This window comes from Gallinula chloropus, assembly GCF_964237585.1.
Source record: "Gallinula chloropus genome assembly, chromosome: 3".
Classification (NCBI taxonomy): domain Eukaryota; kingdom Metazoa; phylum Chordata; class Aves; order Gruiformes; family Rallidae; genus Gallinula; species Gallinula chloropus.
The window spans coordinates 100,754,257-100,876,152 of record NC_140087.1 but is presented as its reverse complement, the minus strand read 5'-3'; the positions used below and the strand labels follow the sequence as shown (position 1 = coordinate 100,876,152).

Genomic DNA, 121,896 nt, shown 5'->3' with positions numbered 1-121,896 from the left:
ATAACATGTTTTAGTAATCTGCTTGTGATTGTCACAGTGGGAGCTGCAGAGTACGAAAAAAATTTGAAAACTTCATCTTTCTTCTGCTGGCTTGTTGAGATCATTTCAAGAATTGGCTCCAATACTGAGGACTGTGTGTGTAAAAATTTGGACTAGATGCATTTTGAAGCAAGAAGCCAGGCACATTTCCTCTCTTCCATAATGGTATTAGCTAATAGGTATGAGCTTGGCCAAATTGAAAAGGAGTGCCTCGATATTTGGAAATTATGTTAATCTACAAAACATGTTCCCTTCACTTTTGCAGGGTTTTTCAGTCTGCTAAAGGCGCAGTGGATACACGAGGATGGACACAGAGGAATTCCCTCCCCCACCACCAGAAGGTAATTGAAATAATTTGGGGTTTCAAGCCAATTTTGCTGTAAAAATCTGACTCTCAGTCCCAGTGGCATTGTGCTGAAACATGAGCTCTTATCTACCCTGTCGTCTTCTTTGGCCTTGCTTGCTCACATTGTGAGAGTATGATGGGAAGAAACCTGCAAGAGATGCTTACACTGTATTATATACACTGATCTATGTATCTCTGTATATTAATAGGATACGTTTTTGGTTGTAAGACATTTTACTTATTGTTCACACAGAACTGAAACCTATATGAAGCCATTTAAGTGTGAAAGAGTTTTGCTTAGTTTTGTTCAGTCATTACTATTTAGGAATTTTGGAATTGCCACCCTAAATGAAGACTCCTTTCTCATAGATGCTGTGACAGGTAAAGGTCTATTATTAGATACTACCTAGGAAATCTCGAATGTGAAAGAAGCAGAAAGTTGTGAAATCAGCTTTTAATGGCTTAGATATCTGGCCAGCATTGTTGACAGTTTTATTTATGCTCTGAGGTATCACTGAGGCTACTGTTGGCAAACAAGCTTTTCCTGTCCTAGATTCCACAATCTATGTGGTCAGGATCCTGAATTTAGCTCTGTTTAGTTTAGTGACAGTTCCTGTGAAACTCACTCTATTGGGTAATCCATCTCCAAAGCAACATAGTGCTGAGGGGGAAGAGGAGTTGTCCCTAAGGAATTGAAATTTCCATTCAGCAGGGGCTGCCATTTTTCAAAGGTGGCTGATAATTGTGGCCCCAACCCCAGCTTTGCAGCCTGTCAGCATGTGGGGTACTCTGATGGAAAGTCGGGGTGACACAGGTCAGTGCAGTTCCAGAATTCAGGTTCTTTCTCTGCAGAGTTCTTTGTGACATGTAGAATTATGTGTATCGGGTCCTTGTTTTCAGACATGTCATGCTTTAATAGGCTGAGATTAGACTTAATTTAACATAAACTGAGGTTCTGTTCTACCTGATCTCGTGTCAGTGGGTGCTTTCTCTTTCATCTCAAGAAGCTTTGTCTGAAATTATTGGAACTCATACTTTTTTTTTTTTTTACTTCACTGTTGCTAACTCGCTTTAAAAAAGATTAAAAGGAATGTAAGTGTAGGTAAATCTGACACCAAATTACACTAAAAGTTACACAAACATATACTCTAGTTAATTTTCTAGATAATTCTCATTAGCCATTTTGCAGGTGGAGGTTTTTGAGTGAAGTACAGCTACAAACACATATAACAATTGAAGGAGATTTATAGGACTTTTTTGTAAAGGTTGAGGGATTGTTCTGGCATGTTAATCCTCTGGCCACCCTTGGTATCTGCTCAGAAGGGATGAGCAGCACCTGCCAGTGCACCCACACAGTGGGTGTGTTGGTGGGTTGCTGTGGCTCATGATGGGAAGGATACTTTATTGGGTGCAGAATCCTTTGCATAATGATTCTAAAATCCCCAGCTCAGGACACAGATGAAAATAATTTGCTTTTTGCTTTTTTTTTTTTTCTTCTTTCTAAAGTTGGTGCTCCCCAGGGCTCAGTTCTGGGTCCAGTCCTGTTCAGTATCTTTATCATGACCTGCATGAAGGGATTGAATGTTCCTTCAGTAAGTTTGCAGATGACACTAAGCTGGGAGGAAGTGTCAATCTGCCTGAGAGTAGGGAGGCTCTTCAACTGGATCTGAAGAGACTGGATCAGATGAGGTTCAACAAGGCCAAGTGCAGAGTCCTGTACTTGGGACATAACAACCCCATGCAGCACTGCAGGCTTGGGGGAGACTGGCTGGAGAGCTGCCTGGCAGAGAAGGACCTAGGGGTATTGGCTGACTGCAGGCTGAATATGAGCCAGCAGTGTGCCCAGGTGGCCAAGTTGGCCAACAGCATCCTGGCCTGTATCATAAACATTGTGGCCAGCAGGTCCGGAGAAGTGGTTGTGCCCCTTTACTCGTCATTGGTGAGGCCACACCTCAAGTACTGTGTCCAGTTTTGGGCTCCTTACTACAAGAGAGACTTCAAGGCCCTGGAGTGTGTCCAGAGAAGGGCAACCATGCTGGGGAAGGGGCTGGAGAGCAAACCTTATGATGAGCAGCTGAGGGAACTGGGGTTGTTTAGCCTGGAGAACAGGAGGCAGAGGGGGGACCTTATCACTGCCTACAATTACCTGCAAGGAGGTTGTTGGTCTTTTCACCCAAGCAACAGGTGATAGGACAAGGGGGAATGGACTCAAGCTGCACCAGGGCAGGTTCAGATTAGACATTAGGAAAAAAAGTCTTCACCAAAAGGGTTATTGGGCATTGGAACAGGCTGCCCAGGGAGGTGGTTGAGTCATGGATCCTGGATGTATTTAAAAGACGGGTAGATGAGGTGCTCAGGGATATGGTTTACCCAGTGATTCTGTGATTCTGTAATGTATACGAAGGGAAAAAACATAATGCTAAAGCTTCATCTTTGTCACAGATATGTTGTGCAACTGTATATGAAGCCTACGTGATTAAAATAATGTTAAGTAATGTCTTTTCATTAGAAATAATGCATCTGAATATCTACCTTGTTCATGTTAAGGTAAAGTTAAGGTCAGTAGTAGAGCTTTTTCAACCTGTAGGGAAAAACTGCATGCAATAGAAGAAGATAACATATTTAACCTTTATTTATTTCATTTATTATGCTTTATGCAACATATCTGCTCCTAGCTGTTTGGACATTCCATTCATGCATTGTTAATTAAGCAGCGACAAGTCTGTGCTGGTTAATTCCATTACCCCAAAGCAAATTCAAGTACTGAGGAACTTTAGAAAAATTAATGCCTGTATGCTCCTTCCTCCAGACTGCATTAAAAAGAGGTACTTTTTTGAGGCATGATTAAAAATTCTATAGTATTTTTCTCTGTACTTTTTAAATGCATTATGTGTTAGCAGCCAGGGAGCAGCTGGAGGGGGAGTAGGTGCAAAGGCTTCCTTGGCTACGAGTATAATCCAGAAAACTGCTTCCAAAACTGACACTTCAGATGATAGTACCAGCTTATGTTCCTTTCTTTAGCATGTCTCTGCATATGAATTTATGAACAAAATGCTGGCTTCCAAGATGTAATACATTAAAAATTTTCATGGCTATTTTCTGAAATAAGATGGAGGATGATTCTTCTTCTATCAACAAAACCCTTTTACAAAAGCTAAATGAAAATGGCAAATGTTATCATAGCTGTAAGTTATAATTATGTTTTTAATTGGTTGCTGTAATAGAGAGAATCCTTAGCCAAACCCTTTTAGTTAAGAAAAGGGTATGCTGTGCACTGCAGACTGTGCAGCAAGGATTTCAAAAGCTCATAATTCTGAGGGATTGGATCATGCATGTACTGTAGAGGAGTCGTCATCACTCTGACCAGCTGGGACTGGAGACTGGATGTTTAATACTAGCATGGTGTTTACATGGGATGGCCTGGGCTTTATGCTATTACTACTTCTGTTAGATGTGGTGTCTGCTTTTCAGTTCTTAACTTGAAAAACATCTTACAGCCTTGCAAAGTAGAAGTCCTTTTCTTTAAGTGAGGACCTAATAGGCATTTATCAGGGCCTGTTTGAGAAGGAGAAAACCAGCTCTGTTTGCTCAGCAGGATGGATACCTGACAGACAGCTTCATGCTGAGGGAAGCCAGGGAGGGGTGTGCTCTCTGTGTCAAACAGGCTTCTGGCTTTGCATGTTCATCTCTGAGTGAGTGTGTCTCTCACTGTTTCTGGTACATGGCACTATACCTCATGGTTTCTCTGTGAAATCTATTAGAAACTGTTTGGTGTATTTCCTCATACTAAGTATACTGGCCAGCAATTCATTCCACTTGTCCTACGCTGAGTTGCCTTTTACAATAGTTGTAAGACCTGAAATAACCTCCTTTAAGCTGTTCTATAACTAGTTGAGTCTATCAAGGTAGGTTACTCTATAGTGATGAGATTCTGAGTATGGCTGCAATGCACTACAGTTCTTGAATGGTGAACACTTGATACATTTTGTTTCCCACATGTAGGAAATTAACATATTATTTATATTAAATTTTTGAAGTGAAATACTGAAATTCTGATCTTCATACAAGGACATTGAGAGACTGAATTTGGTAGCATAGTCTTTGTATTACTGCCAAATACTCTCTTTACCTGAGAGACAATCTCTTGTAACTCTTCATTTGGAAAGTGTGACGTGCCCTTAAAGACCAGGTAGTGGAGAGATGGACGTTCACTCACCTACACCACCATCCACAAAACTGTGGCTAAAGCTGGCAAGAAATCTTGTTCTGCTGAGGTTTGGGGTCTAAGATGTTCTTCAGTGGGATGGAATTTGGTGCTTTGGGATTTTTGGATATTTTTAACCAACCTGAAAACATACCAAGGATATCTCCTAGACATTGACTAATGAAACTTTTTATGTAAATGCTGAGCTCTCTAGGGCTGTGAGTGGGATATTTATTTGTTCCTGATGCAGAGAGACACAGAGCGGGGAGGCCAAGGACTTAAATGTGGATATCCTGTATGCGATGGAGTGCTGTGATTGTCCCCTCCTGCGATTATCTTTTGTTGTTTGCCTGCCAGTGCCGGAACACTAAAATAGTCCTAGTTCCTCTGTCCCCGAGAAGGAAGTCTGGCTAGACTCTGAGGGTAAGAGTGAAGTAGGAACTACTACACTCTCACACAGGTTCCCCTTTGGATGACTGCATGTTGTAACCAAAAAAATGTAGAAAAAAGCTTTTACTAACCCCGGTAGGGAGCTGCTGAATGTCTGCCATGCTTTGCTGTAGAGATGACTGATTTTTCTCTGCTAGGGGAACGGCTTTTTATTGTGTGCTATATATATTTCTTTCAGATTTAGATACCTTTTGTGCTCTTTAGTGAAGGATTTCTTAGTTTATGTATTATTACATATTTATTAACTGTTTTACAAGCTAATTTTGTGACTGAGACAAGAGGCAGTTAAATTTGGGCTTTTATACTATTGACAAGAAAAGCGCTTGTATGTTTTACGATTTGGTTTATAGACATGAAGAGCACTGGGGGCACATAAGCTCCTATTTCAGACCAAAGTAAAGTAAAAACACGTTACTTACTGTGATTGGGGGACTGAAATAAGAACATTGCTTAAATTAAACTGCAGCTATAAAGGGAGTTGGTCTTGGGCTAAATGGCATTGTTTGTTAGATATCTATTGTCAGCATACAGACAGTTACAAATGATGGCCAAAGGAGAGCCAAGATTTCAGAGGAATGAGAACAGAATATGATTTGTAGTTATGAATGGTCCCTTGTTTTTGAAGCTGGCAGTAGCTTGCTGGTGTCTGACATCCCATCTGTAACAGAACAATTTATTTGTTTCTAAAGATCACATTTCTCTCAGTAAATAAAGGAAAATGCATTGTTTAAGGTAAGGATCAATTATTTTGTGTGACAACTCAGACAAGCTGTGTAACAAAGAGGAACAAGAAAATTCCCATTGCAGAACTGCAGCTACAGTGTCACATGTCACTCCTAATTATGTGTTTTTTCTTCTAGCCCAAGTATATTTGAGTGTTTGGAACAACAAGAAGTAGAAAGAAAATGAACAGATTAATAAATAACTTATTTTGTGGTTTGGAATCAACAAAGAAAACACAGTTTACATTGATGTAATTCTATTTTATTTTGTTCTGAAGCAATCCAGTAAAGTTTTTGCTAGATGTGTATAATTTATTAAATGATCAAATGTTATTTGCTGTCACAGATTTCTGAGAGCTTGACTTAATCCTTTTGATAGTATTTGATGTTTTCTTTGTGAATAGTAAGTTATAGCTGTGTTTTTCGATTCACTCAGTTGTTTTGTAAGGTGACTTTACTGATGGACTGGACTTGCTGTGTGCAGGGACAAGGTGTGTTGGTCTGGGAGAGAAATTGATGATGACAGCAAAAGTTTATCTCTGGTCTGGGATAACGAGTACCACTTGCCTAAATGACAAACAAATTATAAGGAAACTTGTACTGTTTTTTTGAGTATTCTTGCAATGAATAAGCTCAGTGTAGGCTCAGTTTGACATCTTAGTTTCAGTGACTCAACATATAAGGAGAGGCATGAATTGTTTCTGTCTTTTCTTCTTTTCCCTCTTTATAGCCTATGTCTAGCCTTAACTGGCCAGGAAAAATTGCTGGGAGTTTTTTGGTTTGAGTCTTTTTCTAATTCCATTTCACTGATCCTGACAAGTATTCACTAACCGTGCCTAAAGCCTCTGTAATGATTTCACTCCAGAGTTTACAGACAGATTAACTCTTTTTATACATTGTAATAATTCTTTTATCTTGTGTATGAGCATGGGTAAAAACTTGTTTGCATTATGATAAGTTAAATAAAGTGTCTGAATTATTAAATGAAACATTTATTAGGTGCTGCTTGCTTTTGCTACAGAGAAGAGCTGAAGCTATGCCTAGCAATCTAAGGAAAACATACGTGATAAAACATTTTTTTTGGGCAAACTTCTCCAGGCTCCTGTATAGATTTTTCTTTTTTTCTTCCTCGTTAAGCTAATCTTTCTGGGATAGGTGACCTCATCATAGCTTCATTAGAGTGAATTCAGAAGGTGATTTAGTCTGCTAATGAAGGGTGACTACAGGAATACATCTCATGGTGAAGTTATCTGTTGTTGAGCTCAACAGCTTCAGTTAGGGGAAAGTGTGATAGATCCTCAAAAGTCTTTTGTTATGCTGGTTCAGGTTTTTCCAGTAGTTGGAGCAAGGACCTGTGTGTTCCTGTGCCATGGGTATGCCCACACTGACGCACAACTCTGTATTCCCAGTTCTGTATGTTGCATGGAGATAGTAAGGGAAATGCCCTGGGAGGAGTGACTTGGTTCAGTGTAATGTGTCTGGAGGATTGTAACAGCCTCCTGTATTGCAAAGGAAGGTGGAGGTAAAATTAACTGTGGCTGGGATTGCTCTTTCCCATCTGCCTATCCAATGGTGACCTACTCATGTTTGCACATGAAGAACACTTCCCAGCCACACATTCCTTCCTGACTTCCTTTGTGGATTGCAGAGTTGTCAGGTTGGGTTTAGTCAGCTGTCTTTGGCCAAGGCAGGGCTTCCTTTCCCCTCCATGGCTAATGAAAGGCAACAATGAGAAGGACTGAGGTTAATGAACTGAAAGGTCCTCCAAAAAATGCCATCGTTGCCCTGCTGAAGTCAGTGTCCACTGAGGTGATAGAATTTCTGGTGGAAGCTGTGTTACAAGTATGCTGTAAAACAGGACTTTGAACAGTTACTGAGTCTTGATCTAAGAATTACCATTTTCATGAGTTATTGAGTTCCTCAGGTATACAGTGTTTGGGCTGTAACAGGACCATAGCATGTAAGGGCAAAGAAGAGTGGGACACATTAAATCAGTAAATAAAACAAATGGAAGGAATGTGTAAAGCTTCTCCCTGTTAGTTGCTGGGATAATGGGTTTGTCAAACTGTGCACATACAAAACTTTGTTTACAAGTCAGTCTGTTGCCTAGTGCTGGGCAAAGGGGTAACAACAGAAAACAGTTCCTGGATTTACACAGAGCACAACTGTTCTGTTCTAAATTTTCCTATAGTAAAAAGTGCTGTAAATAAGTAGCTGTAGAAGTTTTTGAGCATGTGTTGAACAGGTCGCACACAGTGCAGTTAGGTGGGGTGGTTGTTGAGAAAAAGGAACCTGTGGCACTGTGTCCCAAAAGATGAATTGATGCCTTGTGCATCTTCTGAGCCCTGCCTGGGCTGTTACCCTGTAAAGATGCTGAGCATTTGAATGCCTCTGATGCTGATAAGGCAGGTGCTGCTTTTGGAGTGCTAGCAAGTGCTTCAGTTTTGACACTGCTAGATAAAGAGTTGTTCAAGCCTTGACCAATGACCCAGAATTTAGGCACAAGGTCTGAGAAGTATGTGCAGCTGCCCGCAAGGTAGAGAAAGGAACATGATCCAAAAGTGAAGCCAAATCCTCTGATACCTTATATCCAAAATGTCAGTCTGGTGGAAAGATGTCACTAGGCATGATCCAAGACCTGGGGTACTTAAGCTTTTGCCTGGGTGGGTTTCAGCTCTTTTTAGGATGCTCTGCAGTTTGTGCACCTGAAATGCATGTTGCCTTTCTGTAGAAGTGGATCTCATGCCCGCTGTTTTGGGCCCCCAGGGTCTCTCTCTGCAGCTTTCTGCTTCACGGGAATCCCCATTACTCTTAAAAGCCTTTCAGTCCAAGGTATTCTGAGATGGTAGAGCAGTTTCGTTTTGCCAATCAGAATGAAACACTGTCTTAGAGAAATGTGTATTCCTCAAACCATTAAACAGTGATGGCTGCAATGCAAAAAGTAATTATTTGGAAAACTAGATATTAATAGATGGTATCTGCTAGGAAAAAATGTGAAGCAGAAAGCAGCAGTTTGAAGTATATCAATGATGAGGCCAAAATTACATTTCCTAGAAATTTTTCCTTGTTTCTTTGTGACACCTGTATCCTGTGGTTAGTCAACATGCCCCATCCCTGTCCTCCCAGAACTAGATGCTTCGTTTTCTCAGTGACTTTGTAGTCCTTCTGTTTTATTCAAGCTCTCTAACTTCCCCATTCCCTGCATGGACTGTGCATTCGGCAGCCGTTGTAGGTGAGTTTAGTGGTTTGTGCGCACAGTAGCTGAGGCTGCACAGCCATCGTCAGCATCCATCAGACATCAGACAGCAAGGTAGCTTTTGTGGTTTCACTGCTATACCTCATGTTAGGTGCCTGGTGGCATTTATTATTCGGACTGTTATCCTTGGTACTATTAAGTATATTAGTATTCCTTTAATTCTGATGTAAAGCTAATAGACTTCAGTAGGGATAGATGGATTTTCATCATAAATAGGGATCTAGCATGTATTCATGCAGTTTTCTAATGGCTGTACGTACTTTTCTTACAGAATCTCCTTTTAAGGACTTCAAAACCTGCACATCAGCAACATTTCATGGTGAAATTTTAATGGCAAATCTACTACTGTGGTGCAGAGGTGGAAAAGACCTGTTTGTCCAGGGACCAGGCTTGGTCTATGTTTCTGGCTGTGGCAGACAATAACCAGCGTCACCAGCATGCTGAGTATGAAGGCAGCTGATTTTACATAGCAACCTTTCTGGTTATGACATAGCCAGCACTGAAAAGCATCTTGTAGAGTTACAAGGGAGTACAGGTCTTGCGGGTGATTCTGCTGCTGCTCCTCTCTGGATAGCCTAATTAATGTCTAATGTTTTTATTTTAGACTTCTGGGGTTTTTTCAACATGATTCTTTTAATTATTATCGAACTTTAAGCTTAATTTTTAGCACTGGAGTAGTTTGTAAGGTTCAGTGGTTTTGGTGCTTGTAAATCTTTCCGAATGTCCACAAATCTGGGCTTTGTTTCAAGAAACAAAATGTGTAAGTATTTGGCATGCTGTAGTTTGCAGTCTCTTTCTAAAACTTAAGCTTGCAGAATCATCGTTCTTTCGACTTCAATTTTGAGCTTGTCTTCTATGCAGAAGAATAACAACCTGTTGTGCATGCTCAACAACGTAATTAGTGTTTGCTGTGTGTACTTATGATATACCAAAGAGGCATTTTTACTTATTCTTTTGTTTATTTGGAGGGAGTGCCTGTTAATTCGTGTGGTTTTGCTTTTTGTTTCCATCACTGGAAACACATTTTTGCATGAATGTGTACGGTTTAGTTCTGTTGGGGTTTTCTTGTAACTGTTTTCCACAGAGACTTGTAGCGCTGCCGCTGCGGTCATGCTTTGGATGCGCGCAGGAGCTGAGTGTAATTAGCATCACGCCTGTACCGTGGGGACCCGGGTTTCCTGCAGCGCAGCTTAGAGCATCTGCAAGTGAAAGGGGAGTGTGAGTCCACGGCTCTCTGATCTGCTTCCCATGGGAAGAAGTACTCACTCAGGTGGTTTTTTGCATACAGAGCTTGGCTTTAGATGTTTCTTCCCCCCCACTAGAATAGATGTTCTTCACCTGCATTGACCATGTGAGGAGCTGATTTATGGATGCCAGCGGTGTGCTGGCATATATCCCACTGTGATGTGGAAGTGTTAGTGAAGGGCAGCATTTGCAGGAGTGCTGTGCTCTGAAAGCCAGCCTTCTCTTGGGGGGGGGGGGGGGGGGGGGGGGGGGCGGTCCTGCCTCACCCTGCACAGGTACAGTAGAGGTGTCATTTGGGGAAGACAGAAGAGAGATGCGTAAGCTGAGTACTGGTGCAAAAGGATATTTACCTTCAGTTTTCTGTCCTGACACTGAAGAAGCAGTGGTTGCAGGTAGAAAATAGCGTGTTGCTTTCTAGCTCTAGGAATGCAATCTAATCACTGCTAAAGCTAGGGGCTATCCAGTGGTGACTGAGTCTCTTACAACCTTTTGGAAGTTCCTGCTGCATATGCATTCATCAGGGAGCACAGTCAGCATGGTGTGTTTGTGCCCAAACCATTAGTTTTAGAAAAGGAACAATAGTTTCAAAAGCAGTTATTGTTATCTGCATGCTACTCTTTCTTGTTGTTGTCTAGTGCCTTGTACACTTGGGTAAGGAGCTGGACAGACTTTACCTCTTACTTCTAAAGAGTCTGAAAAGGCAAGCATGTCTCATCTGCGTTAGGGTTAATAATAAGCCTGGCTGTTTGCTTTGGTTTGTGACCTTTGTAAGTTATCAGATTTTATATTATCTAAAAATATTGTGAGATAGTAAACTTCTAAAATATTTTTTACAGGAAGAATTTTGTGTTTCAGTATACTCAGGAATTTGGAGACAATTTGAAGGAAAGTGGGTTATGCACTCCTAAGTGTCTTGATGCAATCCAAAGTCCTGTCCTCCAACCCCGGTGCCCCACTCTCCCCATCTCTCCTCACCACCACCCCCACCCCCCAAAAAAAAGTTAATGCGTTGGAATACAAATCAATGTTAGGAGGAGAAATGAAAACTAATCTTCCCTTCTGAGACCATGCATATTTACCATGTCCTGCAATCTTTAGAGAACTTTGTCATAGTGTCATTCAAATATAATAGGTATCTTTCCTCTGTTTGATCCATGGCTCCCTGCTGACTTCAAAGAAAAAAAGCTACAAATGATCGTGAGGATGACATTCCTAATTGCCCAGAAACCTTACTCAGTTTCTGAAGGTATTTCTCCAACCTTAAAACAGAACATAAAGTACTGCTGTTTCTTGATGGCAGCGTGCCTGTTTATGTGCAGGGCTTCCAGATCTGTTGTTACTCTGCCCAAGGCTGCTGAGCTGTTCCCGCTTGGGGTTCTGGTTGTTTCTTCCATCATCATAGTTTTCCATGGAAGGAACTTGGTTGACTTCTTCAGGGTTGTCTCTGAAACAGGTCAAAGGAGGTGATCCTCCCCTTCTACTCTGCCCTGGTCAGGCCACACCTGGAGTATTGTGTCCAGTTCTGGGCTCCCTGGTATAAAAAAGACAGGGATCTCCTGGAGAGAGTCCAGAGGAGGGCTATGAAGATGATTAAAGGCCTGGAACATCTCCCCTATGAGGAAAGGCTGAGTGAGCTGGGACTGTTCAGCCTTGAGAAAAGAAGACTAAGAGGGAATCTGGTTAATGTTTATAAATATCTCAAGTGTAGGACACAGGGGGAAATGGCCAGCCCCTTTTCAGTGCTCTGTGGAGATAGGACAAGGGACAATGGCTGCAAGTTGGAGCACAGCAAGTTCTGCACCAATATGTGGAAGAACTTTTTCACAGTAAGGGTGACAAAGCACTGGAATAGGCTGCCCAGGGGGGTTGTGGAGTCTCCTCTGGAGACGTTCAAGACCCATCTGGATGCCTACCTGTGCGATCTGTCCTAAGGAACCTGCTTCATCAGGAGGGTTGAACCTGATGATCTCTTGAGGCCCCTTCCAACCCCTACAATTCTGTGATTCTGTGATTTACGTGGCTGCAATGGAGGACAGTTTTGGGGTGGTGTGGTTTGGTGTGTTTTGGTTTTTTGGGTTGTTTTTTTTCCAATTCTTGTGTGTTTGTACTGCATCCCAACTGCACTTGATAGGAGGTGCAGAGCAATTTTGCCTTATTTCTGTATCTCTGCGTTAAGCTGTTGAAGAAATCTGTTAAGGAAGCTTTGCTATAGCTTAATGCTGGCTTTAGAATTAATGTCACTCTTAAACTTGTAACTTTTAGCTGTATTATGTTGAACTATAAATAGTTTAAGGAAAATGAATGGGAAGGCAGATGGTGCCAAGAATGCTTTGCAATTGGCAGAGCAACCAGAAATTGTTCAAATTTGCTCATGCCCCAGCAGGTCTCTGTAAACACAGCCCAAGTGAGCTTGTTTTTGAAGTCAGCTTAAGAAAAAAATCATTTCCCTGGGTAACATGTCATGGGGAAAAAAGGAAGTCAGCAATCGGAGTGTTGTGCTAACATTTAAGAGATTTTTAGTAACTAATTTAATTATTTGGAGTAATTCCAGGCAGCCTCTGTAATGCAAAGCAATCTGTGATTATCATGTTGACAAAAAAAAAAAAAGTGCATTTAAAAATTGCAGATTAGGGTTAAAGGGAGGGCAGGGACAGGGGACACTGTAGTGGGGGCCTGCTACAGGCCACCTGACAAGGGAGACCGAGCGGATGAGTCCCTCTATAGACAGATAGAAGCAGCCTCATGTTCATAAGCCCTGGTCCTCATGGGGGGACTTCATCCACCCAGTATCTGTTGGAGGCACAAGGCAGCTGGACACAAGCAATCCAGGAGGTTCCTGGAGTATATCGTTGATAACGTCCTCCAAATGATAGAGGAGCCAACGAAGAGAGGTGTCATGCAGGACCTTGTTCTCACAAAGGGGTTGGTAGGGGATCCAAAGCTTCAGGGTGGCCTTGGCTGCAGTGGACATGATGGAATTAAAAATCCTTGGGGCATCAAGTAGCATGTACAGTATACTCACTACTCTGGCCTTCAGGAGAGCAGACTTTGGCCTCTTTAGAGACCTCCTTGGTTGAGTACCATGGCACAAAGCTGTGGGGGGAAGAGGGCCCCAAGGCAGCTGGCTAGCCTTCAAGGCTCACCTTGTTCAAGCTCAGGAGCAATGTATCCTGAGGAAGAAAAAGTCAGGCAAAAACCACCGAGGCTTGCATGGATGACCAAGGAGCTCCTGGGCAAAACCAAGCGCAAAAAAGAAGCCTACAAAGGCTGGAGACAAGGGCAGGTGTTCTGGGAGGAATACAGAGAAAAGGTCCAAGCAGCCAGGGATCAGGATAGAAAAGCTAAGGCCCTGATAGAATTAAATCTGGCCAGTGATGTCAAGGATAAGAAGAAAAGTTTCTATAGGTGTGTCAGTAGTAAGAGGAAGATGAGGGAAAATGTGTGCCCCTCCAAAATGAAACAGGAGGCCTAGATACCCAGGATGTGGAGAAGGCTGAGGTATTCACTGACATTTTTTCCCCTCAGTCTCCATCAGCAGGAGCTCTAGTCACACTGCCCAGGTCGCAGAATGCAGTCAGAGACTAAGAGAATGAAGAACTGCCCACTGTAGGAGAAAGTCAGCTTTGAGACCATCTAAAGAACCTGGAAGGTGTACAAGTCCATGGGGCCTGACAAAATGCATTGCTCAACCTTATGCCTGAATTCTCTCCCTTGTTCCTTCAAGGGACACAGGAGAGTGGGGAATGGGGTTGTAGTCAGTTCATCCCATGTTGTCTCTGCTGCTCCTTTCTCCTCAGGGGAAAGACGTCCTAACACTCTGCCCCTTCTCAGCTGGTATTGGCTCTGGGGTCCCACTCACGGGAGACAGTCCTCCATGAGCTTCTCCAACATGAGTGCTTCCCAGCAGGGCTTCAGGTCTTCACCAAATTCCCTGGCATGGCTTCCATGGGGTGCAGGCCTTCAGGAACAGACTGCTGCAGCATTGCCCCCATGGGCTCACAAGTCCCACCAGCAAACCTACTCTGGCATTGGCTTTTCTCCATGGGTTGCATGTCCTGACAGGAACTTGCTCCAGCACAGGCTCCCCACAAGGTCACAGTCTCCTTCAGACGGCTCCATCTTCTCTACCATGGTGTCTTCCAAGGGCTGCAGGTGGAATCTCTACTTCCCATCATCTTCCATGGGCTGCAGGGGGACAGTCTGCTTCACTATGGACTTCTCCACAGGCTACAGGGGCATCTCTTCTCTGGTGCCTGGAGCACCTTGTCCCCCTCCTTCACTGACCTTAATGTCTGCAAAATTTGTTATGTCTTCTCACTCCCTTCTCTAGCAGAAAAAATCTGCTGCTTGTTGTTTTGGGTTTTATCTTGCAGTTTTGGGGTTTTTTTTGTTTTACTTAAATATGTTATCACAGAGGCACTACCACTGTCGCTGGTTGGCTTGGCCTTGGTCAGAGGCGGGTCTGTCTTGGAGCCAGCTGGTATTGGCTCTGGCAGACCTAGGAAAGCTTCTAGCAACTTTTTGCAGAAGCCACTCCTGTAGCCTCCCCACCTCTACCAAAAACTTGCCATACCAATCCAGAACATCCACTCTCTATCATATTTGAGAAAGTCATGGCACTCTGGTGAAGTTCTCGCTGACTGGAAAAGGAGAAGCATAACCCCCATTTTTAAAAAGGAACAAGAAGAACTGGGGCACTATATACATCAGTCGTTCTCGCCTCTGTGCTTGGCAAGATCATGGAGCAGATTCCCCTGGAAACTGCTCAAGCACAGTGAAAATAAGGACGTGATTGGTGACAGCCAACAGGGCTTCATTAAGGGCTCATCCTGCCTGACAAATTTGGTGGCCTTCTACAATGGGGTTACAACATTGGTGCGCAAGGGAAGTGTGACAGACATCACCTACCTTGAACTGTACAAAGCATTTAATGCTGTGCATTGACATTCTTTGTCTCCAAATGGGAAAGACATGGATTCAACTAAGGAATTGGCTGGATGGTCACACTTGAAAGAGTTGTGGTCAGTGTCTCAATGTCCAAATGGAGACCACTGAGGAGTGGCATTCTTCAGGGGTTGGTACTGGGACAGGCACATCTTTTTAGGAAACATACCATGGGTTTGAGTGCATCCTCAGCAAGTTTGCCAGTTATACCAAACTGCGTGATGGGGTTCACCACTGGAGGGAAGGGATGCCATCCAGAGGGACCTTGACAGGCTGAAGAGATGGATCTATGCAAACTGCATCAAGTTCAACAAGGTCAAGTACAAGGTCCTGAACATGGGTTGGGGCAATCCCAAGCAGAACTACAGGTCTGGGGTGTTGATTGATGTAAAGCTCAGCATGAGGCAACAATGCGCGCTTGCAGACTAGAAAGCCAACCATGTTCTGGGCTGCATCAAAAGCATCATGATCAGCAGGTTGAGGGAGGGGATTCTCCCCCTCTAGTCTGTTCTCCTGAGACCCTACCTGGAGTACTGTGTCCACCTCCGGGGACCCCAGTACAAGAAGGACATGGGCCTGTTAGAGCGAGTGCAGAGGAGGCGTACAACGATGATCAGATGACTGAAGCGCCTCTCATATGAGGACAGGCTGAGAGAGTTGGGCTTGTTCAGCCTGGGGAAGACTCTGGAGAGATCTTACTGCAGCCTTCCAGTACCTAGACGGGCCTTCAGGAATGATGGGGAGGGACTGTTTATAAGTGCATGGAGTGACAGGGCAAGGGGTAATGGGTTTTTAAAATATAAAAGGGCAGATTTAGATACTAGGAAGATACTCTTCCCTGTGAGGGTGGTGAGACCCTGGCATAGGTTGCCCAGAGAAGCTGTGGCTGCCCCCTCCCTGGCAGTGTTGAAAGCCAGGCTGGATGGGGCTTTGGGCAGCCTGGGCTAGTGAAGGGTGTCCCTGCCCATGGCAGGGGGTGGGAACTGGATGGTCTTCGAGGTCCCTTCCTACCCAAACCAGCCTGTGATTCTGTGTCATATTCCTTTTTCTAATCCTGAATTTGAACTTTCAGGTTTAATTTAATTTGAGGGCAATGTTTTTATTTTATCAGATCTCTCTTTTCGTGCTTTAAAACTCCAGATAGAAATTTTTAGAAATGCAAGAATTTTCCTGAAGCACTTCTACATCCAGTACTGCAGCATGGTATGGACATAAGGCAAAGAAATGGAATCAGTTATTGTATTCTCATTGCTGTGGTTGGCACAGGTAAAGTTAAGCGTGTGAGTTGTGATGAAAGGTCAGATTGGATTTTCAGTAACTAATTATTTGAAGTAAATCCCATCTGTGATTATCATGGTGGTGGAAAAAAAAAACCAACAAAAAACCAACTCAAAAAACCCAGCATTTTAAAATTACATTAAAAGAAAAAAAAAGTAGTTGCCCTCTCCGTGATTTCCAGTGGGGTGACCCTTTGGAATTTCCCCCATTCACCTCAGTTTTTCTCTGCAAGCACAGTTGGCTGGGAATGCGCTTTTTGGTTTGATCCTTTTGATTTACAGCCAAAGGGTCAGAGGAACTGGGGCTTTCTTCAGAAGCATGAAATTTTGCAAGTTCTGTAGGGTTTCTGTAGCCGGATTCAGCCCAAGTGTAACTGTGCTGTTTGTCTTCCTGATTTATTGTAGGACTTTCCAAGTGCTTTGTGCTTCTGAGTGTTTGTGGTGTTCTGATGTAACACCAACCACTGTAGAAAATGTGCATATTTTCGAAACTGTAGTTACTCAAGGTGTCTCTGTTTCTGTGATGGCAATCTGTATTTATCTGCCAGGTTGAACAGTTTGTCAGTTGAAGCAAAAATTCCCCCTCTTATTTTTGCTGTTAAAATACTTTTTCCATCAAATGAAATAATAGGCTGATTCATATTACTGAAAGCTTAAAGGAGCATATTTTATTAATATTTTTAATACGTATTGGACTCAAGGGATTAGTAAATGTAAAGGGTTAAAGTTTACACCAGCAGAATTTAAGCAAATGCAGAAGTGATGCAAAGCTGAAATACAGTTTTAAATCTTTCTGAAGTGAGGGTATTTGTCTCCAGTCTGCCTTTTCTGAAGGACATGTAATCTGAGAAAGGCAGTTATCCTCTCTTTTTTGGGTTTTTTTTTCTGTTTTGTAATCTTAACACCCTGTCCCATCATGCAATTTAGGGGATCTCTCCAGGCTCTATTTACAGGGTTTTCCACCTTGTTTATTTGTAATGCAAAGTGAATGTTTTATTTATTTATAAACAGAGCAACATTAACAACCATCATCGATTAAGAAAAAAAATTAGGTGGCACTTTTTTTTTTCCTTTCTTTCTTTTGTTTTTTTAAATCCTAATTGAGAAAAACTATTCCCGTGTCAGGATTTTTTCTGCAGTCATAAAACGTGGGATGCTTCCATTTTTTGGGGGGGAAGTGAAAGGTACATTGGAGGGGAGTTGTACATCTGTTGACCAGGTTTTGCTCCTGGGTCCTGAGTCATTCCTTTTGCTTTTAGTGTCTCAAGTTACCTTTTTTTTGCCAGCGGCAGGTCTTGTCTCTCTGAGGAATGGCATTGCACTGGACTGGAGTGCCTGGGGAGCTGCATCAGTGTAAAAGTGCTGGAGTAGGGAGTTATCAGGCATCTGATACCTGCGTTACTTTATACACCCTGAGGAAGTATCCACATCCAGAAGCTCCCTAACCTGGCAGCCACAGAACCTCAGAGGTGCTGCTCCCACAACATTTCCCTGTGGGGCTCCATCATTTCCTAAGTGTCCGTGCTTTTCCTTTTGCTGATATCCTAGAACTGACCTCCCGTGAGCAGGTGAGCGCGTGGCCCTCAGCTGAGTCTCACTCCAGCAATGCATCAGTTTCCCAGGTGTCTGAATCTGTAGAAATGACCCAACTGGTTCCAGTAACCTCATCTTCCACCTCCTCCCACTGCAGGGTGAGCAAACAGAGCCAATTGATGTATCCAGAGTGGTTGCTGCGGTGTTTCACTTGCATGGTGCAGTGAGCGGAGTGGCACTGCACACGTGCAAGTTGTGGGTTTGTGGTTGTCTGCTTACCTACCTGCCCAGCCTGCATCACTAACCAACACTGGTAATCATAAAAACCACTCTACTTAGTGTTTCACAGGTTTGTGTTTTCCAAATTTGAAATAGTGGAAATGTAAAGAAAAACCCCAGAACAAATCCCCCCCCCCACCTGCCTTTTCCTTTTCCACGGTACTGCCAAGTAGCTCGCAGTGCAAAGTCTAGTCAGGCAGATGCTGAATCAGGAAGAATGCTGTGATTGTTGTGAATCACATGGAAGAGCTCCACAGGGCTTTTGCATCTTTCAGGGGAAAAAAAAATATGGTGTTAATAGACAAAAGCAAAAATGAAAAGCTGTAATCCAAAGACTGACCTCTTACAGAGGATTTTTAAAAAGCATCAAAATTAAATTGAATGTCCTGCTGCCTCAGCCATAAACCATGACAATAAGTGCAGAGTAACCCCTTTTTTGTTCCTTACTAGTTTTGCAATTAGTTCACTTTTTGTCCTACAGAGAGGCTGCATGAAAGATCTTGTTATTTGTGGCTGTGATAAAACACGCTGGCTCAGCCTGCCTGAAGAAACAGGAGCCTTGGCAGGAATGCTGATTACCATGACAATCTAAGCAGTCTAGAGCTGTGTTTTGTGGGGGTTTTATCGAAAAGATATAAAACGTGTCCTGGGTGGTAGGCAAGTTGATAATATCATCATGACTCAGGAGATCTAATTGTCCTTGCAAGACTTTGCTTTTCATGTTGTGTTACCTGAAAGGGGGGTGGGGAACCCCATCAACTTCATATATATTCTTTTAACTTATTTATGTATTTATCTATTTTAGTATATATTTTTATGCTTATAGTCACTTGGAGGTTTTTTTAAATAACATTTGTAGCACACTGTTGAACAGCTGTGTAAAAATATCGAGTGCTGCAGTGAAGGCTTCTGAAAGCTGATAGGTTAGGGCATCCCTCCCTGGAGCTGCTCTGGCTGTCTTTCCTCTGTGTAGTGTCTCTGACAGATGTTTTGCACGCAGGTGATATGAACGCACAGGAAACCCAGGTAGTGTGGGGTTTAAATCTTTGTGGGTTCTTGAGAGTACTGTGGGTAGGGAAAATAGCATGGAGTGAAACTGGGTGGCACTTCTTCCTGCTCCTCAGCCCTGCGTGCAGTGCCAAATCTCTGCTGCGGGGTCTTCACAAAGACAAAAGTAGGCCCTATGCTCTGCTTCCTAGGTTTGTTAGGGTCTAATTGTTACACCCATTACTTCTTCAAAGGTAAGGACTGAAAAGCCAACCCCCCTACCTTCACCAAAGTGCACCTTGCGTGTGGTAACAGGCCTAACAGCAAGTTGCATAAGGTCATTTCTTTAAAACTATCCCAGTCTGGAGTAGAAGAAACTTACCATCACTGGTGTTTTGTCACTGTTAAGAAAGAATGGACTTAGAAGTTTGAGCTAGAAAGCAAAAATTACTTGAAGCTATAAATTCCCAAAGTCCCTGTACAAATAAATGAATCCGTGAAGTTTTCTTGTTTAAAGAATCTGCTGCTGAAGTGTTTTCCTAAAAATGCTTTGGTTCACTATGACAAAAACCAAGGGTATTGGCATTATCTGTTCTTAATTGCTTTTCAAGTGATTTCATTGTTTACATTAAAGGATTTATTGGAAACTGCAAGAGGTTATCAGGAGCTTTTGTTCTGCTCCAATAACCTAAAGTCTAAGGGTTCATTGTAGAAGCTTCATTCGTGATGTGGAACACTTACTAGTCCCATGGAATCACTATTGAGAGCAAACAACCAAAAGCATGTCATTCTGTGCAGTTCTAGAGCATGAACCAAAAGCCACAGGCATGACCAACGAAGAGGAGGATGAGGGAGAGCAGTTTGACTTTGACAGTGGAGATGAGATCCCAGAAGCAGACAGACAAGCCCTTGTGCCACCTCCTCCTGATCCTGGTGATAGCGTAGAGCACCACGAGGCTAATGCCACAGGTAAGTCAGCGTGTGGGGCTGTGCCTCCACTGGGTTGAGTAGTCAGGACTGATTATAGGATGCCTTTTTTTTTTTTTTTTTGATGGTGCAGTAAAAATACTTGTAAAAAGAGGTTTCCATGGAAATACCATACAAGATTTGAATATTCCTGCTAGTTAAGCTTGTGGGAGATTTGACAAGGCAAGTGACCATCGCGTGTAATTCCCGTGAGGTTTCCTATCAATGGATTGGTCTCAGTTGCAGCGTCATGCTATGCAGGGGAAATTTATGCCCTTGTAGTTCAGATGGTGTGTGGATGCCTTGAGATCAGCTGCCTTCACAGCTAGCCTTGCTGATTGCTCATATTAAGGTGATGTGCAGAAAAATACATGGAGTCTCGGTGTATTATTTTTGTTCGTTAAAAGAAGTCACTTACAGCTCAAAAACTTTTGGTCACTTGGGATGAAGTTCTGCAGTTCACTTCTGAGGGGCCCAAATTTGGTTCAGTTGTACCTCAGCTTGTCTCAAGAAATACCAGGAACTTTGTGTAACCAAAAATTATTTATTTCCGAAGAGGAAAACTTGGAAAGTTATTTTCTTTCCCCTTTTCTTAACAGAGCATTTTCAGGACTGTTCTTTCAGGAGTGTCCCTGCAGTGAGTTTTTTCTTTCCTCATAGAATCATTGCTATTTCTAAAATGTTTCTTTTATTTGTGTTTGTAAGATATAAATTCATCTAGAATCCGGATTTTAACCTTCAGGTTTTAAGGTTGTTCTCAGCCATGTGCTTCTGACAAAGAAAAGACCCTGGCTACTTGCCAGAAATCCTACTCAGGATTTAAAATCCAGTTGCTGTTTTTTGTAGGCGTTCTTGTAACCCAGCTTGTTTTGCTGCTGTAGCATTCCTCATCTGTAAAATGGGGAGGACAGCACTACTGCGTGGGAATTTTATGAGTCATGGGTGGTAAGCGACTTGTATAGTAAGGATCCTCTTGGTGTTTAGGATATTTGCAAAGAGCAGTATTAAGCCACTTGAACAGGTATGAAAAATAAAACTTTACTTTTTGTGTAATGTTTCAACTAAAGGGGCTGATAATGTAGCAAACAGCGAGAAGCTACGGATGTCACAAGCTGCTGCAGAAGGCACTCCAGTCAAAGTAAATCCCTACTCAGTCATAAATATTTCACCAATCCAAGACAAGGATCCATCCTCATCCCCGGAACCGAGTCCTCAAGAAGAATGTGCAAGTCCAAACTTGTCCAGTGGATATTCTGTTCCTGTCCCCTGTGGCTATGCTGTGCCATCCAATTTACCTTTGATACTGCCAGCATACTCCAGTCCTGTCATAATACGCTGCGTCTCTGTAGATGAAGAAGGTACTGTATTTGTGCACCATACTTCATTTAAAGGGGAATCCTTGTTTCATTTCAGGTATCTGGGCTGTTTCCTAAATGCTTGGGTGGTACTTGGTCTGGATGTCTGGGAGATTTTGTGTCAAAATAGGAAAAGAACTCTATCCTGCAGTATGAACTAAAATTTCTTGTCAGCCTTGGAAGAAAAATGTTGTGGGGTTTTGGGGGGGGGGGGGGTGTAGGAAAAAAGCTCCCATGGGCCCATGCTTGCTGTACTAGGATTGAGATACCTAAGTAAAGATGTATAAGAAAAAAACAAATATACTCAGTTCTTTCTCAACCCACCTTTAAATTGATGATGCTTGACCTTTCTTTTGCTAGGAGTGTATTAAATCATGTGGTACAAGGGAGGAATTCTGACTTGTCTTGCCAATAAGAATGATTAATGTTAATTCCTGTTAAATGTCATGAAATAATTTCCAGAGCCATGATTCAGTGTTCAAATGGCTTCTTCTCATCCCTTATCATGCTTTAGCCGTGTCCTGTCAGAGTTCCTATCCTTTACTCCTTTTCTATATCCACTTCTGTTTGTTTGCTTTCCAGTGCTGTGGGATTCTTTCCTTGATGATTTGACGAATTCTGTTTGTCCTTCAGTACAATTTTAAGATAGAAGAGGAAACTTGAAAGGGAAATAACTACGGATTATTACAGAAACAGGAGCAGTACCCTGTTTTGTAGCCAGACTTGGCAAAGCTGGCTGCTTAATGTTAAGAGAGGAGGAACAGAAAGCTCCCCATATCCTGCCTCCCTTTTCTTTCTTGTATTTTGAAAATTAGCTAGACAGCAATTCCACTGTAATTCCATGTTCTGCGATACTTTATCTGCAGCCTGCTCTGTCTGCGTACCACCACTAGGAATACTAACAAGTCAAAGGAAGTGTGTGTATATGAGGTGGTTGTTACCTGTAGAGGAAAGTTTGAGAGATTAGAATTAAAAGTATCGGATCTATTTTCCTCTTAGCAGCTCTTATACCAAATTGCTGTGTCTCTGAATTCTTTCATTTGCAAAAATAGACGGTGCAAAGAAGCTTCTAAATTTTGGAATGTTTGTTTAGGAATAAAAATATTATCTGGAAGTAGATTACTCATTAACAGTGACTCAGTTTCTTATTCTAAAATGTACTATTTGAGCCACACTAACTTTTCTCCAAGAATTTTGTTGATTATATATTTTTCTACTTAGCAGGTACACAGTCAGCAACTGAAGAATGTCACTGCAATTTTGTAAACTCAGAGGAGCCTCAAAATAGGTGATTGCAAGTCCAGCATGTTTTAATGATCTGTAAAAACTGTAATTCCTAAGGAACCTTACATTTGATAAGTGTTTTGTTTTTCTTACATAATGCTTCCATGTTTGTTTATTTTCATTTTCTTAAATCCATAACTCTGGTTGTTTACCAGAATCAGCACCTTTTGGTAACTTCTACGTGTAACTGTGCATGACATTTTTGAAAGAACTGTATTTAACTTACATATAGCCATAGCAATGTCAGCTGCAACAGGCTGCTGGAGATATTATAGTCTAGCCTGCTGCTTTCAGCAGGACCATTGCCAACATGCCATGAGATCAGCCATGGCCCTGGTAGCTGAGCCTTGAAAACCTCCAAAGATGGAGATGCTGCAGCTTTCCTGGGAAGTCTTTCTTGCTATACTATCCTTTGATGAATTTTTTTCCCCCTACCCAAAATTTCCATTTGTTGACCATTCCCCCAAACAAACCAAACAGCCCTCAAACCCTCAAAACAAACCCAAACCAAGAAAAAAAAAAAGCCAATCTGAATTCCATCACCTCCGTAACTCTCTTGCAGATAGCTGAGCTGCTGCTGGATCACCCCATACCATTCTTTTCCCCAGACTAAAAAAGCTCCATGTCTTCCACCTCTCCCTTGTAGGTCATGTGCTTTAGTCCCTGTCTTCCATTTCAGCAAGTCTCTATGGGTAGCTCGAAGGAAGGGTGGTAGGAAGGCAAAACTAGATGTGCTTCTGCAGGTTCAGCTTCACCAGCACCAAGCAGAGGAGGATAACAGGCTTGCCAAACTCAGTGGCTCCTGATACAGCCCACGAGGTCTTTAGACTTATGATGAAAGAGCAGCTCTTCCTTTGCTGCTTTTGAAGTGTTTTCTGTTTCTGGTAGATAAATTCAAAAGCAAAATATTTCTTGAGATGGAAGTGTTTTCAATTTCTTGACTAAAATTGTCGGATTTTAAAATAGTTTATTAAACTAATTACATACTGAAGCAGTGGTTTTGAATAACGAGCAGCCTCGCAGTGAGACGCAGAAGGCAGCAAGATATTTGTCGTCACATTTATTTAAAAACAATTGTGGTGTAGCTTTTAATGCTTTTATTGTCTGGCCTTTTTTTCAAGTGAAGATAACCAGGCCAAGAAAGAAGATGATGCTCTGGCAAAGTGGGTTGCAGATCCTGCAAATACAGCATGGATGGAAAGTAAGTATTAATGAGCACCAAAATACAGCTATAGCAGAAGGTCAGTTTTAAGTTGTAATCAGCAGCATGTGTGGATCTATATGTACATACATAATTTACAGGAATGTCCATGTTCATTTTTATTTTTTCAGTTATGTCCCAGAACAGAGTTAACCAATTAAAACATTCAGCAGCATAATAAAATTGTGTATTTTAACATCAAGTTAACATTCAGTTTTCCCTGGAGTTCTTCTTGGAGTCTGTGGAATTATTCATCAGTGTCTTAAGGAAATCATTTGGCTCCATCAATACATGTGAAGTGGAAACTTGCTCAAGTTCAGAGTCTGCTCTGTTGCTGTCTGTGAAATCATTCTTCTCAGGCAGTAATTGGTGAATAAGTTCTTGGAGAAGGTGGAAGGGAAGGACTTGCCACTTTTTCTTAGTGTGTGCCCTTGTCTCTTGACTGGCATCTGCATTTAAACTCGAACAGAGACCGTGTGGTTTGAGGACAGGTTATCCTGCCTGTTCTCAGCTGTTCCCACTGGGATGGAGGTTCATCTTACACACCACTTGAAGAAAATGAAGAATTTGTCTCCTTGTCCTGCCTCCTACTGTAGTACAGAGATCATTACATTACTTAGTTTTGTGTCTTTCTAAAAAATATCTATTACAGCTTATCTACAGCCATTTAGTGAGGCAATGATCTGCCCTCAAGAACAATCACAGTGCTGTAAAAAGGAGGGAGACATGTTGGCTCTTGAAGAGTTTCTGTTTTCAGGCTACCAAAGGTCATGATAAACAATGCAGTTAAGACTGTGAAATTTCACAATTATCTTATACTAGCTTTGTGCATTGTTGGATTATTGGAATGCTGATGAGATGTACTGGCAAAATGCTAGTGGAGAATGAGTTATATCTCCATTTTATTCATGTGTGACAATATAACCAAAATTTTTTAGAAATTCTGTTCTAGAATATTTCAGTTAGAAGGGACCTAAAACAACCATCTAGTCCAAAAGTTAAAGCATGTTATTAAGGGCATGGTCCAAATGCCTGTTGAACACTGTTTGTTGGCCCCATTCAAATTGTAGGGGGTTTCTCATTTGGGCTTTTTTTCTGTTTTGTTTTTAGACCCAGATGAAGTAATTTACGATGATGTGCCAAGAGAAAATTCAGACTCTGAACCAGGTTTGAGATCTTTGTAATGTGCTGAAAGCAATGTAATATGAAATTATGTGTATGTATACTGAATAGATCCATTCGTACCTAAAATATATGTGAATGGAGTTAACGCTGTCAATAGTCAGTAGGTTTTAGGAAATTCAGAGTTAAACTAACTCTTGAAAGACTTTATCTCAGCAGGTTTTCTACACCACTCTTCTCAGAAGCTGCGTTCTGCTGATTTCTGTTGTTACTGTCCCAACTACTTGAGTATTCTGTATATTAGAGAATTAGTGTTTGATGGTGTAGCTATAGTGACCTCAACATGGCAGGGTAGGTAGGAAAAGAGTGTTTTAAACAGCTAAATAATGGACAGCAATTGCATCACTGTCATGGTTATACAGGCAATTGCTCTATTCTGAAAGTCTCCCTTCAGCATAAACATACCTGATAGATGGAAGGGAGATTTTGGAGCAGCTGTTTTCCATCCTGATGGTTACTCTGCAGAAATGTTCTGTTTCAGCTTTGGAGTGGTCCAATTCCTAATGCTGTGACCATCTCTAGACAGGGCAGAAGAGATCACATAATTGTTGCTGGAGTCAAGATTTTACCTGTAGCAAGAATGGTGGAGTGAGGGTTCAAGAAACTTCTTTCAATGAGCGCTCTCTCAGATTTGTTTTGTAGTTTTTAGTTATAGTGAAGACTGAGCTTAAAGCTTGGTTGCTACTAGTTGCTACAAACATTTTATGTTTGAGTGGATCAGCTTATTAGGAACTTGGCTTCTGCTTATAGTTTTCAGAGGGTGTATGTGTTTGATACTGAAGTTGTTAATGATTCAAGAGAACACTTCAGCTTTCTTGTTCGAAAACCACATTTGTCTTTAAAGCCGTAACATTTAATATCTTGTCATTTGTTTTATTATTTGAGAGCATTATGTTACATTTGTGACTTGAATGGGTTTGTTACTGGAGGGTCTCTCAGTGGACTGTGCTGCTCTGGGCAGGGCCATCTTTGTGCAGTGGCTGCTCAGTCAGGAAACACGTACAACAAGGCCAGGAGGCTGAGCTGGGGAGAGATGTGGGACATAGAGCAAAGCTCTGCTGAGCATCTTGGTCAGAACTTTTAGCTTAACCCAGCTAATGAAAAATAATTAAAATCCACTCTCCTCAAATACAGGTTGGGTAGAGGATGGATTGAGAGTAGCCCTGAGAAAGGCTTAGGGGGGGCTGTGGGTGAATGAGAAGTTCAACATGAGCTGGCAATGTGTGCTTGCAGCCGTGTCCTGGGTGTGACCAGCAGGTCAAGGGGAGGTTATTTTCTACCTCTACTTCGCTCTCATGAGACCCCACTAGGAGTACTGCATCCAGCTCTGGGACCATGGTTAAAAAAAAGTTGTTAAATTTTGATTCTTCCAAATTAGAGCAAATTCCTCTGTGTTAATTTTAAAGTATCTAAAAAGTTCAATCCTAAAGCTCAAATTTATTTTCTGAATTTAGTATGAGAGCTTTAAATGAAGCATTAAAACCACTAACAGAATCACAGAATGATAGGGGTTGGAAAGAACCTTTGGAGATTGTCTAGTCCAACCCCCCTGCCAGAGAAGGATCACCTAGAGCAGGCTGCACAGGACAGCATCCAGGTGGGTTTTGAATGTCTCCACAGATGGAGACTCCACAATCGCTTTGGACATCTTATCCCAGTGCTCTGTCATCATCACAGTAAAGTTCCTCCTCATGTTTAGGTGGGACTTCCTATATTCAAGTTAGTGCCCATTGCCTTTTGTCCTGTAGCTGGGCATCACTGAAAAAAGACTGATCCCACCCTCCTGATACCCACCCCTCAAGTGTTTATAAGCATTGATGGGATCCCCTCTCAGTCTTCTCTAAGCTAAAAAAGTCCCAAGTCTCTTGGCCTCTTCTCCTAAGAGAGATGTTCCAGTCCCCTAATCATCTTTGTAGACCTTAGCTCCCTGTCCTTCTTCGACTGGGGAGCCAAGAACTGGGCACAGTATTCCAGAGGAGGCCTCACCAGGGCAGAGTAGAGAACGGGATGAACCTCCCTAAGCATGCTGCCCACGTTTTTCTTGATACACTCCAGGATGCCATTGGCTTTCTTGGCCATGGGGGCATGTTGCTGACTCATGGTTAACCTGTTGTTCACCCTTCTCTGCTTGTAATGACAATTGAAGCTTCATGTAGAACGCATGTGTGTTTCCTGATAAGTAACTGGTGTTAAATGTGTTCCATCTTGTTTTTAATCAGTTTGTTGTATTTGACATCTGTGCCAGTGAAGAGACTCGTGTCTTTAACAGGGGATACTTTGGTCAGCCTTTGCAATGTAGTTTTCCACATCTTGACAAGGTTCACGCTTCAGGATCTTAGGGTAGACTATGGGGAACATAACCTGCAGATACTGGAGACTCAGAGTGACTGGTGGAGTTGCAGGAATTATGAGTTGTAAAATAAGGTGTAACGTGTTTCTGGCTACTTTTGATCTGATCTGTGTTCTGCTTGAAGTAATAGCATTTTTGTTTGATTCTTGCAATATTTTATAATTTGTCATTTGAGCTGATGGTGAAGGTATTCCTCAGGATAAATAGCAAGCTTGCAAATGGAAGGATGCTTCTTCACAGTGCAGATGTGTGTTTACAGCTACAGCTCAAAATGACTTTGAATTTCTTCTGAAACATGTAGGATCTGGAGAAAACAATATAGTTTGAATGGGACATGTTTTTAAAAGGATTTTTGCATGTACCACTAACACTCTCCTCTTTAAGTACTCTGTTTCAACAAAGACAACCCACTTCGGCTCTTTGAGTATTGGATTTAATTCATGTTTAAAAATGTGCATACAAAAGTCTGTGTAGTTCTTTGTAGAACATCCTGAACAAGTTTGGTTTTTTTTTCTTAAACAAAAATTTCAGTGTAGCTTTTTTAAAAATTTTGATTTAATTCTTGCAGAGGAAATGATTTATGATGATGTTGAAAATGGTGATGATGGTGGAAACAGCTCGCTGGAGTATGGGTGGAGTTCAAGTGAGTTTGAAAGCTATGAAGAACAGAGTGATTCTGAGTGTAAAAATGGAATTCCCAGCTCCTTTTTGCGAGGCAACCACAAGAGACATGTATGTATCCTGCAGTGCTGCTCAGCCATCGAGGTTATCCTGATTTCCAACACTTCCCTTTCTCACCTGTATTTCCCTTCTTCTCAATCCAGTTTCAAATGCCAACAGCATCTTCCTAAAGGAGACGCCAATCAATATGGGAGTGACAGTCCACAACAAAATGTAACAAGAAAAAGAAAAGATTTAACAGAAGTTCCTTTAAAAATAGGGAGAAAACCCTCAGTTGGATAGAAGTGAAATAAAAAAAAAGATTCTTTTTGCTTGTGGGCGGTTCCTCACCTTTTCTTCTTTTGCAGTTGCTGGATTAGTGTAAGGGGTAAATGAGTGTGGAAAACAATGTGAAGAACAAATGGGAGTAAGCCTGACAAATCTTGGAAGTTTTGGGATCCTACATGTGCTCAAAAGTCACAAAACTGTTTGCCAGTGTTCCCCGCCTTTCTGACTAACAGCTGTATCACTTTGGTTGGTTGAAAGTTACTGAGCTTAAGAAAAAAAGAAAAAAGAAAAGCTTTTTGTGATCAAGAGAATTCTGTACCATGTTTTAAGGAGAGAAGAGAGGTGGCATGATAAAAATGATGCATCTGTGACATGTCTCCGGTCTAGTACTTTTGGCTACAGGTGCTCTCACTGCATTTTCCTGATAGCACATCAGGAGGAGCCTCTGGCTGCTTCGGCTCCTCTCCTTTGAGCTTTTTACCCTTTCTGTGAGAGGGAACTCTTGCCTGGGACCTGGCCAGTGTCCTGCTTTCCTTTCCCTGCTCTGAGTGCTTGGAGGATGGGGATGTGGGGCAGGGTGGCAATGAGCAGGGCTGGGAGTCACTGAAAAATCCTCAGTTCCCCCCCCCGTATGTGCTGGCTAGAGACACCCAAGAGCCACTTCACAACCACATACTGCTCCAGCACCCCATGGCTGGAGGATGTAGGGGTAGTGGTCAGGGTGTTCTTCCATGGGACCCTTGCCTTCATTTTGCAGGTTTCCTATCTTGATGAGAATAAAAGCCTCACTGGCTGTATTTCCCTCCAGTAAACGTTACGTGCTCTGTCCTCACCTTCATCCTTTCTGCCTGCCCTTTGGAAATCGGGAATGAGCTGTTTTCAGCTGGGCTAGAGTAGCTTCTTCCCAGCAGCTAGTGTAGTGCTGTGGTTTGGATTTGGGATGAAAATAATGTTGAGAACACACTGGTGTTTTAGCATTATTTAGTCTTTATAGTGAAGGACTTTTCAGCTTCCCAGGCCCTGACAGGGAGAGGGCATGAGCCTTCCACAGGAGGTGCACAAGAAGCTCAGACAGCCCACTGCCAGAACAGCTGACCCAGAGTGGCCAAAGGAATATTCCATACCACATGATGTCATGCTCAGTGTATAAACTGGGGGGAGTTAGCCAGGGAGTGGCAATTGTTGCTTAGGAACTGGCTGGGCATCAGTCAGCAGCTGCTGAGCAGTTGTGCTGTGCATCACTTATTTTGTGTATTCTTTTGTTGTTAGAAAAATATAATGGTTCTGGTTGGAAAAGACCTTCAAGATGATCAAGTCCAACCACCTATCCAGCCTTACTAGGTCCAATAATAGACCATGTCACCAAGCATAAGATCTTCTTTTAAACAATTCCAGGGATGGTGACTCAACCACCTCCCTGGGCAGCCTGTTCCAATATCTGACAACCCTTTCAGTAAAGACATTTTCCTAATACCCAACCTAAACTTTCCCTAACACAACTTCAGACCATTTCCACTTGTCCTGTCAACAACTACCAGGGAGAAGAGACCAACCCCCACCTCACTACAACCATCTTTTACATAGTTGTAGAGAGCAATAAGGTCTAACTATTAATACTATCTTCCTTTGTCTCATTAAACTACTTTTTCTTAACCCACAAATTGTACTTTTTTTTTTTTACTGTTCCCCCATCCCACTGTGGGGGGTGGAGAACCAGCGAGCAGCTGCGTGGTGTTTAGCTGCCTCCTGGGTTAAAACCACAGCAGCAATTAACTGCAAGACTTGAGCCCACCCAGATCAGCACTTTGTAAGCTGAGAGTTGATCTTCTGGTTTTGTCCTGAATAGAATAAATCTGTGCTATTGTGATTTTTCTGGATTTTTTTTTTTTAACATGACTGAAGAAAACTTGAGGAGTTTGAGGTTTTTTGTGGGTTTTTTAGTACCTTTGGAAGAGATTGGGAAACAACTTTGCCTTGAGTGTCTGAGTCTCTACTGTGGCTGCTGGTTTTGGTTGGTTTAGTTTTTAAAAAATATTTTTCTGTTATCTTTAGCTTTGGCCATAGTCAAGGGAATCTATTTACGTGTGTGCACAAAGTGAGGTTTAAAGCGACCTTAAACTGTTGGCAGTGGGTTGAGAGTGATGGTGCTAGGATCAAACACAGACTGGGGAGTGGAGGGAGAAGAGAGGTGTGCGCTGGGGTACTGCCCTGCAGCTGGCTTTTTCAGACCTGTGACAGAGGTTTTGAGGATTGCCTTGTGAGGATGGGGATGCGGAGCCTAAGAGCACATTAAGTGCTGGATGGTGAAGTCAGAGGAGCTGCTGCACCTGGGTGGGTTACTGGAGGGAGGAAGAGTCAGGAAACTGGAGAAGGGGGTTGGTGGAGAATGAGGAAAGACACAAACTTGAGGATTGCTGAGAAACCACTTCATTATAAACCAAATATCTGTATCCATTCTTTGCACTCTCACTTCTTCTAAGGTCTTGTGATGGATGTTACAGTATTTTTTCAGCACAGGTCCTTCTGTAGTCTATCAGGACCTGCAGTGGACTTGTCTTGCTCATTACTTTTTTTCTGTCTATTTAAAAGTATGCAAAAGTTGGAGGTGGGATTTTTAATTGTAAGTGCTAGTATGACTTCTCTCAAAGTTACTTTTTTATTATGACTTTTGATATTTTTTTATTTATTTTAAGAGTGGAAGGTTTGTGTGCTTTTAAATATTTCTAGTCTGTGAACTGGATGCTGTTCTTAGTTACACTACTGTAAAGCCAGAATGATCATCTTGGAGGTAATTGCATTCTGACCCAACCTCGTGGAGCTAAATGCTGGACCTTTCCCTTGTACTTTCAACGTACTAGTCCACCTCTGTCCTGATGCTTTCATCTCTTGCCAAGTAACTGCTGACATCAAGCTGAAAGTTTTTCCAGTGGACTTCTATTAAAGGCACACCATTTTATTTTGGTTTTTTCTAGTTAGATTTTCACCTCTTCTGATTTTCTCAAAATGTGTAACAAATGTTAATTAGTGTTCCAGAGCACTTCCCTGGGAATAGTTTCCTTACCTTGCAGATGGATATGTATTCATGTACGAGATGGTTACACCCATGGTCATACAATGAGGCTATGATACAGCTGAGAAAAAAATGTGTGCTTCCTGATTCCCATGCCCTTGGGAATTACAAGACTGCATCCTTCCCTGTAAATGTCCCCTTGCTCAACTTGCTAGCACTGTTGATCTCCATCTTCTCAGGCACCAGCTGAGAACCTCTGCAGGTTCTTCAGCCTTTGAGAGTTCTTCCAGTTCTCCTTTTTGAAAGATAGTCAGAAATACACTCACTAGGATTTGTGCTCGTGGGTAAAGGTGATGCATTGTTTCCATGTGCTTCGTAAGAGATGTGCACAACATAGTTACCATGCAGTTAGCTTAGACTAAGTGCCTTTGTCCCTCTCTTTATGAAGTTGCCAGCATAACGTGAGAGCTCTTGGCTGAATTTCAGAAAGTACAGCGATGTGCAGGAGCGCCAGTCTGTTTGTTGGGTTGGGGCTTCCCCAAACAATAATTCCCCTCTAGTTTTCTGCATGTCAGTAGGCAGGCCGGGCAACGTGCATGATGTGCGTGAGTATTTTAGCATGAAGTTTGCACTGCAGGCTTTTTGAAAAGATTGTGTCTTTTTATGCACTGTAGCTTTCTCATGACCTAACGCGTTTAAAGGAGCATTATGAAAAAAAGATGAAAGATTTGATGGCAAACACTGTGGGAGCAGTAGAGATTCAGCAACTAAAGCAAAAACATGAGCTGAAGGTAGTGTAGTTGATTTTTGTAACTAGCTATGTTTAAATGTTTGCTTTTCCCAACACAGACAATGTTGTCTTTTTTTTCTTTTAATAATACATTGAAAAAGCAGGCAATATTTCTTAATGAAATTAATCCTAAATGTGACGGACTTTTATGCTGTTTATCTTAAAATTCCTTTGTCAAGGCCCCTTTCTCATGCTTACACATAACGGTAACAGTTTCAGAAGATGAGATGGAGCATTGTCCTTCCCTGCTGACTGGTGCCTTTATCGCAGTGTGAACCAGGCGTTCAGCCCCCGGCACCCCTCTGAGACCTGGGTGAACTCCACAGGGCTGGCCTGACCCTGGCGCTCCAGCCACAGGGAATCAAATTGTGGGGGTCAGAGTCTGGGTGCTCTCCATTCTGAATGGAGCCAGTATGAAAAAGCTGAGTTTTGGTAAAAGCTTTGGCCCAAATTGAGAAATTGCCTGATTGCAGCAAGACAGCTTTGTTTGTGTTCTGGTGTTGCGGATGATGTCAACACAGCTCTGTCAGTAGTGGGGATTTTTTTTTGTTGCAGCATTTTGGGAAAGCAAAAGTACAAAGCAGTTTTTTTTAATAAACATTTCCTATCAAAGTAACACGCTTTTTTGCATGAAGTGTCCTTTTGCTGTAGTGGTGTAGTATAAAATGATGCAATTCTTAATTAAATTGATTTATTAATTCAATTAATGAAATTATTAGTTGTTAACATTTTCTGGAAAAGAGTGTGTAATTAGGAGTATAGTTAATTTAGAACTCAGTCTAGGAGATTATCTTTAGGCCAGAAATACTTTGGCAGAGTTAGCGGGACATTGGAAGATGGACAAGAACCCTGGCCGTTAATGACCTGTTTGTAGCATGTATTTGTTCCATCATGTAAAGCTGAGCATTTGAGACTATTCTGAATTCAGATGTTTGATGTGGAAGGGTTCTTAAACATTTTTGCTATTTTTAGGCTTGCATACAATAGTGCCATGAAATAAGTGCCTTTCTCCAGGTTTAATTTTATTAAGAAAAAGTACAGGTGCTCAGATCCGAGCTTTGATTGATCTGTGTACTTACGATATATTCCTCTGACTTTGGGCTGTATTTATAGCCTGAACTACGTGACAGTGTTCTTTAAAAAGATGTTTTGATCAAAAGTACTTCGCATGGTGTGCTCAAGCATATTCCCATTGTTCACTGAACATGTAGACTGTACTTTTTTTAATCTTACAGATGCAAAAACTTATGAGAGCTGCTAGAGAAGGTACCAAAGATGGGCTTGAAAAGACAAAAGCAGCTGTGAAAAAGGGTCGTTCTTTCATTAGAACAAAATCTTTTATTTCTCAAGGTATGTGCCAGTTATACTGTGTTGCTCTCTAGTAATTTCTGAGAAAGGAAGTGAGCAGCCTAGCAGGTTTTTGTACTGGATGTATGAAATCAGCTTTCTGTCAATAAAGTGCGGTGTAATATTCAGTTCAGATGACAATATGGTCAATGTGTTTTGAGTAGTTTTAGGTTTGGGGCAAGAACCTGAGTGAACTGGGAAATGTGAGGACCACAGGGAGGGGTTCACTTAACTCCCACCGAACAGTGTCACTGGTGCTGTCTAAGTATTGATCTATGAGAGCATGGAAATTTGTTCAGATACCAAGTCTATCTAGTTCCCTGCATTGGAGGGATGCCAGAAAAGCCTGCTGGTCCAGCGCGGATTTTGGTGTGGTGATAGCCGACTACTTAAAAAGTTTGTCGTGGACAAGGGATAACAGACACTTTCTGTACTTAAGAGTAGAAGTAGAGGAAGAGACCGTTCTGCTCCTTCAGTTTGGTGATTTGTGATGACAGCTGAGTTTGGATTGGGAAAACAGAAATAAAAAAGTGAAAAGTATTTGTGTTCTTCAAGAACACACGCCAGCGCTCTGTTGTGAGCCTCAGCAGCAGCAGTCCACAGTTGATTTTTGCAAGGAGCAAGAGGCTGTAACTGAATAGAAACTTAATTTCTTCTTCAGGGTAAGTCTGAGAGAGGTAGTAGGTCTTGCTGCTCAAATTTCTGCCCAGCAAATTGAATGGTTGGGCTGCAGAGCTCATAACATTACAATTTTAGGAAACTAAAGCCACAAGACTGGAACAGGACATTTTTAGTGAGTGAGCTAACATTAAACTGCGCTGTCTGTAAGGACCAGGACACATCTTATGTACCTGTCACGGCCTCTAACTGCGTCTGAATTTACCTGATTCACAGACAGAAAATAGGAAGTTATTTACACAAACTTTAATGATCAAAAATGTATCTTCAACTGTTGCACAGAAGGAAGTTAGCTGCTCCAGCAGGACAGTGTTAGAGTGACCCTGGCATTCCTCCTTACCTTTCAAGAGGTTAGACAGCAGACACAGGGTAGCTGTGGACAGTTTAATGCCTTAGCCGCTTATCAAATCAGCGGGGAGCTAGTGACAGTTGAATAAACTCACTGACTCCTCCCAGCCAAGAGACCTGCATCCCTTCCCGTTCTGTTGTATGACACAGCTTTCTCATACTGTTCTTTATCTCCTTGTCTGCTTGTTTGGCTGGCTGTGTACTGCCACCTACCATTGCTTTTTGGTGGTGCTTTTTGCACAGAATTAGTACGTAGGGAGCAATGCAGAATCCCTTACTCTCATATCTGACAAAATACTGGTACATTTGGCTACTTCTTTTAGTTCAGTTATGGAAAGATATATGGAATTTTTAAAGCTGGATCATGTTATGAGTGTATTTAGTTAGTTTACTTCAAAACTGCTGGCTCTGATGCCACAGTGCTGTCACCTTAGTTAAGCCCTATGCTCCAGAATGCCCTGCACTCCTGAATGTGAAGAAAAAGTAGAGGTCAAGGGAATGATTCATAGGCTGTGTAGATTCTAGGGTCTTGAGATACCTTTAAAAGGTGGTCTGTATGAGTGCCTATTGGTGGTGGCATTTATGTGATTTCACAGGTGACACAGGTGCTGGGAAATTTCTTTAGTTTGGTAAGTGAAAAGACTGCTGTGCTTGAATTATGATATCCTTGGGGGATTTTGTTGTGGTTTGTTTTTTTTTTTTTTTAATCTACCTGCTGTAAAAACTGACATTTTGTTATTCAATTACTTGTAGATCATAGATCATGTCTGGAAGAAGAAGAGCTGAATTTATTTATTGATGTTGATTGTATGCATACAGAAGCAATTATGACTCCTATGCCAGAAGGATTATCACAGCAGCAGGTAGGATTTGGAAATATGGTCTTCTGCTTCTTTTTCCTCCCCTTCTGCTCTGCACCAGTGGCTCCCAGGTGCCTTGCTCTTCAGACATATTGGCATTTAACATAAATTAAGTGGACCTAAGATTCAGAACTGAATAAGCAGGTCTTGAAAAATTGTTATATGTGCACATAGTTGTATCAGCCCTGAATTCAGCCAGAGATGCAAATTACTGCATTATAAAATTATCTATAATAATTATATTATTTCACTACCTAAACATTTAAACTAAATATGATAGTTTTCAGGGAAAGAGAGTTTAAACATTTTTGAGTCAGGAGACATTGTTCCGGGTGCTCCATGATTTCTGTTTTAAATGTAGAGAATATCCTGTATGCACTCTGAATCTCAAGGTTTCACATGATTAAAAAAAACCCAAACAATCTTGTCTCCAATAAAGTCAAGTCTACTGAAGAGTGTATTTTGCTCTTCTCCACCTCAAGAGTTTGTATTCGTTGCAGAAACCACTTCAGAAACTACTGAAAACAGCATAAGTTAGAAATTTTGGCTGAAAATAAATCCTGTGGGTTCATGTTACTGTGTTGTCATGACAAATAATATGAGAGTATTTAGCTTTTTGTGGTGTCAAGTCATGAGCAGTTCAGTACCTTCTGAAGATGAGCAGAAAACCAAATTAAGGAACAGTTGAGGATAATTGAGGAGACTGGTATGACAACTAGTCGTTGTTGTCTAGGTCATGTGTGGGCCATGATGTGCGTTGCTTATTGACCCAGGAGAAGCTGCCCAAATGCCCAGTTAGGAAAGCTGAAGCTCAGCTGGAGTGAGGTGTGAGGAGCAACAGTGAAATGTTTCTTACGTGTTCATTGGCAGCAAAAGGAAGGTTAAGAAAAATCTGGGTCTGCTGTTTGATGGAACAGGGACCTGGTGCCAAAGGACGCTGAAAAGCTCGAGGTGCTCCATACCATTGTTGCCTTGGCTGTTGCTGGTGAGGTTTGTCCTCAGGCCTCTGAAGCTGCCTGGCCCAGAGGCAAGCCCTGCTGGATGGGGTGAAGTATTACCTGCAGTTAATGAGCACTGTGCCAGTTAAGCATATTGGTATCCAGGGGACATGGTGGGGTGGATTTAAGGGTGCTGAGGGTAAGGCCTGCCTTTGTCATCTAAGATCCCCATGATCAGATGACTGGTAAATGTGACACCTGTCCTCAAGAACATGAAGGAGGACAACTAGACTCAGTCTGGTCTTACCTCAGTCCCTGTGAAGATGATGGAGCAAATGCTCCTGGGACCTAGTTCTGGGTTTGGAAGGACAGGAGAGCATTGGGGAACAGTCAACATAGATGGACCAGAGTCCATTTGTGTCTGACCAGTCTGAGTCCCTTTCAGAGGACTGGCTTGTGGACAGAGCGCAGAGGGTGTCATCTACCTCTGCGTTAGCCAGGCTTTCAACAGTCTCCTGAAGTACCCTGGTAGCTACATAGGTGAGATACCATTAGTATGGGTGGACTAGAAGGTGGGTGGAAAACAGGTGAGGACACCATGCTCAGAGGGGTATAGTCCATGGTACAAAGTCCAGTGTGTGTCCAGGGTGTTCCTCAGGAGCAGATGTGGGGCCCGTGCCTTTATTAACCATCTGCATATCAACTGCAGTGCACATTTGGATGCAGTGGCGAACTGGAGGGGTGCAGCAGGCTGTGTGTGGGAGGCTGGGGCTGCTGGCCAGCACAGCTGTGATGGGCTGAGGTTGACAGAAAACTCGGGCAGCTCAACAGAGGCCAGTGCAGTTCCTTGCTGTGGGGTGCAGTGACCCTGTGCTCAGGCTGGGCCCCGGCAGACTACGCAGCAGCCTGGGTGTCCCAGCTGGAGAGGGTGAAGAAGGCCAGGAGCTCCTTGCGGCTTGCACTGCTCTGCCACGAATGAGCTGACTTTATGAACGTGCTTGCTTTAAACACCAGGTGGCAGGGTAGGTTTTGTTTAAAAGTGGTGCCTGTTCAGATACGGGGTCCTGCCTTGGGTCTCAGTCCTGAGAGACTTTGCTTACATTTAAGGCTGGGACCTAAACTTTGATGTTTGTATGATACGGTTACCAGCAAAAACGTTAGTATAAATGTAAGGCTTGTGTGTAAATTGTGCGTGTCTGTTGCAATAAGCGCTATTAAGTATCTACTTTGTGTATTACAGAGCCTGAAGAAAAAAAACAAACAAGGTTTTCTACAGTTATTTATTCTTTTCAGATGTTTATTCTTTCCAGAAGAACAGGCTGTGACTAACAGTAGAATTAGTATCCTTTACCAGAGCAGCTGTTACACTATACCAAATAAGACACTGCTAAATCCATTCTAAACACAAATAAGGCACAACTAATTATGCTGCATATAATCTTTAAGCAAGTCCTCAGATAATTTTGAAATATTTCTTTGAAATGCTAATACTTGAAAGAAAGGCCTTTCATAACCTGCACTTAATAATGCAAAATGTGGAGAACTAAAAGGCAGCCGTGGCAGAGGAGTCAGGAGGCTGTGGGGATCAGGAGCAGAGAGAAGCAAGTCAGATTTGAATTTCATGGTCATTTAGGCTGGCTTAAAATAGCAAAATAAGCAGTTTAGCCTTCTCTTGTAGTTGTGTGGAGTAGTTTGATCTTGCCCTTGTGCTGTCTTCCTCAAAGAGAGTCCTGTCTCTGAAAGCTCTGGAATGGACTATATTAGGAAATTGATTTGGGTGAAAACAAATCCTTTACACCAGCAAGAAATCTAACCAATAACATTAAGAAGTTTAAAATGTAAAATGTAAAATTGGTATGAATATAGATGAGATGGGGTTTTCACTTATTCATGGTATTGCCCAGAAGAGAAAGCTGACTTACTCAGAGACTTTCTCAGCAGTACATGAATGTTTCTTGTTTGTCCTTCACGTTACTCTTAAGATATTTATAAAGCGTATTTAAAAAAAAAAGAAAAAAATTAATCTTGAAGGCTAATTCTGAGGACTGGTTGCCTGCTTTCTTGCAGCAGTTCATTGAAGTAGCCAATGTCCCCTATACTTATTATTTCTATAATGCCTGAATTTATACATGGAAAATTAAAAGACAAGTATCAAAAGTAAAGCTTGGAAGTGCAAGTGTCAGCAAAACTTAGATATGCTAACTGTTGTGTTCTTTAAAGTAGTTTTAGAGTAATAGTAAATTTAATTGCTTTCGAAGAGGTACAATATTACTTTATTGAAGTTCCACTATTGAAATTATTTTGTATTTCCTGTGTTTTATTAATGTAAGAATTTTATCATCAGCACTCCCAACTGTGGTGAACGTGTTAGCTGATTTGGGCTTCAGACAGAACTTTGTTTCTTAACAGGTTGTGAGAAGGTATATTTTGGGCTCTGTAGTTGACAGTGAGAAGAATTATGTGGATGCTCTCAAAAGAATCCTGGAGGTATGAATATCTTTTGCATTTTTTAATTTGGAAATTTAAAAGATAGTCAAAAAAGTGGTGTAAAATACAAAGAATCTGTAGTGTGACTCACATAAATTTTGCTACAGATGCATCATGCCAAATGTTTAGAATGTTTTGTGTGTGTACTGTTACATAAGTTGTTTTTTGTCCTGCTTGTAGAATAACCTTTTTTTGGTTTGTTTGTTTGTGTTTTTTTTCTCCCCACAGCAATATGAAAAGCCCCTTTCAGATATGGAACCAAAGTTATTGAGTGAAAGAAAACTCAAAATGGTCTTTTATCGAATTAAGGAAATTCTTCAGTGCCATTCGATGTTTCAGATTGCGCTGGCGAGTCGTGTATCTGAGTGGGACTCTGTTGAAATGATTGGTGATGTCTTTGTTGCTTCAGTAAGCAAATGCTTCTGAACAAATAATCTAGATTTATTTTAGGCTTGTTATTTCATCCCCATCTCTCTGTCTAACTTGGCCACTTTATTCCCATGTTCTCCTATGCCCATGGCAACTGTCAGAATTTGTATGTACCATTCCTTACCATCCTGGTCAGGAAGCTGACACCAACACATGTCTCCAGCTTTGTTGGCAGATGTGAAAAGATTGTGGGCAGAATTTTCAAGCTTTGATCATGCTTTCAGACATTTAAATGAACAGTTTCTTTTTCTGACGAGGTTGAGATTCACAAACCCACCAAAACTAAGGTGGGATCAAGACTCTTAAAAAGTAGATAGTCATACCTGGTATGTTTATTTGGAGTAGAAAAAAACATAGTGGGTGATGTCCTGAATTCCTGGACTTGAAATGCACCTGGGGCTCAACTAAAGAGTATTTGTAAAACACTATTCCACCCTTAATGGAAGTCCAGCTGGTAAAGGACTGAACTAGCCACTGTGTTAAATTAGAGAAGGCTGCCTACCTGCTGGTTTGAGTACTTTGTTTTGTTGCCACCCATCTCCTGGAAATTACCACCTTTTCATGCCTGCTGTAAGAGAGCTGTGATCCACATTTCTGAGTGCTTTGACCCCACTTCAGTTGAAATGAAAAGGTTACTAAAGCAAACCTGGCTTGTTTGGACTGAAGCAAGTGAGGTAGTGTTAATGAGAGCAGCTGTGCAAAAGAGAGGGATAAAATTACAAAGGAGGCAACGGGCAGCGACCATAGAATCACTGAGGTTGGAAAAGACCTCACAGATCATCTAGTCTAGCTGTCCCCTTACCACCTATATTACTTACTGAATCTTATCTAGTATTAATTACTGATCGGAGCCTTCACATGGCTGAAGATTGGGCATGAAGGCCCTGGGACTTTGCTGGTTCACGGAATCTGGAAGACAGGCAGCAATGTTATGATTAGGGGATCTCAGCAGCCGCTTTGAATCTCAGTGGATGCCCTTTGGTTGCCCATAGTCTCCAGGCTCTGTGCTAATGCTGTAGCCAAGATGTAACTATTTCTCTAAACAGGCATTTTATGAGACAGCTGTAATGTCTTTAGGGCGCCATCCTGTCTTTTGCAGAAAGGTGATTTTGGGCATCACCAACTCTAGGCCCTCAGCTTTAAGCAGGATGAGTCAGTCTTAACTGTCAGAGATTTAGGTAGTTAATGTTTTCGGGGATCTTTTGTATTTATAATTAAGGTTTATGCTTTTATGTTTTCAGTTTTCTAAATCTATGGTCTTGGATGCATACAGTGAATATGTAAACAACTTCAGTACAGCAGTGGGGATTCTCAAGAAAACATGTGCCACCAAGCCTGCCTTTTTAGACTTCTTAAAGGTGAGTTCATTCAGTCCTAAAGCAGCTGAGCATATGATATGAATGAGACAGTATGAATTATAAGTTAGGAGGAAATTTGACTGCTCATACTATATATTGAGGATAACTGTTTTAAGGATATTGGCTTTATGGGTTTGATTAAAAAAAAAATCCTCAGAGAATTCACTGCCACTGCTGTATTTTCAGAATAATAACATGTTTTTAGGTCCAGGATATATTTTCAAGTGCAGAGTGGTTCTGTTCTTGTTCTGATTGGTATTTGCACTTTGCAAAACTTTGGAATTTTTTCATAGTAGGTGAGCTTCAAATAGTAGTTCACCATTCTTATCTGGGATTTATTTTGCTTCTTTTTATTGCATTGTGCAGAACAGTATAACTAGATTTCCTTCCTACAACAATTGCTTAGTACTTTGAAAATCACATTTCCAATTTGGGGTTGAAATTCAAAATTTTTGTGAAGAATGCATACCACTACCCTTATGAATATGATTATGTACATTGAGAGCCTGGTATGTGCAGTAGAAGTGCTGCAAATCCCTTGGGATGATACCTTACAGCAGATACACAAAATCCATTGCAAGGCTTTTTAGGCTATCCGTGACACTGCCAAAAGCCTGGAAGTTCTGCTTGTCCCATTCCCTGAGAGACTTGGATTGGGTTATGCCTCTCAGAGCTGTCATCCTGTTAGGTCTGTTGCAGAGGTCCATCAAACACTGAAACTTTGTGCCCAGTAGAAGCTCTTAAGTTGCCTAGAGGAGGGTGGCTGGTTCCTAATCTGCCTTCATAACTTAAATAACAACTTTTTGGAGCATATCTGGCACTACACAGGATTATATTCTGGAAGCTTTAGGCACCATGAAGATCAAGCTCTCTCATGAGGTATAGTCATGTCATAGCTCTCACTGTTAAAAGCCCATTGTTCCGATAGAGGCATAATGTACTCCTCCCGTCACTCTTTGTCATTGCCAGCACTGGTTCTGCTCAGAGCTGGGGACTAACAACCAAACTCTGAGACCAGAAGACATTTCTGTACCTTCTGTTTTTTGTTTGCCCACCAGCAATGAAGACCAGAAGGGGGGAGGGAAATAGTGCTTGTGGAGATGGTATGGAAACAAATTATTGTGAAGCTGATAGCTGTAGGAATAAATAGCAATTTAAGGACAACATCAGTTTAATATTGTTTGTGTTTACTTTGTTTTTAATATTATTTCCTCTACTCTTCTTAGTTTGGATTAGCTGTGATTGTGGCCAAAATATTTCCAAATGCTGAAGTGCCTTATACAAATGGGGCTTTTCTGCATATGCAAATGAATTTTTCTGGTTTTATCTGCCAGTCCTGATAACCAAAATAATGGACTCTTATGTTTCTCTTTCCAAGAATAAATCAGTGGAAAATATCTTTGTTTGCATAGCACTGAGATTATGATGGTTTTGGTAGATTTCCTTGTAAAAACATGCAAGTTGTTAGAGATTTATAGTCTTCTAGCCCCAAGAAACAGAGCAGCAATAGTAAATTATGGACTATAAATCAATAGATCACTTATATTTTTCAAGTTTAAGACCTTGAACAAGTACATTCCCTTTTTTCTTGAAGTTAAGCAGATGTCTCAGTGCACTGCTTATGTAAAAAACATGCATGTGGTGTGTTGATATATACATAGGTGCTGCATTGCTGGTGTGTCTTTATTCCAGCTGCATTTAAAGAGATTTCAGTTCAGTGGTATTTCATTGTTTTAGTAGTGGTTTGGGTTTTTTTTTTTTTAAAGATTTTAAGCTTTTTAAATGAAATCTTTACAGTAAATGAAATCTTTACAGTACCACTGTTAGAATTAATATAAATAACACAGAAAAAATTCAGGAAGTGTTCTCCTTTCCATTCTGTAACTGATGGAAATACACTCGTGGTAGAAACCTGTGTGGCTTTCTTGCATTGCAGCAGTGCCAGGAGTCAAGTCCTGATCGAATTACACTGTACGGTTTAATGATGAAACCCATCCAGCGCTTTCCACAGTTCATTCTACTGTTGCAGGTAAATAAAGTTTAGCAAAGGGATGCTGTTGTTGCTTTCTGGTGTGGTTTGCTTCTGGGGTTATGTGGTAGCTGTCTGCTGCTGGAGGAGCACACTGCAGTGGAAGTGACCACTGGATTCTGGAAGAATAACAAAGAAAAAAATTCAGTGCATCGTAACGTGGTGATCTCATAGTCTTACTGCAGGGACAGGCAGTAAATATGCTGCAGGAAAATCTTAGTAACCTAGATTTACTTTAGATTACTTGTTAGGTTAGATTTAGCCTGTAAGCTACGCTGCAATAAAGCAAACGTGCTGCTTGTTCATATCAGTTCGTTAGCTAATAGCGCTTCAAAATGCCCCTAGGAAATTTGTGGTAGTACTTTCCATTTAAGAAAAATACAAGAGGATGAAATTCATGCCTTCAGGACTTGAAGTGTATTGCAGGTTCCTTCTGACCTGCAGCATCTTGTTTTCCTTCCCAAGCTATCTGAAGATTTGACAGGAAGTCCTCAGGTCTCTTCTTAACGGGGAGTTGAGGTGTAGAAGCAGCACAGTTCCCCAGCACAGACTACCTTACACTGTTTGTAACTCTTTCCAGCAGAAGAAATGGAGTGTGTTGCAGCAGGAAGCTGTAGTGAACACAATAGGGATTTTTAAACACTATGGGAGAGAGAGAAGGAGAAACTTCATTCCAATTGTTCCACTGCATGCCTACAAAAGGGAAAGCTTTTTAGTTGCTCTTGAAGCCTCCATGAAGTGATGTCTGCTTAGGGATTACTCTGCTGTCGGTCTTTTAGTCAGGAATAACAACAGTCATAAAGAGAATACAATACTATTACGATGGTAAATATCAGAAAAGTTTAATTTTAAAATCATTGTTTACAGACACCTACACATTATATTATAATATTGACTTTTAAATTGTGTGCATTTTTAAATTTACCTTCATGTTTGTGTTTTTTACACTTGCTTTCATGCTCTTTTGTTGTCCTTCTTTGCAGTAAATAAGCAGTGTGAGACCCTATTGAGTATCTTTTTAAAGAACTTCCAAGGTGTTGAGGAAAATAAATGATGTGCTGTCGTTAGGTGTTCACTGGTCGTCTTGGTCTTTAATATTAGTTGGGTAATGAATTAATTACATCCTGTAGTCTTTTGAACCTGACTTTGAAATTAAGTCTTATTTCCTTTAAACGTTTTTTTTTTGTTGTTTTTTCACTGCCACTCAGGATATGTTGAAGAACACTAGTAAAGGACATCCCGACAGGTTACCTCTACAGATGGCTCTTACGGAACTCGAAACACTGGCGGAGAAGTTAAATGAAAGGAAGAGGGACGCAGATCAGCGCTGCGAGATAAAACAGATAGCAAAAGCAATGAACGAACGTTACCTGAACAAGGTGAGGAGTTAAGAATGTGTGATGGAAGAGTTAGTATATTATTCCTTTCTGGGCCCTCAGCAATCTTTAGGATAGGCACCAAAGAGACACCTGAGATGTTTCTGTAGTGCACAACAACACAGGGTTATTCTAGTTGTAGGTGTGGTATGTGAGTTTCCTCCAGGACTGGATTGGCTCAGTGGTTGAACCACTTGTGCTGGAGCAGGCAACATGCTGAAATAGCAGCGGCAGAATTTGTGTTCTTCAGCAATCACAGAATCATAGAATGGCATGGGTTGGAAGGGACCCCAAGGATCACAGAGTTCCAATCCTCCTGCCACAGGCAGGGCCACCAACCTCCAGCCTGCATCTACACAAGGTTGCCCAGGGCCCCATCCAACCTGGCCTTGAACACCTCCAGGGATGGGGCATCCACTACTTCTCTGGGCAGCCTGTTCCAGCACCTCACCACTCTTTCTGTAAAAAAACTTCCGCCTAATATCTAATCTAAACCTTCCCTCCTTTAGTTTTAATCCATTCCCCCTTGTCCTGCCATTGTCTATCCTTTTAAAAAGTTGAATCCCCTCCTGCTTATAAGCTCCCTTCAGGTACTGGAAGGCTGCAATGACGTCCCCCCGCAGCTTTCTCTTCTCCAGGCTGAACAAGCCCAGCTCCCCCAGCCTCTCTTCGTAGGGCAGGTGCTCCAGCACTCTAAACATGTTTGTGGCCCTCCTCTGAACCCTCTCCAACAGTTCCACATCTTTCTTGTATTGGGGGCCCCAGATCTGGACACAATACTCCAGATGGGGCCTCACAAGGGCAGAGTAGAGAGGGACAATCACACTCCTGCTGGCCACCCCTCTTCTAATGGAGCAATGTATGAAGCTGTTTCATCGTCCTGTGATAAAGTCTCATGTACGTCTTCTGATACATACAAAATTTAATCTCATATGGTGCATAAATACTTCAGTTATTGTGGTAATGAAGTTACAGATGATTGCACTGGACTCATTCTGGGATGCAGTTATGGGGACACACTGAAGGAGTGCAAGGACTGTTTTTGTGATGCATAAAAGCACAGCTTTCAGGAAAGAAAGTAGACAAGAACATACTTGTCTTAGCATATTATAGAAATGGGATGCTGAATTTATTGTTACACTGGAACAGTATTTCCCTTCTGAGTGCGTTAGAAGATGGATTTCTACATGTTCCATTGTAATTTTCATAGTCTCGCTTATTGAAGTAGCTACTAATCATCTACAAATGGTTGAAGGATTAAAGCGAAGTTGCTTTTCTAAGAGGTGATGGAGGTTTTCTTTTATTAGTCTTGTGTGTTCTGCACCAGGGGGACAAAGTGAGATACACCTGGATAATCACTCCAGTTCATGTATGGCTCTGTGTGCCTTGTGGCTTAATAGTTTTGGAACAACGCCAGGCAGGGTGAAACAGGTGATGAAAGAGGTGGATGGGTAGGAAATGGCGAGTTACAGACCATTCTGTTCTGTTGGCCTCTGTGGAGGTGCATCTGACCTTGAGAAGAATCGGCTCTTGCTCATAACGCTGATCCCCAGCTCCTGAAGTCAAATGTCAGGAGCAATTTACATGGAATACATCTTACATACATGTTATCTTCTTGGCAGTCTGTGACAATATGCCAGCTGCGCTCCTCAGCTGGCTTGTGACCCCAGGTGGACAGAGAAGGTGGAACTGAGCCCTCTTCTTTCTCCCACCCTGACCTCCCCTTTGGGATGGCTGGGACCTTGCATGACACTGAAATGGGCTGTGAAAGAAGGGGTGAGGGAAGGAAACAACTGCTGGAAGCCGTGATACTATTTTTTTCTTTGCTAGGGGACCTTTTTCAGCGTGGAGGACTTTCAGAGCAATTATGTTCCATATTAAGACCAAAAACCCCTGCAGGCCATATTTCTGGCAGCAGAAGTTAATGGTTCTCTAATTGAAAAGCAAATCAGTAAAGAGGCTTCATTCACTTGGCAAATCCACCTACAAACGTTTGTGCTATGGTGGCGAGTGAAAACCCGCTGTATTTTCCTGCATTGTTTCCACTGGATGTTGGGTGTACCATGTATAACCTACAGTGTTGGTTGTGTTTAACATCTAGCTGCTGAGCAGTGGGAACAGATACCTCATACGGACCGACGATATGGTCGAGACAGTTTACAATGACAAAGGAGAAATCATCAAAACCAAAGAACGACGACTCTTCATGTTAAACGATGTGCTGATGTGTGCCACAGTAAATATTCGGTAAGACTTGATGCATATTCTTTAAATCATCATTAAAGCTTCAGCTGGAATAAGTTACGCTCTTTTTTTTCTTGGTTGTGTTTACTGTAGCTAATGATTTCTAACAGTAGTTATAATAAATGGATAACTAGCTTTCTTATAGTCCTCTAAAGTGCCTGCTGATGTTTGGAAGTTCTACAGTGAATTTATAAGAAAATTGTGTCAGTTGGAGATTACAGATAGAAATGCTCTTTAGTATCTAGCTTTTACTTTGTATTTGTCTTTAGAGGCATGCAGGAATGCCAAGGTAGGATGTTTTTTCTCTTCTCCTGAAATTCATACTGTCACACACACACATCCGTAACGTGACACAAATTGCAAATTAAAAAAACCCCAACACAAATCTAATGCACGTAGCCAGAAAAAACCTGGAGCTCACTAACAGACTCCCAGCTGAGGAAGGGTTTTTATCTCTGAGACCAAACATAGAAGGATTAAAGCTAAATTGCTTTGAAGAAAGCATTTTTTCATAGTGCCTTCTGTGTTTTAGTTGGCGGTAATTATTACTGTTACTCTGTATGCCAAGGTCACACTCATTCAAATGATACTCGTATCACAAATTACTGTGATGGTACATGCTGACAGAGAAAACGTGGACCATTAAAATCTTCCAAGAATGGCTTTTCTTAAACCTAATACCAGTTGATACCTTAGTTCATTATTGAAGTATGAAATAGTACATATTTTTGTGATCGTGTGAATGTCTGGTCTCATGTTAGTGGGTGAGAAGTGCTGTGTAATATCTGTGGTGCAGACAATGCACAAGCTTATGTCAAGTTACTGTAGGAATTGCAGCTTGTTACTCCTTTAAGATTTATTAATTTCTATCATACCACGTGGAGATTTTCTTACATTTGCATGGGGGAAAGTTGCTTTTATCCATTTTATCTTTCCTATGACAACATTGCCTTGGATTTTCTTGTAACTGCCCCTGAAGTTACAGTCTCCTTTTGTTTTCCATGTGAAAAGTGCAGAGTCTCAGGGTTCCTTATTAAGTCAACAGCTCTGGTTATCACTGACAGGCTGTTGTTCCTGCGGGCATTAACTGGTTCTGAGCAACCTCCTTTGGGGTGGTAATTAGGGGTGCCTGTGTCATGGTGGGGGTTTGCTAACTCTGAAAAAGTTTAATTATGTTTTTCTCTAGCAGTTTAGGTTTACTTTCTAACCCGCTTGTTTATGTAACAGTGGGGTTTTTGAGCAGTTGAATGCGTTTCTACCTCTATTCACCAGCAAAAAAGGGGGTTGTGACCTCCTTGGGGTGTTCAGTTACATGTGGCTCCACCTTCAAGCTAGTGTGTGTGGATTGAGGATCTGTCCGTTAATTCATGGATTGCTCTTAGATTTTTAGTGCAGCAGGAGCTACCTTTAGAAGGAAATCAGCAGTCAGATTTCATGTATGACACCTGTATCCAGTCCAGAATTTTTGTTTCAAAAGTGTGTGCTACCAAAGGTACTGCTTGCTCATATGATGAGCTTTATTTCTCTTCATTTTAGCTGCACAGAAGTTAGGCATCATACCTAAGCTAAATTTCTGTTATAGCAGTGGTCTTCAAGCTGCACACCTGCAGATTTACCCTGGAGCTGTAGACTGCTCCAGAAACTTGACACTTAGCTGAGCGGCATATATCAGCTCACCTTTTGTCCAGCCCTTAAAGAAAAGGTCTGATGGGCTGGGGACCACTGGTCAGAGACCAGTTTTGTATTTCTACAACGTATGTGACCCTCAGAAGGTCTTTCCTCACATGTATCCTCTCTAAATGGTAGCCTTGCTCTTAAGGAGTAGTTGAACAGGGTGGATGCTATCCTTAGTGACTGTACAGCTGTGTCCTGCCTTGACTTGTTTTCTTTCTTCTAAACTAGATAAAGAGTTTGTAAATATTTACTTAAGCTGTGGCACTTGTGGTTTGTCTTCATACTTGTCTCTTCAATGAAACAAAAGTATGACTCTTGTGACTGGGTAGATGAGTAGTTGAACATCAGAGTTAAGGTACTGTTCACATTAAATGTATTTTGTTGAGTTTTCTCCTGAGCATTTAACTTCTTTATTTCAGTCATGCTTTCTGCAAATAAACTCTTTTGCTTACTTTAACATCTCTTCTGTCCTTCATGTTTGCTATATGTGCTTGAATAAGGGAATGAAGGAAACAAAGGAAAAGGAGTATTAATGCCATTTCTAGTCCAAGCGAGCTTCCTTAGCATGCTGTTTCCTCTGAAATGCCTGTTGAGACACACACTTCCTTTAGCAGCAGCAGCAGCAGCTCATGTGGGATTGCTCTCAGAAGGCACAGCAGTTGCAAAGGTCTGCGGTAAAGAACATCCTGGGCAGTGGGGCTCAGCAGAAATGTTAGTTTGTCAGCCCTTGGGAGGTTACATTGCCCTTCCTGCTGCCAGTAGTTGTTCAAAGGTCCCATCATCTGTATTTCCCTAAACATAGCAGTTACTTCTTTTCAATAGTATTTCATGTGCTGGCCTGAAAGGCAGCACAAGTCAAAAGAATTTGGAAAAGATGGAGGCAAGATATCATCCTTCATTATATAATGATATCAAAATGGGCATTGATCTTAAAAGATGGTCATTTATGTTTTGTTATAGAAATGTAGGGACTGTTGTTCGCAGTCCTGTGCTCTTTGTAAACAAGATTATCAGCAACTGCATAGCTGTTCTTTGGGCCCACAGGAAAGGTCAGGCACAGAAGTCAGCCTGGTATATGTATTGGTTGAAGTTCTGCATGGTACTCAGGCTGAGAAACAGAAGATTTCAGAAGTGCAAATACTAAATAGGATCCTGTGAAACACAGTTTCTTGTCACAGCAATAATTTGTGCATCTTCCAGCTCTTCCTACGAAAGCAGTGGCACCATGACAACTGGACAGAGGTATTTATTGAAGTGGAGCGTACCACTGGGACAAGTGGAAGTCATAGAGTATGGCAGCAGCGAGGGCCAAGGAGAGAACTGCAGGTTTCCACCCCAGCACTCTGCTGAAAACGTCGTCATTAACTCTAAGCCAAGTAAGTGACAGGAGTTAGTGGCTTTTACAGAATGCTTTGTTAAATATCATATTTGAATTTCAGTGGGCTACTGAAAGCAAAGGAAAGCATTTTGTGCACGAAGACTTCTGTAACATGAACAGTAATATAGCCTCTTCCCTTGGAAACTGAGAGTCCATGAAGTGATGGCCAGTCCTTGTGACATGAATTACTTGTGTTTGTTCTGGTGTAGTTTTATGCATGAAGAGTTTTAAAGCATGAACATGTGTGGGCATGCAGAAAGGTGGTTGTGCATGTGTTCTTTATCCCATAGTTAAAGCAAGGAAGTTTCTTGCAATAAAAATGACCGGCAACCCCTCTGCTGTGGAGTCTGGGTACAAGTGGTTACTGTTGTTTACGAGTTACTTCTTTTGAGTTCATAGTATCCCACGCTTCAAACATAGTAACAGGTGCTTCAGGAAAATCAAGCTTTTGGGTTTTTTTTAATATGCCAAAAGGCAGTTTTCTCCTAGATTCTCTCCAAAACTGATCTCAAGCTCTGAAGTTTGCAATTTTTTTTTCTGTGGTTGTTAAATCCCTCCAGCAGGCCTGCCAACTACCCTCAAGAGATGTATGATTTTCAAGAGTTTACTTGGTAGCTGGCCTTTCTTATATAATGAACTATTTTTTTAATCCTGGATTTTGCCCAAGTATTTTGTTTTTAAGTGCATTTAATGTATCTAGATTGTGATACCTGTTAATGGACTATAATTTACGTGGGTTTCAGTGCTAGCTCTGGGCATTAATTTACACTACACTTATTTCATATTGTACCCTTGCCCTCATGAATTACAGTTGTTCTGTAAGGAGACATAAGCATTATACTTCAGAATAGTCTGTGCAGCTGCAGCATTTAATAACCCCATATGCTCCAGGGTGTATACTGTCAGGTTGTCTTCTTTGTAAATAGCCATGGAAAATTTTTGTAGGTACTTATCCCTCAATTTCAAGGATGACTTCATTCTTGTAACTCCTTTTAAGCATTAATGGACTACTTAGTGAGGTTAAAGCTCTTATCATTTGCCAGCTGCTGTGTGCATGACCCTGAGAGGACTGTGTATAAGGGAGTATGTTACTTAAAATTAGGGACCTCTCTCATAGGTGAGTGTGGGATGAACAGCTGCAACTTTGTGCAGCAGCTTCACAGCCAATTAGACCAAATCCTTGCCTGTCATCAAGATCAGACAGGAAAGTGGAACATGAGGGGAGAAAGAAAAACCCTCACCCAAACAGTCCTATAGAACCTACTTGAACCTCTTGACTTTGAGGTTTCTCAGTTTCATGATGCTTGGTGTCAATGTCACAGAAAAATGAAACGATATTGTACATCGCTTTTATTCTGAACCTTCAGGTTCGATGGTACTCAGTAGGTAAAAGATCAGCTCAACTAATGGTTCTCTTGGTAAGCTCTGGTGGTTGTATTAATTCGGTCTTCTAATAAAAGGAATCAAATATAAGAAAAAGAATATGAAGGATACTGGTTGTACAAGCTAATAAAACTTCCCTCAGTGTGAATCAGTTTCTGCCAAGTGATCCAACTACATTGAATATCATCTGTCATGAAAGAGAAAGACCATAGCCTTGTTATTTGTACTGCTGTGTCTGCACTAGCTGTTACTCTGAATGCAGACTTGTCCAAATTGAGCTGTACAGACAGGTTTGAACATGCACCTAATGGTGCTGGTTATTCTGTAAGAGTTCCCCTTATTTCCAGTGATGTTGGCTGCTGAAGGTGATAGAAGCTCAGAAAGCACAGCCTTCCTGCAGAGGGAAAGGGCTGGCAGGGCTTTGTGTGATAGTTCACAGTTGTTTTTTTATTTGCATCATTAAAATGCTGCATTTTATAGTGGTTGCTGACACAACTTTTATTGTGGTAGTACTGCATCAGTGGTGCAACTGTTGGGTATTTACCAGAAATCACAAAGCACTACCAGTGAAATATTGTCATTCTCTGCCTGAAACTGCATGACTTCAGAGTCATCATAAAGTTGTGTTCTGTTTCCCTCGGCTTTCAAAATATACCAAGGAACTGCTGTGGTGAAATCCCAGCGGCCTCACAGAATGTGGTTTTAATGACATCTAATGATCAAGAACAATTTGGGATGCTGCAGGCAAAATCCTGCTTCCATGGCGTAGAATGGTGTCTCGGACCTTATTTTCAGCTCTCCTTTCCAATCGTTAGGAACTGGAGACGTACAGAATAATGATGACACTGTGTAAAAGGATTAGGTATTGGGGTGGGGGCCACTATCTCACCATTTCTGGATGACAGAAAAGTTTTGTGTCTACAGCACACCAGGGTAAGTACTTGATGCCTGTAAGGTTAATATTCTCACATTGCTGTTGTGATTAGCAAGGATTCTGGATGGATTACTGGGTATTAGTTACATTTATCTTATGGCACACTTTTCTCCACCAGAATCCTTTTTATGAAGAGGCAACTGTCTCACTTTACTATTGGTTGAATATAATTGGTGCTTTCAGCTTTCTGCAGTGCTGCATGATGCAAACCTTACTTTGGGTGCGTGCTACAGAGAAATTAGGAGCTGAATTTGAATTCGTCTCATACAGGCTGTAATATGCAAGTGCAGAAGGGTTGAAAGGTTTTATGAGTATGTATAAATCAAGGGCATGCATTAGTACTGTTCTGAGGCAGAAAGCAAGCGCTGTGTGAACTTGGTTTTCACTTGGCAAAATCATCAATTTGCGGTATTGTACCCAGTGCTCCTTTGCATACCAGGCTTTTGTCTCTGAATTCTAGAGGAGAACACATGTAGGTGGTGCTGAATTCACCTCTTTTGGCAGGAGAAGGTGTGTAGCCTGAGGCAGGGGGCGGGAAGGAAACAGGAAAATTTTCCTTCCCAGAGTATATTCTGCTATGCTGCTTCTGTCTTTGGGGTGATTTTGCCTTAGTCCTGTTCTCCCCAGCACGAAAAGTAGACTATGAGTTCTTCTAGTTATGAACATGGAGAAGGATTAAAGTCTCAGCTCTTTGGCAGAGTCCTTGGTTTGGTTCTAATGTTGAAGTAGAGATATTTCACATGCTCTGTCTTAAGAAAAAAAAATAGCTTGTTTATCAGATTGTATTTCTGAGAGCAAACAGGCAAAGTCCTGTTTCATTGTAATGGAGTTAGTCTTGAAAGTCTATGAGTATGAGTCTCTGGCATCCAAACTGGATGTTTCCTGGTGAAGTAGTTACTTTGTGTGCAGACGTCAGATCTGTTAATTTTCTTCTGTAGAAACATTTGCAGAAAGATGCAAGATAAAATTCAACCTTAGTAAGTCCACATACCGTTTCGAGTAGGCTAATGCTGTTCTCCTCTTCTTCCCAATTGGTCTATGTGCAGAAGCACAGATGTATTCATAGTGCTGAAAATTTGAATTAATATAGGAAAACAGGAGTACTTTTGGCATGAACAGGAAATTGCATGGTTTTTGGTTTGATTTACTTGTGCTGGGAAAATTTTCTTGTGTAATGGAGTTCAGAAAGAGGTATTTGAAGCATGATTTAGGTGGTTATGGGAGCATTTGGCTTGTTTTTATGATCAGATACAAAAACTACTTTAATGGTAGATGAGGTGTCTCAGTGGGAGAAACAAGAACTGTGATTCAAGACCCGAAAGAACTCAGTGGAAGTATTATGTAATAAAGGGCAACCCTAGGTTATAAATGGTTGAAAAACTCCAAAGGAGACCTTTTCCTTAATTGTGTTTCTTCCTTCTGTAATGTTATGTAGTGAATGTTCTTATAACATGGTGGTGTTGATACGTGCACTGATGTCATCTCCCCTGTGTGCTACTGAAAGTAACAGATTCAGCATTCACATCTGATGACCCATCCCCAGAAACATTCAAGGACAGTTTGGACAGAGCTTTGAGCATCCTTATCTAGTAGAAGATGTCCGTGCTCATTGGGGGGGGGGGATGGGCTAGATGACCTAGGTCTCAAACCAAACCATTCTATGATTCTATGGGTGAAGGAGCAATGAATACAACTTGGGTTTAATGTGTCATGTTAATGTAACATACTTTCAATATGCCTTGGAGGTGGGTTGACTCTGTCTGGAGATCTGATGCCCACCAAAATTGCTCTATCAGTCCTGTCCTCAGCTAGGCAGAGGAGAAAATATACAAGGAAAGGCTTACAAGTTGAGATGAGGACAGGGAGAAATCATTCAGCAATTAACATCACAGGCAAAACAGACTCAACATGGAATAAAATTAAATCCCTGCAGCCTCCCCCCTGCCACAAACCGTGCTGTGCAAACCCAAAACAGCTTTCCCAAAATCACAATAAGTATCTGTACATAAAATCATTGAAAATACACGTATTTCACTGCCCTTTTAAAGGAGGGTACAGGAGAAAAAGTCACATATACTGGCTTGAGTTTCAATTTCTCAGACTCTTGGCACGTGTTACTGCAAGTTTGCAGCACTTTCTGTAAGCTGTTGGTGATCATGAAATGTGGTTTCCATGCTGAAATGAACGCCTGTTTGATGCCACAGTGATGGTGACCACCCTGAGTTATCTGTTCTCCGCTTCCCAAGAATAAAAAGGGTGAGCTGTACAAGATGCGGCTTTAAAAGACCAGACTACAGGCACTGAAGAAGCAAAGGGAGAGCCCTAAGCATCCTGCCATTTCTGGGGGGGAAACCAGTGCCTGTCAGCAGTGTTCTGCTGATGATCATGTTGATTAGGAGCCATACACAGCATAGCCTATTACTTAAGCAGAGGACCATTTAATTTGAGCCATATGGCTAAAGGCTGAAAGAGAAAATGAGCAAGACCCATCTGTACTATATATCATGCAGCGATGAGCGTAGGAGATAACAGCAAAATGAAAAAACGTGTTAGCACGTCTATGTCTGGCTACATTTTAGTGTTATTTTTTGTTTCACATGTTTACAGTTCATAACTGAGATCAAACCTCGGCACTGCTAAAGCATGGCTTCTCTCCTTTCCTGGTCAGGCTTCCAGAGATACATTTGTACTGCCTTGCCACTTGCCTGTGGTTTTGATCTCTGTGGGTTTTGTTTATTGTCAGATGTAGTAGTGGTGATGCTAACGTGCAGACATGATTCTCCCAGATTTCCTTATGTCTGATGCAGTCACTTTGTGTGGGTGTCTGAGTGTTTCCAGGGAAACAGGTAGGGATGTTTGATGGGCTACAGCGTGCACTTGTGTTTCTGTCAATGTCTTGCTCAGTGAAAGGACAGCTCTTCTCAGAAACAGAAATAGTGCTGCTGTGATAGCCATTGCAGTGAAAGCTGCTGGAGTCAGTTGTTTTTTTCGTGGTTTGTCTAATGAGAAATAATACTATCAGGGAAGGGAAAAAAAAAGTCAGCTTCATCATCACTTCAAGGCTGGGCTGTTGTAATACAATGTCCAGAGTAAGGAAGACTAGATATTTAGTGGCATATCAACCCTGACATCTGTGATAAGTTTTTTAAAAGGATGATGTGGCATGAATTGCTAGTTGAACTAATTTTCATCTCTGTGAAATATGTATGGAGTAATAATGTTAATCTTTATTTTAAAACTATTGAAAATAACACTGTACCCTAAAAGAGATACAATATGTTCATAAATGTAAACTGTCTTTGATGTATGTGAGTGAAAGACCAGAAATTTGAAATAAATCTAACTCCAAAGAGCCTGTTCAACTGAACAAACTGGGTGACACTAAATAGTTCACTCATTAAGCGGATACATGTTTTTAGCTGGTGGATTAGGCATAGAATAAATTAGGTGTTACGTGTCTGTGTCACCCACTTAGGATGAGATATTTCTCTTTGCCTTTTGTATTTGTTTCAGCGGTTATAGGGTTTGATGTTCACCTCCTATAAACCTTTTCCAGTTGCCAGGGGTCTTGTCCATGCCTTGACGCAGAATAGTAAAATGAGTAGAAACGTTGCTGTCAGCAGGTATGGAAGAGGGAGGTAGACTCCTCACAGTACACTTTCCACATGAGTTGTTAACAGGTCATCTGGTGGGAGCTCCAGTGTAAACCTCTGTCAGCTTGGCCACTTTACAGTCACCTGCAGGCCTGTCTTGAGATCCCCGCAGTGCTTTCATTGTTTAACTGCCTTCACATGTGTGCTTTCACTGACTGTTTATGTCAGTGCTTATCTCCTCGAATCCAGTTCCTCTCTGCCCTTCATGCTCATGCAGGCACAGCACACAAGTCCTGTGCCCCTGAGGAGAGCAGGGGTTTCCAGGTCCATGCTCCCCTCAGTCTTCCTCTTCGGACCCTGAGAGGAAAGTGCCATGGCACCTCTTTCCTTTCACTCTAAAGTCCATGTGCTTCCAGGGTTTTCCTTTCTTGTTGGAACAGAGCCAGAGATTGGAGTTCCTCTGATGTGTACCTGCAGTCAGTACGTAGTGCAGGAAGACACCTGACCATTGTCTTGGCTAGTGTGGTGTTGAAGAGCTGAGCTGTGGGATCTCTTATCCAGGGCTCCAGTGTTTCTCCCTCCTGTTCCCTACTGCTTTCACTTCCTTCCTCGTCTCTGGCACAGCACAGCACATCTGCTTCTGTCAGCAGGAAAAATATTTATGGCATTTATCTCTGACATTCCCTGCACAGCCAGGATTAGCTGGAGTTTAATATAATCCTGAAGCCCATGTTCTCTGTCTGAGATACTTCTCACCATCTCAAGAGGCTTTGCCTTTCCTTGGTGTTCTTGCATAATTTTTACTCGCAAAGGGTGTAGCACTATGAATTTAGTACCTGACTCAATTGCAAGCTGTTGATTTTATCTTCGTGTTGCTCAAGCTGTGTGAATAAGCAGTTTTGTGGTTGGACTTCAGTTTTTGTGCAACTTGTTTCTTTGGTCTTTAGATCTGATACAGTGAGCATATAGCAAGACAGGTCTCAGCATTCACGTAATTACCAGTTGAACAGCTGACAGGGAGGTGAAGCATGTTAAAAATACTTTGTCAGACTTAAGCCTTGGGAGGTTTTTTTCCCCAGCCCTGCTCTAGGTGAGCTGGGTGGCATGTGGTACACATGTTTGTTGTGATTAGGACTTGAAGAACTCCCCTGTCTTGCATGGTAGTGAGAGTAAATGCATTAAAGAGTTTCAGAGGCTCAGCTTATCACATTTAGTAATTAAGCTCATAAAGATTACCTTTAGGTGCTTACATGATTAAAGTATAATTAGACTGAATAATGTCATTTCATGTTTATGGTAATGCTTGTCATGGTTGATGATGATGATCAGTCCTGACTGTATTAGTAGTTAGGCTTGCTTACCCCACGTCTGAATGTAACAGCTTGTGTTCTAGTAATCTCAGGGGTTTATTGCTTATCACTTAATACCACATATGTGTTTGTGCTGCTTCTTTCTGTAGTAGGTTACTAAACCTAATTTAGGGTTATGCTGTAAAACTACATGTCGGTAGCTACTCGGCTTTTCATTCATGTCAGCCAACTAAGCTCTTGTTTCCTGAGATCATTCCTGACTTCTCATTTGCTCCAATTTCCAAACCTGGAGACTGATACCACTTTCTGAATGTTTGTATAGTTTGGACCTGAGAGTATGATGTAATCTCAGGTGACCTGGTGTGGCGCTATGGTGGCTCAGGTTTTTTGGGGAGCATGCAGCCATGGAGAAGATGAGTTGTATTTGGTGTTAAAGAACAAACATGGGTAAGGCAGAAAATCTGCTTTTCTCCTGTGAACTTAAATTGACGTGTGGGATTGTTTAGGTCTTAAACCAGGATTTTGGTTTCACAGGGCTACTTTTTTTTTGTTACTTTACTGAAATTCCAATTGGCTACTAAAATGCTCTTGTGAAGGGGAAAGGAGAAAACATAGCCCACCCACATGCTTCTCTGAGGTGTCTATGGAAACAGGAGCAGCATGAGTGAGCAAGTGGAAAGGCACAATGGAGGAGGGTGGTGCTGGGGGAGCTGTCAAGGGCTTTGTTTACGTAACACAACATGCAGGGAGCTTGTAGTTCAGCATCTAAAAATAAAATCTCATCGCCTTTGTGCTGGCTGTAACGCTCATGCAGAGTTTGTAAACAGAAGGGATCAGAGGTACGGAGGTGCCTCCCTTGTGTGTAGCTGGGGTTTGGATTTGGCAAGTTCTGTGCAAGAGAAGGTTTCGGTGCAGCAGGGGCTCCTCATCGCTGGCCTTCCAGTGAAAGTTAGGTGTTGCTGCAAAGGGGTTTGTAGAGGGACAGGGAATGATACTTAACAATGGACATCAGTATCAGATGCTAAATAAATGACAGTGTTCCTTGTATTCCAGTTTTCTTAATCTTCTTGCCTGCTCTGTTTATTTGTTGCTTAAATAGATTACTTGTATATGGAAATGCCACATAAAGGTCTCCTTTTCTACTTGCACTGAGAAAATTAGTTCCACTAGACTTTCTCAGGGAGAGAGTGGCTTTCCTCTGTTTGACAAGTTCTCTGCCCCAGAGCAGCTGTAACACATTTGTTCTGTTTTGTGTACAAGTGTGTCTCTAGTAGCCAGATCCAGTACCAAGTATAGGGGAAGAATTCCTCGATTACTATAATTGAATCTTGGGTTTTGTTAATGGTTTCTGGTTTCCAGGACAAAGTCACATTTCACACAAAACAGTTCAACAGTTCTGACTGCACTTAAGTGATTTTAAATATATTACTGCTACATCATCATAGTTTAACCTAAACATGTTAACAGTCTCTTGAAATCTGTCCTATTTATTATGAGCTGATCACGAATTCATCTGGTGTCATGATGCTCTGCTTTCCAGAACACTGTATGAGCTTCTCAGGTTTAAACATGAATTCAAACACTGTGGAAGGGGCCTATGTTTTATTATCTGGTCTGAGTGCATAATTCTTTACAAGTAACAGTTTATTATGCCTTCCTCAGGTTTAGCAACTTTTAAAGTTACCTCCCACAAATATAACTTCTTCCCACATCCCAGGTGATTTTTATGCTCAAGATGAGGATTGAATCTTTTCCAAGTCTTTTCCCTTCATAACACTTGTACGTTTCAGTATGCTGCCTGGATGCACACAGATGGCTCAGTGGGAGGAAGCAATACAAAAGCTCTCAGCCTCAAAAACTGAATTGCAAATGGCAAGTCAATTTTGGGATCTACCAGCCTTTCAGGGTAGTCTTCAAATCTGGTGTGTTCTTCAAGCGCATTATTAATTTTGTATTACCACTGAAGAACTATAGTCAAGAACATAGCCTTCCTCAGTTTTGGTTGTGGTTTTCACATGTGAGGATTCATGAACTTCTATTGCATGTAACAGCTAGTCTGACTTCAGGGCTGTGCATTTCAGAAGCAAAGTAATCTTTCTGAGGACCTTGAATTTCCATGATGCATCAGTTCTCGCTTCATGTTAATATGGCTATTTCCAAAGTGATTTATACAGCTGTATTGTGGTTTTGACCTGTGTGGGGGAAAGTTCGTTACTATAATCATACTCAAGGCAGATCTTGTCCAGATTACATACTTGGCAGCAAAAGAGATATCCAGGAGCACATCTGTTAACAGCCTTTGTCTTTAACATGATACATAACACAGAAACATTTGCAAGAAAGGTTTCAATATTGAGAATACGCTGAATGAAGCATTTATTTGCATACCATTTGGTTTTATGTAATAATATTATTTGAAGAAATCCTCCTAATTAGGAATAAACATGAGGTTAGTATGGGAAGGGACCACCTGAGCCATTCTGTTTGTTTACGCCAGAATAGATATTTAAATTACGGGTGACTGCATTTACTCTAGGCATTGTAACACTTTCTTTTTACCCTTTAGTAGCACAAATCTGTGATAAATTAGTAATTCACAAGTGAGAATCAGAGCACACAGCAAAAGCTAATGGAAAATGTGTACAAGTAACAAATCACTGCGGAAAATAAATGCGTCCCTTAGTAGTTTGGAAGGAAGAATCATCAGTTTGGGATTATATAATACCCAGTATGCTTGTGGTGCCTGTGAGAATTGAAAATTTAGATGAACCAAATGGACAGCAATCCCAGGAGAGCGGCTGTTCTGCCAGTGCCCATTAGAGCAGTTGTTGCTGTACTGATTGTGCGGGGAAAGAGCTGCGGCTGCTGGCTGCACTCTCTAGCAAAGCAGCCTGCTGACAGAGGTGGGAATTCTCCCCCTCTGCCCACACCCAAGTGTTAATACACAGACACTTCTCTTGCATGTGTATATTTGTTCATGGCTTTCCAAACCTTACTTTTGCCAGAGCCAAGTCAAACTGACTTTAGCCACACCCAGGGAGTTTCCTGCAGGCTTTGAAGCTGGTTGGAGATAAATGGGCTGAAATTGCTTCTGTTTCAATTATAAGAATTTCTTGAAATCAGGAAAACCTGATGAATTTGAAGCTGTGGTGCTCAGAGTAAGGGTAGGAAATGAGCAGGTAAAATAAGTATTTAGTATTATACTCAAATATGTCACCCGAGGAGCAATTGTTATAACAAGCAGAACCTTCTCACCCCAGTTATACGTAGCAGCAAAAGTCAATTTAAACTCTGACTTCCTTTCCCCCCTCTAAAGCAAGTGGCAGTCCTGCGGGTTCTTTTAACCTTTGAATATATTTCATTATAATGCTGAGTAAGGAATTAGGTGTTTAGAATGAACTACTGGCTCTTGCCAGTAAATTTGCCTGTTGCAGGGAGGCACAGATTCTTCTGGTAAAATTTTAGCAACAAAAGAGCTGATGAAAGAAGCTCCTTCTAACATGTGGCCAAGATTTCACCCTTTATCTGTAGGTGGAATGCAAAAAACATTGCCTCCAAAGACATGTGTGTGGGTATTGGCTACAGCACACTGCTTTCTCTCCTGTCTGGGCACACCATCCTCTGTAAAGCGTAGGATGTGTAGAGATGGGGAGAACCTTCTCTAAACTCATGGAGGGGTTATTTTCATGTTAGAAAAATAAATTGGTTTGGAGCTTCATAATTGGCAAGAGTGGCTTAGAAATGAGAAATAGCTTTATCATTTGTGAAACACTTCAAAGTACAAAAAGAAAGCAGCTATGTATCTGCTTTGGAGGGAAGCCAAGAGTTTTTCCACTGCTCTCTATGGAAAAAAGGAAAAGTGAACATCCACCCAAAAATAGCCAGCAATTGAGTGGTCAGGGAGCACGTGTGGACTGATACAGATGTTGGCTGTGAACAGAGAAGTGCATCTGATGAACAGACCAGTGTGGCACCCCACCTCCTTCACCCAGGAAAAGACCCTCTGTCAGGCAGTTCTCAGCCACCTCAACTGGTAGTCAACATTTTGTTGTAAAAGAGATTGAGAGTAACCCCAGGGCAGTGGTTGCAACACCCAGCCTGACTGAGTTCAAGAAGCATGTGTACGATGCACTCAGTCCCATGCTGTGACCTGGCTGGCCCTGTGTGGAGCCAGGAGTTGGACTTGATAATCCTTGTGGGTCTATGATTCTAACCCATACAGGACTCAGTTCAGAGATGAAGTTACTATAACTTGTGACTCATTATCTAGACACAAATCAAGTAGTAAGCTGTTGGAGAATTCTCTTCTGATGAGACCATCATTGCTTATCTCTGAAGCCCAGCTGTTTTTCTGTGTTCCAGTTTGTTCCCACTAAGGACTGCATGAAAAAATGTTAGCTGTTCCTATTGATCTACTCCTTGATTGACTATGAAAATTTCTTCTTAATTTGACCGTTTGTCTTTTCTAGAACATCAGCGGATGGAAGCAGGCTCTCTTTTAATTATTTATTGATTTGCTTTTTGCCTTCTTTTCCTGTGCTATGAATGTGGTCTGTAATGAATGAGCCTAAAATTCTTTCCATTTGTTTTTTTTCCATGTGACACAATTTCAGATGCTAGGTTAGTTTATTTGCTTTAACACTCCTGTCTTATTGCATCCTTTTTTATCTTGACTTATTAAAAGCCTATAAAATATGCATGGTGCAGACAAAATAAACTCATGTGACAATTACTGAGTGAAATTGAGGATTTATGCCTTATTCCCAAAGCTGGAATAAGGATATTTGTTAAAGCGTTTGAAGCTCTAGGAAGAGTATTCCAGAGGACAGCTGTTTTCTGATGTGTGGATGTATATACTAGATAAGGCAAGTTCATCCCTGTAAGGAGTAAAGGTTTCTTTATGGTCTCAGTTGAAGACCATGGCATAAAGCCCTCAGCATCTAAGAATTGCCTGAATGCTCTTTGTTACATGTTGCAGGTTAATGTCCCTTCTCCAACCTGCTTTCAATGATAACAAAATTACTGGTAACTGACTTTATGAAGCTGCAAAGAGTGGTCCCAGCTTTTAAACTGCAATAATAATGTAATTCACTTGAGTGAAAATATCCATCCTGTACAAGGGAATCCTCACAAAGCTTTCATTTTGTTTACAGCCTGGTTGGTGTAAATTTTCTTTTGGTTCAAACCCACAGGGATAAATTTCAGAAATCTTTGTCATGCATTTTTCAGTCCAGTAGTTTGGTGTGTTTGGTAGTCGAGTTCATAAATGACAGGTAAGTGAATGGACGTCTGCAGAAAAATTGTAACTAAACTGCCAATTGTTTTTAAGCAGCCTAAATTTTGTTTTGCAGAAGGTATTTTTTTGTTACAGAATTTTGGGGCAAGAATGATTTCATTTGTGTTCTGTATGGTCGTGACTTTTGGCTGGATTTCACCAGACTTCTTCTAACACTGACCCACCCCTTTCTTTACAAGTACCCCTGTTTAAAATCGGCAATTTGATGTGTCTCTGAACTAGCAATTGTGGTGTTAACTAACACATTATAATTGTTATAATCTGTTAGTAAGAAAAAAGGTGTAAGCTAACACAAGAGGGATACAAAGAGAGAAGTATTTACAACTTTCAGATGATAATTTTTCAAGTGTTTGGATTGATGAAGTGAAAAAGCAGATTAATGAAAGTATGGAGTCTGCAGTTGCAGAAAGGTGTTTAATTCTTCATTTTAAACAAATCTGAAAACAACTCAACTGACCATGACCTCAAAACTCTTGTTAGATCTACTTGAGGTCACATCTATTCATTGTGTACAATAGATGCAATGATCTCTCGAGGTCCCTTCCAACCCCTATGATTCTATGATCTTTTCTTATGGACAGATTTATTGTTAAGGGTAAGGAAGGCTAGATTGTTCATTCAATTAACATTCAGAACAGTCAAAAAAGGGTGGATGGAAGTTATGTCTCTGACTGGGCAAACAGTACTAAGTGTGGTCATTTGCCTGTTCAGTGCTCAAGGGCAATGCACAGAAATCTTATGTTGATTGAATTTACCAGACAATTTAAAGGCAAGAGAATAATTTGGAATTTTATGGGTTCCTGTAATATCTCAGCTTTACGTTGCATTTTCTTGCAGTGAAGGTGAGAATTCAGAGATAAAGTAACCCGTAACATTTTCCTTGAGCCTTGAAATTTTATCCTCATCAAGGTGTAAGGCAGATTCCTAGCTTAATATAGTGAATTACGTTGAAGAGAAACATGGTGGTGGCCTTGATCTGTCTCCAAATGGGAGAATGTCTTTCAGAAAATACAGTTATTTTGATACATAACTGAGAACATAAAGGTAATTTAAGAATTGCCTTGTTTACTTGCATGTTTATTTTGGATTCCACTATTCTGATAGCTTTGTGTTTGGTTGGTTGTGCCCCTGTAGCAGACTTAGTGAAGGGAGGTGCTAGTGATGTCTGGGCTGACAGCGGTGCTGTGTTCAGCACCCTTCTGCCCTGGCAGCCAGGTGAGGAGGGGTGGCTCCCATCCGTGCTCCTGATCTGTCTGCAGAGCTGGCAGCCTGCATTATATTTAGGTCATGTTCTTGCCAACACAGGGTTGAAATCCTTCTGCTCCAGGGAAGTTTGCCCGTGGACTAGCCTCCCAAGTTGTGGTACGAGTGAGGGATCTGTAGTTTGGTTACTGAGCTGTGTGAGTGAAATGATCTGCAGGGGTTTCCTGGAAAGATAACCCAGCCTGGTTCCTGTCCTTCTGCCAGAGGAAAAAATGCTGACTCTGAATGAGTTGGGGTGGGGTTTTTGGCAAGAGGGAGAGGCGTTGTTTCCACAAAAAGTATATAGCCATCCCGTTCCTAACATCGTGTCCGGGAGGCAGAGAGTATTAGCAGGGCTGTGCAAGCTTTGTGCATTTATACAGAATGCTTATCCTACCAGAATGTTTTTCTGAGTTGGTGTTATTTTATAAATGTCAGTACTTATTGATGGGTTAGGCAAAAATATTTCTGTTGCTGCTAAGATTTGCTGGTGGTCTCAATGCAGATCCTTTTTTCACTTAGCTATGATTGCAAGAAATGACAAGTGATTCAGTAAAATTGCAGGCTTGTGTTAAGAGTTAGGATGCAGATGTGTGATCAAGGGCTGTCTTGTGATCAGTTAAACACGTTTGGAGTTTTAAACCACTCTAGTGAAGGTTAAAAGTAAGCTTTTTTGGCTCTGTCACAAGACCAAAAGGATGTAGCAGCAAGTGTGCTGGTCAGTGCTCAGGAAAAATTCTGCATCAGCAAGAGATTTTTGGGGCCAGTGAAGCTTTAATGTTTTGTCAGAGTTTTAATTCATGCTTATTAAAACTACACATAATGCTGTCATGCCAGATTAACAAATTTGACTATTAATTGTAACTCTAAAATGTAACGATACCATGAGCCAAAAGGAAGTGCCTATGGTGACATCTCTATATACAAACCTAATAGGTAATAACATCAGTCCCTGTAATTTCCTGGGATGCATCTCACAATCACCTCTTGGCAGGGACGCTGAAGAAACCTGGAGGAGCAAAGTGAAATATCTGATACCTGTATAAACAAACCACTCTGTTTTTCAGAAGTAATGAAGACCCTAGCTGCACATCAGGGCATTAGTTGTTTTTATGGTCTAGAGAGAGTAAAGCATATTTTGATAAGCTCAACTTTCATACTGTTAAGAGATAATGATACATGGTAATACTGTTATCTTTGTTGTGTTTTCCTCCTTTAACTGAGAATTCCATCATCTTTATATATAAACCTTATGTTTTTATTCATTTTAGACAAGCTCTATATGGGACCAGGGCAGCTGTACCATGATCTGCAGAACCTTTTACATGACTTGAATGTAGTTGGTCAAATTAGTCAATTAATATGCAGCCTTAAAGGAAACTATCAGGTAATAAACAAAGCTGGATTTGTTTTTCAAATATGCTCCTGTTGTAAAGCAGCATGATTGTCTCTCCCTAGGATCTGTGCAAGACATTCTTTAGCTCTCTCTGTAAGGAGAATAATAGTTTTTAACCGTAGTAATTGATTTGCTGTTAAATGTTTAGACTTATAAGTAGATTACAGCTGTCTTTCTAATCTTGTTTTTCTTTATTGTTTTTAAGCATAGGTGGATACTACAAGTGTCTGCATTTGCTCAATAGCTGATAAGCTTATATGGAAACAGAATTACATTTTGATCTTAAGAAATTGGATTCTTGCAGTTAGACAAGGTAGTAGGAGGATGGTTGTTTGGAGGAAGCTCTTGATGCTCATGTGAGCTCATAATCCTGGCTTTCGGGGGGAGCTGTACTTAAAACTGAGTGCAAAGCACAAAAATATAAGTGGATTTTCAGAGGAGTCTTGAAAGCAATTTACTTTGGCTTTGCTCATGTCCCTTTAATTTATATTTTGGCAAACATACAGTATGTTAACACTGAATTTCAGAATGAGTTCTCCACAGTCTTATGACTTTAAAAAATTACTGGTTTGTGTTTCATATGCTTCATGTATGCCTAGGCACAATTTTTAACTCCAACCTGCTATCAGAGGCTGTAAATATATCTATGTGTGTGTCTGTGTGAATATGTATATGAAAGTTGAGTTTCCCTTGCAATATTTTGCCTTCAGAATCAAAAGCATCAAATAAAATGCATTTTGTGAAAATACATACTTTGAAGGAAATTTCTGGAAGCAGTACTTTTGGATAAAACTGTGCAAAATATTTGAAGGTGCATTATTGGGAATACATAGAGCACAGATACTATAAGACATTCACCCCCTAACATATGTACAAAACATTTCTGCATGTGCTGTCAGTCAGCCAAGTAGGTTTTGAAAACTGAAAATTTAGTCAGTGTTTCCAGGTAAAGATATGTGCAAGAACAGCTTAGTTGAGGAATGAGGTCAGCTTTTCTTTCTGAAAAGTACTTCACTTTTCATAAATTTCTAACTGGGAAATTAGTGCACGTTTTTGTGGCAATATCTCATTACTATTGATGCTTTAAGTGTCACTCAGATGAGCTTTTACCCTCTGTAACCACTCAGTTTCCAGAGTGTGTTACTGTTTGGGCATCCTGCTTCCACAGATTGGAAAGACACAGTTTTCATGATGGCTCTGTAAACATTCTGGCTCACATATTTGAAGAAAAATATATTGACAGCATGACTTGTAGATGTGTTCATGACATTTTTCTATTGAAACAGAACTTGTGTGTTCTGTATGACTGTTTGTTGAAATGAAGTAGAAGGGTTGTGCATACACCTGACAGAGAGTTAGGTTTTTAATCTGACAGATGCTTGGAAGTGTCATTTGTGCATCGTCAAACTCTGAGCGATGTCATATTAACTCATCGGATAAAATGTCTTAGCAAAATTTTTACAGATTTTTTGAAGTGTGTTTACAAGTATGGCTAAATTATCCATGATTAAAATGTGGATTAAATTAGGCCCAGGTGCCAGGAGTTGTTTGTTATATGCAGAGATCACCTTACTTAGTCTGTTGGAAATAGGCCAGTAGGCCGGCATTGAATCTTAGCTGTTTTAATTTTTCAGAACTTAAACCAATCTGTAGCCCATGACTGGACTTCAGGTTTGCAAAAACTGATTTTGAAAAAAGAAGATGAAATCAGAGCGGCAGATCGCTGTAGAATTCAGCTGCAACTCCCAGGAAAACAGGACAAGTCAGTAGTAATCTTAATTACCAAACTTTCTAAATGGGCTCATGTACTAGGCATAGATGTATGAGGGAGGATATGGGAATCTGTAGCTCTTCCCTCTCTTCTCTCTCCGCAGTTAGCCTCTGACTTCTGCTCTCATCCCACAGTGCCAGGAACTTGCATGTTCCAGAGCAGCGTTGTAGTTTTTCTCCTACTCCTCAACACTGTGTTCCAGATGCAAGAAGCAAGAGAGGAGCTGTGGCAGTGACAGCTGCTAGGGAACGGCCACTGTTGCATTCTTTCACCAAGGAGCATCTTCTTCTCATGCCATTTCATGTAAAGTGCAGGAGGACGGGCATGTGGCATATCACAGCCTGCGTGCTTGTATCAGAGCTGTGTCTTTGAGTGTCAGAAAACAGTGACATTTCATTGTGCTCAACATTTCTAGCCTTGACTGTATCTCATACTCGATGCATTTAGAGTGGCTTGCTTTTTGTCTTGCAGGTCTGGGCGTCCCACTTTCTTTACAGCTGTGTTCAATACATTTACCCCTGCCATCAAACAGTCCTGGATCAGCAATTTACAAATGGCTAAACTGGCCCTTGGTAATTCTTAGTTACTTAAATTTACTATCAAGTTAAGATAGTTCTTAATGTATAGGGTAATGTTTTTATTTATATTTTTTAGAAAGAGAATTTTACTGTGAAAATCTAACCTGCAGATGTTAAAATTGCAATGCAGTAAATATGTAGCAATACATATCCTTACTAGTAATGATCTTATAGATAGCATGGGGGACTCATTATGAAGGAATACAATTTAAATAGTGTAGAAACGAAGTCCATAATAATCACTGCTAATTGTGTATCTAAATCAAAATGAACGAGATACACCATGGGGCAGGCAGGTGAGGATGGTACTCCATTATGAATTTATTTATTCAGATATTACAAACTTGCCAAATTTATTCCTTTCGGGTTCAAACTTCTCAGTTTTAGCACAAGAATGATTTTAGCTAAGAGATACTAGAAAGCTGTTGGGTTTATTTAACTTTCTGGGCATGAACCAAACTTAAGGGTGTCATTTTAATGCAATGCAGTATTTCTAATGTGTTTTGAGGGAAGTTGGAGGGTTCTTTTAGCATAAATAGCCTTCACTAGAGGGATTATCACAAGCAAACCTGATCTAAGTGGGAGCAATAATGAAGGTGCTCTCCTGTGATGTTATTAGTCTCCTGTGTTTCCACAGGGGACATAGATTTCCAAAGATAACTGATTTAATGGATTTTGAATGCATAAGTGGAGAAATATTGAGGGTATGTCCATGATAGAAAGCACCCTCAAAACCCAGGCCTTCCATGGCATCTCACTGAAGGTGTGCAAAACAACAGAATTGTAAGAAGGGAGGATGCATGTCTCCATCATTCCAGGAGGAGGATCCTTATAATTATGTTTGTGATAGTTTTTAGTGATGTCACTTATGCTGGCAGAGACAAGCTGCTTGCGAAATAAGATTTCCTAGAGCCTGAGGAGTGGTTTGATAGCACTCTAAAGTAAATGGGCCTTTTCCTCTTTTAATAACCTACTGACAAGATCATTAAGAAGACTCAGCGTTTTGTTAAGGTTGTCTTCTTTTTTGCATTATCAATATGTATGTGATCTCAATTTTTGCTTGTAGTTTTAATCTGTCATTTATTCCTACAAATGCATATGTGGCATGAGAACAGCCTGATCGCTGTTAACCAGTCCTAACACAATTCTTTCTATTCCTGTAGAGATGTGTAAGTGATTATTTAGTGGAAGTATTGTGGTATGTTTATTGTTTGTTCTTTGCATTACAGCGGAGGATAACCTGTTAGGTTGGTTCTGTGTGGAAGATGATGGGAATCAAATCAAAAAGGAGAAGCATCCCCTCCTTGTTAGACACATGCCAGTGATGATGGCCAAGCAACAGGAGTTTAAGGTGAATAGAATTGTTATAGGAAATTACAGTTGCTTTTTTTTTTGTGCAGTAAAACTGCTAGAATGTATCATATTTACACACCTATTAGTTCGCACCTGTTTAGGTCTCTGGAGTTGCTACCTTGATGTAAGACCAGTAGTAATGGGATGTCCAAGAAGGTCACAGGAATGCAGAATACCTGCTGTCTTTGAGGCACCATGGAACATAATGTTTAGTTTTACATAGTATGATATTTGTTTTCAGATGTAAGCTCATAACTCAATGAAAACACAAATGCTGGGAATTTTGAATTGGTCTTGAGGTTTCTATGTGTTTGAGGTTCCAAAGTAACCTGCAGTTTACAAAGCATGGGAATTGGATCTCCATGATCACTGTCCTGTACTGGTGTAACTGTGTTAAAGTCCTGCTTAGATTTATGATTTTCATTATTGCCCAGAGAACAATAGTTTAAAAATAATTTTTAAAATTCTGTTTAATGAGGTCTTACATAAAATGTAGTTCTGTTCTGAACCATGGCACAGAAATTGTCTTAATGGCTTATTTCTTAAAGTAATGTGCTTGAAGTCATATTGACTACCGGCGTTAGTGATAAGCCCAGCGTGTGCAGACCAACTGATGGAAGGGGTGAAGGGTGCTGGATGCAACATTTTCCTATGCATCAACAGGATTTCTTACTGACCATCAGTTAGTTAGGCATGTGCCTAACACCAATGGAAATGAAATTAAATGCATATGACCAGAATCCCAATGTTAACTAACAGCATCACATGGGTACTGCTTAAAGCCTGAGTAAGTCTGTGGACCTTCATTGTTAGGAAAGTCTGCACAGAAGGGAAGTTCAGCTGGCACCTTCACTTCAAGTGTGAGTTTACAGGCCTGGATGTTGGGGCAAAATAATTGCTAGCTGGAAAGGCATTTGAAACACGGAATGGTGTTAAACCGAGTCATTCCTGTGATACTGGTTTTCAGAGCAAAGCTGCTGTTGACAGCCGCCAAAGGCTACTGAAAGTCTCCCATAGTCATTCTTGTCTGATGAAGCAGTCAGCTTTTTCTGAATTGAATGCTTTCTCCAGTCACCACTGGTGAAATAACCACGCTAATTTAGTTTTCTTCAGAAAGTTAAGATAGTGATATTTTCTTAGAGCCTATGCGTTTATTTTGAAAGGAAAGGGAAATCTCTTGCCTATACAGTTGGGTGATGGTCTTTGTCTTAATCACCTCAGGAGAAAACTGTGTGTGGCAGTGTTTGCCTGAGCTCTGGGTCAACTTTGCCAGTTTTGCAGCTCCTAAAGTCAATGTATGCCTGATGCTCCAAAGTCCTCAGTATTACTGGAAAACGTAATCTAAGTACTACTGGTGTTTTTCTGCAGCTTCAGCTGTGGTTTGGGTGTCAGGTCACAGTGTGGTGTGGGAAGAGAGCCTTTGCTTGGCTAATCCTGCTTGTTACCTCTCTGCATGCTGCTCAGGCTGCCTGGTGGTGTAGGGACCCTGCAAAAACTTCTCGCATCAGAGCTGGTTTACACCCCAGGCAAAGGACTTCTGTCAAGATTGAGAGCTAAAATACCAGGGTTTAACTATGGAAAAACGTTGTCCATTTTGACTAAGAAGCAACATATCGATGTAACGAGCAGCCCAAGAAATACACAGTGTGTAGGCTGCTTTCTCTAGTGATGTATTTAGCTGTAACAGCTACTGTAAATCACCACTGCAACTAGATAGTTTCAACATGTGTTAAATGAGACATGCAAAGGCTGGCGTGGATGGCTCTTGGGTTTTTGGTTTTTTTTTTTCCTTTTTCTCACCAGTTTCCATCTTCTGTCCTCTTAGGGAATTGCTTTGTGAATACATAACATTGTTTTTACTACTGCTAATCGCTTGTGATGCCTGATGACTTCAGGGAGTTTTGTGAAGTTCTTTGCACTTTTGAAAATGAAGTAAACTGGGAATTTAGAACTCTGACTTCTTGTGTCTTTTTTTCTTGTATATGTTTCAAAGTGGTTTATAGAAACTTTAGAAAGCTCTGTCATGTATTACACAAATTAGGGAAAGCAGAAATCCATGTCTGCTCATAAAATTGTCCATTTTCAGAGCCTTGGTTCTTAAATGATTTTCAGAGTTGGGACGGACTGACACAGATCTGAAGCCTGGTGTAGCTTTCAGGCTTTTCTTAAATGGACAAGTATGGGTATTAATTTGCTGACAGTAACATGATGACATGAAATTGGGAGGCAGTAGGAATATCATTAGCATTCAAAATAAGGAAAGTGCCTGGAGAAATAATTTGAGGGGATTAAAAAAAAAAGGGATCACAGTCAGTAGGACAGACACATGGTGTTCTCAGGCAGAAATAAAGAGCTTCACAAGTACACATTGAAGAGATGGTTGAGTAGAAAGTCTGTAAAAGTAATTTTTAATAGACCAGCAAGCTATGGATTAGTTAAGAATGTTAATATTATTACAAAGAGCAAGTAATCAATGAGATGTGTACAGATAGGCTTCAGACCTGCTAGAACAGCATGTTTAGGTGAGAAAGTTTTCACTCTCAAATATATAGGGTTGGTATATATGCTGGAGAGATGCCAGTTGGAAAAGTGATAATCAAGAAGTTAGTGTGTTGCTTTAGCCTAATGAAGAGGACACTTGGACAGGTCATCACAAGCATCAGCCTAATATGTAAAAGGACACTGCAGAAGGGAAGGAAGTGCCTGGTGGCTGAGATGAGAAGTAACAAGCTAACAATTGCAGTGAGGATGATGTTGGTTTGGGTATTTGGAAAAGTTTAAATGTTATGAAGCATTTGAGCAGATCACTTAAAGAATTTGTAGTCTTTGGCTTTAATGTCTGTAAAAGCAGGTAAGGAAAATGTCAAGAACACACGTGTAGCTGACCCTGCCCACAGGAAGCTGGGTAGACTAAATTGACTTCTTGCCTTCCATACTACTTTGATATCCTTAAATGCTTTAATTAATTACAGACTAAATTAGGCAGAAACAGGCATATCTTTTTAATGTGGCAATTATTCTCTTTTCCTTTATTTGAAGATTGAATGTTCTGCTTATAATCCTGAGCCGTACCTCTCTGGTGAAACGGAGTCAGATTCCTGTGCCATAGAACATGGTTTTCTTTGGGTGAGTGTGATCTTTAGAAGCTAAAGCGGGTTTGTGTCCTGTTTCTTTCCATTGTTTTTTTGTGAATCTCAGCAACACGCAGGTCTGAAACAAGTTTTGGGTTGGTTTTTGGTTTTTTGAAGATGGACTTCTATAAAGGATATAGCTAGTAATTTTGTCCATGTGATCTTGCTGTTCTCTGTAGGGTGTTGATTGTGTGTGTGTGACTTGTATGGCACAAAACAAATTCCAAAGTGCTGAGGGCATTCAGAAGTGATTTATGTGCTAATTTATGAGGGCTGCCAAAACCCATGTGAGCTCACGCTGTCCTGTTGTCTGTTTCCATATTTTAAAAGTGTTTTAGCCATAAATAATCTATTTATACAAAGGGGAAAAAAATATTCTGGCTTATTCTTATGACCCCAAATATGCAGAGAATCCAGTGGACAAAGTGAGACAGCCAATACTTTAAAAAAGAAATAAAAATAATGTTTTCAGTAGCTTGTTATTACAATACTGAAATTTTAGGGGAACCATTTTTAATGAAAAATAAAAGCAATGACTAGCTTTTGCTAGTGGTCTTTTTCAAGGTGACCTGTATAATTTTTAGTCTTCACTATTTTTAAACAGTCATCATAATTCTGTGCAAATAAAATCTTTCTTTCTCTTAGCTATGTTTTTTTCATTTCCTATAAACCTAAAGAGTTCCTGTATAAAAATGCTTACTGCTGCTTGGGTAGACCTTTTTTTTTTCCGCTCTTCACAGATCCCTAAAATGTACGTGGACATACTGACAACAGTTCTGGATCAGGGACAAGTTTAGTATCCTGTATCAGCAAGTTTACAAAAGGCATTTTATTAATAATTATAAAGGACAGACTGTAATCCCTGTTTTAAGAGAATATGAGATAACATAGGACACCAGTTATTAAAATATTGTATTACCCAGGTACTTAGTGTAATTGCATTACATTATGTATATACTTATGAGTCAGATGTCAGAATAGGTCATAATGTTCCTGCTTTCAAGAAAGAACAAACAGGTTTTGTGAGTATACAAGGGAATTTTGTGTATATAATATTTTGAAGTCTCTTGCATTTTTGCTGAATTATTTTCTTGCTTATGTTTTAATGCATGAAAACTCATCTTCACGCGTATAACTTGAGATGCACCCTTCAATTAACTTTGCAGACACTCCTTCTCATTAATGCTGATCTCCCTGGAGACAGGTATCAGTCGTGGGGTTTTGTTTGTATTTGTTTTTCTCTTTCCTCTTTACAATTCAGATTGGCAGCTGTACTAATCAGATGGGGCAGATTGCAATAGTCTCATTTCAAAGCTCCGGCCCCAAGGTTATCGAGTGTTTCAACGTGGAGTCGCGGATTCTCTGCATGGTCTACATACCAGACGAGGAGAAACTGAAAGATCAGAATAAGGCTCCTGACTCTGAAAATGTTATTGCAAAAGCTTCTAGTGTGCCTACTATTTGCCTTGGCATGGAAGAAGGAAGGTGATTCTCATTTTTAGTGTACCGTGTATGATTTATTCATTAGGTTTACTATTCTAGAGCAAAACTGTGAGGGACTTCTCCCAGAAAATGCATTCTTTTGTAAAAAGTATCCCTGAATGTTTCGTGACCTCAACTTAACCTTTCTACCTAAACCAAGGAAAAAACGTAGTCTACATGGTTTTAAAATATACTGTGTAGTATTTGAAATGACAATAATAAGTATCTTTGGAAGATCTATAGTACATCATGTTTGAAAAACCTAAATATCACTTTTGTAACGTTACCTCATAATCTTTAGGTGTTAGAAAATTTTCGGGATGACAAAGTGTCAAAGGTGGAACCCATTCACCTTTTACACTTTGATATTGTGCAGGATTTGTCATGCAAATAAACAGTGCTGCTGTTTACTATTTATTTGATTTATTTTTCTCTGTTTGAATTGATGACCTTACTGAGTCATCACTTGATCTAGAAAACGTAGCTTTGTACTTCAATATAAATGTACGGATCAATAAGCAAACAGATCCTGTTACACCTCATGAGGGCATAAGTATATGACTGCATGTGATTTTTTGAAGGTGTTTCTAACAGCTATAAATGAAGGAGAATAAAAGTCTTAAAGGAAAATGCTGTGTTTCCAGAAATTCCAACATCTAATTACACTGATTATCTTTGCTTGTCAAGTGCCATTAATTCCAGATTTAATTATTCAATATTCCTATCATACCCATGATAATAATCTGTAGGAATGGTGGTAATTTTAAGTGTAATTGGTATCTGGTAGTGAATTTTTCCAGATAATAATACACATTTTTTTTTTAAATTAATACAAAGTTTTGGATAGACACATAATAAAGACTTTGTGCAAAATTTGTATTATGTCTTAAATAAATGTTTCTCCAGACAAGATACTATGAAGTTTTGTCACCTCAATGTTAAGTAATTGCAAATTGACTACATCGACTTTTTTAGAGGGTCAAGACATTCCTTTCCATACTCATCTTCCTACAGATGGAAGGAGAAAATTTTTCCTCCTCAGTATTTTATTCTAAAGCTCTTTTGTACATATTCTAATAAGAATGAAATAAACCATCATTTCACAGGTTAATTTTTTTCTTCTTTTTATAGCATTTCTATTTACAAAAGTTGCCAAGGCTCAAAGAAAATTCGACTTCAACACTTCTTCACTCCTGAAAAATCAACTGTTATGAGCTTAACATATATATCTCAGTACTTGTTTGCTGGCTTGGTAAATGGAAACATCTCAATCTACACAAAAGCAGAAGGTAATGTGGTGATATGATTTGATAACATCCTGAGGAACTCACATGTCAGTGTATTTTGGCAGGAGTAGTTTTCTGCTATTGTATTTTCCAAAAATGCTCTGTAAAACTGCTGAGCTAAGGTTACTACGTTTTTCAGTACAATTTGTTTTCTTTTTTTGAAGGTTAGTAGATACTTCGATACAGTTCCTGTTTTTGCCATATCATACATATGAAAACTGATTTGTGCCCTGTAGCTTAAACCCTGAGGTCTTCAGTGTTACAAGAATCTGGAAGTTTGTCTGGTAGCAGGCAGTGTGCTCTGTTTTACACAGCACAGTGCTAGTTCCACTCGACTGCCCGGTATTGGTGTTTATGAAAGAGAAAAATTCCCCGTTGGTACAGATTGCTCTATATCTCATTTGAAATAACTTCATTTTACTTTACAGATAGAAGTCTATCCTATGCATGCAGTTCATGTATTTCACTGTAGGACTCCTTTTTGTTTGTTTTGTAACTAGCTAAGTAATTGGCTAAAATACTTTGAGAATCTCAGGTAGTACTTCTGAACCAGGACTGTGTACTTCAGCGCTAGTTCAGGTGTTTCTCTGCATGCTTCCATGGCACCTCTAACTTTCCTGCCACACTGCATACATACGTAGTTAATTCAGCTCCAAATTAATGAGGCTTTACTCAAAGTTTGAAATGTGAGTTTTTAAGTGAGATGTTAGCACAGAAACATAAGACTACCAACATAAGAAGGACATTGAGACATTGGAGCAGGTCCAGACGGGGGCCACAAAGATGATCAGAGGGCTGGAGCACCTCCCCTACAAGGACAGAGAGGAAGATGGGATTGTTCAGCCTGGAGAAGAAAAGGCTCTTGGTAGACCTTATAGCAGCCTTCCAATACCTGAAGGGTCCTACAGGAAAGTGGGGGAGGGACTTTTTGCAAGGGCATGTAACAATAGAACGAGGGGTAATGTCTGTAAAATGGAAGAAGGTGGATTTAGACTAGATAGAAGGAAGAAATTGTTCACTGTGAGGGCTGTGAGACACTGGCACAGGCTGCCCACAGAAGCTGTGGATGCCCCCTTTCTGCTGGTGTTCAGGGCCAGGCTGGATGGGGCTTCAGGCAGCCTTGTCTAGTGGGAGGTGTCCTTGTCCATAGCAGGGGGGTTGGAACTTGGATGATCTCTAAGGTCCTTTCCAACCCCAACCAGTCTGTGATTGTATGAAACCTAACCTTGCAAAGCTCAGAGCCAGCAGAGTCAGTTCTCATGTACCTTATTAGTGGGAACTAACTATGGTTGTCGTACTTCTCACATGAGGTGGGCCCTGTAAACAGTGCGGTCGTATTTTGTACACCTTGGCTACTAAATCCTGTCAGCCTCTAACTGAGGAGCCAAGCTTGGTATCTTGAACCTTTGAACAAATGGTATGTCCAGTGTTAGATCACATCAAGACTTAGTTTGGGAAAGGTACAGGATACTTTTTTTTTTCCCAAGCAACAAAGAATATGAAAGAAAGTATTGAGAATGAGATGTCCTTTCACCAGTTGTCACCTTCAACCCAGTGTGTTTCCTGTTGAGCTGTCGTCTCTGATCTGAAGCCAGACATTAGATTTCAATTCCCTTTGAATATTTTTTCTTCTTTTACCCCTGAGTAACAAAGTTTTCTTTGTTTTGGACGCACAGGAGTGAGGTCTTGATCCTAGTCTCATAACATCATTTTTGATGTTTCAGTTTCTGTAAGTACCTGGGTGTGGTAGTGAAGAGTATCTGTTGTCTTTTCTGAAAGGGATCAGTATATTTGTTTAAGACTGCAGTTGCAGTCACTCAACTTCTTCCAGAAAAGACCACTACGAAAACACAAGAGGCATCCTTGGCAGTATAGGTAAGAAAGGACGAATGGGTTGCATATCTTCAGAGGATGTTATGGATAAGGCAGAGCTGTTAACCTGCCTGAATTACATTAAGAGCTGGAGTTTATGTTCTGTTGACTAGGATCATGGTGTCCCTTGGTTATCTTCCTCTGAAAACACTGGTTTTGTGCAGCTAGATATTCATAGAGCTTGTCACAGTCTATTTCAGGATCGCTGCATCTCTGAGATGGGGAATACGAATTTATGTTTTCTTGACTCATCCTGTAGTCCCTTTTTTTCAAGTGTGGTCTCTGTGTTATTTCAGTTGTCAGCGCCTCATGGAAGTTGTGCGAATCAGCTGCTCCCATGTTAGCTTCCCTGTTCCGTATAGCTGGCTGCTATGGTCATGTGAGGCAGTCAGCCCTGGAGGGGTGTTTTTATGAGCACTGACCTATTTTACCAAACAAAAGGAATCCCAGCAGTGGAACAGGAGGGAGGGGCAATTCAGCCTCCCTGGAGCTTAGTGTAATTCATCAGGGTTGCAGTCTGTTCTACAGAGGGGGTCGCTTTCCAGCCATGCTCTTCAACTTGGGGTTTGGTTTATTGGTATAAAGGAGATTAAGGAAAGATTTAAAAGTGAACATGAAGTATGGCCACTGCATTACAAGGCATCCCAATTTGAAGCCTGAGAAAGGGAAATGCTGCAGAATGCATGAGTAAAATGGTTGTGCAGCCTGCTGCGGGGTTCCATGAATGCAAAGGAGTAATATTGCGTCTAGGATGAAAATCCACCTCTCAGTCTCTATTAGAGTTGGCATCCTTGCTTCTTCCTCTTTGGGTGGAATGTGTAGTGGATTGGTTCAGTCACTGGAGCTTCACGACTTTGTGTGCAAAGACCCACAGCTCTAATTTCTCCTTTTGTTTTCAGATGGCTCAATGCATGTAAATATCCAGCTTGTTTAGACAGCAAGTACTTCCTTCTGATTTTCTTCACAAGAGAACTTTGTCAGATCAACAGCATCCAGTGCTTTATGGCTGCAGAAATTCTTGTCTTGAAGTAATTTAAACTGGAAACAAGGGAGGATGTATAATAAACCAAGGAACATGGGCCGCGTTAGTGGTAGAGTTGAGAATGTGCAGTGAGACTTCCTTTATGGAGGGCAGTCATGTTTTACTGAGACACTTCTGTATCTGTGTCTTTTCACTTATGAGTTAAAAAGTGCTTGAACTTGAACATAAATTTTTGAACATATTTGAATATAAATTAAAAGCAAAGTCAGAGGGGTGCTGATATCATAAAAGCTAGTCCATTCTTAAATGTGAGCTAAGGTGGTGATCTGTGAAAATGTCACAGAAAGTCTAGGATGTAGGACAGCTAATATGCTAATCCTAAAAATAGGAGCCCTAATAATTATCCTTAATAATCCTTCATTTATCTGGGTGAGAAGACTATTTTGGAGACCCATGAAACAGCTAATGCATTAAATGCTGTTATATGTAGGGAAGTTAGCGTGGCAGATTGTAAAGGTTCTGACACCTGGTGTGTTGGGAACTTGTTGACAGTGCTATGAAATTTTGCACAATTATCAGTTGGAAATACTGTATGTTTAGTGTTTTCCTCAGGCTGAATTCTTAGGAGTATTTCCAACAAAACACTTGTAAATGAGGTTAAGTAAAAAGTACATTGTGTTGTCTTTGTTTGAAAAGCATAACAAAACCGCTTTGTGATGACTGCAGACAGCCCAGCAGATGTGTTTTCCGAGTGATGTAATAGCAAAAAAGGTCAGCATGTGTTTGACTTCCATTCACAAAAGTATCTTAGGAAAGGGAAATCACAATCTTTATATAACATAGGTGTATTGTTCCTGATACACTGTAGTCAGTTCCAGCTACTTCCTCTCTTCTAGACTTTGATGTACGTTTCCTTTCCATAAAGTCCTCTAAAGGGTATGGAGAGAAACAGGAAAAATAAAGCCTCAGAATGACTGTGGCAAAGAGTAGAATAAATAATATATTAGTAGTTTCAGAAAGAGTTTGGTGAAGATGAGAGAATAGATCCTCAAAAAACCACACTGCTTTGATGTCAGTGCCTGTCCTTTCGGCACGTGGTTGGTATGTGTAGCCTTTTGCTTGCGTGTGCAGCACCCTCAGCGAGCCCTTGGATGCTCATCTCTAGAATGAAATTCACAGTGCTCAGCATACTTGGAGATCCAGCCCCTCTACTGAGCCTTGGTGAGGCCACACTTTTAAGCGTTGGATTCAGTTTCTGGGCTTCTCAGTATGAGAGACATGGACATGGTGGAGAGAGTCCAGCACAGGGCTGTTTGGATGATGAAGAGACTGGAGCACCTCTCCCATGACGAGAGGTTGAGAGATCTGGGACTGTTTATCCAGGAGAAGAAAAGGCTTGGGGGTGATGTCAGCAATGTCTATAAATACCTCAAAGGAGGGTGCAAAGAGCAGATTGCCAGGCTCTTCTCAGTGGTGCCCACTGGCAGGACCAGAGGCAATGGGCACAAACTGAAACACAGGAGGTTCCCTCTCACCACTAGGAAACACTTTTTTACTGTGAGGGTGACCAAGCACCAGCACATGTTACTCAGAGGGGTTGTGGAGTCTCCATTCTTGGAAGCATTCAAAAGCCATCTGGACATGGTTCTGAGCAGCCAGCACATGGTGACCCAGCTTGAGCAGGGAAGTTGGACCAGATGACCTCTAGAGGTCCCTCCCAGCCTCAACCATTCTGTGACTCTGAGTAGAAAAATATCCAAACAAACCAGCAAGAAATTGAAACAAGGCATTTCTTAAGGTCATGCTACTTTCAGGTCCTGCTGAGCTAGGGAAGTGCCACTTGTGATTCTCAGTGCAGAGCTTGCACCTATGATTAGTTTCTTAAGCCAAGGATGAATCATACCTCTTTGAAAAAAAAAAGAAAAGAACCCACAAAGCAAACCAACAAAACCCACCCAAACACAGGACAGGAAAAAATAGAACATGTAGTTTCTCATAGAGTATCCTAAAGGCTAAGGCAGTAAGCTCTCAGCTGAAGAGATCATGGTTTCATTATATGATTTTTAATATATAAACTTTTGCTGCATTGCCTCTCACACAGTCTTTAACTGTTTTTTTCAAGAGTGGCTCGGTTTTTACATGAAGAAGTGGTTGGAAATTGCTGTTGGCACTCTGAATAGTCCTTACCTGGTAGTTAAAAGTCTCTTCTGGAGGCCCAAATATAGTGATGTCAATCTTCTTTTACTATAGAGACCTGAGCCCACACACCCATAAGGGGAAGTCTCTTGCATGTTTTAATGGAAGCTGTATTTTCTAGTAGATTTTTGCAGAGCCTGTTCCTGTAGGTGTACCTTGCTAGGTTCTGACCTGGAGGTTTACAAAAGGAAGAAAAGCTCAACTTGTGGTTGAATGTGAAACCAGAAAACAGCTGAGGTACTTCTGGCCCAGCACAGAGCAGTAGTTTACATTCTTAAGAGAGACTTGGCTGGTAGAAACTTTGGCAGCTCTGAAGATGGAAAAAAGAGTTTTGATGACTTACCTGTCCAAAGAGGCCTCATGACATTTATCAGTGGTAATTTTGAGCAGATTAATATCAAGGATAAGAGGCAAAACTGAAAGGAAATAGAAGAGTAAGGGAAAACATTTATGACAGTGAAGGGGTAGTAGAACAGTTCATTAGCAGGATACCTTGATCAACTTAGCAAGACAATTGTGTACTTTGACCAATGCAAGGAAAGAGGAATATGTAGAATGTAAAGCACATAAATGTAAATGTCGAATTTCAGAGCTTGGGTGAGTCTGCGCACTGCTGTAGCATGTCTGGAAAGTGGAGTTCTGGCATGAGGTCACCATTTAAAGTAGATGTGGTGAGAGGTATTGCAATGAAAAGGAATGGTGTTAAATGGTTAGAGCAGTGATACTGAAAAAGAAATAAATACTGTTGTCTTGACTGCTATCACTGTTAGCAGTGTCAGCTAATCCTTGTTACCAGAAGTATATTGACATTGCTGTTGGTCTTATTTGCCTAGTACATGCAGGGACTTCCAGCACCACCCCTCTCTGTTAGGTAGTGTTCTTGTCAGCTCTTTAGGATGAAGAATTAGTTGTATATATAGGAAAAAAGAAGACTATATGCATGTATGGCACAGGACATTCCCGATTACTCGTTCTTTAGAAGAGCAGACTTGAGTCTCTCAGCTTATTTCCAAGTGATGAGAAACATGCTAAAGTTTTTAATTTGGTAGCTACCATCTTACTCCTCAACAGTGCTGGTTTATGTACCATGTGATGGAAAAAATGTTTGTGCTTCATTGCACAAATTAACCAACAACTGCTGTTCCCAGAGTTGTGTTGGCAGTTTTGTTGAAACCGTCAGACGTGCTGCTCAGCAGAGGAAGCTACCAACAAAAAGGCACGTTAAGTTCAGCTCAACTGAAAGCATAAAGGGAGGGAAAACTGCTACAAACTTTAAAAAGACTTTCTGTGTGGTTAAATTGTATTTCATTAGATTATCTCATATAAAGACTTGAGAGCACCGACAAATTATAAAAATACTACATATTAATAAAATCACAGAATTGTAGGGGTTGGAAAGGACCTCCAGAGATTGAGTCCAGCCCCCACATTTATACATTTTATTATGTATAAAATAATAATTGGACACTTATTTTTGCAAAACAATATTACTTTTCTTAATTGGATTTCATGGAAACAAGCCTCAGAAAGATAAAAATGCCAACATTCTGTCCTATAAAGTTAACATTGTTTTAAATCTTTTCCTGTCTGATTAAATTTGAGTCAGTAGAAGGATAACTGATTTTCTAAAATTCCTAAAAATCACAAGACTCATAACAAATGCACTAATGGAAATACTGGCCTCATACATTAAAGTCTTAGAAATATTTGATGAGCATGATACCTTACTTTGATGCAGCTAAACAGCCTGATACAAGCATTGCAATTTACTGTTCAACGTTGGGGTATGAACTACAGCACAGCTACTGGAAAGATACCACTTACAGAGGGTATCACAAATAACGGTGCAACACAGATCTATATTTGCACAGACACACTTGTGCCTAAAGACTGTGTTCCCGTGTTTTAAATGTTCACCTAATGAGCACGTATCAGAAGTTATGACATCTTATTTCTGTAAGCCCCTAGATTCATTTTTGTAGACACATTTCCTGTACTTGCAATTTGTATAGATGCCTATGTTCTTTTACAGTAATGTTATAGAGGCTGCCAGAGACTGTCACTTCTTCAGTACTAGGCATTTGGTGGATGTATAGCAAGAGTCTGTACCCTCTTTGATGCGGCCAGTTAAGGATGCAAGTCAACTCAGACTTGCAGATACACTAATCTTTATGTGCTGCTAATAACACCAGTGTTATCAGCATGATTCTCATACTGAATTCAAACTCAGCACTATACCAGCCACTAGAAAGAAAATTAACTCTGTCCTCAACCAGGACATTTATGCATCGGCTGTAAAATTGATGAGTGATAAAATTCTTGGTCAGCAAAATGAAGTTGTGATCTTCTTTCTAGCCAGCAGCCTGTGGCTAAAGCTTTCACAGAAGTATGTTGGATTACCAGGCTTAATCCCTTGCTTTGCTTGAGAGGATTTGTACCCATGCTTCCAACTCTCAAGAGATTTCCCTGGCTGCCACAAAATAAAAGGGCAGAGATGCACAGTGCTTAATTTCTCCTCCTGGTGCAGTTCCACTTCTGTAATAAATTAATCATTCACTGAGGCAGAGACCAGAACACAGCTAACCCATGGTTTAAATGCTGCCCTAATTACCAGCCCAGAGAGTCTCCCCTGCCTCTTTTTTTCCTCTCATCTGTCTCTGATGCTGTTTGATCTGGAAGACAGCAATGTTTGCAGGAAGAAATAAAAAAGTACTACAGGATAGTCTTATTGTGTGGCTGGGGGATTTGGGTAGAGGGATAGCTTTGGATTTTTCCTTAGCTGATATATCGAATAGGATGGCCGATTCTTTGCATGAAGTCGTGGTAATATGAAAGACACCAGGCCTCTGCTTCGCCTTTTCCATCAATCCAGTCCCACTCGTCTCTTAAGGCTGGCTGGATCGTTAAGTTCTGTGCTAAAAAGCACCAACAGAAAATGGATTTGTGAGAACTGAGTTTTGATACGCATGTTTGTTCACTCCATATTCATAATACCGGCAGTATTCACAACACTGGTAATACCGAACTCACCATCTTACCTTGCAGCCAGCTGGTTTATAAGTTTTATTTTGCAGTTGACATCCACGTGACACCAGTACTGATTTTCCTTTTCAAAACGATCACAAGTGCTAAATAATAATTTTAAATGAGACTTGATCAAAATGAAAAACATGGCTTAATGTCTAGCTGTCTGAAGAGATGCATGGAAGTTGAGGGAACAGAGATCCAGATTTTTAAAAACCAAACAAATGTAGATGCTTGAAATTAAATTTAAGCAGAATTTAAATCAGAGTCCACAACTGAGATTCCTAAAATCCCTATTCACTTGTCACTTCAGTCTCAGCTGTGCAGTACATATAGATTAGCATATAACTTGAATGCATTTAAGAGAAAGAGGTGTTCAGTGAAGGGTTTTGTCTGTACATTAATGTGGTGTTCAGTGTGCAAATGTAACTCGGGAAGAGAAGATAGCTTTTTCCTCAGCATGTCTGCTCTTTGCCCAAATTAAGTCTTTATCCGTCAGAAGAGACAGTAAGAATATGCTGGTTTTATCTCTAAAAAAGTAACACCAAGGTTCTTTGTACTGGATGCTGCTATGACTTCTGTAGTGAGCATAACTTGCGCAGCAGAAGTCAGGATACACACGCATGTGCAGCTCTCTGCTCTGAAGACTTTGCACTGAACTGCCTACAGCAGTTAAAGCATTCACAGGGTTTGGGCAGCCTCCACTTAAGAATTTAATTTAGTGTGGTGCTAGCGAATGGAAACTTTTCCAGGAGTTTCTTTATTACTAATGATACATATGAGTCACGAAGAACAGAGTCACTTTGACATTGCTGGGAGAATTTGCAGGCTAATAACTGGAAACACTCTTCTCACTCACAAACTAAAATAATGAAAATGATTTTGAGGGCCTGAAACTAAATGTCATTTTTACATAGATGATTTTGGAAGAGAGCACCACATCCTGAGAATGACTCAGTGGAGGTTGTATCATGCAGATGGCAGAAGCAATGAGAAGTGCTCCAGAGCTGAGGCTTCTCATGATTGCTGCTGCTGTTGCTGTTATTGTGAAGCAGGAAATTTCATACCCCTCTACCTAAGCGGATAATAAAAGATGCTCTTCTTACTGGGGCTGAAAGAAAAATAGTTGTGCTGAAGCGCTTGCTTAAAGATGTGTTTACCTTAGTCTTATCAATCAAAATCTAAGTGGTTACTGAGTTGAAACCAGTGTTGGTAAAATAGACAACTTTTCTGCAGCTTATGCAGGAAGAAGGCTTTAATGTGAGGAAATGAGGATTTTAAAAAATACATTTTATCTCAATGTAGCAATAGGTACCTCAACAGATTTTTATATTATTACTAAAGTAGAATGGATAGAAATGGGGTCTTCGAGGCTTTATGTTCAGTGAGTGGTTCCAATAGAAATAAACTAATATAAAAGCATTTTAAATTATTACTGAGGTATTTAGTATGTCAAATTGTATGTATGTATAAAAGAGACAGCTACAACTATTTCAAGAGCCCTATGTTCCTGGCTCTTAAATTTGGAGAGAAATAATCTGCTAATCCTTGTTTCAAAGAGATGGCAAATGAGAGAGACCAGAGTGGTAAGTGGCAGCATGCAGGTTTTTATCAGAAGGTCTCTGAATAATTCATTTTCCCACATACATGTGCATACTATAATTTGGATTGGCTAAATGCAGTCCACAGAAAACATCATGGATTATAGTTGGGGGACAATATAGTGAAAGTGGAGTAAAAAGTGAAGACATGCACAAAATTAAGTTTTCATTTCTTAAAAAAAAAGGTTTTAAAATGACCCCATGAAATGAAGCATCTAGTAGCAGGAAGTCCATTTTGCACAAGTGCTCTTGGAGGGCCATCTGAGTTTATTTGAACCTCCAGTAAAAATCTTGCTGACAGCTTTTCACATGAGAGATGATTCTGTCCTAGATGGATGTTGATTCATCTTGAAATAGGTCAGTTGTGAGCTCCTTCTGAGTTGGAGAAAATTGTATCAGCCATAGCTTTCTGACTAGATATCCTCTGGAAAGGAAAGCGGTAGTTTCAGAACAACAATGTGGTTTTCATTGTTTATCAATTAATCTGGATCAAATTCGTTCAGTTAACAAATATACACATGGTTTGTTTTTTTCACCTTAACGTTGTTTTATCCTTAGAGATTTACCTTGGAAGATAAGATGAAAAATACGTAAATCACAGTGTAGTTTGAAGTGGAAACCTGAAGAGATTCTAGTAGTAGACTTGGGTTTAAATCTGTTTTAAAACAAAGACTACCATTTTGTTGCTTATAACCTTTCTTCTTTTTTTTTTATTGAAGATGGAACGTGGAACACAGAACCTCAGAAGATAGTTAAACTGGGGGTTTTGCCTGTTAGAAGTCTGCTTGTGATGGAGGAGACCATTTGGGCTGCATGTGGCGGACAGATTTTTATAATCAGCACTGTGACACATTCCATAGAGGTAAACGCTGCTAAAAACTTTGTTCACATACTGTGCTACAGGGTATGAGTGGGGAAATTTTAAACATTAAAATCTGGTTAAGAAGCTTCATGATTCGGGAAGCATTTCATAAAATACAGTTTCGGTTCGGTTGGATCCCACTCCCTGCAGTTTGAAATTCTGCCCCGGTGTTCTCTGCTGGTGTCTCATTAGATCTACGTTTGCATCCATTCTCCCACAGGTTTCCATAAGATTCTTGGAACTAGTAGAGTATTTGGGGGCAGAGATTTGCCTAGAAATGAGATCTGAGGAAAGGCAGCAAAGATCTGTGTGCCTATAGGAATTGCCTGTTAATTCCAGAAGAAGGTTTAATTAAAAGTCTGCCTCTACATAGTTAGATGTTACTTGTACCTTGTGGTAATTTCATGATCTGGTTCTTCAGAGCTTTGCTTCTCAGTGGCCTACAAAAATATGCTTTGGGTAAGGGATGTTTTCCAGTCATCATAGAAAAGCCAGCTTCACTGGATGGAGAGGGGAGCGTTAGGGATCCAAATTCATGTTTGTGACCATATTTTCCAGAAAGCATAAGCTCTCATGTCTGTCAGAATTGCAGCCTCCACTGACTAAAATGTCTTAGTGGTCTAAAGTTTAGAGTTCAGGAAAGATTGGGAATTAAGCCTCTCCTTCAACCTACAAAACAGTTATCTGGGTTGCATGATGTTTACAGCCATGAAGTTCTTTCACATAGGAGTGGTGATGAGCTCACAGCCGCCTTCTTTGTCTGCTTTGTTGCTGCTTTTTTGTTGCATTGATGATCGTGTTTTCTCCTAACAATCGTCTATTTGGTACAATTGATTCTGTGAGTCATTGTCATGGGTTTGCAGGGAAGCAACTAACATCCTACTTCCCTCTGTCTCTATCTGTGCTTTCTGGGTGATTTGTTTCCTCCAAGTAGATGCTGGGATCATGTATTTTCCCACTTTTTCTTTCTTCCTTTCTTTCTTTAAGGCTTGTTTTGTTGATAGTTTAAATGGCATGATGAAGGAAAGATTTTGGCAGAGTGATTTGCTTAGGTGCTGGAAATGGATGTTTGTTAGCTTCACTGGGGGGCAGAGGCTACTGTCCAACAGACGTCCCTGAGAATCAGAGATTCCTCACCACGGAATGCGTAGCAAGGGTAAGCGAGCACAGCCAACTTGCTCCTGTGTGAGGCTGGTTATGTACAGCCAGGCCCCTGTAGTCAGTCTGGCAGTTCTGGCTTAATTCTCTCACAGAGCCCTTCCTAGACCAGGTGGTGTGGCTGCAGTTTGGGCTGTGCTTGCTCTTTTGGAAGAGGAGAACAAAACCAGAGCTAGGCTAGCATCATTGAATTACAGTAGAGCATAATGGATTGCTGTACTGAAAAGAGAAGATCAGAGAGATAAAATAACAAATATTCGATCAATACCTTTCAGAGATGGTAGTTTTACGTTTCAATTGTTACTACAAGTTTTCCTACAAAGGTATCACAGGAGGGTTTTTATCACTTCTAGAGCTATTTGTAAACTAACCCACCCGCTGTATTCTGAGCTCACATGATTATAGATCCACTATACAGCTATAATTAATATACAAGCAATTAATTCTGCAGCAAACAACATACAAGAAATGGTGCAACTGGGAATGGTGCATACGGGTTGGGTGATGTTTCCTCAACACAGATAATTTTTTTCAAGAATGTGATGATTTTTATGCAACTGGCTGAGGGCCTCTTTTTTATTGCATGTGAATATCCATACCATGGATATCATCTTCATAGAATTGTGAACAAATGATGATTTTCAGTTGCCTCTTTACTACTCCTAAGACAAATGCGAGTACTGATCTTGTTTTATCAGCTCACTAATGCTAACTAATGTGCTTACTGTGTTCCTTGGCAATATTGTTTCGCTATTATATTGTATTATATTATACATGATGCGATTTAGACTCTGTCTATAAGGAATGTTTTAACCATACCAGTAACTGAGCACCTCTGAGTTACCTCACCCTTGCTGTGCAGAGCAGAGCTGTGTGAGGGGAAACGGCAGCAAGGAAATGTTTGTTCTCCCTCTGTGCCCTCTCTTGTTGAGGGTTAGTAGTGATGATCTGACTCAGATTTTTCTTGCATAATATTCACCTCTGCTCTATTAACAGGAATCCAGATGTTGCACAAGGCTCAACTGTTATTCTTCCCTCTTTGCTGAACTCATTTATATCTCTGTGTACTCCAAATTACAGCTTCTTGTTTGTTCATTGCTTTCTACTGTCATGGGTACATACTATATGCTCTATCATATGTTATCCATATGTTATCTACAGAGGCATCTGACTAGTTTTTAAGGCCTTTGTTCATTGCTTTCTACTCTCATCTGTACATACTATGTGCTCTGTCATATATATTATCTGTAAAGGCACCTGATTAGTTTTTAAGGCTGTTTGTGTGAACCCATGAGTAAACTTCATCCTTGAGAGACACTCCCTCTGTCATAGGTATTTAACTGTCTATGCCTTTGCCAAGTGCAAAGTACTTTATCCTTGAAAATAATCTCATTCTATGCCTCCTCACTTTTCTGAGATTCTTATTTAAGCTTTTATTAAAGAATTATTAGTAAATGAGCAGGTTTGGCATCCTATATATCGGGGTTGGATGTTACTTTTCCTGCTTTTTTCCTCTCTGACAGAGGTAAGACTGTCACTTCACCTCCTGTAATGACATGTTGCTGTAATGGAATGTTTCAGGAAATGTCTTTTATTGGCACAGTGCCCCAGACTGGCACAATGCCTCAAGCTCCTTGGCAAGGGACATGTAAGAAAAGCATCAATTGCTGTTATATGTTAATTAAACACTCTGACACTATTTCCATGAAGAAAAAAGTTCTCTTTAGGTTTGACCCTCGATCTGATGGTTGTATTGCTGTTGAGTATCCTATAGTGCTCTCTGTACATGTAGACCCCTAGGCTCTGCAAAGGCAGACCCTGTTTAATAACAACAAAAAATGCCACAGTATTTAGCAGAATAAAGTCACCAATGGAATGACATTCCATGATGGTTTGCTCTGTCCTGTTTTTAAAACTTGGCTTAACTATACGTGAGTTAGTCTCGTTTTAATGACTCAAGAAAAATAAGCCAAAACATTCAGCTGAATGAACAAAACAAATGAAAATCCCTGTACGTGAGTGTATGTTGCCCGAGTACTGCAACTTCTTCAAAGTAGTAAAAATCCCTTGCAGACAATGATACCTGTTATTCATCTCTCATGAAGCTTGAGAAATTGTGGTGCAGTTCTTGGCGCAGCTGTTTGGTGCAAGGGGGCACCCCCTGAAAAGACAGGCGCCAGCTCTGCCCACGCTGCTGGAACAACAGTGAGCTATGTTGGGCTGTGGCATCCAGAATGTCTTCTGCAGCGCTGGTGTTGCTATAGAGTTTGGATGAGATAGCCTGAGGGGAAAAAAGCTGGGCTGTGAATAGAAAGGAAGGTAGCTATGAAAACTAAAAGAGAAGTAAAATGAAGTTTGATTTTATATGTATATATTTTTAGTAACAGAGGGAATAAGACATTTTTTGTCATCTTGACATTTTGACATCTTTGTCCCTTTGTATTTTCTTGCTATGACAAGAAAAAAAATTAAGAAAAAAGCCAGTTATTGGTTTTCAGATAGACGTGTAACTGCAACAGATGTCAGAGCTGTCCTCTGCACAGAAGAACTTACACATGTGTAAAAGAATACACAGGTTTGGGTACGGTGCTACTCTGTGTTAGCAGACCCTTTGAGTGAGAAGAATAGTTCCTTTCCTATGCTCCTTCTGGCGCTGACTGTATTACAGTTTTTCTTTAAATGCATCTACGTGTTTGAGCAGACAGCTGTACCAACGTCAGGACAGACCAAGTGGGAGTGTAATGAGTTGGCTGGTAAAAATGGAATGTGACAAAAATGTGTGTGCAAGTTGTTTACAGCAGCACCAACGGATTTGTCGGCTGCCCTCAGACCACTGCAGAGAAATGAATTTTTGAAGATCAGCTTCATTTCTCTTCTAATTCCAAACAGTGCGAGTTGCTGGTCAGGTTCACTTCAGTGACCTTGGATCTGTCCCTGAGAGGTTTGAAAAGCCAGTTTGTCATCAGTGTAGGGCTGTATGAGCCCAAAAGTAGGAGTTATTCTTTAAAATCCTTTTTTTACAATGAAACATACATGAGAGTATCAGTGAATTTGGTCGTAAGAGCTGTTTCTGGCTTTGAAAGATGCTGTTCATGGATGGATTCTTCTGTTGAATACACTGTGTGATTTTCAAATCGTGTGTATCATTTGGTAAAGAATGAGTGGAGGGTGCTTGAGGAAGGCAACGACTGCAAAAGTGCCTGTCAGCGGGGCTCACCACGCGTTCTGCTGTGGTATTCAGACTCCAAAGGTAGTAGAGTAACACGCTCAAAGACTGAACCACTGCCTAATAGCTGGTGGGAAACTTCTTTTTAAACAGCAGATTTCTCAGTGCAATTCACTGATTTCTAAAGTAGGAAAATAAAATTAGGTGCCTTCAAAGTAAAATATCAAAAGTTATGCTGTGAAAGCTTGAACTTCTATTCTTTATCTCTGTTCCTGCCGTGTTTGTTGACTTTAGACAAAGAATTTGAACCGTATATCTGTAACACTAATGTATTCAAAACGTAACTATCTTAGGCTAAGAGCTCAGCCTGAGAAACATGTAATTCAGATTTTGATGTAAAATGAACAAAATATAATTCTTAAGTGTAATGCATGGGAGTTTTAAGTGTGTTTTTACAAAGAGGAGGGGGTTCTTTTGTGTTTTATCTGCAAATACAATTAAGAGTGTATTATATGTAACGTGACACTAGAGTAGATGCTTACTTCTATATCCCTCAGACAGAGATTTTTCTTCTTTTTTTTAAATCCCAGGAACAGTTTGTCATTTATTTGGCCAAGGAAGTTTTATCTTTATCAGAATAGCTATTTGATACTAGCTGGCACAACATTAAAAGGCTGTGTTTAACTCCAGAAAGTTTTCTTACAAGCTGGAAAAAAAATATCTCTACTGCTCGTTAATGATTAAAGAACTTCACTACAGCTTTATCTTGCACATTAGCAGGGGCACGTAGAGAGGTTTTTGCCTTCGTGGAGCCATGCAGAAGTTGTAATTATGGAGGCAGTAAAAGGAAAAAGGATTATCCTGAAAGTGTTGCGTTACTTCTTGTCTTTGGAAGGAGGATTTTGGCCTTACTAGTAAAAAGCATCAATATTTTGACAAATGGAAAAACAAAATAGCTAGTAACTGTGAAATTCAGAAGTGTCTGAGTTGAAGAGCAAGTTACAGTATTAAGGCTCACATTGTTATATATGTAGCTGAGCAAATAATGCTGTCTTTATATTCATAAACACTCTACGTTCTAAAGATGACTTTTGCCTTGATACTATTATCCTTGTTCTGGAAAGACCCCTTAACAGAAGAGAAATATTTTTTTATTGTTTAAGGATGACTTCTGCTGTAGATAAAAGTAACACCACACCCAGAGCCTCATCTGTGGTACTTTTCCCAAAGGAGTATCAATAAAGAAATACACACTCTTTTAAGCCTCAGCTGTTACAGGCTTGCTAACCCCTACCATGCAGTAATTTTTAACAAATACAGTATCTAAGTTACTGTGAAGTTACTCTGTCATTCACTAGGGCTTTGGTTCGAGAGCTGAGAATGCTTCCATGCTAATAGGAATGTATTTAAAAAAACCCAACCAACCAAAAAATAAAAAAAAAAAACCTAAAAATTCCTAGGAAAATTAAAGCATCTTATGTAGCAGTCAGAATATACCTTGAGACAGTAGAGGAAGCTAGCTTTGTCTTTGACATGGAGGATGAAGATATACTGTTTACACTGAAGAGAGGATACGGAAGGTCGAATTATGATGTTCAGTTGCATCTCCCCACAGAGTCCTTGTTTGTCTTACAGAGCCATTTTGAAGCCCATCAGGAGGAAGGGATGGTCATCTCTCACATGGCTGTTGCTGGAGTGGGAATCTGGATTGCCTTCACATCTGGGTCTACACTTCGCCTGTTCCACACCGAGACCCTGAAACACCTCCAGGATGTCAACATTGCCACGCCTGTTCACAACATGTTGCCAGGTAGCTGAATCACACCGTGTAACATTTTTGGTCTGTCTTTATCACCCCCTTTCTCCAAAGTGTTCTGGCTAGGCCTGAAAGGAAAGGTCCATCTTGGACTTTGAGCCTGATAACTGTCTTGTGACTTTGCTTTAGTAAATCAGAATCTGTTGCCTACCCAGAAGAAAAATGCATACTGGTTGAGTAGCAGTTCTCCTCCTTAGAGGTTATCAGTGTAATATAGATAAACAGGTGGATTCTTCTGGTTAATCATTTTGTGTTGGGTTTTCTTTTTAATGGCTGTGAAGCAGTGCCATAGGACAATGCAGTCTGCAGTGAAAATGTGTTTGCTTTGCAGAGTTCAGCACTTGCTTCTGGAACTTTGTATCAAAGTGCATGATGGAGTCAGTTTGCCTAGGATCTAGACCACTTGTTGAATTTTGGTTACATCAGTAGTCCCAACGACCTCAGCTGCACCACTCACATGCTGCCATTTTGGAATGTGTTCAGTGTTTTGCTGATTGGGGCTTGAATTTGTTGAATTAAGAGGTTACTCATAAGTAAAGGTAGAACTTGTGGCTTTTAAGATGGTTCAGCAGATCTTTAAATGTTTTAAGACAGCAGTTGGGTCATCCCCAAACCATCAGTGCCACAGACAGTTGCGTTGGCCTGTGTCAGTTTTGCAGGTGAGGGGCTAGGACCTCCGCATCAGCCCCCACATCAGGCAGGAGCCGCGGCACCGCTGGGCGAGGAGACGGGCAGAAGAGCGGTACTGGCGCGGCCGAGCGCGAGGTGCCCACGAGCAGACAGCGCCCTTTGTGTCCCTCCCTGTTCACAGGCTGCAGGAGGCCCGGCTCCTGCACCGCTGCCTGTGGGAACAGCTTGGTTGCTCTGTTTCTAGCACAGGCCAGTTCTTCCTACATTGAGATGATATTTATGTTCCTGCAAGACTCAGGTATAAATCTTGCATGAACAGTGCTTCAGTCTCTGTCTTCCTCTAGTGCTCTTTCAGACGACACTTGCTTTGCAGTAAAGCTCTGTTTTAAACTGTGTGCATTTATATTGTGTTCTAGACGGGGTTGTTTCTACATGTGATGTTTGACCACTGAACACGTGGTTTAAAGGCAAATCACCTGCCTTTAAACAGGCTGTTTGATTGAATTCTTCAGTTATGCAAAGGACTCAAGATCAGTTGTAAAAAGATCAACTTCTAATGTGTTCTGCTGTTTATAGCAGGGGGAAAAAAGGGAAGCAGGGCCTCCCTTATTACATATTTTCTGCATATAAAATTATTGAGAAACTTAGCTTCAGTGTTCATTGCCATGGTAATAAAACTGCTGATGTAACTTTTTTTTTATAAAAGCATTTGAGCTAATTATATCTCTCCTCAGTGTCATTCTTTCTTATTTTAGTCCTTTTTTTTTTCCTCAGTGTCTTCACAAAAAGCACGTTAGTGAATGGAAATGAAAATTTATTTCAGGAGTAGAATATTATTACAGCAAATGTTCCAAGGCTGAATCCATTCTCAAAATTAAATGAATTTCAGTTATTTAGCAGCAGCTCTTGGGCCTGTTTATATGATCCCAGTAATGCTGCAACAGCAGAAGCTAAAAGAGAGAGGAGTAGGAGGATTGCATAATGCAGCAGCAGTAAGGAACTTCTGGAACTAAAAGCAGCCAAAGAATAAAGTAAGCCCTGTGTAGGAGATACTGAGATGAAAAAGAAGAAAAAAACAAAATAAAAGTGAAACAGAAGAAGAGTGAAAAACCATGTATTTACAAAATACAAATTTTGCCTTTACTGTGGTTTTTTAGGAACTTTTCATTTTAAAAGAACCAGCTCTGTTTTCTGAAATCCAACACGTATTCCTTAACATGCAAAAATAACAGAAAAGTAAAAAAACAACCTGTATGGAAATGAGAGGGAAGAAGTTGGTGTAAAAGTATTGCTATAAATCTGATGAAGAGAGATTAGAAAGTCGAGTTCTCCATATAACTTCCAAAAAGCTGGACTTCTTTTGTGAAGATTTTATTGGGAACAGCAGGATGTAATATTGGCCCAGTTGGCTACCTGGTGATGTCATCTGTGTCTTCATTTAGAGCAATGTAAATGAGAGGCACACAGCTCTGTGAAGTTGATGGAATTATTTTGTTGTTGTATGGCAGAAGTAAAAGAAAATATTACTGTCAGTGTCAGGAAGGGTTACTGTGGGTTCCAGTACTGTGTTTAAAGGAATACATGTACAAGGATAGCTGTAGTAACTAATTAAGATAGAGGAGTAGGAGTTTCTCAAAACCTTAATAACCGGTCCTCATAACATTAGATTTTCCCAGTTAGGGAAGTTCTTGGGAGTAGGTGGCTTTAAATACCACTGCCTGCTCTCCCTGTTGTAAGGGTCATGCCTCCCTTACTCTGAGGAGCACACCCCTGCAGCACATGGGCAGGAGGAATCACAGAGGAATGAAGTGTCAGGGAGATGGCACAGGAGGTGATTGTCCTTATGATTCAACAGAGTTAGTGATGTAAAAAAATCAAACTCTGTCTGGCCGAATGTTTTATCTGCTGGGTGTAACTCTCTTCATCTGGGGCAGTCTTACTTATGAAGAATGGAGCTTTCTGGAATTATGGAAGTTTGTGTATAGGAATCCAGGACTGGAAGTTAAACCAGGTCATGGAAGCAACCGTGGGATAGACAGACATGTAGTACAGAGGGGTCCATAGTGCCTTTGCTTCATGTATCATCAAAAGTACATCCTAATAACATGTTACCAGCTTGAGTTCTATAAAAAAATGCCAAAAAAAAAGCACAAATGACATACAAGAAAGGAAGGGAATGGTTGAGAGGAAGATCGTCATCTTTGCTATGGGTCCAGGCAACTGTTTACTTCACTATTTGGTAAACCACAGTACAGCTGGATTGCTTGTGAGTGGCCCATGCAGAGCAGAGCTCCCTGCTAGCTGAACAGAGGCCGTACTGAGCAGCAGGAAAAAAGAAAATCTATTAACATTTGAAGACAAAAGTACACACTTCACTAGAGCAGTGTACTTCATCTGTAGAGCAAGTTTATGCTTGCTGCTTGTGATCTGTAGTTGAAATCTCAACAAAGGCAGCTTTTCACTAACCTTCTTCAAAGCTCACACACACAAAAAAATACACATTGAGCCAGTCCACTTGTTTTTCTCATATCCACATTCAATATTTCGTTATTCAAGAACATCCTTAAGTATGTTTTTCCTTTCAACTCTGAAAGAGTTTGGCCTTCTAAAGAGGTTTCTGTGACCTTGATACATGTAATTTCATTGCTCATATGGATGACAAGTTACTTGTTTAGCAAAGGTGATTTCTGCTTAAGTTGCAGTATTCTGTTTATATCCATATATCCTCTAATGGCATGTGTGTTTCCTACAAACAGATGAGAGGAGCAAATTAAAAAAAATAAAAAAGGCATCGTTTCCCCTCTATGGGAACCAAACCATATTTCTGAGGCTCATGGCTCTTTTTCACCACCCCACCGGGTGCCAGAACATAAAATGAAATGTTTCTTTGATTTTACTGCTCAGAAAAGGTAAAAGGATTGGTGAAAATTTTTGGTCAGGCCAATAGATCTCGACAGTGGTCATATTTTTTAATACAGTAAGGGCAGCATGGTCATGTAAGAGCAGAGGCACCAGTATGCCCTCCTACCTACTTAGTGTTGGCTTCAGAAGATCTATGTGGCAACAGGTGAGGATTTACCCGGGCCTGGTGGCAGTTGTAACTGAGGCCTGAGAAAGGTGAATATAGAGCAGGACATGGGCAGTAAAACCATTTGTTCATGTAGAAGCTTAATTGGTGGCTTCAGTTCTTCATAAAGTTGAGATCTTGGACAGATTATTTCACAGATTTCAGTGGTTCTGTCATTGCATTGGGACAGTGTGATCTGAAAATTGTCATTTAAATGTAACAGAATTTGTTTTGGCATTTACATTTATTATTTGCCCTTTTTGTTTATTTTTGTCCTTACTGCATATCACGTTCTGGAGAGTTTAGTTTACTTTTTTCTGTGAATTTGAAATATATTAAAATAAAAAGCCACAAAATTAGAAAGAGAAGTGTGTTTTCAAGCCTTGGCTAGCAGATAAATTCATGTTCTAAGTTAATCTTTTAGCAGCTATTTTAATCTATATAATTTTTGAGTTACGTGCTATTCCGAAGTCTATTTTCAGATGCAGATGTTTCCTGCGTTTCCAAGACTTCAAAGCAAGTGCTTTTCCCTTTGACCTCACCACACACAGAGGTTGTGCTCACTGGTTAAGATTTTAAGTTGCTGGCTGATAATTTGCAGTTTTCACCTGTGGAAATAGTAATGCATGTTACCAGTTCTCACTGGTAGAAATTATTGGCTAGAAGTTGCTTCAGGGTTGGAGAATGGAATCATGCATATTATTTTACATTTTAAATGCTTAAAAAAGCATTAAAGATCTATTGTTTAGGAGCGTGAGAGCATCTTGCTTCTGCGGGGGGTTTGAGAGGCAAAAGTACAACTGGAGGTTTTGATATTGTTAGAAGTTTGGAAATTGTACGTAAGGTATTTGTGTTTGCACTTGGTAAAGTAAGCTGTGGGTGAAATGGGGTGAGGTTAGGGAAGCCTGCAGTTCCCTTGTGCTTGCTGTGGCACCAGTTGTGGAAGAACTGTTGTATGCATGCGTGTTGTATACAGCTTGAGACAGCCTGAGCTCGAAATCACAGAATTCAGTAGGGATTTTTGAAAACTCCAAACACAGAGCTGTTTGGGCATCGCTGATTGATCTTCTTTTGTGCTGAAGGAACACCTTTGTATGCTTTGTTTTGGAAACTAAATTAATACCATTAATGCCTCGAATAACCCACACCAAAACAAAAAACCCCCACAAAAAAAAAAGCCCAAAGGGAAACATAAAACCCCATTAAAAAAGCAAACTCCACACGTAAGGTGGTTTGTAATTTGTCAGGAGGCATAGACCTTCCGTGCTTACCTAGCTGGAGAGACAGTGCACTCCTGTGAGTCTAAACACCTGCAGTTTATGGAAACACCACAACTGCCTCTGAAGGCCTCTTCAACTTACTGGTGCTTGTTATACCTGCTGAGGGTGACCTAATAGAGCATTTTAGAAGGTGGTTTTGGGCAGACAGAGCTGGCACTCCAGCCCTGGCCCTGCAGCCTGCATGTGCCTTTTTCCAACACACCGTTGCTGGGTTAATGCTTTGTTTTTGTAAAGTTCTATGAGGAAAGACTTGACCTGCAGTCTGCCTCCTGCTTTCCAGTTGAGTGCTTTGGGCTACAGTCAAGCTGCTCCTTCCCGGATTCCCCACTGGGCTTGTGATTCATATATTCTTGGATGTAAATTGGCTCAGCTTCAGGGGGCAGGATGGAAAATGAATTCTTTTGTGATCCACCATAATTAAGGTCGTCTTCCAAAGTGTGGAACGTGCGGGTTCATCCAAGTTGTATCAGATGTAGAATCCAAATTCCCTACTTACTGCTGTAGTGATTAACAACTTAAGAGCTATTATTAAGATGGGAATGACTGCTCTCTTGCACGTAAAGTTAATCATAAATCCAAGAACTCGTAGGTTTGGAACCTGGAGGATTCCAGCAGAGTTTAAATACTCCTCCGCATAAACTTAGGCAGTAGCAGAGGTTGGGGCAGGCGGTGGTTTCCATTCTGAAACTTGTCAAGACTGTTTTAAAAACCTATCTAAACTGAGTCAAACATATTTAGTAAGTACTGCAAGCAAAGATGACTTTGTCTAAATTAGAAAAATTACATTTCTATTAATAATGTGATGTTGAAAATCATAGAATTACATGATAATTGTGATTGGAAATTACTCCAGCAGTCATCTTGTCCATCCTTCTTGAATCAGGCCTGATTAGATTTGGTTGGTGAAGGACTTGTCCAGACAGATTTTTAATACCTTTGGTTAGGACAGAGATTCCACAACCTCTCTGAGCAGCCTGTTGGAGTGTTTGACCACCTCTATGATGAAGCAGCTTTTCTCTACTCACAGTCGAAATTGCCCATGTTCCAGACGTGATCTGTTGTGTCATATCCCGTCACTGTGCACATCTCAGTAGAGTCTGATCCTGTCTTTGGGCAGTCTCCCATCAGCATTTGGACTTGGTCTTTTCCAACTGAAATGATTCTATGATTCATTTAACGTCTCGTTGTACACTGTGCGCTCCAGTCTCCTGATGATGTTGGTCTGGTCACCTTCCATTGATTGGACTTGTTCCAATACAACGGTGCCATTGTTGTGTGGGAGGACCCAGACTCAAGCAGGAGGATGCAGCACTTCTGATACAGTTTCACAGAATGAAAGATAGGAGAAAAAAGTCCTCACAAGCAGGTTTGAATCTTGAGTATAGTGTGACAGCAATGTAGGATTGAGTATTGTGAAACTTAGTGTATTCATAAAACCATATTTGTAAAGATAATCTGTGTCTACATTTAAATACTGTGGTTTAGAGATCTGGAACAGACTGTTTCAAAAATGCAATAGCATTTAAATTACCATGTACGTAAAGTTTAGTACCACAGTCCAGCAGGATTTGCCTTTGTGATGAGTGCGTTGCTGAATGAGGTGGGACAGCTGACTGTGTGTGCCTGAAGTTCCTTTGATCTCAGCAAAGATCATCACTCTGCAATAACACAGCATTTTTCTGCACTTTGCAGGGCAGCAGCGTGTCTCTGTGACCAGCCTCCTGGTGTGCCACGGTTTGCTGCTGGTTGGAACAAACCTGGGTATCATTGTAGCACTACCAGTGCCACGCTTACAGGGGATTCCCAAAGTCACTGGTGAGAGACATTTCTCGAACAGATTGAGTACGGTGGTTTTATCCTGAAGATTTCATTTTTCTTCTCTCAGTAGTTCAAGTGAATCTGCCAGAGTACATCTATCCTTTAGGTACACGTCAGAGCCTGGCAGTGAAGCTGTACTTGTTGTTCTTCCTGAACTTGCCACTTGCCGCAGTTGTTTGAGCCGGGACAGCTGTTTTCCTTTGTGGCCTACGAACAGGTTTAGCACTAATCCTGTCGGGGTACAGTTAAATATTACGTGGGGATGAGAAGAGAATGCAAATAATCTTCCTTCCAGGTTTGGGGATGCATTAGGTTTAGAGATGCAGGTACTGAAGATTTGAGAGACACAGATACTGAAAATGTAGTATGTTGTCAGTCTGGTGATTCGCTCCGTTGGTTTTGTGCCCTTCCTCCCTGAAACGGGAGATGTGGGCTATGTGAGAGTGGGTATTTCATTCTTTTGTTAGAGGCATGAATGCTGCTGTACCACTTTGCAAATGTTTATGCTACTAGCAGAAGCAAGATTTAATTTTAAAGTGTGTTTAACAGGGGCTTTGCCATGCTATGTTTTGGGTTTGGAATTCTGCTCGAGCTTCTGCGCTGTGGAGGGAAGCTGGCAGATTTTATAAGGCAAAGCTGTTTGCAGCTTCCTTCAGGGGGGAGGGAAAAAAAGCTTATGTAACTTTGCAGAATGAAAACGAAATCCTCTGAGTTCAGCAAAATACGCAGCAATAATCCAGTATGACACAGGATAACTGCCACTTAAAAACATGGAGCCCGTGTTAGGTCAAACTAAATGAAATACGAGAAAATGCATCTTTGCAGAATCAAAAACATCTCCCATTTTATTCTTCCATTTTCAGTTTTTATTACTGTGGTTTGTCACCAGTATATCTTTTGGATCAAAATTTGTCAGATTTCACTGGTCTCTTAGCATTACATTGAGAGATCTGTTTTTATGGTCTTTGATACTGTGTTTGGAATTTAAACTGAAAAATTGTGACTTGTCCCAGTTGTGCTTCTTCTGGTGATACCTCATCTCTGTAGCATTGCGCTTTCTGTAAAAGCAGGACATGTTTTACTGTATAGAACCCTTGATAGCCTAGCTCTTTTCTGAATTGTAGGGGATTTTGTAGACTACTAGGGGTTATTTTTCTCTTTTTTTTTCTGTAAAAGCCACATATACTGATACAGCTTCTGAATTTGGCCACATGGAATTGTTTTTTCATACAATCTAATGGTTTGCACAGTGTAAATATTCCTCATACCGCAAACATCGTACTGTTTAAATACCTTTTAAAAAAGAAGTAATTTCCTTATGAACCTGTCATGGTAACTAGGACACCATTCAGAAGGATGAGCTTTAGTTCCTGCTGTATAGCATGGAGGGGTCTGTTGCAATGAAACGTGTCCTCATGCTGTTTTGGAGAGGTACGGGGTACAGTAGGATGTTTGTGGATTACTGGGGAAAACTCAGTGTTACATCTGTGTCGATGCCAACAAAGAGAAATTAGCAGCATTTCTGTACTCATGCTGTTGTGAGAACAGAGCACAAAAGTAAGTTAACTAAAACTCATCATACCATGTTTCAGCTGGTTTGTTAATACAGCCCTGAAACACTTGCAGAACAATAGATTTTATTTTTTTCTCCATGTTTTTCCATAAAAAGACAGACTGGATGCATATAATAGGATTTTAAGTGTTATGCTTTTCCGAGCAAATTTCATGAACTAATTATGGTGGAACATTGTGGTAAAATATATAATGATCTTTAATTGTTCTTTCTTTCTTTTGGCACCAGGAAGAGGAATGGTCTCATATCATGCACACAATGGCCCTGTCAAGTTCCTCGTTACGGCGACATCAGTAAACAAGAAGAACAGAAACAAATTGAGGAACAGCCTGCCTCCTGGCTCAGAACCTAAAGATGATGACCAGAAGAATGCTCTGCACAGTGAAAGACCAGGCTCTTCCCTCAGTAACACCCATGACACTGCAATTTGGCTGGGGGGGTCAGTAGGATCCATTGCACAAAAAAGTGACTTGTCGTCATCTTCTGGATCCCTTACTTTGTCTCATGGATCAAGTTCCTTAGAGCACAGGCCCGAGGACAGTAACATTTATGAGCTTTTAAAGGACCAGAATATCTCGTTGAAAAGTAAAAGACAGAAATCCAGGAAAATGAAAGCAAGTTCAGTATTAGTCATTTCTGGTGGCCAAGGACACAGGAGAGTGAACAAGAAGACCAAGCAGCAGCGACAAGATGAACTAGTGTCTTCAGTGATGGTCTGGCAAATCCCACTGTTAAATATCTAACCCAACTAAATCCTAGATACCTTCTGCTATTAAAAAAAAAACACCACAAAAAGAGTCTGATACCCTTTTACAGCAAGTGACAGCTTAGGACCCAACTGGATAGACTATGGACTCCTGGGAGCGATGTCAAGAGGCTTTAGTCACAGGAGTAAGGGTTGCAAGAGTCTGCAGTGTTAGGGTATGGGAAAACGTTGAGTCATTGATGCTGTCCTTGGAAAAAAAAGGACCTGGTAGACACTTTTAAATAGATTTAGAATCCTATCTTATTTATAGTCGCATTTATAAATATCATAATTATGTTCTATAGCACTTAGGAAAGGCAAGGAACAGGTGCCATGTTTCATGCTGGTTTTTGCTGAGGTAAATCAGCTGTTGTTTCTTTTTCCAAAGTGACATATTGCATGGGCTGTAGATTTTAACCAATTAGCAAATATTTTTAAACAATAAGTACTCTAATTGAGCTAATATTAATTTAGTAATTACTATAATAGTTTGTGACATCATTCCACAAGCCAGAGTTTGGTCTGGACTAAAGCAGTTATATCAATTTGTTTCTTTCGACATAGAAAATAGATTTTAATTTTATTATTTCTGATGCTCAGTATTATGAAAAATGTTTCAGTACAAAAAGCACGTTAATTTCCTTGGTAGGTGCAATGTGCCTGTGACTCACCTTTATTATAGGGATAAAGTTCTAAGGGTGCTCTGGCTTAGGGCAAATACTAAATAGAGGTGCAGGGCAGCGCTGTGTATTGCAGTGCTGCTATCGCATTCTTCCCCGGCAACTCAGGATCAAAGCTAGGCACAGACTATATGCTGGTTTTAAGGAGTCATGCACGTCCAGTAAATTACTAATGAAATTATTAAGTAAAACACTAATTGGGGAGAAATATACAGGTGATCACTGTGGGTATAGGTCCTACACCGATGGGTTTGTGCTGTGCCATCAGGCAAACACCTATCAAATAACATCACAGCGTAACTGCAACAGTGGAGATATGGTCACGTCTGAGTGGAAGTTGCCTCTTTTCAGCCAGAGTTTCAGCATAGTCTTGTAAATGGGTATTGTGGAAATAGTGCACACAGCTTCCTTCACTCAGTCAGGGAAGTGGTTGCTTTGGTAGTGTTAGAAGGCTGAATTCTAGACAGAGACGTAGTCGTTGTTTCTTAATGATGTATTTCCAAAGGGAACTTTGAGTTTGGGATTCCTACTGAAATTGCTTTTGGCACTAGTTTCTGCAGATGGGAAATACAAGACACAGCCTTCAGTGCAGACAGACATCGCCAGAAATGGTGATGAGACACATCCTTCAGTCAAAACGTGTCTAATACAGAAAGCGTGTTGAGTGGAGTCACTGGGAATATCCTTTTCCCTCATCAATAGGCCAAGAGGTACAGAGAAATTAGGGCTGTGTAATACATTAAGAATTTTGAATAGTGTCCCTCAGCTCAGTAAAACACAAATTAAATATAAACAAAGCAGAACATTTGTCAGATGTATGCATTGACTAGAACAAAGTTAAACTTTTGGTTACATTGGTACTGTTATTATCCCAGTAAAGGGGGTAGTTTGCCCTGAAATTATTTCTGCCACTTCTAATGCAAACTCCTTGATTCCACCGTGTTTTGTTTCAGTCTGCCTAGTTTAAACCAACATCAACCATGGTTGTGGTGTTTCCCAGCACAGACGTTTCAAGGTAAGCAGTAGTAGAGACTGAATTCTTTTGCTGGATGTAAGATGAAGTCTGGGCTTGTGCTTGGGATTGCCCCAGACAGCTCTAAAAAGCACACCTCTGCCAAGATGATCCCAAAACCAGTGTGTGGGCTGGCAGACCAAGTTTGACTGAGCACTGAAATAACGTCAGGTTTTCCCTGCTGCCTGCCACCAAGCACGTGGGACAGAGGCAGTGCCAGGGCAGTCGGTCTTTGCCTGCGAGGTGGCCCCAAAACAGGCATTCCAGAAGTACCATAATAGCACGGACGTCAGTGAGTTGTGAGGGGCAGTTGTTAGAGATGGGCGTTGTAGGCTTAGGGCCTTCAGTACTGTTCTGTGCTTTTATTCTGTGTCTTCTACTGTGTATCTTGCAAGCTCAGTTGGATGTTGCCAGCATTGGCATGGGCTTAGTGCTGGCATGGGTGCTGGTGCAAAAAAAAAAAAAAAAAAAAAAAAGCAGAGTGCCTAAAGCAGAGTGCCTCTACTAAGCCAGGCAACTGGCAACATTTCCCCAAACTTTCGTCTTTTCCCCTGGCCTGCTGCCCGGGCTTGTCTTGCCTGGCCTTGAGGGGTCAAGGTCAGTTGTGTTTTCTACCCTCTTCCATAGCTATGGCCCTGGGAGCTGCTTTTTCCCACTGTGTGGAAGTGCTACATTGTACAGTTTAATGTATGTATATTGAAAAACAAGTTACAAGATTCCTCTGTGTGTATAGAGCATATGTAATCTATCATCCCTTTGCTATACAAGACCACAGGTTTTATTCTGTGTGCTCCTTGGGCGTGGGATTCCACATCCATGCCCTCAGGACTGGAGGATCATGTCCACTCTCACATGGGCATCACTAGGAGCAGCAAGCAGAGTTAACTAGAAATCCACGTGTGGTGGTGTTACAGGATCTGCTAGCAGTGATGTGTGAGAGTGTTAAAGTGAAATCCTGTATTCCATCGGAATTAAGACAGCAAAAACAAAGTACAAATCTGCTCTTCTGAAAGTCAATCGGAGTTTTGCCAGTGACTTTGGTAAGAACAGAACCTGGTCCCTCATTTACCTTGTACTATTTTGAAAATACCTATCTATTTATCTTACTAAGCTGTAAAACAAAAGAGAAGCTGTATGTCTGTCCTTAAAAACACGTGCTGTCATGAAGTAGTCTTTTACTTGCTAACTGAGCACAAGGTGCAAGGTCTGCTTTCTGATATGCAGCTAACTGGCATTACCTTACTATGAAAACAGGCAGGAACCAAAGTTACTCTTAGAGATGGCCAATAGTCTTTATAGCTGTCACAGACTCTGCTGCTAGGTAGGTCGGATGTTGCTTTCTGCTGCTGCTTTTCTAGATTAATACAAGTTAAAGTATTATGAAAAGAGGGGAACAAGTGTAACCACTACGATATATTCTGTATATGTTTTCTAACACATAGTAGTGCCTTTTATAACATGAGCCATAAAACTTGTGTATTTATGTTCAAAGTATAAGCTGAGAAAAATGTTTAATAAAAAATGTGATAAAAATTAACTTCAGAAGTACACTTCTCAGTTCATCATTTTAACTGGAAGGCGAGAGTTTGTGGCATGCATTAATGAATAATATATATTAATGGACTCATGAAAGGGAAAATAGGATGTATAAGTAGGACAACAAAGATGTAAATTTTTTAACTTTGTAGTATCTACAATTTACACACCAGTGAATGCAATTTCTGAAGGTGGCTCAGTGTCCTTCAGTCCCTGTATCCGTGGCCCCAGCAGTAGAATTTCTCTTGTGATGACTACACAGGGTGTACACCAGCACTCGGGCAGCATGTGTGATGTGTGGAAATGAGAAGCATTAATATTAAAAATTAGTATTGCAGAGCAGGAGTATTAACAGAGGAAATTAATTTTCAGTTGCTAACTGGCAATTCACTCTAATTAATCTGCCCTAAAGGATACATACAGAATCCCCTGATTGTGTTTAAATTCTGAGCCTGGTATTCATCACACTTGGCAATAAAAGCCTTTAGGTATGTACCTGCATTGGTATAAATAAACAAGAAGAGTTGTTGGGAGCTGCTGGTTGCTAGTAAAATCTGCCTTTTTGTTCATGTTTTATTACCACATCTCTTTAACACGTGGTTCTGAAAAACATCAGAATCACACCCCACAAGTGCAGGATCCTGTACGTTCATGCACCTGAAGACAAGATTCCATCCCAGTGGGAATTTACAACTCATGATTCCTGGGTGGGAGGCTGAGGGCTAAAAATTGCTTACTGCCCCTTTGAGAGAGGACTGGATATTGGGAAGGTTTTTCTGAACTCTGGTTCCATGCTTAAACTTCACTGTTCCTCTCTTCTGCCCTATTCGATTTTCTGACTGCATAAAGACAAATTAGTTTCTGTGAAATGCATCTGGGGATGAGGAAAATCTGTGGTTTGAAAGGTGCAGCTATTCTGCAGGGTTCTCTAAGAGTTAGTCTGGTTGCAATGAGTGACACGATGGAGGTGATAAAGTATTTTTAGATTACTTATCTTCATAGTAATAATACTTCACATAATAATAGTTCTGTTAAGAGGGCAGATTAATATCAGCCATAGCTAGGAAGAAACTGGGTTGAAAAGAGTTTGTCTGACTTGAAGCCACATGATGAGTCTGTAAAGCATGCAGATTAAAGCTGTAGCTGCTTTCCAAGCCCATGATTAGCCCTTTGAACTGTGCCTCCTCACAGGCATGCTGTACCTGTGGCTGTTGAAACCATCTGCACCAGTAAACTGGCCAGGATGAGGGTGACAACGTGTGACAGCAGTTCTGGCCATGGCAGGCTCTCCGAGAGTGAGCCTGGCCAGGGCTGCACCCGTCACACCAGGAGCGTGATGCTGACAGGCGAAAAACATGAGACCAGGCTCTTAGAGTCAACACGTACCAGCACAGTCCTGCTGCCTGCCCTACAGATCTCAGTGGTTGGTTCAAGGAGTCTCCGTTCATGATGGTCCATCAGCCACTTGCACCATGACACAGCTCAAAATTCTGGCTTGCTTCCTTCCACGCCCCATTGTCCTCACAAGCACAGTGTGCGTGCTGCTACATCTAGCTGCTACTTGAGAAACCCAGCTCAAGATTTCAGAATTAGCTGCTGCTTCCTCCTACTTGTGCTTACTTGATCTAAAGGCATGCCCAGCTACCCAACTGCCAGAAACACCCTTCCCCTCCTAAGACACAGAATCAAAATAGCAACACTGAAACAACTTCAGATGAAAGGGGATGAAAATTTCCTAGGCAAATGAAGATTTACTCTATGACTCCATCTGAAATGCAACAATGTCAATATATGACCGAAAGCACTTTGAGTGCTTTGGCCAAGCTCCATAAACCACACTGTAAAGGCAGTTCAGGCTTTCACAGCACGACCTTCAAAGGTGTTCAAAGGGAATGTTTTTTCCTCCAGCAAAACAGGCCTTGACAGCAGAACTGCAAGTTCTCCTGTTGTGCGTATTGTTACACTCCAGGGATAATCACCATTAATGTGTATCCCAACCTGGAAGATGAGACAGAACACCTAGGATTAAAAAGACACACCTTGGGGGAGATGAAATCATTGTAAGAATTCACTGGAAATCCAATTTTAGTATTTTGAAATCAAAAGATTCAGGCGAGCCTCCAGCAGAGTTTTCTCAAGCTGCAAAGTACCTAATTTCCACTAAAATCTGTATATTTACATGCCCAAATGCAGATAATGACAAAGGTTTTATATTCAAGAAACCAAATACAGCTTAGCTGTAGACTTACTGAATTCTTATTTTTTTGCTTTCTGTTATTCTACATTGGCAAGAGATTCTGCGAGTCTCACCCTGCACATCAGGGTCACCTTCAATGCTGGCACAGCAAATGTATTTACTCACACCTTCCAAAGCAAACTGTAGAGGTTGTTTCCTGTGGGCTTTTCTGGTCCATTCTTTGTGTGTTTCAAGTTGTAGAACATGCCTGTCGGACTACACTAGATGTTCCCTTTCTAAAGGGGATTTTTTTTTTTCCTTCTGGAGGGCTGGGCAGCACAGACGAGGCACATTAATGAGGAGGATTACCTCTAGTTCAAGCAAGATTTCTAAGTGCAGCAACTTTTCTGCAGCGTTGCTCAGAGCAGTCTGCGATGCTCTTAATCCTGATCACAAGCGACTGACACCATCGGTTAACTTAAGCCGCATCGACAGGGCTGAACCCAAGAGCACTTCAAACATTCCTGACAGCATCCTGAGGCTGAGTCAGGTGAGCTCCACGTGCCAGCCCCTGCACGTACCCTGCTGCCCAGGCAAACAAGACTGCTTATGGCCAACATTTCACTGATAGGCCAGTGTTTTGGGAGAAGTGTACTGACGATGAGGTATTTTGCTCCCAAACCAGACAGCTTCAGTCATAGATGCATGACAAGTGGTGGACAATCCGTGGTGGATGATGACCAGGAAATGTTGACTGGATAATTTCAGAGCGGGGTAGGCTTTAATTCTCTTTTTAAAGTTCAGTGGGGTTCAATTATGATTTTAGTGAATTAGGAGATGATATGTACATTTCTCAGTTGTTCATCTAAGTAGATGCTGTGTGTTCCCCATCTTTTAACCTTATGAAATGCTTTCAGTCTCACTAAAAACTGCTCTGCCTGTTCAGAGCACTGTTTTGGGTGATAAAATCTGCACTAAAACAGTGTCTTTTGTTATGCTGGGTTTTTTTCTTAAATTAAATATCGATCTGTCTCTCGTGCACAGAGTATGCAACCCAACACTGAAAAAATCTTTGTGATCTATTGTTTGCCATGACTGCTGGCACTCTTACTGCTACAAGCTAACTCTACTGATGCAACTAGCCCTTTCCTTTCCATTATACTATTTGGATGTATTACAGGGAAGTATGAAAACTAATACACAAAGGCAGATCTGCTTGGGTCAGCATCAGATGTATACCACATAACGTATGTAACATGCCTGCAGTATGTATGGCATTTGTATTGCAAATATACAAAATGTATGTTAGGCATCTGTGGCTGCTCAGCAGAAATACAATGTGCTGTTTGTACGTGCCAGCAGTAGCATCAAACCAGTCCTCGAGGCTGTTGTGTTATAATACCAAGAAGCATTTCACACAGGGGCGTTCAGCTGTCAAACCCAGGATGAATAAAAGGCGTCACGTTTTCTTTTCCGCTTGGGTTTTTTTTTTTTTGCATTTTGGCTTCTGGCCATGAACCAGATCTCTGGGTATTGCCATCTAGACCACTGTAAGCCCAACATCAGCTGCTGCCACTACATATCTGGTACTCCAGTATGCACAGGAGGAATGCTACCAAGTTTCACCTATGCCAGTTCCAGGACTTGGATGATGTGACATTTATTTTTCCAAGACACCCTTGTGCCAACCTAAGCCACAAAAGAATAGCCTACCAACAACTTTGCATCTGTGTAGACACTGGTAGCAAGTCCAGACTATGTAGGCATACCAGTCCTACCTGGTGTGCTGGGCATATGCTCACAATGTAGTGGACTCAGTGAAGACTGCACAGCCCACCTAACTAGCTGGGTAAATAATTGAGCATGGGCTCAATTCAGCTCCGTGCAGCCATGGGGATGCTACCCGTGCTCACTTGTAAAAGCTAGCCTGTGTATGCCTGAATGAGCTACAGTTTGAACCCGTTATCTAGGAAAGTTTAAAGCCTCTTTCTTGGTCCATAGGATATGGATTATTTCATCTGTGTGAAGTAATGATTTTATTAAACGACTCCTAACTTCCTTAAATTAGAAGTTCTGTAGCTTCACTGCCCAAGAATCAACCCCCTGAGACTGGGCTGACTTTTTTTTTGTGTGATCTGCTGGCTAATTTTGCTGAGGGACAGTGCATTTGCTCCAGCTACCAGGGCAGTCCAGTCTTGCATGACAGCCTCAGAGCTGGGAATCACAGCAGTGCAGCTGCTGCTGCAGCCAGGAGAAAGACAAGAAACACTGTACCTCTCCCAGGAAGAGCGGGGCCCTGAGAAGCTCTCAGCAGATGTCTGTCTCTCTGGATCTGAGCACCATTTGATGACCCAGTCATGAGAATGGCATTCAGCTCTCCTGTGCATTTCTACACTAAAGACGCCACAATCTGACATATTCTAGGAAGAAGTTGAAAATCAGTTTTGCTTGGCATGAGTTAAGCAGAAAGAATGCCCATTTTGTGTCTGAGTTTAGGTGTGCAAGATGAGGAAACCTTCCTATTCCTATTTCTCCACCTGGATTTTTTTGGGTTTTAAACCATAGAAATATCTGGTCAAATTCTTCTGTTGTGAACTGTATTCCCTTTTTATTATTGAGCAATATGGCTGACATGAGAGACACAGAAGAGGGGCTGTATGTCCAGGAGGAAATCTGCTGTGTATGTCCAGGTATGAACATAAGGTTTCTGGGACAGAGCAGAAAAAACACCTTGCTCTTCCCTTTCTGCTTTTAACCACCTCCCTGTGCTCCCCACTCCACCGTTGTTGCTCCAGGCTAACTACCCCTTGTAACACGTGGTAATCACAGCGACTTGTGATGACCAGTACCAGCAGTTGTGAGCTATTGCTCTTCCTGTGTATTTGTCGTGCTGGCTGGGCTGCAGGGCTGCCTGACAGGCACCAAACAGATCATCTGAGCTGTGCAGTACCTGATTTCTTTAGAACAGGGCCTTCCCTACACCGAGACAATGATTGATCTCATGTAACTTATGTGTTTAAAAATTAATTGTTTATGGCTGTACCAGTCAGACCTTACAGCTGATGGAGAAAAATGGGCAATACCAAAGGATGATTCAGCCTATCCTAAGATGTCTAAGATAGGTGAGAAAGATTGCCCTCCAGACATGGTTATTCCTGTACATTAATTATAAACGGCGCCTCGGGGAAGTCAAGCTAAGTAGGGAAATCAAACTCTAGAACCGAGATGATTTCTACAATGGGTGTCCCAGTTTTCAGTATCATCTCCAGTTCTACTAAAACATGAAAGGATTTTAGTAGATGAGCAGCCAACTTCTCCATGAGAAGCTTGCCAGCCTACGATTTGCAGAGCAGCAGTACTTTGCAAAAGTTGTGCTAAGAGGTCAGCACATCTCCTTTGTGTCTGTTTTCACTTAAAGGTGCATTGGGGACCAGAGACTAACTTGGAGGGAGGATGGTAGACTGAGCCTCACAAAGTTAGGGAAACACTTCCCAAACCTGAACTTTTAAAAAGCCAGTACAGAGGTCATTTTACCTGATCCCTTTCTGGCAATGGTCATTTGAGGGCAGAGGATAAAGTCTGCAGCAGCCAAGTGCTACCTGATATGACCTCTGTCTTTTGCTGGCTCCAGGCACAGGGGCAAGTATGTCCCATAAACATGTGATGTGCCACTTCCTACTCACCGCTGATGTTCAGTCATCTCCAGAAACTGTAGCTCGGGCACCTCTGTGAATGTGCAGACTGGAATGTGATGTGGCAGTTTAACCTGAAGAGAAGCTAAGCATTCTTAAAATTGTCATATAGCCAGAAAGCACGAGATGGAATGATCTCAAATGATCTCAGATATGATACTGTTGGCAGAGTCACCTAACTCTTATCTGTGTGAACAGAAGTCAAGAGGATCGTCTCCCAAGGGAGGGCAATCTTCCACACAGGGATAAAATATTGGGGATTTTAAAAGAGAAAATAATTTCCCAGACCTGTATCAGTTGTCTAATTTCAGTGTCATCTTGAAACATATAATATTTAAAGTAACATGAAAGAGCAGGAAGATTAATTCCTGATGTCAGGAGAGAAGAGTTATTTCTGGCAGGCTTTAATGGATCTGCTGTATCACGTGGAAACTTCTTCCAGCTAGCAAGGAATAAAACCACAGACAGAAACTAACAGTCCAGTCATGCAATGGACCCAAACCAAGGGACAGTTGGAAATTCACAATTATGCCAAAGCCACATGTTGTGGTTACCAATTATTCTAGGTTGCCTGTGACACTCTGTGATTGTTACTTATTTATCTTATGGCACCAAAAAGCATGCTGGCCTCTTTCAGTAGAAATGAGACATGACCTCAGCTTGAAAACCAGCCTCCTGGTTAAGCACTGCCCTTAAGTGCATGACATGAGCTGAGCCAAGGGTTTCAAGTGGTTACACTTAACCCAGTGTTGCATGCAAGCACTTCAGTATGCTAAGGTCTACCTCAACACATAGGAGTTTTAGCAAAACCAAAGCCAGTGTGCAGGAGCAATGGGGAAAAACGAATGAGAAGATACCAAATCACACGTCACTACTGCCACCGTGAAACTGGAAGAGCATGCAGCTGCAATGATTAGGCTGCCAGCATGGAAGAAATGAATCCTTGGTTTAATTGGAGGGGAGATGAGCAGCTTTGCAAGTCTGCTCAGGAGTGTCTTCCAGGGCTGGGAGCCACTTGCTGGGTGGCTGCAGGAGAACCAGTCTGACAGGACCCTGGAGTCAATGGAAAGGGGGGTAAGGAGAAAAGCTGTAGATGGGTGGTGTTTTGAGACAGCAGTATCACAGGAGAACTGTATGTTGTAACAGCAGTGTGATGTATCTAGGCATCAGCAGTTGTTCAGGAGGGCTTGGATAGCGCCGTGTCAGTGTCAGATTGCAGCCTGTGGTGGGATGGGAGCTGGGTAAGTACCACTGACTGCATCAGGACTAGAGCCAGGGTATAACGAATCTAAGGTGTGTGTGTGGGAGGATGTGTCAATAAACTGGGAAATGGGTCTAATTTGAGGAATCCGAATGAGAGTCTTAGCTTTAAAGAGTGGGATGAAATAGTGCGCAGACCCAAACTGCAGCCAAACAGACACCACCTGGCCTCCACTCCGCAGAAGCCTGAACAATCCAGATGCTCTGTCTGGACGCCCTCTCCTTCGCCTCCCGCAGCTACCACGGCCCGTACCGGAGAGTGAGTGCCCCGGCCGAGGCTGAGGACAGCCCGCGGTCAGTCCGGGCTCCAGAAAGGCCGCCGCGTCTACCAGGCCAGGGGCAGCTGCAGCACAGCCCACCGGCCCTGCCTCACGCAGGACAGCGGCGCCTCCGCCTCGGTTACCTCAGGGGCGGCTCCCCGCCCGGAGGTGAGAACCCGCCGTTTCCCCGCCCGGCGCTGCCCGGCGCCGGGTTTCTCCTCGGCGCGGGCAGGTGGGGCCGTTCCGCCACCTCCTCCCCCGCCCGGCCCGCCTCGCTCGAACGGGGGAGCGCGGACACCCGGCCCGGAGCGGCATTGCCGCTTCCCGCCTCAGCAGCTGCCCCTCGCCGGGAGCGGCCCTGAGCAACAGGTCTGTGCCCCCTCCTCCCTCCGTGTGCCTGTGAGTGTGTCAGTGCGAGTGTGTCAGGCGAACAAAGGGGCTGAGCGCGGCCCCGCGCCCCCTCCGCGCAGCGGCCGCCCGGCCCCCTCCGCCAGCCCGGCCCCTGCGCTTCAGCCATTTGCGTCGCCTGGCATCGCACCGCTGCTCCCCCCCCGCCCGCCTCCCTCCCCGTTCCCCCCTCCCGCGCTTCTCCTTCCCGGCTTTCCCCCGCCAGCTCCCGCTCCGGTGGGCAAGGCGGAGGGGCCGCTGTGCTGCCGGCAGCAAGGCGAGGCAGAGCGGAGGGAGCTTCCCCGTCTCCGAAAGGTAAGCCCCTGTCTGCCTGACCTGTCCGGAGGAGAGCGGTGAGGCAGCGCGGCGGAGGGCCGGGAGGGAGGTCGGGCATCGGCCGCAGCCCCGAGACGTGCCCGACCCCTACCCCGGCCCGCCGTCGCGGAGCCTCCGGGAAGGATTGGTGCCGGTATCTGCCGATAGCTGAGGTAAAACCCGCGACTCGGAGGCACGGTAGCCGTGCGGGGTGTGCGGGGGGTTGGAGCACCGTCAGGTTTAATCGTGCTTTTCCTTCGGTCCCCCTTAATCCACCTCCCCTGAGCAGGAGGGAGGCCGGGCATGTCCCCGTAGCCCTTCTCCATATGTCGCAGAGGAGCCAAACCTGGTGCCTGCGTATTTTTTTTTTTTTATCCTGCTGACCTATTAAAAATCTAAATGACTGATCACTCTAACGTTTAGGGATGTGTAGCAGCAGCAAATTGCTTCCCGCTATAAATCCTTCATGGTGTGCTTCCCCATCCCACTAAAAGCACTCGTGTAGTGCAAGCCCGGGGTGTAAGATTTTGCAGGATGGAAGGTGGTGATGCCTTTAAAGTCCTAATAAATTTAATCTGTCTGAAACTGGTAGGCTTTTATGTCTGTTCCTTTAAAGCTAGAAAAAACTATCTCCCAACCCCAAACTTACACATGGTACAGAAAAGGATAGTATTAAATCTTACAGCCAACTTTTTTCACCTATCAAGGAAAGACCCCTCCCCCAAAATCTCTAGAAATAATGTTTTGTAAAGCAAACAATCTATTGAATAGAAAACTAGAACAAAATGCTTGAAAAAAAACCAAAGGAGGGTAATAAAAAATAGAATAGCAATAAAATAGAACAATTCTTTTATAGGATCTGAGAAGCAAAAGAAAGCTAAAAAAGCTTCATTTTTCAAAAATGTAACTGCCTGTTGTCCCCCCCCCCTCCCCCTGAAAGAATTAAATTGAATGCTTATGGAAAATAATTAAATTGTCACTAGTACTGGCAAAACAGTATTTGGTCCCCATTTTAACACTGGTCCATCCTGCCTGTTCTGCATTCTCTTCTTCCCAGGACCCATCACACAGCCTTTATTCACTCTTTAATTAGGACATCCAGTCCATGCCAGTGGGATCCTCCGGTCATCCAGTGCTAATGGCACTTGTCTGATGAGAACCTGCCAGAGAGCTGAGGACTGGTCCCTTGTCTGCCCTGGCTCCCCATCCCGCTCTGCAGTGACTCACTTCTGGCAGTAGTGGCACTGAAGTCAATGGTGACACTCTCAAAAGCTGGAGTTTGCAGGACTGTGCCTTGACAATATAAAAGACCGAAATCTTTAATAGCTTCCTTTCTTCTACGAATGTTTTGCTTGCATCACTTTTCAATGTAACAAATAGTCCAAATAGGTGGACAGATTTGAAATGTCAATAAATATTAGAGCACCATTATTTGGCAGGAGCTTTCAATGAAAGCCATTAACTGGCTTTACTATAGTAAAGCAGGATTATAGTATTTAGGGCTGGCCTAGGTTACCGTAGAGACAGTGATGTGGTTAGATGACTGGATCCAGATCTTTACTGGGGGTTTCAGTATCCTGTTGCAAGAGGATATTAGGGGCAGCTGGCTGCTGAAGAAGGGTGTAATAAAACATGAAAGGAAATCCTGCAATTTCTTTTAAAGTAGAATTAAACTCTCTTTTTTTTCTCTCTCTCTTTTTTTCTCTGTCTTTGTGTGTGTGTGTGTGTGTTGTGAGATCCTGTATGGATTTTGCAGGGACTTTGCTGATTATCCTTACTGAGATTCTGCAGCATTGCAGTTAGGAGGCTGTTTCTTTCCTGTGAACAGAAACTGAGAAGTCATTTTATACTACTTCATATCCTTGGAAATACCCATTTAAAAATGAGCTCATTTTCGTTGTGTTTGATCTCATCAGGCTTCTCAGGACATGATATTTTTATGTCTGCTGGTTTACTTTTCAATGGAATTGTCATCATTGGTCCTGTCTGCTTTGGTTTTGGCCTCTGTGTTGTTTTGATGGGCATGATTAGTTCCTTTCACTGAAGAATTACTTTATAGTAGTTCAGGATTTGACAACCAGTTTAACCTGATCTGTGACTGAGCTGTCACTGGGTGGGAAGGGACCCTGTTCCTTCCCTAGACTGGACCATACACTCCTGCTGGCATCCTTGTGCCAGCACTCCCAGCCACATGACAACTCAGTGAATGGACAGAGATTTTGCCTTCTTCCTGCTGTTAATTAAGCAAACACTCAGTTTGCATCTGTAGATGTTGGTATTAAGAGTGAGTCTAGTCCCGTGACCAGAGCATTTAAATCTGTCTGTAACTATGGGATGGGGACCATACGTGCTGTGTTTTCCTTAGACAGTGTTGACAATTATGGAACCCTTTTTTCTCTCCTCATCCTAAAAATGGACCTTGGATGCTAACCGTCAGTTTTGGCTTTGAAAGAATTACTAGACTGAGTCAGTATTGTATGTGGGTGATTGAGTGCTAATGCAAAAAAAGAGCTGGCTGGCTCCTTTGTTCCACACTGCACACTTGGTACTTTCCAGTTTCTTAAACCTCATCAGTGAGGATGGCAGGAGTTCTCCATCAGTTAAGTCAATTCATCTAATGCAAAATAAGCTGGAAAAAAATTCCAGTAGTTCTATGGATTTTGCACTGTGTGTCAGAAGGGGAAGAAAGATGTGTCACACAAATGCTTTTCAGGTGCGATGTTTCACGAGCTGCCGTTGCCAGGCCCCTGGCTAAAGCAGACGGCTTGACAGCCTCTTTTAATTCACTTGGAAGCATGCCAGAAACTGCAACCTTTCCACACAAATCCACATCAGTTGGACAAGAAGCTCCCATGCTGTTATGTTGTCTGTCACAACATGATTTGCATTAATAGTGTTGAAGTTGTTTTACACTAACACCTTCACAGATTAGTACAAGATGTTTGTTGTTTTTCTGGACACTGATTCTTCCAGGAGTATTTAAGGAGCAGCAAAAGCTTTGAATGTGTGGATCTCTTAACTGCTGGAAGACTCCTGGACTTCTGTATCATTTCAGACTATCAACCTGTCAGGGAGCTGCTACCATTTTTATATTTTTTTCTTGGAAGCAGTTCTGCTTTCCTCTCTCCCTCTGTTGTAACTAGATTGGAAGAACAGGCCCTAAGCTCTGGAGACAAACTATTATTTCCGTGACCCATATTTTGAAGTGTTAGACGGTAAGAACCAAAAGCCAAACCTTTGCTGCAGGAATGGCATGCGAACAATGAATGTTCTGATTCCGTCAGTCAAAGACAAATCTCTTCCTGGGAGAGCTCTCCTCTTATCCCGTAGCTTTCTTTTATCTCTCCTTTACTGCAACCTCCTGCCTTGCCTCAGTTCAAAAAAAGCTACTGTACACATTTCTATGTACAGTGTGGGAAATCCAGATGCCCATGGGGTTAATGGGAGTTTTCCCTTGATGGGATTTAAGGTGATATTTGACTCTGGCTTTAACAAACAGCTCTGTGAAACTTAGGTGGAAGTTTCTAGCTGCAGGCTGCTCTCTCCAAAGCCATGAAAGTGGGCAGTACACAGGCAACATATTTCTCGTCTAATAACAGCTGATAATAGAGTCCTGCAGGAGTTAGGTTTTCACAGCAGATGAAGAAACAGTAAAGTAGGTGTCACTGGAGTATATTGTTCTGTGAGCTTTTGAGTCAGCACCGTGTGTCCCAAGAAGTTTTTACTCTGTGATACAGAAAAAGGAGGGCAAAGACTGTTCATGTGCGTTCAAATGATAAAATTCACTGGTGCTGCTTCTTGTTGGTCAGGATGAGGACTGTACCACTCGCTCTCTGTGACAGAAGACCAGAAGGCCTTTATGATGGGCAATGGAATTGTGAGGACTGTTAGCCCAATGTTTGGACAGTATCCCTGCCAAGACATTTAGCAGCCTTATGGGAAAATAATTACTTCTGTTGCACCCCCAAAATCGGGGACCTTTTCAGAGTACAGAGGCTCAAAAGCATCAATATGTGCTTTGAGGAGATGTTGTTGATGTGTATCTAAAAATCGCTCCCTAGTCAAAAGCTAGCAAACTTTATAAGCATGAAACATTAAAATCTCAAAATATTCAAGAATCACAAACCAGAACTTCTTCTCACACCTTCCCAAATCATAACCATAAACCCAAACACCATTCTGCCTCATGTGCTGATTTGCAGGTCTTAGTTCTTAGTCCAGGTCCTGACTCTGTTCAGCTTTGCTCAGGTTGCTACCTAATAAATGCACAAATAGCACCCTGATTGTAGCACATGATGCAATTTTAACTGTGTATATTAAGATGCCTTTATCCCGTAGCACTTGAAAATTACATGTTTGAGTGATGGGTTAGTCAGCTGTACGACAGTCTTTCTGTCTCCCTTGTATCACAATGCCCAAAATCAGATGGGACAGTCCTGGTGCAGCTGCAGTCATCATCACCCTTCCTGACTGTGCTGCCAGGCTGTATGTCTCGTCAGAAAGAGCATGGATGATTTTGGGGAAACAGAATGCTGCCAAGCCAGCAGCATGTATATTTCATCAAGGTATCCAGGATGATCCATCTGACTCTTGATTTTCCATCATGGTCATTGGCCAAAGCAGAGAAACCGTATAGATGTGAGACAGATTATTTGAGCAGAACAATGCTTTGACCTAATTCAGCCAGAAGTTATTGGCTTGGTACTGGAGTAAAATTCTTTGGCCTGTACTTGCAGGGATAAGATTAGATAACCAGGCAGGTTTTTTTACGTCCCTTAAATTCAGGCACCTTAACTGTTACCTATAGGTCCTGTTAAATGGAAAACAAAATTATTGTGAGAGATATTGAATTGCTTGCACTAAATTATAGATGTAAAATTAAGTAGCGTCAGAGAAATCAGTGCAGCCAGAAAGCCTTTGCCTGAACACCCAGGCTTAGCATATGAAATTCACATTATAGTAAAAAATGTTATGCATTCAGTGCAGAGAGTGTCAGGGCATGGAAATAAGAGTATTTTAATAGAAACCCATATTATTTCTGTCTGAAAGTGACCAGCAACTGCTACCTTCTAGTAATATAAACAGCATGCATTGCACTCCATTTTCCCTTCTTCCCCTGTTCAGTTCCAAAGACCACATGGAACACGCTCATATTTTGTTAAGCCCTCAGTTACATAGTTGCTGCTAAAAACATTGCTATTGCTTGGTGAAATCTGTGTGTCATGGTTTAACCTCAGTTGGCAACTAAGCACCACACAGCTGCTCCCTTGCTCCCTCACGTCCCTCTACTACCACCACACTCCCTCCTTCTCCTCCCCACCATCCCCAGCCCAGCCTCAGTGGGCAAAGAAGAGAATAGAAATGAAAAAAGTGAGAAAACTAGCGGTTTGAGGTAAAGACACTTTAATAGGACAGAAAAGGAAAAGAATTATGATGATGATGATAAAAATAATAGAAAATGGAAAACAAGTGATGCACAGCACAGTTGATAACCCTGAGCTGATGCTTAGCTAGCTTCTGATCTGCACTGCCTCCTAGCCAACCCCCCAGTTATATGCTGAGCATGACATAATACGGTATGGAACATCCCTTTGGCCAGTTTGGGTCAGCTGTCATTGCTGTGTCCCCTCCCAGAATCTTGGGCATCTTCCTGTTGGCAGGCCAGTATGAGAAGCTGAAAAGTCCTTGACTGCTTGGCAACAACTAAAATATCAGGGTGTTACCAACATTATTCTCATCCTAAATGCAAAAACACAGCACTATATAAGGTGGTAGGAAGAAAATTAACTCTATCCCATCTGAAACCAGGACACTCTGCTGACAGCCTACAGGTGTATCAGACTGTAAAGTCTTGCCACAAAAGTACTCTCTCTCTAACACGTGATTCTTCTTTGCGATCAGCAGAAGCATTTTTCAATCCCAGCACAAGCCCGGACGGCCTGGATCTCTAGGCAATATAACTGAGCCCTGCCCCACTAAAAGCCATGGGAAGAAGTACAGAAAGTTCCCTCTCATCAGGGAATATAACCCAGGATTCTTCCTTTTCTCCCTCAGTAATATTTTTTAGTATTTTCATGAAAAGTAACATACCTTAAGTCTGGAGGAGAGTAACCCTCCTCTCATAGTCTTCTTGGTTTGAGCACTGAGTTGACATTTGGGGGTTTTCATCTTGTCAGACAGAAGAAGGAGCAGCAGCAAGTTTCCCCTGGGTTTTGTCAAAGCTCTAACCATTGTAGAGATGGGTGAAGTAGCAACAAGAGTCAGTACTGCTATTTTAAAAAACAATTTAGGTTTATTTCGGAGAGGATTCCAGGCTAAGACGCCCAAAGCAACACCTGATCACATCATCAATTTAAACATATCAATTTAAACACATCATCCAACATAGCTTTTGGTATTTTTCTGCTGGCTAGCCTCTTGTATAGTGGTTTTGAGGATCCCAGTCAGCTGGCATCTAACTGTACCCACATAATGCGTATAGTACAGAACCTGTCCATATGTTCCAGATTCCATTCCGGAGGCTGGTTACAGGTAGATCAGTACTGTACAGCTCAGACACACAACATCCATCTCTGCATATGGCCTCAAACCTGACCTCTGTCTCTTCACCTTGGACTGGCTTCCATGAAATAATAAATAAAAGAAGTCAGACTCCCATGAGCTACCTAGTAATCCAGCTATAGGCCCCACAGAAAGCTCTGCCAGCAGCATGTCTGCCACCGCAGAGAGGTCTGTGCAAGATAATTCTTTTCCTCCTTTCAGATAGGGGCTGTCATGCTGGAGTTTGTTTTTTTGCTATCTGATCTGGCTGTCTTAGGTCTTGCATCTCTGTTGCATCACCATCTGCCAGATAACTCTGCTCTCAAAGTCAGCCTTTGCCATGCATAACATTGTGGCATGTCTCTCCATCTTTGAATCCAGTGCAAAGTCTGTGTAGAGATAGTGTCTGCAGAAACCTAGAATTATTTTGGAAATCTAACTAGATGTAGTGATTTTTTTAGCTATGGCTAGAGTGACTCTAAAGCTTAAATTTGTAAAAGGATCTGGGCAAAGACACTGTATGATCTTCAAAAATGAAAAGGATGGCATTCACTGTGTATCTGAAGGATACCTCAGCCTTTCTGAGTATAACTTACTTAATTCATCAAAAACTCCATGAACCTGTTTAGTCTTTAAAAGTATTTTGTTGTGGGGTTTATTTTTTTTCTCTTAAGTACCCAATTTAGAGTTTGTCTGGAAAAATAAATGTTTTCATTATTCCCTCCTGTAGTATTTTTCTATTTATTTTCTATTCCTAGGCATGTCTCAGAAGAATGGAACTTTGTTGGCTTTCCTTTGAAGTCTATTGTTACTTCTCAAATTCTGTCCTCCTCAAGCACAGTGGTGACACTGGCAGATTTCTGATGCTTTGAGCTCTTTAAGCTGCATGTCCTTTCCGTAATGGCATTTAAAGCAAGATCTAGTTTTATCTTAAGCATGGAATTTAATTTCAACCAAAGGCATTGGCTCATCTTCTGCATCTAACTCAGTACATAGCAGGTGTGTTGCAAGAATGCAGTACATTCATGGGGATCAAATGGTCCTCTGGAATGCAAAACCAAGCCTGGTTCTTATTTTCTAAAATCTATCTGAAAAAAGCTTCTCTTTAGTTTGACTTGGCTTCTGAGTGGATATTCTCCTCCTTTATTAGTACCAACATTGCTAAAGTGTTCTCAGAGACTTTGAACATGTTTGCAATTAAATTTGTTAAAAACACAAATATTTATTTGTTGACCCACCTGGACATGTTCCTGTGTGACCTAATGGAGGTGATCCTGCTCTGGCAGGGGAGTTGGACTACATGATCTTTTGAGGTCCATTTCAACCTCTAACATACTGTGATTCTGTGAACACAGTTTGATACTGAAAAGCATTTCTGCAATCAACATTACAGTAGTTAACTACATTAATTCTCAAACAAGGCTTGGCTTGATGTCAGTAATCCTGGTGTATGGCAATTTCCAGAATTTAAAGTCAGAAAGGTTTACTAGATTGACTAGTCTGCTCCTGTCAGATTTAATTCCCCCTGGACTCCCAAGTGCCTTCCAGTGCACACTCCCGATCTCCTTCTTCACATAATAAGGGTCTTTTCACGTCGGATCAAATGTCCACCTAATCCAGCATCATGCCACCCACATGGACCATAATCCAGTAAAGAAAGAAGTGTGTAGTTGGGTAAAAATATGTATTTCCCTGTGGTATACTACTTTATCTTTGAATATTAATACTCTGACCATTTTCCAGCTCAGGGTCCTCCTAAACTGGCTGCAGTTTTAGTGTTCAGTACATATTTGATCACCTTCAATAGATTTCCCTTCCTTAAGCCTGTTATTAACTGTCCCCATTAATTCATGTAAACCTTCAGTACCTACAACATGCTGTGGTACTCTCTTCCCCTCAAGTAAATATTTTGCTTTGTTTACACTTCCACCCCTTAATTTGTTTAGGGTATAAGAAGGCCATCAGTATGCAGAATTTTCATGTGCCAACACTTGTGCACACTCATCAAGTCACAAAATAAACATACCAAGCCCTGAAGAAGTGTCAGCACTGCACTTCTCAGGCTGACTAAGGCTTGCTCTACCTGTTCTCCAGGCTACTAGCACAAGCCACCTTCTCTCCAAACATGGAAGTGTTGCTGTGAGGTGGTACCTAAGCTAGGTATCACCTTTTCACTTGGGAGTTGACTCAGAACTTATGCTTGTGTATGGCTGCAGAGTGCTGTTGTGTTTCTCTATAGCTTTTAAATAACTTGGTACTTTTCTCTGTCCTCACAGATTTTTAAATGCTACTTCCAAAATCTAAAGCCTGGAAGTCTTTACTTGTGTCCGTCCATCCATCCATCCATCCATCCATCCATCCATCCATCCAGTTCCACTGCAAACCTACTAAAGTTATAGATGAAAGGTAACCTTTTCCCTACTGCTACTCCTTATTTCCCAGTGTTCCCATTGAAGGCCTGCATCCGTCCTTCCAGCTGTAGCATTACACTGGTTATGTACAGCTGCTCATCTAATGTAGTTTTACCTGTGTCCGGGTATGAGGAAAGCAACCAAACTTCAGTTTATCAGACACCTTATATCTGGAACTGGAATTATGAGGTCTCGTCTAGAACTAGCATCAATTATCCAGAAAAAGTTTAGTTACATTCAGTATGGCATTTCCATACCATTGTCTCCTGATCTGTCGTGCATTAGTGATAAAGACATGACATCATCCCTGAAGTTGTCCCCAAAGGTATCGTAATCATGCAAAATCCTGCTTCTGACTGCTTTTTTTTTGTTAGACTTCCTTTTAGGAGATACTGGAGAGGACTTTCACTTAACCTCTGCTAGATTTTGCTTTTGTGGGATTGTTATTTCCTTTTTGTCATGAGAACTCCTGAGAGACACTGCTCCTCCCTAACTATTTCTGAAGAATCTAAACTGGAAGGAACTCAAACAGATAGTTTCCTTTTTAGAGAATGTTTGTCTCTATGGATATTGCTGCTAGGAAATCTTTTCTCTGGTGCTGATGACTGTTTAGAACTTGTATATTTTTAGTTTAGGTTTGTTAGGTATAATATCAATTTAATCAGGCTTTTGATAATATTTTTATTATGACTTACTTCCTCTCTGTCTTCCTTCTCCACCCAGACACACACAGCCTGTTCTTCCTCTGAGTTTCAGATGAGGAACTTCTGCCCACATGTTTCTTGTGTGGTCTGTAATCATAGGCTGTATTTCTTAAGTGTTTGTTTTTCTTTATTGTTGTATGAAAATTTTGCATTTATGAGATAAAAACATTCATACCTCCATGACATGTTGGGAGAAAATTACAGCACTTTGAGAGGTCACAAGGAAGCTGCACAGGCAACTTGAGTGTGGATGCAAGACATAAATCCAGTAGGCAGGACAAGATACTAGGATTGTATTGTAGACCCAGTTTTGAGCACTCCTGATTTTAAAATAGGAAAAGAAGAAAAATTATTCTTCCTGCATTATTTCTTGAGGTGGGCCATTTAAAGACAAGTCATCTTTTTTTTTTTTTTCCCATTAAGCAGGAGGTTAATCAAGCAATTAAGATCTAGAGTTTAAATCACAGAATCAGAGACTGGTTTGGGTTGGAAAGGACTTCAAAGACCATACAGTTCCAACCCCCTGCCATGGGCAGGGACACCCTCCACTACCAGGGAGGGGACATCCACAACTTCCAGGGAAACATGTGCAATGGGCCTTACAGAGAAGAATTTCTTTCTAATGCCTAATCTAAATCTACCCTCTTTTAGACTAAAGCTATTACCATATGCCCTTGCAAAAGTCCCTGTAAAAAAAGTCCCATTGTAGTGGGATGTAAGATTCCAAGTGCAGTGCAGCAAGCTCTTTCAGAGAAATGTCATCTCTATGCTCCAGATGATTTTGCCAGCTATGGAGAGACCCTTTCCCCCCCCATTTTCACAGATCTGCTCCATAAGCAGTAGTGTAGCATTTTTATAAATACG

General features: G+C 41.3%; 1 protein-coding gene across 3 annotated transcripts; it reads left to right on the top strand.

Annotated features, from left to right (window-relative positions):
- Window positions 1–343: 343 nt before the first annotated feature.
- Window positions 344–100,186, top strand: ARHGEF10 (Rho guanine nucleotide exchange factor 10; the record flags this gene model as incomplete). Of its 3 annotated transcripts, none has more annotated exons than XM_084260983.1 (28): window positions 344–380; window positions 20,081–20,251; window positions 21,316–21,606; window positions 22,828–22,891; window positions 24,009–24,088; window positions 25,199–25,255; window positions 28,189–28,352; window positions 32,253–32,369; window positions 33,604–33,718; window positions 35,495–35,604; window positions 38,949–39,026; window positions 39,255–39,434; window positions 40,697–40,813; window positions 42,750–42,842; window positions 44,051–44,221; window positions 46,320–46,465; window positions 49,337–49,512; window positions 64,544–64,659; window positions 66,303–66,430; window positions 66,911–67,011; window positions 68,247–68,368; window positions 71,410–71,496; window positions 72,763–72,986; window positions 74,115–74,272; window positions 84,664–84,806; window positions 90,766–90,940; window positions 97,616–97,738; window positions 99,543–100,186. In XM_084260983.1, 28 exons carry the CDS (start codon window positions 344–346, stop codon window positions 100,055–100,057), a joined length of 4,059 nt encoding a protein of 1,352 aa, XP_084117109.1. In that variant the 3' UTR covers window positions 100,058–100,186. The 3 variants fall into 3 exon arrangements, with proteins under 3 accessions (XP_084117109.1, XP_084117108.1, XP_084117110.1); XM_084260982.1 differs by having other exon boundaries at window positions 22,825–22,891; XM_084260984.1 differs by having other exon boundaries at window positions 20,081–20,263; window positions 21,331–21,606; window positions 22,825–22,891.
- Between the last annotated feature and the right edge of the window lie 21,710 nt (window positions 100,187–121,896).